General features: G+C 45.6%; 2 protein-coding genes across 2 annotated transcripts; one reads left to right on the top strand and one right to left on the bottom strand.

Annotated features, from left to right (window-relative positions):
- The first annotated feature begins 27,869 nt into the window (after positions 1-27,869).
- PIP4K2B (phosphatidylinositol-5-phosphate 4-kinase type 2 beta) lies at positions 27,870-84,625 on the top strand. The gene is made up of 10 exons (XM_077252321.1): positions 27,870-28,380; positions 30,921-31,018; positions 36,053-36,149; positions 38,378-38,530; positions 41,287-41,433; positions 41,514-41,552; positions 44,476-44,589; positions 58,361-58,613; positions 84,129-84,232; positions 84,318-84,625. The coding sequence occupies exons 1-10, from the start codon at positions 28,237-28,239 to the stop codon at positions 84,396-84,398; spliced, it is 1,230 nt and encodes a 409-aa protein (XP_077108436.1). The 5' UTR covers positions 27,870-28,236; the 3' UTR covers positions 84,399-84,625.
- A 26,511-nt stretch (positions 84,626-111,136) lies between these two features.
- PSMB3 (proteasome 20S subunit beta 3) lies at positions 111,137-126,872 on the bottom strand. Its single transcript, XM_077252308.1, has 6 exons — positions 126,582-126,872; positions 122,826-123,010; positions 119,398-119,505; positions 118,742-118,919; positions 114,078-114,172; positions 111,137-112,022 (listed from the first exon to the last, which is right to left on the bottom strand). Exons 1-6 carry the CDS (start codon positions 126,582-126,584, stop codon positions 111,974-111,976), a joined length of 618 nt encoding a protein of 205 aa, XP_077108423.1. The 5' UTR covers positions 126,585-126,872; the 3' UTR covers positions 111,137-111,973.
- Between the last annotated feature and the right edge of the window lie 17,307 nt (positions 126,873-144,179).

The raw sequence follows: 144,179 nt of genomic DNA, 5'->3' as shown, positions 1-144,179 counted from the left end.
GAGGGTGACTCTTTGTGAGTCGGGGGTTGTGCCATTTTTGGTGTCATTTGAATATAAATAAAATTAAGGAACGTTTGACACTTAATTACAATGCGTTGTGTATTTATTTTGTGTGCATCTGTGTAATTCATTTTGTTTGGGAGTCAGGGTCCATCACATGTCACTGTGTCATAGGGCCGGTCATCTGCCGGCCACAGTTTTGCCCCAGGTGTTGCTCCTGCTCTGCTGAATATCATGGAGCAGAGAAGACAAGCAAGTGTGCACTCATCATTGGACTAAGGACTTATATTACAGCAGGATTATAAGCAGCTTCTTCGCCTCATTCACACAGTGAGTATTTTGGCCAGTATTTTACATCAGTATTTGTCAGCAAAAAAAACCAGACAGGAGCAAACACTGAGAAAAATAATAACTGAATGACTTTCACCTCTTCTGTGTTTTGGATCCACTCCTGGAATCTGTTAACAAATACTGATGCAAAATATTGCCATGTAAAAGTGCTGTAAATCCTTACTGAGTTCATTATTACATCTATGACAGCACTGCAGTCAGTAACTTAGCTCAGTGACTCTGCTTGAGTTGACATCATAAGCTGCTGAGCTCACTAATTTTCTGCAGCGCTGTCGATGTGAAGTCAGCGCTGCAGACAATAACAGATACCATGGGTGGCACCTGAGATTCAGCCCTGGAGCAGGGAGAGTGTGTAAAGTACAGGGGAACAGAGATTTCACTTTCTGAATACCCTTCATAAAAACCGACGCATTTCGAACCAGGACTAAGAACGTTGTAATGTTTGAAACGCATTGGTTCTTATAGAAAGTGTTCACTTCAACCTTTTGCAAAGTTTGTATATTTTTCACTTTTTTTAATGGATTAAGTTAAAAAATTATATTCTGGAAGCTGGATCCTTTACCGTTCTTGGACTTGTTTACTTTTTTAATACTACAAAAATTGAGGTGTGTTGAACTTTTGAAATCTTGTGAATTATATGTGTTTTATTTGTGGGATTTCCCCATACACTTTAATGAGATGCCAAATATTTGCATATAAAAAATTCATATGGCTTTTATTACATTTCAGCAGCAAAAAAATGGATGTAATCCACATGCACACATAACATTATCAATAAAGCATTATCAAAGCTCACAGCAAACAGGAAGTTTACAAAAGAAAGTAATTTTAATTACATTTTTATTAAAAAAGAAGCAAGAGCGAAACTGAAAAAAATGCAATAAGAACATGTAAAAAACACTCAAAAGGCAATGAAGAAACACAAATAACCTAATCTGGCAAGTTGAAGAATGAAGTTCTGCTGGAAATCGACAGCGTCAAAATCTCACCAAATTCTCATCGTAGAAACATAGCATTAAAGGGTAATTTCACTGATTGTGAGAAGGGAGATGAGAGACAAGCAGGTACGGACTGGGCCTCGCATTTCAAATCACACAGGCCCATGTTGTCCCTGTCCCCATGAACCAGCTGGGATTTATTCCTAATATTACACTGGATGGAGGAAAGGGAGATTTTCTACAAAACCAATATTTCTAATGATACCTGTGGCCTGCTGGGGTAACTGACTGAGTCAGCAACTTTGTGCTCCATCACAACTCTTAACAGTATGGGTGTCTTGAGAATGTAGCAGAAAAAGCAGCCCATGAACAGACAGGCCCTTCTGGCATTTGCCAGAATTGCCAGATGGCCAGTCTGGCCCTGGAGAGAAGACTGCTGCCAATGGGGGAGAATTTGTGGTCTAAATTATGAGATTGTCCAACTAAGAAAAAAGTGCACAAACCCCCTCAAAACAAAACATTTTGATATGGTATCTTGAAAAATACTAGAGAATATAGGAGTGTCCTTTGTGATTCTGGTGGTCAGTGTGGTTACAAAGAACATGTCTTGCTCTTGCCTTCGGACGGCTGTTATACCCTGCAGTAACTGACAATCCACAGATATGAGTAAGCGCTGTACTGTGAGCTTCAGCCAGGGCCGTAGTCATGGCCCACATAGGTGTCTGCTTTAGTGTGCCCTGACCACCCGCATCACATGTATACAGTCCCACTGTCTCACTTGCCTGGTTCTCAGAGGCCTCCCTTAGATGCAGGGACACTTCTTCACATAAAGAGACAGAGTCCAATTCCAACTTAAAACGTAGAGCTGTGCTTCTTGTTTCCAATTGCAGCACGTCCACATCAGTTACAGCATCAACACAGAGTTCTGCACAGTTTACATCCTTCGCTTTCCCTGTGCTCTTCCCTATGTCCTTTAGGCATACCTCCCAACTTTTGAATAAGGCAAACAGGGACAAAGTTTGCAGCGCGCAAAGCGCACCATAGCAAATTTTAGGCCACACCTCTGCCCACACCCATTTCACAAATAGTCACACCCATATCCACACCCCAACCACACCCATATAGCACTGCTGATCACACTGTTTACAATAACTAGAAACAGAAGAAAATATGGCCACACTGTGCTCCATACTGTATAATGGCCACACATGATGCTACGTACTGTATAATGGCCCTACATGATGCTCAATACTGTATAATGGCCCCACATGATGCTCCATACTGTATAATGGCCACACATGATGCTCAATACTGTATAATGGCCACACAGTGCTCCATAGTGTATAATAGCCACACATGATGCTCAATACTGTATAATGGCCACACATGATGCTCAATACTGTATAACAGCCACACAGTGCTCCATACTGTATAATGGCCCCACATGATGCTACGTACAATATAATGGCCCCACATGATACTGTGTACAATATAATGGCTCCACATGTTGCTCCATACAGTATAATGGGCTCACATGATGCCCCATTCAGTATAATGGCCTCACATGATGCTCAAGGGTTCTGTCCTGGGCCCTGTCCTGGGCCCTGTTTTGTTCAACATCTTTATCAATGATTTAGATGAAGGAATTGAGGGTACAATGATTACATTTGCTGATGCCACAAAGCTAGGAGGGATAGCTAATACTAGAGAAGAGAGAGAGAGGATTCAAAAAGATATAAATAAACTTGAGCAGTGGGCAGCAACTAACCAAATGGTTTTTAAAAAGGAAAAATCCAAAGTACTGCATCTGGGCAATAAAAATGAAAAAAGCATATACAGAATGGTAGGAATAGGGCTAAGCAACAGCACATGTGAAAAAGACTTGGGTATACTAATAGATCATAAACTGAACATGAGTCAACAGTGTGATGCAGCAGCAAAAATGGCAAATGCAGTTCTGGGATGTATTAACAGCAGCATACAGTCTAGATCACTCAAAGTCATTATTGCACTCTACTCCACTTTGGTCAGACCTCATCTGAAATTCTGTGTCCAGTTTTGGGGACCATATTTAAAAAAAAAAGACATCAACAAGCTGGAGCAAGTTCAGAGAAGAGCAACCAGAATGGTGACCGGTCTGCAAACCATGTCCTATGAAGAACGGTTATAGGATTTGGGAATGTTTAGCTTGCAAAAAAGAAGACTGAGAGGAGACTTAATAGCTGTCTACAAATATCTCAAGGGCTGTCACAGTGTAGAGGGATCATCATTATTCTCATTTGCACAAGGAAAGATTAGAAGCAATGGGATGAAACTGAATGGGAGGAGACACAGATTAGATATTAGAAAAAACTTTTTGACAGTGATGGTGATCAATGAGTGGAACAGGCTTCCACGAGAGGTGGTGAGTTCTCCTTCCATGGAAGTCTTCAAATGGAGGATGGACAGACATCTGTGTGGGATGATTTAGTGAATCCTGCTTTGAGCAGGGGGTTGGACCAGATAAACCAGGAGGTCCATTCCAACTTTACCCTTCTATGATTCCATACTGTATAATGGCCACACATGATGCTCAATGCTGTATAATGGCCACACATGATGCTCAATACTGTATAATGGCCCCACATGATGCTATGTACAGTATAATGGCCCCACATGATGCTGCATACAGTATAATGGACCCACGTGATGGTCCATACAGTATAATGTGCCCACATGATGCTGCATAATGTATAATGGCTCCACATGATGCTGCATACAGTATAATGGCCCACATGATGCTGCATACAGTATAGTGGCCCCACATGACGCTGCGTACAGTATAATGGCCCCACATGATCCTGTGTACAGTATAATGGCCCCACATGATGCTGCATACAGTATAATGGCCCCACATGATGCTGCATACTGTATAATGGCTCCACATGATGCTGGGTACAGTATAATGGCCCCACATGATGCTGCATACAGTATAATGGCCTCACATGATGCTGTATACTGTATAATGGCCTTACATGATGCTGGGTACTTTATACAGTAATGTCCCCACATGATGCTTTATACTGTATAATGGCCCCACATGATGCTCCATACTGTATAATGGACCCACATGATTATCCATACTGTATAATGGCCCAACATGATGATCCATACTGTATAATGGCCACACAGTGCTCCATACTGTATAATGGCCTCACATGATGCTTTGTACAGTATAATGGCCCCACATGACGATGCGTACTGTATAATGGCCCCACATGATGCTGTGTACAGTATAATGGCCCCACATGATGCTTTGTACAGTATAATGGCCCCACATGACGATGCGTACTGTATAATGGCCCCACATGATGCTGTGTACAGTATAATGGCCCCACATGATGCTGCATACAGTATAATGGGCCCACATGATGCTCCATACTGTATAATGGCTCCACATGATGCTGCATACAGTATAATGGCCTCACATGATGCTGCATACAGTATAATGGCCTCACATGCTGCTCCATACAGTATAATGGGCCCACATGATGCTGCATACTGTATAATGGCTCCACATGATGCTGCATACTGTATAATGGCTCCACATGATGCTGCATACAGTATAATGGTCCACATGATGCTGCATACAGTATAGTGGCCCCACATAATGCTGCGTACAGTATAATCGCCCCACATGATGCTGCATACTGTATAATGGCTCCCCATGATGCTGGGTACAGTATAATGGCCCCACATGATGCTGCATACAGTATAATGGCCTCACATGATGCTGTATACTGTATAATGGCTCCACATGATGCTGGGTACTTTATACAGTAATGGCCCCACATGATGCTTTATACTGTATAATGGCCCCACATGTTGCTCCATACTGTATAATGGCCCCACATGATGCTCCATACTGTATAATGGCCACACAGTGCTCCGTACTGTATAATGGCCCCACATGATGCTGCGTACAGTATAATGGCCCCACATGATGCTGCATACTGTATAATGGCTCCATATGATGCTGGGTACAGTATAATGGCCCCACATGATGCTGCATACAGTATAATGGCCCCATATGATGCTGCATACAGTATAATGGCTCCACATGATGCTGGGTACAGTATAATGGCTCCACATGATGCTGAGTACAGTATAATGGCTCCACATGATGCTGAATACTGTGTAATGGCCCCACATGATGCTGCGCACAGTATAATGGCCACACATGATGCTGGGTACAGTATAATGGTTCCACATGATGACGCGTACAGTATAATGGCCCCACATGATGCTGCGTACAGTATAATGGCCCCACATGATGCGTACAGTATATTGGCCCCACATCATGCTCCATACAGTAAAATGGGCCCACATGATGCTGCGTACAGCATAATAGCCACACATGATGCTGTGTACAGTATAATGGCCCCACATGATGCTGCATACAGTATAATGGGCCCACATAATGCTGCCGCATACAGTATAATGGGCCCACATGATGCTCCATACAGTATAATGGGCCCACATGATGCTGCATACTGTATAATGGCTCCAAATGATGCTGGGTACAGTATAATGGCCCCACATGATGCTGCATACAGTATAATGGCCACACATAGCTACCCCACCCTCATCATTGCCCTCACATCCCCATCATTGCCTTCTCCCCCACCCCCATCATTGCCTTCTCCATCACCACACACACCTACAGACACCTCTCACCGCGCTCCCTCGCAGCAGCAGGCAACTTCCTCTCCCGCGGCGCTGAATGATGTCATCCAGCCGCGCCGCTGACTGCTCATGTTGCTGCAGCTCTGGTACGCCACTGATAAAGATGAGTCCGTGCCTCCTGTGCCTGTCAGTGTCAGAGCAATATCAGCTCTGATCCGACACAGCTAGCGATCGCGCTAACAGTTTAAAGCGGCGGTACATTTGGTCTGAAGCCATGCGGGAAAAGGAGGATCCCAGCCGGGACATCGTCTCAAAATAGAGACTGTCCCGCTGGATCCGGGATGGTTGGGAGTTATGCAGACGCGACTTTGCGTCGTACACTTCGTACAGACACACAGCTCCACTCCGTACACCTCGTACACACACAGCTCCACTCCGTACACCTCGTACACACACACAAGACTCTGCTCCGGACACCTTGCACACACGGCTCCGCTCTGTACACACACTGCTCTGCTCCGTACACCTCCGGCTCCACTCCGTACACCTCTTACACGTGCAGCTCTGCTCCGTATACCTGGTACACACATGGCTCTGCTACATCCACACTGTAAACCCCTCCTGACCCCACACATAAACTTACCCTCATCCAGTACCATGACAACCAGAACAGCAGAGTCCTTCATACACTGAGGCCCCTGATCATGTGACCCGACTCCTCCCCTCCTGTGACCTCATCACAGGTCCTGTGCGCACAGAGTAGCCATATATGTGGTGTGCGTCTCTGCGGTTGGAGGTATGAGGCTTTTCTCACGTTTGTGTTCATTAGTGATCCCATAAACATTGGGTCACTTTCCATCCTTGTGAGTGACCGGTTTTCATCCATTTACATTTCATGCTTTGGTTCGTTAGTATCCGGATGTTGTACAAAAGCTGCAGAGGAAGTTTCCTGACGTCTCTTAGCAACCAGTCTGTGAATAGTGGATCACAGTGCAGTGCGGGAAAAGTAAGATCCTGGCCGGGACAGAGTCTCAAAATCAGGACTGTCCCGCTGGATCCGGGACAGTTGGTAGGTTAGCCTTTAGGTTGTACCCGGTTTGTCCCGTCTCGACCGGTACTGCAGCGTCCTCCCTGTTCAGCTTCGCGACGTTCATGGGTTCCCTTGTCTGTTTCACATAAGACGTAAGGGCATCTGCCCAAGTAAAAAGCTGACACATTTTGGAGCGACCTGCGTTTCTGTTCTGTGGTGACTTCTGCTATCACCTCTGCTCTCACTTCTGCTGTTTCTGCTTCTCTCACCTCTGCTGTTTCTGCTGCTCTCACTTCTGCTGTCCTGCTGCTCTCACTTCTGCTGTCCTGGACGACTGGGCTTCACACTTAATGTTACATGGCCCACTGCTTAGCTGGGGGTCCCCAGGAACAGCTGACCTGCCTGGGCTCCCTAACCTGACTGACCCAAAACCAGGAGATCCTCCTGTCTTACCCACAGTTGGCCCCTCCTATGTAAACTGTTACGGTTCCAGATTTCCTATCTCTAATCTCAGTGTGCTATAATGCCCCCCTCTAGTGGCTAACCCAGATACTTAGAGCAACTTATAATGTACAGAAACTAGCCAATACCCCATCACCATTTTTTTTTCTACCACAATTTTGAAAATTTATAGGGAACCTGTCACCCCCAAAATCGAAGATGAGCTAAGCCCACCGGCATCAGGGGCTTATCTACAGCATGCTGTAATGCTGTAGATAAGCCCCCGGTGTATCCTGAAAGATGATAAAAGAGATTAGATTATACTCACCTGGGGGGGCGGTCCGGTCTGATGGGCGTCGCGGTCCGGGGCCTCCCATCTTCTTACGATAAGGTCCTCTTCTTGTATTCACGCTGGGAAAGGTCAGAGAGGCCCAGCACCTGCGCACTGCAGTACTTTGCTCTGCCCTCAACAGGGCAAAGTACTCCTGCGTCAGAGCCTTAGTGTGAAGACAAGAAGAGGACGTCATCCTATGAAGATAGGAGGCCCCGGACCGAACCACGACGCCCCCCCAGGTGAGTATAATCTTACCTTTTTCTCATCTTTCAGGATACATCGGGGGCTTATCTACAACATTACAGAATGCTGTAGATAAGCCCCTGATGCTGGTGGGCTTAGCTCATCTTCAATTTTGGGGGTGACAGGTTCCCTTTAAGGGAAGTGACAGTTTCATAAAGAGACACAAGTCTCCTTTAGGAGTCTCTAAAAGCCAGCAATGCTGTTTGTCCAGCACCGGACAATGTAAAGTGCTAACGAATATATAAGCCCTATCTAACTAACAATTTGTAAACAGACATATATGCTGACAAGGGACAACTGAACGCTGACTGGACGTGGTTGCTGACTGTTGTGTCTGTGCAACTGCAGGTTGTGGGCAAGAGGCATCAGCACCTCCTTCCTGGACAGCAAATTGGGAAGGGTGTAACACAGAGGAATTGAATTACTCCATGCATTTAAATCAGGTACATAAAGCACCAATCCAGAGTTACTTCATTGATGCAAGAAATGCAATTTGTAAAACAGTAACAGACCTAAATAGTGTCCTGATGGCACTGAAAAATGCTATGTTGACAGCATGGAATCTCATTTATTCAGGAAACTTTTTTGAAAGTTTTTTTCTTCTTAATACAGTATATTGCAATCATCATATTGCATATCACTGTGTACTTACAATTGCTCATTTTGCTTTTCTACCCAGCTACTTCTCTTTTCCATTAGCTCTATATCATGTGATGTAGAATTGTAGTTCTAATGATGACTCATGCAGGGAAGAGAGGCTTCCTGTTTCTACATAGAGCTTAGAAGGATTCAGCTTGTCAGTTTTTACAGACGTGATGTCATGGACCTAATAGAAAAGAAAATAATTAACTGGGAAGAAGGGAAAAATGAAGGGCAGAAGGGAAAAATGAGCAATTGTAAGAACACCATGACGTATGATGATTGCAATATATTAAGAGGAGTGCGTTTTAAAATTTAGTTTCCTTCAGTTGACACATTTTGTGATGCCGTCAGATATTATAGCTTTTCTTCTAGAGTTTATTTAGGTGTCTGGTTCATGTAGGAAACTGGGCTCATAAGATGTGTTTCTCTTCAAGAACTGCAATGAGAAATAATATCTATCCCCTGGGAGATAGCGCTACCTAAGTGGATTGGGGGACACTCGCTTGGCAACGGGATTAAAGCACTCAGGCACGGTTTCTCACAAAAACAGTCTATTTGGTTTATTTAGGCATCATAAACCGTACCGTAGGCCATGTTGCACATCACTGGCCTACACATAGTCCGTAGCACTTTAACTTGCCGAACAGTTCATTAACGTCCATGGAACACAAGCACCAACAGTTTGCTCCAATGGCAGATACTTCTCTGCCCGTAACCCCCTTTATCTGGAGTTCCCTTACAGGAGCTCCTGCTCGACACACTGACTCCTGTCAGTCCTGGTTCCAAGGGAAGCTGCCGAACTGGGATCACTGACCTTGTGACCAGGGCACTTCAGATAGTCCAGACCCGCAGACGGAACTGTAGCTTCCCCAACACAGTAGCCATCACAGGCTCTGCAGATACGGCCTCTCTGTGCGCTATTCAGGAAGTCCAGTCCTATTTACTTCCAACACACAGGCCTTTAGTCCATAGCCTCACCAGGTGCTTCCAGGAATCCAGTCCACTCCAGGACATTCCAACACAGACCATCCAGGACTTTACACACTGACCATTACGGTCCATAGACTCTGAACATGTGACCCAAACCCTGGTCACATTATGTACCTGTAACCACCCCCATAGGTGGGAGGTGTGTGTAGTTAACCAGTCCCGCCCAACTCTCCGACTAACCCTGCAAGCCTCCCTTTTAACTATACAAATACTTGTGGGATTACAGGTCCCAGAACAACAATACTACAGGCTTACAGCGCAGACTCCCTCTGCAACACATACCGGCCATTTACAATCACGTCGGACATGGTTTCATTATCATCATTACAGATAGGCCTCCATGTGTATCCTGAGGAGCACATACAGCGCCCCCTGGCTGTAACATAGGTCACTGCATCACACTCCTTATATGGATACATTTTGGTCAATGATTTTTAAACAATTTTTGTCATTTTTTGGGTCACGATGTACATTTGTGCCATAAGTGTGATTTTTGTTTGAAAGGATTGAAAAAGATCAACATTTTCCAACTTCTACCTATTTGACAGAGATAAGTGGACAGCATTATGATGCCACACGGATAGCGTCAATTTATATATAAAAAATCTGGACATGTGAGCATGCCCATAGACTATAATGAGTACTTGTTTATAATGGATAGAAGACTATAATATTGGATGAGTGAAAATGATCTAATATTTCTTTATCTTATACTCATCATCGATTACAGGCTGTTAATAGCCAACAGCTGCATTCACAATTTTACAGAATAAATAGCAGTAGTCTGCCAGCAGTAATTTCTCACTCAGTGCCTTGAGGTTTAGATGTTTGATTCTTAGAATAGGCCAGTATTATCAGATCAGTGGGACTCTTCACACCCCATAAAGATCAGCACAAGTGCTTTTAGAATGAGTCACAGCACTTGTGCAAGCACTACAACCAGTGTCGGACTGGGGTGACAAGGGCCCACCAATAACATTGACTTTGCGGGGCCCCATTTTTCACCTGCATGCAAATATACTACCTTTGTTCACAAATGTACCTATATCTCTATACAATAAGAAACTGGGTAGCGTGGTTAAAGGGAACCTGTCACCCCCAAAATGGAAGGTGAGCTAAGCCCACCGACATCAGGGGCTTATCTACAACATTCTGTAATGCTGTAGATAAGCCCCCAATGTATCCTGAAAGATAAGAAAAAGAGGTTAGATTATACTCACCCAGGGGCGGTCCCGCTGCGGTGGGCGTCACGGTCCGGTCCGGGGCCTCCCATCTTCTTACAATTATGTCCTCTTCTTGCTCCGGCCTACTTTGTCTGCCCTGTTGAGGGCAGAGCAAAGTACTGCAGTGCACAGGCGCCAGGAATGGTCAGAGAAGCCCGGCGTCTGCGCACTGCAGTACTTTGAAGTACGCCTGCGCCAGAGCCGCAGTGTGAAGACAAGAAGAGGATGTCATCTGATGACGATAGGAGGCGCCGGACCAGACCGCATTACAGAATGCTGTAGATAAGCCCCTGATGCCAGTGGACTTAGCTCACCTTCCATTTTGGGGGTGACAGGTTCCCTTTAATGAATGATGAGATGCTGCTTTTGTCTGTACAGAGTGAATCAAGTGAATTATGCCAAGTACTGCCCATACAGTGGGGTTGGGGGCCCAGATCTACACAGAGGCCCACCGGGGGATTCCCTTGTTACCCTGTGGTCCAGTCCCAGCCTGCACACACGCACACAGCACCTCTCACCTGTCCGTACGCTCTCCCGCAGTTCAGTCTCACTGCCGGCAGCTTCCTCTCTCTGGCACAGCTAGTCGCTGAATGATGTCGTCCAGCGGCGCCGCTGTCTGTGTGAGTGAGAGGAAGTGCGGGCAGGAAGCAGGACAGATCGCTGCACATGCGGTATGTCCGCCCATGTCCCTGGGAGCCGGCGCGCTACAGCTTCTCTGTGCCGGCTATCAGCTTGACAGTCGGCACAGAGAACAGCCGACTCTCAGTCCAGGGGGGGCGGCAGAATGTAGCCACCGGGGGAGACACTGCGGACAGCCGCATTAGGCGGCCCGACTGCACCCCCCTGTCCGTTGCGCCCAGGGCACATGCCCCGGCTGCCCCCCTAGATACGCCTCTGATTGCACCTATCAACTATCCAGTCTCCCCAGATCGCAAGATGGCTGCTGGCAGACATAAAGAAGTTGGTGAATTCAGGAGCCGTGGTTCCAGTGATAGAGTCGGAATGGGGTCTCTGTTACTATTTGGGCCTGTTCTCAATTCAGAAACCGGGAGGAGACTATCGCATCATAATAAATCTGAAGTCACTGAACAGATGGGTATCATACAAAAATTTCAAAATGGAGTCTATAAGATCTACAACTCCATTGATCAAAGAGAATATGGAAATGTGCACGTTAGATCTCAAAGAAGCGTATTATCACGTGCCTATTCATCCTTACAGCCACCACTATCTAAGATTTGCGTTGTTAGAAGAGAGAAAAACTCAAAATTACCAATTCAAATGCCTTCCATTTGGTCTTTCCTCAGCACCACACATTTTCACCAAACTGGTGGCAGAAGTTATGGCCTTTCTCAGGGAGCAAGGAATATTAATTGTCCTGGACAACTTTTTGTTGATGGCGTAGTCCCCCCAGCAACTGAGGACCAGTTTAATGTCAACCATCCTAGTATTAAACAGCTTAGGGTGGATAATAAACTGGAGAAAATCAGATCTGGTGCCAGGAAGACAGAAGGTCTTCCTAGGAATTCTCTTGGGACTCCGAACAGCAGACGTCCTTCTAAAATGTTATGTGACCAAAAAAGGTACCAATAAAAACGTCAAACTCGTCCCACAAAAAAACAAGTCCTCACATTACTGTCAGCAGAAATAGGGAAAAATTATAGCTATCAAAATATGGCGATGTAAAAACTAGTGTTTGCAATAAAGAGTCAGCAGCCAAACATACAAAAACAATATATATCTGGTATCGCTGTCACCACACCGACTCGAAGAATAAAGTCGTCTAATCACTTATACCACACGAGGAACAACGTAAAAAATAAATAAAACCAATTCTTCACCTGCTGTTGATTATTTCATTCTGCCTCCCAAAAATCGCAGTAAGGCTCGGCTCACATTTATCCTGCGCTGAGCGCTTATGCAGCACCCCAGAGTCCTGGTCATTGCAGTAATGTCATTCTTCCACCAGGGGGAGTGATATTACGTCTGAAGGTAATAAAGGAGTTCATCTTTCCAGGTATCACAAACCATACACCACACTTCACACTCCAATCCACAAGGGGGAGCTACGCTCCTATTAGGGCACTCCTCACAGAAGAGTAAAACTAGGGGTTTGGATAGGAAGTTAGTCAGACGGTGCCTGGGTTTGACCCAGTGAGTTCCTGTCAGGCAGACAGGGGGAAAGGAGGAACATCGGAGCTGCAGACAGAGGGTCCCTGTCAGGGGTGAGATCCTGACAGAGGCCTAGCGGGATAGAAAGCTACGGAGCTGCGCCTGCCCCACGTGCGGCAGCATCCAAACAAAGGACACGAAGAGAACTGTGTTGTAGAGGGTGAGAAACGAAGTCACAGCACAAGGAGATAACACCAGAAGGAGTTCTGCCCTGTAAAGGCTGTCTCCTTCTGAGGCGCGTAGCCGGTGGCCAGAACACCAGGGGAGTAACTGACTCTACGCTTTACTTCAGAGACCAGCAGGACAGTCAATTCCAAGTTGGCTGCCCAACCTTAATACCTAAGAAGACACGGTGGCAACTTGTGGGGGGTCGGGGCATCTCTAGGGTCCCTATAAACAAGCCTCAGGCCATCAGTCATACGGGTTTGTCCTATCCGTATCTTCTGGGGGACAGAGAGGAAGACATCTAGAACATCTATGAAAGTTGTGAGGACCTTACCGAGTTGCTCAGCAGGGAGGTACTACAACACGCAGGCGCTAGTAGGAAGGCTACTGATTTCCACCTGGATAAGGGGACTCTGGATTTGCCTTCAGACCGGCCAGACTCTACCTACCCTGTGATTCGTTGCCTTGGACTGTGGATACTGAAGCCTTCAGTAAAGGTAAAGAGACTGCAACCTTGTGTCCTCGTTATTCACTACGCCTTACATCAACCACCATCACAATCTCCTCTTCTGGGAAGCCCTGGGGATACACTTCACCTGTGGGAAGGTATACCATCTAGCTGCCGTAACATCACCCCAGCGGACCCCTTACAGCAGCGTCGGTCATCCTGACCGAATACCACAGGTGGAGTCACGAACATTATTCCTATATAAACTCTCGTCCTGTCTTTCCTGGACGCCCCTCAGAGGGCCACGGACCGGGTCGGGCCACCGTGACATCCCCCGAACCGAAGGACCCGGTGCCGAGAACCCCATTGCCCTTCCGTGGGGGTGATCCACTTACACCGGGATAATCGTGTAAACTCTGAAATACGTGATTCAAACGGAACTCCAAGCAGAAGATTCCCTTATAATGTGACAGATTGAGGCACTGTGGAAGCCGTCTGGCTTATGATCGGCGGTGTCCCGTCTTTTTAGGCGTGCGTAAAAGTGCAGTCCGCCATAGTTTTGTGCACTTCTGAAAAGAGGGCAGACTGAATCCAGATTAATTCTGCTGCCTCAATATTATAGTGAATGCATCCCTTGGGGGTTTCACCTGAATCGCATCACTCGGAGATTTAGGCCGGTGTCACACTAGCGTATAGCATCTGATGATTCTCTCATGCGTGAGCATCGGATGCAATATGCTAATAAACCTCGGGTTCTGCCCTGCTGCGAGCGGAAGCCGAGTGTCATGCTACTGTGCTATGATCCTCTCACCTGACAAGTTAGTAGCCCAGCTTCGGAGAGGTTGAAGGTAATTTCTCCATCTCCTCTGTTGCCAACGTCGGTGGGCATCGCACTGCACTCAGGTAATATCCGAGTGCAGTGCGATGTTCACTCGCACCCACTGACTTGTATTGGTGCAAGTGAGCCGGGTCTCTCTGCCAATCGCAGCATGCTTCGATTGTTCTCTTATGCCTAATCAGCATGAGAAAATAATCACAGATCTGAGCTGCCCCATAGTATTCCACTGGGCCGAGTGCTATGCAATGTTTTATACTTTGCTAGTACAAAGGATTTGGAAATGTAATATGGCTACTTGCAATGCAAAATAAATCCAGGGAATTCTGCACTCCCAAATCCAAATGCCCCTCTCCCTTCTGAGTCCCAGTGTGCCTAAACCACATTTTGCATCCACGTTTGGCATTCCTGTAGTGTTGAGAGCCCGCCTAATTTATGGGTGCATGTCTCCAGAAGCATGAGCTGGGCATAACGTATTGGGCACTACAATGGCAGTTTGCAATTTACTCAGCAACATCTACTGCTGCTTGTTTCTGGAAAACACTCATGGAGGGGATTTGTGGATTTATTTTTTTTTCATTTTCACAGATCAACGTTATAAAATTCTTTGAAGCACCTGAAAAATATTTAGAATTGAGAGTCCTCAGTGGTTGATACCTTTTAATGGCTAACTGAAAAGACGGTAACAAATTGCAAGCTTTCGAAGCACCTGGGGATTCAAGGTGCTCACTACATATCTAGTGTAGCATTTCCCTTACTTCGGGTCTTCGGGGACTCGCTTTGCATGGGAATAACGCATACAGGCACGATATCTCACACAAATTAAGTCCATTCCGGTTTATTAAAGCATCATAAACCGAACCGTAAGCCAGGTTACACATCACCAGCTTACACATAGTCTGTTACTTTAACATGTGTGGCTTTACAAAGCATTCAATAGTCACGCTTTGTCTCTTCAGTCACCAAGTGACTGCACAGTTCATTACAGTTCATTGTATGCATCAACGGAACATATTAACCACTAGCAGTCTGTTCCAATGGCAGATACGTCTCTGCCGTATATTACAGTTTTTATCCCATACCAGGGGTTACCTCTCAGGAGCTCCGGCTCCACACACTGACTCCTGCCAGTGCTGGTTCACAGGGAAACTGCCTCACTGGGATCACCGTCCTTGTGACCAGGTACCTCGGATAGTCCAGACCCACAGTAGGAACAGTAGCTTCCCCGACACAAAAACCGTCTCAGGCTCTGTAGATGCAGCCTTTCCATGCTCTTCCAGGAAGTCCAATCACAGGCACCTCCAACACACAGGCCATCAGTCCATGATCTTACCAAGTGCTTACAGGACTCCAGTCCATCCCAGGACAATCCAACACTCTGACCATTCCAGGACTCACACTCTTACCAGGTGCTTGCAGGACTCCAGCCCATACCAGGACAATCCAACACCTCGAGCATTCAGTCCATAGCCTCAGCAGTGCTTCCAGGACTCCAGTCCACTTCAGGACAATCCAACACACAGGCTATTGCAGAACTCACTCTTACCAGGCGCTTGCAAGACTCCGGTCCATAGCAGGACAATCCAACACCTCGAGCATTCAGTCCATACCCTCAGCAGTGCTTCCAGGACTCCAGCCCACTTCAGGACAATCCAACACACAGGCTATTGCAGGACTCATTCTTCAGTGCTTCCAGGACATCTCCACTGCCAGGAGACTCCAACACTGACCGTCCACTAGGGCCACGGTCTCAGGTGCTTCTAGGACTTCTCCATACCAGGAGACTCCAACACCAATCGTCCAGGACCTTGCACATAGATCCATGCAGTCTGACCCATGTGACCCACACCCTGGTTACATTATCTAGCTGTAACCACTCCCCTGGGTGGGAGTGTAGGTGTGTGTGGCTAGTTTGACCCTCCCATCTCTCATAACTAGCCCTGCCAGTCTCCCATTAGAACTACACAACTACTTGTGGGACTACAGGTCCCAGCACACCAACCTAACTTCAGACTGACAGCGCAGAGTGTCTTCCTCTGCAACACACAAACCGGCCATTTACACTCCTGCCGGACTTTGTCTCATCACATTTATGCCTCCAAGCGCATCTTGAAGCACACACACAGCGCCCCCTGGCTGTAACGTGGGTCACTGCACCACACTAGATACATTCCTTGAGGGGTCTACTTTCCAAAATGGTGTCACTTGTGGGGGTTTTCCACTGTTTAAGCACACAAGGAGCTCTCTAAACACAACATGACACCCGCCCACAATTCCATCAAATGATTATATGGGAAACGTAGGCACTACTAAAGGAGTGGTGCTCAAGTAGGGGCCCAAGCTTTCATGAATATAGCGATAAACTTGGCGCACACCAATATGTGGATGCAGTGAAAAGGGGGTTTAATGAGGTAGAGCAGACCGCAATGTGAGAGGAGATAGGTGTGTACGGACCTTGGACGCAGTATCCACCGCTTGTCCGTACACACCTCTCCTCTCACATTGCGGTTTGCTCCCCCTTTACTGCAGGAGCCACCTAACCACAACAGGGACTCCTTGTGTTGTGAATTTGCTTTTTGCTCCCTCTAGTGGTTACTAGTTTTTTGACTCTGGTTTTTCTGTCATTCCTTTTATCCGCACCTGGGTCGTTAGTTAGGGGTGTTGCTATATAAGCTCCCTGGACCTTCAGTTCAATGCCTGGCAACGTAGTTATCTGAGCTAGTCTGCTGTGCTCTTGTCTACTGATCCTGGTTCCAGTTATATCAGCTATGTCTGCCTTTTGCTTTTTGCTATTTGTTTTGGTTTTGTATTTTTGTCCAGCTTGTTCCAAATTTATATCCTGACCTTTGCTGGAAGCTCTAGGGGGCTGGTGTTCTCCCCCCGGACCGTTAGACGGTTCGGGGGTTCTTGAATTTCCAGTGTGGATTTTGATAGGGTTTTTGTTGACCATATAAGTTACCATTCTTTATTCTGCTATCAGTAAGCGGGCCTCTCTGTGCTAAACCTGGTTCATTTCTGTGTTTGTCATTTCCTCTTACCTCACCGTCATTATTTGTGGGGGGCTTCTATCCAGCTTTGGGGTCCCCTTCTCTGGAGGCAAGAAAGGTCTTTGTTTTCCTCTACTAGGGGTAGCTAGATTCTCCGGCTGGCGCGTGTCATCTAGAATCAACGTAGGAATGATCCCCGGCTACTTCTAGTGTTGGCGTTAGGAGTAGATATATGGTCAACCCAGTTACCACTGCCCTATGAGCTGGATTTTTGTATTCTGCAGACTTCCACGTTCCTCTGAGACCCTCGCCATTGGGGTCATAACAGTTTGCCAGGCCAGTATTAAATGTTTAATGCATTGCAGAAGAGGGATTATAAGAAAGAAGATTCTGAGTTTTTTTTTTTTTTCTCCTTCCCCTTTACCTCAGAGTGGCTATGCTTGCTGCAGACATGAATGTCCAGACCTTGATTACAAGTGTGGACCAGCTGGCTACTCGTGTGCAGGGCATATAAGACTATGTTATCAGAAATCCTAGGTCAGAACCTAAAATACCGATTCCTGAACTGTTTTCCGGAGACAGGTTTAAGTTTAGGAATTTCGTGAATAATTGTAAATTGTTTTTGTCCCTGAGACCCTGTTCATCTGGAGATTCTGCTCAGCAAGTAAAAATTGTTATTTCGTTCTTACGGGGCGACCCTCAGGATTGGGCTTTTTCGCTGGCGCCAGGAGATCCGGCATTGGCTGATCTTGATGCGTTTTTTCTGGCGCTCGGTTTACTTTATGAGGAACCCAATCTTGAGATTCAGGCAGAAAAGGCCTTGCTGGCTATGTCTCAGGGGCAGGACGAGGCTGAAGTGTATTGCCAAAAATTTCGGAAATGGTCCGTGCTGACACATTGGAACGAGTGTGCACTGGCCGCTAATTTTAGAAATGGCCTTTCTGAAGCCATTAAGAATGTTATGGTGGGTTTTCCCATTCCCACAGGTCTGAATGATACTATGGCACTGGCTATTCAAATTGACCGGCGGTTGCGGGAGCGCAAAACCGCAAATTCCCTCATGGTGTTGTCTGAACAGACACCTAATTCGGTGCAATGTGATAGAAAAACCGCAAATTCCCTCATGGTGTTGTCTGAACAGACACCTGATTTAATGCAATGTGATAGAATCCTGACTAGAAATGAGAGGAAAATTCATAGACGCCAGAATGGCTTGTGCTACTACTGTGGTGATTCTACACATGTTATCTCAGCATGCTCTAAACGTATAGCTAAGGTTGTTAGTCCTGTCACCGTTGGTAATTTGCAACCTAAATTTATTCTGTCTGTAACTTTGATTTGCTCACTGTCATCTTATCCTGTCATGGCGTTTGTAGATTCAGGTGCTGCCCTGAGTCTCATGGATCTCTCATTTGCTAAGCGCTGTGGTTTTACTCTTGAACCATTAGAAAATCCTATTCCTCTTAGGGGTATTGATGCTACACCATTGGCAACAAATAAACCGCAGTATTGGACACAGGTTACCATGTGCATGACTCCTGAACACCGCGAGGTGATACGTTTCCTGGTTTTACATAAAATGCATGATTTGGTTGTTTTAGGGCTGCCATGGTTACAGACCCATAATCCAGTCCTTGACTGGAAGGCTATGTCAGTGTCAAGTTGGGGCTGTCGTGGTATTCATGGGAATTCCCTGCCTGTGTCTATTGCTTCTTCTACGCCTTCGGAAGTTCCGGAGTATTTGTCTGATTATCAGGATGTCTTCAGTGAGTCTGAGTCCAGTGCACTGCCTCCTCATAGGGACTGTGACTGTGCTATAGATTTGATCCCAGGCAGTAAATTTCCTAAGGGAAGACTGTTTAATCTGTCGGTACCTGAACATACCGCTATGCGTTCATATATCAAGGAGTCTCTGGAGAAAGGACATATTCGTCCGTCTTCTTCCCCTCTTGGTGCGGGATTCTTTTTTGTGGCAAAAAAGGACGGATCTTTGAGACCTTGTATTGATTATCGGCTTTTAAATAAGATCACTGTCAAATTTCAGTATCCTTTACCGCTGTTGTCTGACTTGTTTGCCCGGATTAAGGGTGCCAAGTGGTTCACCAAGATAGACCTTCGTGGTGCGTACAACCTTGTGCGCATTAAGCAAGGTGATGAATGGAAAACCGCATTCAATACGCCCGAAGGTCATTTTGAGTACTTGGTGATGCCTTTTGGGCTCTCCAATGCGCCTTCAGTTTTTCAGTCCTTTATGCATGACATTTTCCGGAAGTATCTGGATAAATTTTTGATTGTTTATCTGGATGATATTTTGTTTTTTTCTGATAATTGGGATTCGCATGTGGAGCAGGTCAGGTTGGTCTTTAAAATTTTGCGTGAAAATTCTTTGTTTGTCAAGGGCTCAAAGTGTCTCTTTGGTGTACAGAAGGTTCCCTTTTTGGGGTTCATTTTTTCCCCTTCTGCTGTGGAGATGGACCCAGTCAAGGTCCGAGCTATTCTTGATTGGACTCAGCCCTCGTCAGTTAAGAGTCTTCAGAAGTTCTTGGGCTTCGCTAACTTCTACCGTCGTTTTATCGCTAATTTTTCTAGCATTGTGAAACCTTTGACGGATATGACCAAGAAGGGCTCCGATGTAGCTAACTGGGCTCCTGCTGCCGTGGAGGCTTTCCAGGAGTTGAAACGCCGGTTTACTTCGGCGCCTGTTTTGTGCCAGCCTGACGTCTCACTTCCCTTTCAGGTTGAGGTGGATGCTTCGGAGATTGGGGCAGGGGCCGTTTTGTCGCAGAGAGGCCCTGGTTGCTCTGTTATGAAACCTTGTGCCTTTTTCTCTAGGAAGTTTTCGCCTGCCGAGCGAAATTATGATGTGGGCAATCGGGAGTTGTTGGCCATGAAGTGGGCATTTGAGGAGTGGCGTCATTGGCTCGAGGGTGCTAAGCATCGTGTGGTGGTCTTGACTGATCACAAAAATCTGATGTATCTCGAGTCTGCTAAACGCCTTACTCCGAGACAGGCCCGTTGGTCATTGTTTTTCTCCCGCTTTGATTTTGTTGTCTCGTATTTACCAGGTTCAAAGAATGTGAAGGCCGATGCTCTTTCTAGGAGCTTTGTGCCTGATGCTCCTGGAGTCGCGGATCCTGTTGGTATTCTTAAAGATGGAGTTATCTTGTCAGCTATTTCTCCGGATCTGCGACGTGTGTTGCAGAGATTTCAGGCTGATAGGCCTGAGTCTTGTCCACCTGACAGACTGTTTGTCCCGGATAAGTGGACCAGCAGAGTCATTTCCGAGGTTCATTCCTCGGTGTTGGCAGGTCACCCGGGAATCTTTGGCACCAGAGATCTGGTGGCCAGGTCCTTTTGGTGGCCTTCCCTGTCAAGGGATGTGCGGTCATTTGTGCAGTCCTGTGGGACTTGTGCTCGAGCTAAGCCTTGCTGTTCTCGTGCCAGCGGTTTGCTCTTGCCCTTGCCTGTCCCGAAGAGACCTTGGACACATATCTCCATGGATTTCATTTCTGATCTTCCGCTATCTCAGGGCATGTCCGTTATCTGGGTGATATGTGATCGCTTCTCCAAGATGGTCCATTTGGTTCCTTTGCCTAAGCTGCCTTCCTCTTCCGATCTGGTTCCTGTGTTTTTCCAGAACGTGGTTCGTTTGCACGGCATCCCTGAGAATATTGTGTCAGACAGAGGATCCCAGTTCGTTTCCAGGTTCTGGCGATCCTTTTGTAGTAGGATGGGCATTGATTTGTCGTTTTCGTCTGCTTTCCATCCTCAGACTAATGGACAGACGGAGCGAACCAATCAGACTTTGGAGGCTTATTTGAGGTGTTTTGTCTCTGCTGATCAGGACGATTGGGTGACATTCTTGCCGTTGGCTGAGTTTGCCCTTAATAATCGGGCTAGTTCCGCCACCTTGGTTTCGCCTTTTTTCTGCAACTCTGGTTTCCATCCTCGCTTTTCTTCGGGTCATGTGGAGCCTTCTGACTGTCCTGGGGTGGATTCTGTGGTGGATAGGTTGCAGCAGATCTGGAATCATGTGGTGGACAACTTGAAGTTGTCACAGGAGAAGGCTCAGCGCTTTGCCAACCGCCGCCGCGGTGTGGGTCCCCGACTACGCGTTGGGGATTTGGTATGGCTTTCTTCCCGCTTTGTTCCTATGAAGGTCTCCTCTCCCAAATTTAAACCTCGTTTTATTGGGCCTTACAAGATATTGGAAATCCTTAATCCTGTATCTTTTCGTCTGGATCTTCCTGTGTCGTTTGCTATTCACAATGTATTTCATAGGTCCTTGTTGCGGCGGTACATTGTGCCTGTAGTTCCTTCTGCTGAGCCTCCTGCTCCGGTGTTGGTTGAGGGCGAGTTGGAGTACGTGGTGGAGAAGATCTTGGATTCTCGCCTCTCCAGGCGGAGGCTTCAGTACCTGGTCAAGTGGAAGGGCTATGGTCAGGAGGATAATTCCTGGGTGGTCGCCTCTGATGTTCATGCGGCCGATTTAGTTCGTGCCTTTCATGCCGCTCGTCCTGATCGCCCTGGTGGTCGTGGTGAGGGTTCGGTGACCCCTCACTAAGGGGGGGGTACTGTTGTGAATTTGCTTTTTGCTCCCTCTAGTGGTTACTAGTTTTTTGACTCTGGTTTTTCTGTCATTCCTTTTATCCGCACCTGGGTCGTTAGTTAGGGGTGTTGCTATATAAGCTCCCTGGACCTTCAGTTCAATGCCTGGCAACGTAGTTATCTGAGCTAGTCTGCTGTGCTCTTGTCTACTGATCCTGGTTCCAGTTATATCAGCTATGTCTGCCTTTTGCTTTTTGCTATTTGTTTTGGTTTTGTATTTTTGTCCAGCTTGTTCCAAATTTATATCCTGACCTTTGCTGGAAGCTCTAGGGGGCTGGTGTTCTCCCCCCGGACCGTTAGACGGTTCGGGGGTTCTTGAATTTCCAGTGTGGATTTTGATAGGGTTTTTGTTGACCATATAAGTTACCATTCTTTATTCTGCTATCAGTAAGCGGGCCTCTCTGTGCTAAACCTGGTTCATTTCTGTGTTTGTCATTTCCTCTTACCTCACCGTCATTATTTGTGGGGGGCTTCTATCCAGCTTTGGGGTCCCCTTCTCTGGAGGCAAGAAAGGTCTTTGTTTTCCTCTACTAGGGGTAGCTAGATTCTCCGGCTGGCGCGTGTCATCTAGAATCAACGTAGGAATGATCCCCGGCTACTTCTAGTGTTGGCGTTAGGAGTAGATATATGGTCAACCCAGTTACCACTGCCCTATGAGCTGGATTTTTGTATTCTGCAGACTTCCACGTTCCTCTGAGACCCTCGCCATTGGGGTCATAACATCCTTGTCTCCCACATGACCCGGGGTACCCTATATAAAAATTGAGTGACGTACATTGATGGTCTATTGTATAGACCGAAATGTCTGCTACTGTATGTACTGTACCTCATTAAACCCCTTTTTCACTGCATCCACATATTGGTGTGTGCCAAGTTTATCCCTATACACAATTCCATCAGTCTGTGTTCCAAACTCCTTCCTTTCTGAGCCATGCCATGCGCCCAAACAGTAGTTTTCCACCACATATGGGTATCAGCATGGTCAGGAGAAATTAAACAATTTGTATGGTACAATTTGTCCTGTTACCCTGCTAAAAGTTAAAAAAAATTGGGGCTAAAATAACTTGTTGTAGGGAAAAATGTGATTTTTTTTATTTTCACACCTCAACATTATAAACTTCTGTGAAGCACCTCATGGTTCAATGTGCTCACCGCACATCTAGATACATTCCTTGAGGGGCCTAGTATCCAAAAATAGGGTCACATGTGGGGGGATTCTACTGTTTAAGCACATCAGGGGTTCTCAAAATGGGACATGGCGTTCAGTAATATTTCCAGTCAATTTTGCATTAAAAAAGTCAATTGGTGATCCTTCCATTCCAAGCCCTGCCATGTGCCAAAACAGTAGTTTTCCTCCACATATGGGGTATTGGCGTGCTCAGGAGAAATTGCACAACAATATTTGGTCTCCTTTTCCTCCTATTTTTCTTGTGAAAATAAAGAAATTTGGGTCTCAAGTAAAATGTTTATGAAAAAAGTTAAATGTTGATTTTTATTCTTCCACATTTCATTAAGGGTATGTGCACACGTATTCTTGGCCACTGCGGATTTTTCCGCAGCAGATTTGATAAATCTGCAGGGCAAAAACGATGCGTTTTTGCTGCAGATTTATCTTGGATTTACCGCTGTTTTTCTGCGGTTTTCACTGCGGTTTTACAACTGTGGTTTTCCATAGGGGCAGCTGTAGAACCGCTGTGGAATCCGCAGAAAGAAGTGACATACTGCGGAATGTAAACCGCTGCGTTTCCGCACGTTTTTTTCCACAGCATGGGTACAGCGTTTTTGGTTTCCCATAGGTTTACATTAAACTGTAAACTCATGGGAAACTGCTGCGGACCCACAGCTGCAGAAACGCTGCGGATCCGCAGTGTGTGCATATACCCTTATTCCTGTGAAGCAACTGAAGGGTTAATAAACTTCTTGAATGCGGTTTTGAGCACCATGAGGGGTGCAGTTTTTAGAATGGTGTCACTTTTGGGTATTTTCTGTCATATAGGCCCCTCAAAGTCTCTTCAAATGTGATTCAAGTTTTGTTGGAACAAAAATTACCGATCAACTTTTAACCCTTACAACAACAAAAAATGTTTCAAAAATTGTGCTGACGAAAAGTAGACATGTGTAAATGTTATTTATTAACTATTTTGTGTGACACAACTCTCTGATTTAAGGGCATAAAAATTAAAAGTTTGACAATTGTATTTTTTCACAAATAAATGCAAGTCCTACTGAAGAAATTTTACCGCTATCATGATGTACAATATGTCACGAATAAATAGTCTCAGAATCAGTGGGATTCACTGAAGCGTTCTAGAGCTATTACCTCAATGTGACAGTGGTCAGAATTGTAACATTTGTGCTTGTTAGGAAGGTGAAAACAGGCATGGGGGGGGGGGTTAAAGAGTAACAGTCATTTTAATTTATGTTTCATTAATCAATAGTACACATGAAAAGAAGCAACTTTGTACTATATGGTTCATTCAGACGTCACATTTTTTAACATACAAGTACGGACCAAGTTCAGCAGTGATTTTCATCAGTATCTCATCACAGTATAGTCAGTTTTTTCACGGATTCTCCACCTTGTTCTAAATGTCTGTGACAAACGGACAGCACGCAGATAACATCCAAGTGCTGTCCAATTTTCTCACTGACCTATAGACTTGCATTGCCGAGTTTGATCCGACAGTTGGATCAATATCAGACGTTTCCGTAATTTTCCACGGACCACTTGGTCCACAAAAAAACCCACATAAATATGAACAGCCCCATAGACTATCATAGGTGCCACTGCTATGCGTAAAAAAAAAAATGGATACCACTCGTAAGTGAAAAACTGACATTTTAATGAGCCCTTGGGGCAGTGGCATACCGCCAATGGCAGCAGACCTCACCACTGCTATGGGATCTGGTGTCAGCGCCAACACCGGGCTGCCCGTCAGCACAGAATGATAGGGGTGGAAGCGTCTGCTGACGCTCCCTACTCCATCATCATTGCTCGCGCTGACAGCTGGAGTGGGGGCCCGGCCGTCAGCGCAAGCATTCATGATGGAGGAGGGAGGGTCAGCAAATGCTTCCACCAGTCATTCTTCCTCGAAGTCTGACATGTCAGAGCAGCGGGAGCGATTAATTAATAACAGGGTGCCCGCTGTTCTGACTTGTCCGACGCTTCACACCACATGCTCAGCAGAACAGAGTATCACGTGGAACAAGGAGAGGTGAGTATTGTTTTTATTTTTTTAAATCAGTGACTCATGGCCACAATAGCATATGGAGGACCATGGTGGGGTGCATTTTATTGTATGGGGGACCATGGGGGATTCATTATGTCCTTCAAAGGACCATGGGGATGCATTATATTCTATGGAGGACAATGGGGAATGCAGTGTATTCTATGGAGGACCATGGGTAGTGCATTATTCTATATGGAGGATTATGGGGGGGGGGCATTATACTATATGGAGGGCCCATTATACTATAGAGGATTATGGGGGGTGCATTATACTATGTGGAAGATTATGTGGGGAGCCATTATACTGTATACAAACTATTATACAGTGTGAAGGTTTGTGTGGGGTTCATGATACTGTGTGGTGGGCTGATGCAGGCCATTATACAGTGTGGGGCTATTATACTGTATGTAGGGCTGTGTGGGGGGTCACAGTAGGGGGAACATACTGTGTTGGGGTAACCATACTTTGCCTTGGGAGTACAGTAGCGTCATTATACTGTGTATAGAGACTAATGTGGAGGACTTCACCATGAGGGTATCATACTGTGTTTGGGGGGCACTTTTGTAGGCATCATACTTTATTAGGGCAATGAAATAGGAATCTAGGAGGAAAATTACTATGTAAAAGCTGGAAAGTTGTGAGAAATGCTTTTCTGCGACCCATGGGGGGGGGGGGGGGAGGGAAATGGGGGCAATAAGAACTTCTACTATGTTGCCTCTGCATTGGGGTATGTGCACAAATTAAAGCACCATGTCAGCATTTGTTTCTATTCACCACTGGAGTGGTACTTTAAATGAAAGACCTTGCCCCTGGTCATTTACCCACCCTCTGGCAACTTCACAATTTTTCAGGCCAATCTGGTCCCAAAGCGCCATCTTATGAGCGCAGCTTCTGATTGGCTGGAAGTCAGAAGGTACATCACAAGCTCTCAATACAAGTCTTTGAGAGCCAGGATGAGGCCAGAACAAGACTCTCATAGACTTAAATTGATCAGTGAAGTCTGTACAGCTCCATGAAACACTGGAGAAGCGGGCAGGTCACAAACTGCAGGAGACGGACCGGAGCGACGGAGGAAACAGATGAAAATGCTGGAAGGCGAGTATCGGACAGGGGACGTGGATTTCAAACACCACTCCAGCGGTGAAAAAAAAAAAACGCTACAGTGGTGCTGCATTGAATAGAGACACTTCTGCATGAATAGTGTCTCTTGGCAGGAAAAGAGTCCCATAACATATGTGCGATTTGAGGCTTTTTCCACCTTCATTTGAATGGGTGAAAATGCTGCAAAATTGCTGAAAGGACTGACATGCAGATGAGAAACTGCTTCAAATCTGCAAAGACAAATAGGCAGCGTGTGCACAACGCAACATGTGAACAAGCCCTTATATGTGAAATCGATTGTAAGCAAAAATAATAAACTGTTTCAGGAGAACTGCAGCAGACAGTCTGTGCCGGCCTCTACCTCCTCCCAGCTCCGTAGGATGTTATGGCACCAACTGTCATCTACTGATGGAATGGGGAAACCTGTCTGCACTGAACGCACGCTACCTAGGAATTGTGGCCCATAATATGGAGGATTCTAATGGCCTATAGGTGACAACAACCCAACAGAAAGAATCAAAAAGACAGCGCCACAATGGACAGTGAAAAAGATCTTACACTTTAATCTGCCTCCTGCGGCGACATTTCGGTCAAAGGACCTTTATTTGCTTGATAAAGGTCCTTTGACTGAAACATCGCCGCAGGAGGCAGATTAAAGTGTAAGATATTTTTCACTGTCCATTGTGGCGCTGTCTTTTTGGATATGGACTTGTATCTGGGATGGACCCCCTGGTGTTGACGTGCGCCCTTGTGCACTTGGAGGCTGTATGGCTAGAGGGTGCGGTTTAACCTCTTTTTGGATTTTTAACAACCCAACAGAGTCCATGGTATTCTTCAATATTCTCAGACATCCGACTGATGATAACCCCGAGGTTTTTGAATGTAGGGAAAAAAAAAACAATTTATTCAGAAATGTTACCATGAACAGCAGAGCTCCCATGTGCCAGCTCAGTGCCCCCATGTGCCAGCTCCGTGCCCCCATGTGCCAGCTCCGTGCCCCCATGTGCCAGCTCCGTGCCCCATGTGCCAGCTCAGTGAGCCATGCCATGTGCCAGCTCCGTGCCCCATGTGCCAGCTCAGTGAGCCATGCCATGTGCCAGCTCCGTGCCCCCATGTGCCAGCTCCGTGCCCCCCTCGGAGCAGCTCACCACTACACGGAGCTGCAGCCCAGCCAGCCACAGCTTTACGTTCTCCGCACAATCTGTCAGTCTCTCTGGGAACATACCATTCTGGTGCCTGGTTCGGGGGGCGCTGGCTGCACTGGGCTCCTTCCGCGGGGTGTGATCCCGCCTACACAGCTTATCTGCGATTGTCCTGATCTATCAAACACCTAAGTGATGAGAAGAGATGGATTCCCAGTGTATTCGCCCATTCCCTCTAGAGTCCGCAGTGCTGACGATTACGTCCCCCCCTACTTCTCTCACAACATGCTCTGGCCCGCACCGCCCGCAGCAGGCAGCCATCTTGTCCGGAGTGGGGACCGGGCCGGCTCTACCGGGAGCAGCGGACCGAGACCAGCCCGAAGGCCTAAAGAGGGTGGAGTTAAGGGTGGGCGATCGCCCCAGCTCAGTGTTTGGGGGAATTGCATGGCTCACAGTGACAGCCGGACCATCGCCAGCATTAGCGGACTGACAGCCCCGGAGCTGCGCTGAGACACCGGGAGCTCCCGCCAGCGCCGCCTAACGGCCACATCGCTACGGCCGGACCGGAAGACTGCGGAGAACATGAACTCCTGGTAGCTGGGGCCAATGCCCCCGGAGGGGGATCCCGGTACCTAGATTTGTGCCCGCGGCCCGGGAGTCCCCGCTGAGCTTCCATCACTGATCCGCGATCATGGCCTCCAACTGCAGCAGCGCCGTGGCGGGCAGCGCCAGCAAGACCAAGACCAAGAAGAAGCACTTTGTGTGTCAGAAGGTGAAGCTCTTCCGAGCCAGCGAGCCCCTCCTGAGCGTCCTCATGTGGGGGGTGAACCACACGGTGAGAGCCCTGATGGATCCGGACACGTACGTGTGTGGGTATATGTGTGTGTGTGTATGTATGTATAATATATATGTATATATATATATATATACATATACTGAGCCCTGATGGATCCGGCGTGTTCGTACGTGTGAGGGTATATGTGTGTGTATAATATATATATATAATCCCCTTATGTCTCTGGTGTGTACATGTGTCTATATACTGAGAGCCATGATATATCCAGTGTATACTGTATGTGGTGTGTGCACACATATGTGTCTGTATACTGAGAGCTGTGATGTATCCTGTGTGTATATATATATCTATATATATATATGCCCCAATAATCTGTTGTATGCCGTGTACTGTATATGTGCATGTAGATCTGACACTGAGCCACACGGCTGATGTATACCGTTTATACCGTGCATGTAAGTGTATAATAATCCAGAAATCTATGTGGTGTGCATGTGTATAAATACATACAGGGCCGCCCAGTGAGAGCCGTGCTTCTGCACAATCTGCCCCAATGATCTATACGCCGCTGTATATACCATGTGCTATAATAGTGCAGGATATGGAGATTTTCTAGCTCTCCTGTACTTTGTACTGCTCACCTCGCGTGTATACAGCTCATCACTAATGGATACATATATCCTTGTGTCTGCTGTATATCGTGTACACTCCAGTATCCTCGTTGTCTGCTGACTCCTCTTTCCACCACTACATCTCATACACTATATTCTCTGATCACCCAGTGTCTCTCCAGCTGTAGTCCGTGTATCCCGGTGTGTTATATACTCCTCGTGCATGTATACAGCTCTGCCGCCGCCACCACCACTCCTGGTTTGTCTCTTCTCTGTTTACAGGCCCCAATATGTCTATGCTGTTGTATATCCTGTCGGTGCGGGCACACACGCCCTACATTACCTGTACTATATACCTGCATGCACTAGTAATAGGGGGATAGACTATGTATCGCGCTCTCCCCTTTCTGCTGATGTGGGGGGCTTCCATGCAGTAATACTCCGGCACACCTATGTATTTCCTCCTCTCTATATCTTGTTTCCCAGTTTACTATGGCAGCACAGGAGCGAATACCATGGCTCTCCGCACCCCAGGCTATAGGCACTGCTGGGGGTAACGCACTGACCACATCACTGTGTGCAGGTTATATGATGGAGACTGGTTGCTATGGGTAACGAGGCCTATATGAGCCTGAGCTGTAGTTATAAGAGAAAACACTCTGTAGTCACATAGGGAATTAGAGGTTTATTACAATTTACATGCACACCCATAGCTGGTGGTCCTCGTTTATCGAAAGTAGCTATGGGTATGTGCACATGCAGAGTTTTATGGGGCTCAACCAAAACAAAAAACTGACCTTATAGCTGGTCAAATAGCTCTAGCAATATTCTATACGGCTCTGGGAAAATGAAAGGTGCCCTGTGATTGGTTGTTTTGGCAACATGTCAGACGGTTTGGGTCATTGTGGGCATGTGTCTACGGTCTGCAGAACAAGGGCAAACATGGCTGCTTCATGTGTACAATGCCAGTTGGTGAGACTGATATTTTTTAGATGCGTTGACAATTTTCCTTTCACTTCCCACAAAGCTCAGACATGCTGGAGTATGTGTATATGTCCTGCCGACACTTTGTTGTGGGGTAAGAGCCCCTAATCCCTTCAGGAGCACATAGATCTGCCACGATCACCCATGGGACTCGCCCTATGTTGCTTAGCAGTGGTTTATACCCAATGGAAAGACACAATAATAAATGGAACCCACGTTAGAAAGTCCAGAGGAGCCTAACAAACACGCATCCTGGTAACTGCACATCAACTCCCGTAGCAAAAGGACCCATGGCGCCTGTACCCATCACCACTCTGCAGCAGCCACACGTGGCCGAAACTCAGCCGTTCGGTTGTGTAGGTAGAATTAGGCGTTGCCCTCAAAGTTGGCCACGTGATGGTGGGATTTTGGCCACGTTCAGCTGCTGACTGGTGGCGTTGCAGCATAACCATGGTGTTGCAGTCCATCCATGTAGTGTCTCCACGCCAGTCAGCCAAAATTTTATTGAAAAAAAAAACAACCACATCCTGCATGCAATGTTTTAGTAAAACAAAGCATACTGTCCTTACCGATCCTCCAACACTGAGGTTCACCGTAACACTCCATAACTCTTGGTCAGATCAGTATGTGACCGCTACCACTAATCACTGGCCACAGAGGTGATGTGGCGGCCACTGATTAACGGCAGCTCCTGCGTGCCCATCTGTCTGGAACAAGAAGTGTGAAAGCTGGTTGGAAGCTCGTGCAGCATTGTAGGTGGATCGGGAAGTGGGTGTACTTTATTATTTTGCAACACATTGGATGCAGGAGCCATCAAAGAACTGTGTACTTGACCTAAGATAAACCTTTCTCTCCTTGTTGGAAAATCCCCATTCTGCTATTTACCTGCCTCCTGCTGGACCTTGTCTCCTTCTCTTTTAGGGCTATTCTGAGATGTAGATGTTATCAATATTGTACTAAGTTTTTTTCCCTTTTGGTCTGTAGATCAACGAGCTGAGTAATGTCCCTGTCCCGGTCATGCTGATGCCAGATGACTTTAAAGCCTACAGCAAGATCAAAGTGGATAACCACCTATTCAACAAGTAAGTGTCCTTCTTTATCTGATCTTATGGCCTATATTGGCAGCATACAGCACAGCTCTGCTCTGTAAAGAAGGGCTGCGCGACTCCTGGTTACAAGGTACTTCCAAGAACGAGAACCTCAGACTAATATACATTATTATTATTATTTATTTATATAGCACCATTAGTTCCATGGTGCTGTACATGAGAAAGGGGTTACATACAGAGTTACAGATCGTTTACAGTAAACAGGTTTACATTGACAGACTGGTACAGAGGGGAGAGGACCCTGTCCTTGCGGACTTACATTCTATGGGACATACCGTATTTTTCGGACTACAAGAGGCACTTTTTCCCCCCAAAAAAAGGGGGGGAAAATGGGGGGTGCGTCTAATAGTCGCAATGCAGGCTTACCGTGGCGGCAGAGGTGTGTCAGCCGAGGTGCTGGGATGAGGAGGCGCAGTGAGCGGGGTCCCTTTCACCGGTGAGGAGATGCAGCAGAGCCGGGTGAATCCTGTAGTTATCGGTGGTGGCGGCCATCTTCCTGAGGCCGCGCGTGCGCAGATGGAGCGCTCTGGTTTCCGGGGCTTCAGGAAAATGGCCGCGGGAGGCCGCGCGTGCGCAGATGGAGATCGCGGTGGCCATTTTCCTGAAGCCCCGGGAAGCAGAGCGCTCCATCTGCGCACGCGCGGCCTCAGGAAGATGGCCGCCACCACCGATTACTACAGGATTCACCCGGCTCTGCTGCTTACCGGGCTGCTGCATCACCTCACCGGGGAAAGGGACCCCTCTCACGCAGTGGCGTGGGGGGGGGGCACAATGCGGGGGTGGGTCAGCGGGCCGCGGCAGTGGAAAAAGCAGTGGAAAAAGTGAGTACGATGTGAGCTGTCATGTGCCTGTGCGGTGAGCGGTTGTGCTGGACGCGTATGGTATGGCGGGGCTTCTGCACCCTCATGTGGAGAGCAATGGCCGAGCCTTGATGCAATACACAGTTACTGTTGCTCTGAGCTTTTATTTCGCAGCTGCCTGGTTATACGCCGCACACTGCAGCCGCGCATGCACACAGGCGGCGTGGCCAACATGGAGGCTGCGTGTGAGGCGCTCGGCAGCAGGCCGCAATGCTAGTTTTGGTCGAGATGGTAAACAGCGGCCCAGTCAGTAATGGAGCGCTGTCACTGCCAGCCTGTAGTTATGCGTGTCACTGCCCAGCCAGTACTGGAGCGCTGTCACTGCCAGCCTGTGCTCATGTGTGTCACTGCCCAGCCAGTACTGGAGCGCTGTCACTGCCAGCCTGTGGTCATGTGTGGTCATGTGTGTCACTGCCCAGCCAGTACTGGAGCGCTGTCACTGCCAGCTTGTGGTCATGCGTGTCACTGCCCAGTCAGTAATGAAGCGCTGCCACCGCCAGCCCTCAGGTAAGATACTGTAAATTGGGACAATAAGACGGACCCCCATCTTATAAAAAATATTTTTTTCTGCAATTTTCACCCCAAATTTGGGGTGCGTCTTATGGTCCGGTGCGTCTTATAGTCCGAAAAATACGGTACATCTATGTTATAGGTTGTCCACTACTTGGGAAAACTTCTTCTCAATCGTATGTTTCCCCCATTTAAAATAACGCCACTTATACTCCCCTCCGGTGCTAGCGCCTTTCCAGCGGTGTCATCACTGTCTCTCCCGCTGATTGTGTGCAGTGTGACGTCACGTGGACCCTGCGGCCAATCGGTGGCTCCTTCACTCTCCTGCCATCTGACAATTCGCTTACACTCGCTTCGTTACCTTCTCTCTTCCTCCGGTTGTTTGTGATATGTCTGAAGACTGGGAGAGTGAAGGGGCCGCTGATTGGCCGTAGGGTTCACGTGACGCCACATTGTCACCGGCAGAGACTCATAAAGATGCCAGCACCATAGGTATAAGTGGTGGTATTTTAACATGGGGGAACATGTTGATTGAGAAGATCTGAGTAGTGGACAGCCCATTGAAGTTGCTATAATGCTGAATAAATCCATTACGTTGGTTTAACAATCTGTGTTTCAGTTTTGGAGAAATCCCTTGTCCGATTTTTAAGCGATTGTCCCATAACTGCAGGAGCCTTGGCCCTGCTGTTGCGCCTCATTGTATTCGATCACCACCTACTGCCGGTATGGATGGGCCTCTCTTCTCGGTTACCTGCTTTCACAACCCGAGAACTCTTGCATGAGTGCTTGTTCCCGGGGCGGCACATGTGCAGTAAGGCCCTGAGGAAGTTGGAAGACCATCGGGTGGAGGAGCAGGGGTCTACTGACAGGTTCCCTTTAAGGGTAAATGTTGATCATTTTTAAAATTCCCCATTAGGTATTTTGACATGATGGATCGGCATCAGCAGATCATAATGGGACTCTTTTATGATGCTTTCTGGCATCAGAGGGAGAGCCAACATTCAGTTCTGGCCTTGTTTGTCCTTCAAACAAGAGGACCTTACTTGATCAGCTGGTTGTTGGGGAATGTAAAAGAGGCTTGTCCATACCACATAGCGCCATTAATATGCATACAAATGTGTGTAATAAATCATAACTAATGCAATGGCTTTTATTGGTACAAGAGCCGAAGTGGATCCAATTTTTTTTCCCCTTAGGCAGTAAAGTACGGTTTGGCTCAATGCTCTATTCAGGGTGTCGGAGCCATTGTAAAAGTCTTCTTTTCAGAAGAAGAAGAACCTTTTGTCTTTATCCTATAGCAGTAGATATCAGACTCCAAACGGCTCCTTCCCATTGCCGGTCTGCATTGCATGCAGTATATAATTAACCTTGTAAGTAACAGCCTATGGGTTGATGGCTGATGGTTAGTCCCACTTGTCACACACAACAATTTTTAATTAATTGGAATCAATAAAGGGTTTTTCTGGGTGCACTCACTTCTGCATGTGATGTGAGCTGAGCCAATGATATGACCCACATACCAGCCAGATCCATGCACACGTCTAGTTCATATATAAATATATAATATTTTCAGACTACTGTGGAAAAAGTGCTGCAAAGTAAGCATGCTTTGCAAGGATATGTGTTAATAGTTTAAATATGCCACGCGTTTCAGAGCTGGAACCACGGGCAGCACGAATCAGAGCCTGGCCGAACGATTGCGGACAGTTATGTTTTTTCTGAAGTGCTCTAGACTATCAGAAATAAATATTGCAAAGATCTGCCTGGGACCAGTAGGGAGGGAATGGACAAGTCGGCGCCTCCATGACCGGCTGTTTCCCTTCCCTTCACTGCTCCAGGTTATTGACAGGTCTCTCTCTTTACCTGTCAATCAATTGTGTACTGGGGAGGGGCCTGCTTGGGGTCGGCGCTGAACTAGTCTCATCTTTCCCTTTAGTCCCCACCTGGATCTTTAAATTATGTTTTCTCTGAAACTTCAGAGTATTTCAGAGGGAAACCTACCTGCCTGGCTGCAATTTTGGCTTGCAGCATGAATTGACTGACATATTCCTTTTTAAGTTCTGTGACGTTTGTCGCCATCTCAGTCAGCATAAGCTCTTATATGAAGCAATTGCATTGACTGTACCATTGAAGCTTTCCACAGAGGGGAGCTCTTATCAAAGATAATGATGATTACTGCACAGTGCCTGTCAGACAGTTATAGGAGATCACAGTGCAGTCTACCTGATTGTATGCTTCTAATCTTGGCTTATTTAGGAGAATATAGAGGAGAGGATAGTAGCACCGTTACCCGTCTGACACAGATGGAACTGGCTCTATCGGATCATGTCATGATGCAACATGGGATTGGTAGCGGGGCATAAGGTAATAACATACAGTTTGGGTGCTACACATCAAAATGGAAAGAAGCTCACCATATATAAGAGAAGTGCAAAGTGAGGTGGGGGAGAAGTTATAGAAGAAACAATCTATGAAAATGTCTTTAAACACGTAGTGTGATAAGATAATCTAAGGTTTCAGGTGAATGGTTATCATTGCTAGTATCAGTAACGGCGGCTATTCTTCCTAAAGAAGTGCACTATTACAGATGCATTGCTAGTACTGCCCGCTCCTCTCTATAAGCCCCTGGCAGACAGGCAGGACACAATTGCTGCAGCTCATTTTCCGCACGTCAGGATTGACCTTTAGTGTGCGGCCAGACCTGACCTCCTGTCTCTGCATTGCAATTCATAGGAGGCTTTATGACCCATTGTAATGAGACGGCCTTCCTCTCATTGTTCTTCCTGGAGATTGATAGGGGAAGACTCTGTATTCGTTCTTATCAGGCAGCTTTCTGGGTTTTGAGTCCCTCCTGTGATCGCTTTTTTGCTGATGTAGCAGGCTTCGTTCCAGGTTGAGGTTTCCTCTGTACTTGTTGGGAAATGTTTTTTTCTGCAATAGAAACTTGTGTTTAAATATAATATTGATTACTACTAAAGTACGTATTCTACTACTACTAAAGAACTAAATCTGGCCTCCGTATAGGGAAGCTGTCCTGTTCCTGATTCCTTCGTGGTTCTCAGGGTCTGTGTATGACTATGTGCCCACTCTGCCGGTTTGTTGTTTCCTTGTCTATTATTTCCTGCCATTAAGATGCCTAACCCTTGACCGAACTCTTTTCTAAGTAATGGGGCTTGTCAGTTGCCATTAGGCTATGTGCACACGTCAGGATTTCTGGCAGAAATTTTCCTGACAAAAACCGGACATTTCTGCCAGAAATCCGCATGCGTTTTTTCCCAAATGCATAGAATTGCGGGAAAAACACGGAAAATCCGCAAAATTAATGACCATGCTGCTTTTTTTACCGCGATGCGTTTTTTTCACGGAAAAAAACGCACCATGTGCATAAAACATGGAGAATGCATTTTAAATGATAGGATGCATAATGTATGCATTTTTAATGAGTTTTTATAGCGTTTTTATCGTGAAAAAAGCATGAAAAAACCTGAACCTGTGCAAATACCCTTAGGATCACTCCCATTATAAATGGAATCCATGGTGCCATATAAATAGTCCCTGAACATTTAGTGTGCCCTAAGAGTGCAACTATAAACCTGGTCCTTTTGTGTTTTTACAAAGAATCCTTTCTTATTTCCAGAGAGAACCTTCCGAGCCGTTTCAAATTTAAGGAATATTGTCCCATGGTCTTCCGGAATCTGCGAGAGAGATTTGGAATCGATGACCAAGATTACCAGGTAAATCCGCATAATGCAGCTCCATACAGGTTCTGAGATTAGAGTGGTAACCTGGCCGCCATTGTGCCTCTGTTGGCCCGTACCGTACCTCTGTGTGCTTCCGATGTCATACAGAGAGTTTCCATACTCAATTGGAAGCACATTAGCCTCATTCTTCCTTAAGAGAATGGTCCCGATTCCTCAGGACAGATGTTTTCACGCCAGTGTTGATGATGGGGTATGCTGGCATTAGATGCTCCTGAGACCTCCAAAGTCTGGGACCTATAAAGCTGCACAGTATTGTATTGAAGACCCTAGCACCGGTCTTTAATGGGATCCTAAGACTAAATTTAATACACCGCACACTCTAAGTGTATCATTTGTGAAAAACTTGAAATTTATTGAAGTGCTATGAACATATCATTCAACAATGCAGAATGCGACCAGAAGTCAAACTGACAACGTTTCGACTCCTCCCGAGTCTTTATCAAATGGTCGCTGGAAAGAATAGAACAAGTGTAAGTGACTGTACATCAAATATATACATAATTTTCATACAAGATGGTAGCACATAACAACCCGAGAGAGAGAAAAAAACACAATATATACAAATATACATATAGGACATAGCATAGTACAGGTATTTGATCCTGTCTCAGGTGAGAAAGAATCGCCATCCTATAGGTGAAGGTGTCATTCTGCGTGGTTGAGGTGATTCCGTAAAGTTCAGAGGACGGAGAGTTCGAGAAGAGGCCGAAGTGAGGTTTACCTTAGCAAGGTGAATAGTAGTATAGCATAAATAGTATCCTCGTAGCATAAAGAGTATCTATAAAGAATAAAAGGTGTTAGTAAGGACCGTAGATGAGATGCAACCTCCTCAACCTGGTATTCCGATACCATCATTGAATATGCCCTTCCATGTGTCTTGTTCCATCACACATTCCTATTCCATGTATCCCTAACAGACTATACTTGCGGTACCGTAAGGAAAGGCCACCTGCCTATTATTAATATCATTTTGTAAGGTAAATTCTCCTTATATTCTGGAATAGGTTGCATCTCATCTACGGTCCTTACTAACACCTTTTATTCTTTATAGATACTCTTTATGCTACGAGGATACTATTTATGCTATACTACTATTCACCTTGCTAAGGTAAACCTCACTTCGGCCTCTTCTCGAACTCTCCGTCCTCTGAACTTTACGGAATCACCTCAACCACGCAGAATGATACCTTCACCTATAGGATGGCGATTCTTTCTCACCTGAGACAGGATCAAATACCTGTACTATGCTATGTCCTATATGTATATTTGTATATATTGTGTTTTTTTCTCTCTCTCGGGTTGTTATGTGCTACCATCTTGTATGAAAATTATGTATATATTTGATGTACAGTCACTTACACTTGTTCTATTCTTTCCAGCGACCATTTGATAAAGACTCGGGAGGAGTCGAAACGTTGTCAGTTTGACTTCTGGTCGCATTCTGCATTGTTGAATGATATGTTCATAGCACTTCAATAAATTTCAAGTTTTTCACAAATGATACACTTAGAGTGTGCGGTGTATTAAATTTAGTCTTAGTGTGTTAGGACATCCCAGTCCTCTACACCTGCACCTCGCCTTATTTTAACCTTAGTGCACACCAATTTCTTCTCCATTTAATGGGATCCTCACAGCTAATACATATACTGCCCAATCTACGAGCAGCATGTATCAGACATTGGCTGTATAATCTCAGCCAGGAATGTTTGACTCTGAGCCGCGCTGTAAACTAGTCAGACAGGCGCGTCTGCGGCAGTTTCTCCCTGCCCGCTGACCTGGACTGACGGGTCTATATACGTGCGAATATAGGCAGAGACCTGTCACTCCAGGTCAGTCCTCAAGACCCACCAGTGGGTCATGTTTCAGGACCTGTTGGTGGGTCTTGAGGACTGAAGTTGAGACACTTATAGAGCTTGTAAGCGCTGCCGTATGGTCAGTGTTTGTATCTAGCCTGCTCCAGTGTTGTTGCACTCCTTCGATGCTGTGGAGCAAAGCCCCTCTGCTAGCAGCAGGGGAGAGCGCATAGTTCATGGCCGGCACTGTCAATGAAGAAGGAGCATACAGCCCCCCAGCAAGCAGTTGTGGGTGGCACCTGAATAGAAGATGTTGAGAAGAACTTTTTGTACCCTAATGTCATATTTTATGGAAGGTTTAAAGCAGACACCTACTTGAGATGGGATTTATGGTTATTTCCCTTCTAGAACTCATTGACCCGCAGCGCACCTGTGAACAGTGAAAACCAGGGACGTTTTGGATCACGATTTCTGATCACCTTTGACAGGCGGTTTGTTATCAAGACAATATCTAGTGAAGATGTGGCAGAGATGCACAATATTCTGAAGAAATACCACCAGGTAGCTGCCATTGTGGTAAACTTTTTTTTTGTACCAATCCTTCTGTACGCTATTTACTCATCTGCTGTCTTTAGAAGGACAAACCTGGACTCCAGCACCCTCACCGATCAGATGACCGAGGAAGCTCTAGATCGCTGAGGCTCTTCTGTCACCCAATTGTCAGGCCTTTTTAAAGGGAATCTTCCAACCACTTGTTACTATTTAATCTGACAGCAGCACAATTTAGGGGCAGAGATGTGTCACATGTTAGGCTGTGTGCTGTAGTTTCAATACAATCAATGTTTTATCAGCAGGAGGTTATCATTGTTGGACTAGGTCTCATATTCTGGCCAGTCAGGATAACCTGTGTAACCCCACCCCTCCACTGATTGGCTTCTTGTTGACAAAGCATAGTGTACATAGAAAGCTGCCAATCAGGGGTGTGGGTGGGGTTTTACTCTGCACTGACCACTGCTACATGTTCAGCAGGGAAACCGGGATTCTATCAAAACTGCAGCAAGCAGCCCAGTAAGTGACACATAGCTGGAATTAGAGTCTCTGCCCATACATCATGCAGTGCTCAGATTCCAGGCAAAAAAAATTGTGGTGACAGATTCTCTTTAATACAGACTTCGCATGCTATCTTTTACATTTCCTCAAAGTTTAAAACTAGAGGACAAACCACACAAAGGGTTCTGTTTACTCTAGCACTAAGACTTACATTTTCAAAGGTTACTGGCGGGTACTATTTCTTACATGGGACAGAGTATAACTTCCAGATTGCTAGGGGTGCGACCGCTGGGACCCCACTTATCTTAAGAACAGGGACTCTGGAGAGCTCCATGTGAATAGAGTTGTGGTCAATCGTGCCCATTTCCGCTACTCCATTCATTCTCATGGGAGTGCCAAAGACCAGTTGAGAGCAACGCTTTACTATTGCTGGCGGTCCATGGTCGATCGCTGCCCCATTAAAAGGGGGCTGTTCAGAGCCCTGGTCCTCGGGATTAGAGTTGGTCCCAGTGGTCTCATCCTCCTGCAGTCAGGAAGTTATCTGTATTTCCAAACTTGAGAATACCCCTTTTACAAAATAATGGTAAAAACAGTACTACAGACTGTACTATAATCACTGTTGTAAGTATGGGAAAGATCAGGACTATTTTTTTTTTTTTTAACCCCTTTCTGACCTCGGACGGGATAGTACGTCCGAGGTCAGAAGCCCCGCTTTCATGTGGGCTCCGGCGGTGAGCCCGCATCAAAGCCGGGACATGTCAGCTGTTTTGAACAGCCGGAGCCCGCATCAAATAGGCGCGTAATAGGCGCGGTCAGAATCGCGATCTGCCCGCGCCTATTAACTAGTTAAATGCCGCTGTCAAACGCAGACAGCGGCATTTAACTACCGCTTCTGGCCGGGCGGCCGGAAATGATCGCATCACCGACCCCTGTCACATGATCGGAGGTTGGCGATGCTTCAGAATAGTAACCATAGAGGTCCTTGAGGCCTCTATGGTTACTGATCCCCGGCAGCTGTGAGCGCCACCCTGTGGTCGGCGCTCACAGCACACCTGCAATTCTGCTACATAGCAGCGAACATCAGATCGCTGCTATGTAGTAGAGGCGATCGTGTTGTGCCAGCTTCTAGCCTCCTATGGAGGCTATTGAAGCATGGCAAAAGTAAAAAAAAAATGTGAAAAAAATGAAAACAATATAAAAGTTTAAATCACCCCCCTTTCACCCCAGTCAAAATAAATCAATAAAAAAAATCAAATCTACACATATTTGGTATCGCCGCCTTCAGAATCGCCCGATCTATCAATAAAAAAAAAGCATTAACCTGATCGCTAAACGGCGTAGCGAGAAAAAAATTTGTGACGCCAGAATTACGTTTTTTTGGTCGCCGTGACATTGCATTAAAATGCAATAACGGGCGATCAAAAGAACGTATCTGCACCGAAATGGTATAATTAAAAACACCAGCTCGGATCGCAAAAAATAAGCCCTCAACCGACCCCCAGATCATGAAAAATGGAGACGCTACGAGTATCGGAAAATGGCGCATTTTTTATTTTTTTATATATTTTTTTTTTTTTTTTTTAAGCAAAGTTTGGAATTTTGTTTCACCACTTAGATGAAAAAAAACCTAGTCATGTTAGGTGTCTATGAACTTGTACTGACCTGGAGAATCATAATGGCAGGTCAGTTTTAGCATTTAGTGAACCTAGCAAAAAAGCGAAACAAAAAAACAAGTGTGGGACTGCACTTTTTTTGCAATTTCACTGCACTTGGAATTTTTTTCCCGTTTTCTAGTACACGACATGGTAAAACCAATGATGTCGTTCAAAAGTACAACTCGTCCCGCAAAAAATAAGCCCTCACATGGCCAAATTGACGGAAAAATAAAAAAGTTATGGCTCTGGGAAGGAGGGGAGCGAAAAACGAACACGGAAAAATGGAAAATCCCAAGGTCATGAAGGGGTTAAATAGAGCTTTATTCTGATTATTTGGACTAGTTTTCATACGTGATGCATTTAATGTACCTGCACCTCCCATGAAATATATTCTCATTTACGGATGATCAGGGCAGGTTTTCAGCCTCTTGTAGTAAATGGAAAAATTGTTTTAACCATCCTCAAACAGATGTATTGAAAATGGTTCAAAATTAAAGCAAAGCGTAGTCTCTCCTTTGTAGAAATGCATTTTCCCATCATTCTCCTGTGTTTTCCCTTCTGTGTCTCCATACTTGCGGATCTTCTCACGGATCGCCATCTCTTTCCTTGCAGTTTATTGTGGAGTGTCATGGGAACACTCTACTTCCTCAGTTCCTTGGCATGTACCGACTCACAGTAGATGGAGTAGAGACCTACATGGTGGTCACCAGGAATGTGTTCAGCCACCGTCTCGGAGTCCACCGCAAATATGACTTAAAGGTACATGCCATATATAGTGAGAGATGTGTGTGATTGTAATGGTCAAGTCTTCATCTCTGTGTCTTTGGTTGTCTTCCCAGGGCTCCACTGTATGCAGAGAAGCCAGTGACAAAGAAAAGGTTGGTGACTGCATTTGCATTGGTAGGCCAAATATATGATCCATTCTTAGGCAGCAGTCAGACGGCTATATAAACTGGAGCAAGATTGGAATGCAATGCTCGGACTGGCCGGCGGCTCTCCCCACTCGAACGTGACAGCTTCATGTATCTCTATACAGCAGTTGCACTTGGGCCAGGAGTGCTGCTGACCAATCTAAGCATTGTCTTCCAATCTCGCTTCTATTTATATTGCCGTCTGACTGATCCGTTACTCGCACACATGATGATACTTAGTTGTGCTCAAAAGTTTACATACCCCGGCAGAATTTTTTTTTTTTCTTGGCCTTTTTTCAGAGAATATGAATAACACCAAGACTGTTTCTCTACTCATGGTTAGTGGTTGGGTGAAGCAATTTATTCTCTTTTTAAATTATAATGACCTTGATCAAAAGTTCACATACCTTGGTGATTTTGCCCTGAAAACATGCACAGAAGTTGACACAATTGGGTTTGAATGGCTAGTTAAGGTAACATTCTCACCTGTGACCTGTTTTCTTCTAATCAGTGTGTGTGCTTAAAAGCTGAGTGAGTTTCTGGGATCCAGACAGACTCTTGTATCTTTCATCCAGCCACTGACGTTTCTGGATTGTGAGTCATGGGGAAAGCAAAAGAATTGTCAATGGATCTACGGGAAAAGGTAGTTGAACTGTATAAAACGGGAAAGGGATGCAAAAGGTATCTAAGGAATTGATAATGCCAGTCAGCAGTGTCCAAACTGTGATTAACAAATGGAAAATCAGGGGCTCTGTAAAAACAAAACCACGGTCAGGTAGACCAACAAAAATGTCGTCCACAACTCCCAGGAAAATTGTTCGGGATGCAAAGACAAACCTACAAATAACATTAACTGAAATACAGGACTCTCTGAAAACTAGCGGTGTGTCTGTTTCAAGATGCACAATAAGGAGGCACTTGAAGAAAAATGTGCTGCATGGTCGAGTCGCCAGAAGAAAGCCATTACTGTGCAAATGCCACAAAGTGTCTCACCTACAATGCGCAAAACAGCACAGAGACAAGCCTCAAAACTTCTGAAACAAGGTAATTTGGAGTGATGATACCAAAATTGAACTTTTTGGCCACAACCATAAACATTACATTTGGAGAGAGGGCAACAAGGCCTATGATGAAAGGAACACCATTCCTACTGTAAAGCATAGAGGTGGATCGCTGATGTTTTGGGGATGTGTGAGCTGCAAAGGCACAGGAAACTTGGTCAAAGTTGAAGGAAAGATGAATGCAGCGCATTATCAGCAAATACTGGAGGCAAATTTGGACTCATCAGCCCTGAAACTGCACATACTTGGACGTTCCAACATGACAACGATCCAAAATACAAGGCCAAGTCGACCTGTCATTGGCTACAGCAGAACAAAGTGAATGTTCTGCAGTGGCCATCTCGGTCTCATAACCTCAATATCATTGAGCCACTCGGGAGATCTCAAGCGTGCAGTTCATACTAGATAGCCCAGGAATTTACAGGAACTAAAGGCTTTTTGCCAAGAAGAGTGGGCAGCTTTACCATCTGAGAAAATGAAGCACCTCATCCGCAACTACCCCAAAAGACTTCAACCTTTCATTGATGTTAGAGGGGGCAATACACGGTATTAAGAAATGGGGTATGTGAACTTTTGATCATGGTCATTTGGATGTTTTGGGTTGTCATTATGATTTAGAAAGAGAAAACACAGTAGTTTGACAATAAATGGCTTCACCCAACCACTAACCATGAGTGGAGAAAAAGTGTTGGTGTTATCATTCATATTCTCTGAAAAAAGGCCAAGAAATCAAATATTCTGCCGGGGTATGTAAACTTTTGAGCACAACTGTATATGGGTTTAAAATTTCTATCAGTGACTTTAATCCCTCATGGCCATGTCTTAAGGTACCTTCACACGAAGCGACGCTGCAGCGATAGCGACAACGATGCCGATCGCTGCAGCGTCGCTGTTTGGTCGCTGGAGAGCTGTCACACAGACCGCTCTCCAGCGACCAACGATGCCGAGGTCCCCGGGTAACCAGGGTAAACATCGGGTTGCTAAGCGCAGGGCCGCGCTTAGTAACCCGATGTTTACCCTGGTTACCAGCGTAAAAGTAAAAAAAACAAACAGTACATACTCACCTGCGCGTCCCCCAGCGTCTGCTTCCTGACACTGACTGAGCTCCGGCCCTAACAGCACAGCGGTGACGTCACCGCTGTGCTTTCACTTTCACTTTAGGGCCGGCGCTCAGTATGTCAGGAAGCAGACGCTGGGGGACGCGCAGGTGAGTATGTACTGTTTGTTTTTTTTACTTTTACGCTGGTAACCAGGGTAAACATCGGGTTACTAAGCGCGGCCCTGCGCTTGGTAACCCGATGTTTACCCTGGTTACCAGTGTAAAACATCGCTGGTATCGTTGCTTTTGCTTTCAAACACAACGATACACGGCGATCGGACGACCAAATAAAGTTCTGGACTTTATTCAGCGACCAGCGACATCACAGCAGGATCCTGATCGCTGCTGCGTGTCAAACACAACGATATCGCTAGCGAGGACGCTGCAACGTCACGGATCGCTAGCGATATCGTTACAAAGTCGTTTCGTGTGAAGGTACCTTTAGAATAAACCTTCAATGTTTTATCAGTGGGGGACCATCTACCAGGACCCCCTCCAGTCAGAACAGTGCTCCTGCAAGATCGGAGAACCACCAGCAATTATCCTAAGGAGACACCAAGAATATTCAGGCCCTGGAGCACACCTTTAAATACCCATTTTGACATTTCCCTTTAGCTAGTCATTACATTATATTTATCTAATTGTATCTATTACCCAAAGTTTTTCTTCTTACTTTAGGGAATTTTGTACCTGATTATGCTTGAATTGCCAATTCCCCCTTAATCCACAGGCCAAGGATCTACCCACGTTTAAAGATAACGATTTCTTGAATGAAGGGCATAAGTTGCATGTGGGCGAGGAGAACAAGAAGATTTTCCTTGAGAAGCTGAAAAAAGATGTGGAGGTGAGAGCTGGTACACATTACTACGACGTGAAAATTGCTTTGAAATGCATCTGTGATCTAAATAAGTTTATTTTCTGGTAAATGAGCAGAATATTTCTGATGTTCCAGTAAGTGGGTGAGAGGCATAGAAGCCATTATCAAGGAAAGAAACAATACCCTGGCATCCTGGTTACAATTGAAGGGGACATGTCTGCTTTGATAAAGGACTTAAATGACAACATAATGACTTGTCTGTGGATGGGATTCCAGCCAAGGAACTCCAGTTCTTTAAAGGGGTTGTACAGAACTAGTTCTGCTTCGCTGCTGTCTTTCAAAAATGGATGTCGCATCTATCCACTGGAGAGGTGTGGTGTTACAGATTGGCCCGTGATCACACTGCCTTTCTCCAGTGCGTCCAGAGATTCCATCTGAGTTCCCTTTAAAACAGGTTTCAGAGAGACAGCCGATTGGGCCATAGAATACAATGACAAAAACTTCAAGTGAACTCTGTTCATGTTTTTTCCTCTGAACGTGTCCATTTGTTCAGATGGATACAGAAATGTAACCCCTGGACACACTGCAGAAACAAGGCCGTAGCATCATTCATTTTAATTTCAGTTACTTTTATAGCTCTAACAAATTCCACAGCGCTGTACAGAGCTTGTAGGCCAGATTTGTGTTAGTGACTGATGTGACTTTCATGTCTCAGGTACGCTCCGCATGGTATGTGTGGTAGGGACTTCAGCGTCTTAAGTCTGCAGTCTCAAACCAGGCTGATGGACAACTGGAGCACCTTGACCCCAGACCGTGTCATTCTAGCCTCTGGTTGTGTCTGGTGCTGCAGCTCCTCCTTGAGGCTGAACTGCAGTACTCAACACGGCTACATGGGCAAGAGTGGCACGGTGTTGGGTACTGCAGTGAAGGCACTTCGATCTAACCAACCCCATTTTACTGAAGTTGTTGATTGGTAAAATTCCATATAGACAGGCCTAATCGGTCCAAGCAAACGGTGCCGCTCGTCACTCTACAAACTAACAAAACGCTTGTTCGTCCGGTATTTGGAACGTCTATGCTGGGATAAAAATTGTCATTATCTCGTGTAAACTGAGAATATGCTGCTAACATGTTGTAGGGAACTCTGATCATATAAGCGATTGTAATGCTCCCGTCAGTATTCCTCATCCTGTGTAAACAGGCCAGTATACAAGAGGAAGTCTAGCTGTATGAATGACATTGCACAGACCATCATTTTGTACAGTAATATCCAACCTTTGCTACAAAAGTGCCCAATACAGAACTGCCTGCTGTCTCAAGAATATTCAGCTTGATGATTACTATTTTATGTTCTGTACAACTCTTCTGAAAGTTTTTGTTCATACAGTTAAAACCAGAAGTTTACATACACCTATATAAAAAGACACATAGGCATGTTTTTCTCAATACCTGACATGAAATCAGAATAAACTTCCCTTTTTAGGACAATTAGGATTACCATAAATATTAATATTTGCCAAATGCCAGAATAATGAGAGAAAGATAATGTTTCTTGTGTTTGGAAGCTTCTGGTAGTTTTTTTTGCAACATCTGTGTTAATTAGAGACACACCTGTGGATGTATTTTAATGCTCACCTGAAGCACACTACTCCTTTGTGTAGCATCATGGGAAAGTCTAAAGAAATCAGCCAAGATATCCAGAAGAGAATTGTGGATTTTCACAAGTCTGGCTCTTCTGACGGTGCCTCGTTCATCTGTACAAACAATTATAAGCAAGTATAAACAAGATGGGACTGTCCAGCCATCATACCGCTCAGGAAGGAGATTGGTTCTGTGTCCCAGAGATGAATGTGCTTTGGTCCGATATGTGCATATTAACCCAAGGACAAAAGCAAAAGACCTTGTGAAGATGATGGCGGATACTGGTAAGATTGTGTCAATATCCACAGTGAAACGAGTTCTGTATCAACATGGTCTGAAAGGCCTCTCTGCCAGGAAGAAGCCATTACTCTAAAAGAAACATAAAAAAGCTAGATTGTTTGCAAACGCAAAGGAACAAAGACCTTAATTTTTGGAGAAGTCCTGTGGTCTGATGAAACTAAAATTGACCTTTTTGGGCGTAATGACTATTGTTACGCTTGGAGGAAAAAGGGAGAAGCTTGGAAGCCTAAGAACACCATCCCAACTGTGAAACATAGGGGTCGCAGCAGCCTGTTGTGGAGTAGGTTTGCTACATGAGGAACTGGTGCACCTCACAAAATAGATAGCATCATGAGAAAAGAAGATTATGTGGCAATACTGAAGCAACATCTCAAGATATCAGCCAGGAGGTTGCAGCTTGGGCGGAAATGGGTCCTCCAAATGGACGATGACGCAAAGCATACTGCCTAAATGGTAACAAATTGACTTTAGGGTAACAAAGTCAATGTTTTGGAGTGGCCAGCACAAAGCCCTGATCTAAATCCTATTGAATATTTATGGGCAAAGCTGAAAAGGCAGGTGCGAGCAAGGCGACCTACAAACCCGGATCAGTTACACCAGTTTTGTCAGGAGGAATGAGCCCAAATTCCGACCAGCTATTGAGAAGCTTGTGGAAGGATATCCCAAACATTTGACCCAAGTCATTCAGTTTAAGGGCAATGGTACCAAATACTAATGAAATGTATGGAAACGTTTGACTTTGCAGTAATAAAAATGGCTTAAAACATTCTCTCTCATTATTCTGGCATGTATTAATAATAATAAATGCCAGATAATATCTGGCAAATATTAATAATTATGGTAATTGTAATTGACCTAAAACGGGAAAGGTTTATTCTGATTTCATGTCAGATATTGAGAAAAACATGCATATGTGTCTTTTTATATAGTGTATGTAAAATTCTGATTTCAGCTGTATGTAGGTTTATGAGCACTACCACTTCCACGGATATGCCATAGAAAAACACGGCGTAAAAAGCTAAAAAAACAAACAAACAAATGTTCCCAAAAAGCTCTAACTAGGACCTTTCTGATTCCATCCAGATTTGGGTTAAAAAGAAAAGTGTTTTTGGAATATTCTTCGTTGTAAAATAAATGCCTCAGGATTTGTTCTCACTGTGAGTAGATAGAAATATTCTTGATCGCATTCAGAGACACCAGCATGAATTGAACATTATCTGTTTGGGTTTTCCACTTCTGGATTTAAACAAGTGTTTCCATTCACCTGTAATCAAAGGGAACTCTTAAGTGGTGAGGCACTGTAACACAATCTAATGTGTATGGCCACTTTCATATACCTGAACGCCAATTAATGATCAGGTATGTTGAATTTTTTATATGCCTGATCTTGTATTCTTATGGGAGATAAGCCACCAACAGAGGTGTCTTGTGGTGGTTTATTTCCCTCACCCTATAGATGCTTGCTCAGCAAAACTACAGTCAGAGGGACTCATTGTTTCCTGAATAAATGGTCTGCCGACAGCTATATAAGGTACAAACGCATTTTGACAGTTGAATTACCGTATTTTTCGGACTATAAGACGCATCGGACTATAAGACGCCCTGAGGTTTTAGAGGTGGAAAATAGGGAGAAAAATATTTGAAGCTAAAAAGGTGGTAAAATATTTAATAACATAAACATACTATTATATGTGTTGTTATAATTATATATAATAGTATGTTATTATGTTGGAAGCTGCGGGTAGGAGATGGCGCTGTGGGACCAGGGTGGTGTCTGTAAAGTACTATATGAAGACACTGGAGGGTGAGTATAAGAATGGGGGCACAGGGCTTATATTTAAAGCACCACTCCAGCACTGAAAAATAACACTGGAGTGCTGCTTTGAGATCCCATTGGGAGAACTATAACTCCCAGCATGTCCTGCAGATCCTATGGCATGCTGGGAGTTATAGTTCACCACAGAAGTGGCAGAGTGCTTTATTGTGTGTTGTGGTGACTAACCTTTTAATTGTGGCAGCCAGCCAGCTGTGGTAAGGTGAAAAGCTGGAGCATCCCATCTCATGACACCACAGAGCGCTCCCTCTTGTTGCCTCTCCGCAGCACAGGAGGAAGCCAGCAGATTGTAGTGTGGTGTCTGCAGGACCTGTGATGACATCAGAAGAGGGAGGGCTCTGTGCTGCCATGTGATGCTCCAGCCCGCCCACTCCTGACATCACACAGGTCCTTATGCTGGAGCACTCAGCATCCAGCACAGCCCCGGCAGGCAGGTATGCAGCGATCTAGTCCTCCCCCTGCCCCTGCTGTTGCCTCCTCCACCAGACACACAGATCTCCTCAGCTGCTGCAGGAATCCAGCGCTGGGGAAACCATGTGTGTCCCTGTGAAGGACTATTCATTTGCTGCTCCCAAACCACTGCTCAGCTGACAGGTGGGCGGGGAAGCAGCTAATGAATATTCACTGCACTTTAATGATCGGGACCATGTGGTTTCCCTGCTGATTCCTGAAGCCAGGCAGGGACATTTTTCTGCCTCCCAGTGCAATCCCACTTGCTGCTGCCCCCTTCTCATGTTACATCCCTACCATAAGACGCACCCACACTTTCCTCCCAAATTTGGAGGGAAAAAAGTGCGTCTTATGGTAAGAAAAATACGGTACTTTGCATTACAGTAATGTGATATTGGAGGACTGTCATATTACCTCATATTTTATTCCTTCAAACTTTACTTAAAATAAAAAAAAAAAAAAAAGGAAACCACTAAAGAGGCTGGTTAATCAATATCAGATTGATGGGGGTCCACTACCCCCTTTGATCAGTTCTGGCAGCAGCTGGATGCAAATGGTGAATGGAGCAGAAGAGCACAGCTCTGTTGACTTTGTCATTGTCACTGCCAAGAACGGCAGAGTAGTTCCTAATTAAGAGAATAGGGGGTGAGCAAGGGTGGTGACGTCACATCTACTGATGCCTGCTAGGTGGCATGCGCCAATGCTGGATTGAGCAGAGCTTGAACACCCATTTAAGCCTAGACTAGCACATCTCTGCTGATCATACATTATTCTACACCCCTCAACATTGAAACTGGAACACCAAGAAAGAAAAGTCATGGAATTCTCAGGATTGATACACGATAGTGATCTTCAAATGATGAATAAATGGAAATTTTTAAAACATCTTTATCTATTCAGTACCGTGTATGAGCGCCATGTGCAGAAATTTCACCTTACTGATAACCAAGTAGTGTATTCTTGGTTGTCTGAGGAATGAGCCGCTGCTGGCAGCTTACTAGGTAACAGCCGACCAATGATGTCCAAGTCTGGAGATGCTGCAGGACATGGTAGCACATTTAGACCACGTAGACTGCTTAGCCCATGAGGAATATGTGGTCTGGGGTTGTGTTGAAAAATAACACCTGGCACACTTTGGAGAAATGGCCCTACCACTGGTTCCACAGCCAGATCAATGTAATGCCAAGCTGTTAGTGGAATAAAGACTAGAGGGGGCCAGCTACAGTCCATTATGCCACCCCACACCATAATCCCCAGCAGTATGACTGTTGTGATGTTTCCTCTTGGAGGCCTCTTGATGATGTGCCCACGTGATCTCCAGACCAATCTCTAGCTATTATTATATCCAAGACAAAAGGTAGACCTCTGTTCCAGCCTCCATTGCGATCTTGCTCTGTACCTTGATAGACTTTGAGAGCCGTAGGTTAGGTCACTGAAAAGGCTAGGATTATGATGTGGGGGTGGCATAATGTATGATAGTTGGATCCCTCAAGTCTTTATTGCAGGTACACTAACAGCTCAGTGTTGCATTAATTTGGTTGTGGAACCAGTGTCACAGCCATTTCTCTAAAGTGTTCCAAGAGCCGTGTTTCAACCCAACATCATCAGCCGGCTTGTTGCTTGTGCTACTATGAGCAGCCTGTGTGACCTAAGCGCTTTACTATAGCCTGCAGCGTCTCTGGACTTGTCTCCCATCAATCAAAGGGAGCTGTCAACAGCGGATCTTGATTTGGGTACTCATGTGCATTCAGCCTGTCAGAACATTCCTCAGATAACCATTAATAGCAGCAAATGCATGTAAATGCAAGTATTCATGTGTGTGGAGCTCATACCCGATACCAAATAAATTGAGATGTTTTAAACATATTTTTTTTTATTTAAGAAGTTTTTTATTGAAGGAGAAAATATTCATGTTCACAAGTTGTGCAATACAATATTCAATGTATTAGTATACAATTCTAGATCTCCTGGGGATCATAAAATGAAAACATGTAAAATTACAACCAGGGTCCATGAGATCAATAAGATCAACAGCATTACACAATCAAATAGAAATGACCTTCCTTTTTAACTTATTTTGTTTCTTATTTAAAACACCAAAATAAAGATAAAAGAACAAACAAATAACTTTACATATCACATTAACCTACTGGTTACAATTTTTTAAGTGTATATTGTCGCTTCAGTCACATCCTAGCATGCCCTTCATGTCGAATCGGGGGATCTCCTGCCAGTAACCTATTGATATACCATGGGGACTGTTCAAAACAGGCTATAAGATGAGTTCTAATCTCTTCAGAGAACAAATCAATAAAACTCTCCCAAGTATCAAAAAAGCGGGACACCAAACGAACTTCACCCAACTGTGCTTCTATCCATTCCATACGAAACACATGTTTTAATTTATTTAGGAACATTGTCAATGTAGGAGGGTCCGCCGTTATCCATTGTTGTAAGATACATTTTTTCCCCACCATGGACACTATAGAAATCAGACGTTTGGCCCCTTTTGTAATTCTAGATCCCTCTCCCGACCATATTCCCAATATCGCCCACTCTGGGGTGCAAGGCATATAATTTAGGAGACGATCCAGACAAAAATTTTTCACCTCGTTCCAAAATCCCATAATCACCGAACAATCCCAAAACTGGTGGTAAAGATCAGCCCCAGGGGCCTCACATTTCAGACAATGAGCCGATTGGGATAAGCCCATGAGAAACGAGCGATGTGGGGATACATATGTGCCATGGTACAATCTGAGCAACATTTCTCTATAGGAAGAGGCCGGCAAGGCCTTCCATGCATAAGACATTGTCTTGAAGATATGTTCCAATGTCAAGTCTGGAAAACGAGTAAGCCATCTAGGAAGGCCTGTTTTTCGTTTAGTATAATCCAACTCCCCTCTCAACAAACTATAAAATCTGGAAGTAGAATGAGATAATAAAGACTCATTTCGCAACATGGTGTCTAATGGGTTCTCCCAATCTAGCTCCGACAACCGTTCTCCTACCGCTATAGCATAGGCCTCCAAGATTGCACTGTTCGCCAGACAACCCATTGCCAATGGGAGACATCGCCGAATATAAGTCCAAGAGTGTGGTCTACGAGTCGAAGAATCCATTATAGAGCCCACTGTCACCGACCGGAACCTAGTGCTCCAATTCTCCACCCCACGTCTCAACCCCACGTCTCGATTCCCAAATATAGGCAAGAAAAGTGAGGAATGTGCATTAAGTAAAAATTTATGGCGTAGCCTATGCCATGTCGTCCACATCACCATTATCAAAGGATTATCCAGCACTGAGGAGGGTAACAATTCCTTGTGTGTGTGTAGGAGAAATAACAAATTGGTGTGAGGTATCAAATTCTGGTCTAAGTGAGTATTAGTGTATATGGAAGTATCTTGAATCCAGTCTTTAAGATAACGAAGCAGCGCCGCCAGGTTGTAATTCTCTAAATTTGGAAAATTAATGCCTCCGTTCGATATGCGTTGTTCCAATATAGCCATGCTAATAGCATGATGCTTCTTCCCCCAGATGAAATTGCGAAACATGCCATTTAATAACCGCAAATCACTAGAGGAAAGCAATATTGGAAGAGACTGTATAAAATATAGAATCTGCGGGATAACCACCATTTTTAACAAATATGCCCGACCCAAATACGTAAGCGTCAAATGCTGCCATCCTTCTAGTTCCCTTTTAATTTTTTGAATAAGAGGGACAAGGTTACTTCTTTGGAGATCATGAGGGTTCCTAGTTATGAGCACCCCCAAATAAGGCAAGGCTTCCCTGCACCATTCAAAGGTATACAACCCTGCCCAAGGTGGTTTACGAGCAGCACGTAAATTAAGTGCCTTAGATTTGGTTGGATTAATCGAATATCCAGACATAGACCCCAGTTTATTTATAAGGGCCATAATTTCAGGAAGGGCCTCCTCTGGATTAGCAATGTATAGCAAGATGTCATCAGCAAATGCCGTGAGCTTCAAGCTCAGTCTCCCTACCCGTATCCCTTTAAACAAAGGCAAGGACTCCAACGCACGTATAAGAGGATCAAGGGCAAGGTTGAATAAAATGGGGGAAAGTGGGCAGCCCTGACGAGTGCCTCTAGTTAGCTCCACCCCTTCTGTTAATTGTTGATTAACTATAATTTTAGACGTAGGTGAATTATACAACAGTCTAATCAATGCCGCAAATCTCTCCCCAAATCCCTGCTTTTCTAACACCGCTTGTATCCAATGCCACTCTACACTATCAAACGCAGCCTCTGCGTCTAGGCTCAGCAAAATGTTGGAAGAGTTCTTATTTCTAGCTGAAACTATGGTAGCCGCAATTGCCGTACGAACAGCAATAGTTGAGTGTCTGTCTCGGGTGAAACCATACTGATTAGGTGAAAGAATCTCAGTGAGAAACGTCTGTATCCTATTGGCCATAATCTTTGCCAACAATTTGTAATCCAAATTTAACAAGGATATGGGTCTGTATGATGTTATTAGCGATGGACTCCTTCCTGGCTTTAAAATGAGGGAAGTCAAAGCAGAGTTAAAAGAAGTTGGAGAAGCACCCCCATACAAATAATGATTAAATAGGTCCTTGAGGAGAGGAACTATATCAGGAGAAAGCAATTTGTAATATTCTGCAGGCAGTCCGTCCGGACCTGGTGACTTATAATTTGCCAATGCTTTGATAGCGGAGCTAATCTCCATTAGTGTGATAGGCATCTCCAGAGTTGCACGTTGAGAGTCCGTCAGCGATGGTAATTGCAAAGAATTTAAAGATTGTGTTATAGAGGAGATGTCCCCTCCCCGTGTAGAGTAGAGAGCCGTGTAATGAGCATGAACCGCCTGTATTATGTCTTTGCTATCAGTCAAGTGAGATCCTGATTTAGAATCCACTAAAAACGGAATTTTCTTGTCTGGGACCTTTTGGGTTTGCCAACCTAGCCAGTAAAGTTCCTATTTTATTACCCCATCTAAAGAAATGTTGTCTGTTAAAGTCTACTTTCTGTTGGGCAATCTTAGTCAAATGCGCATTTAGTAACGATAAAGCATCCTGCCATTGAGACCAATCCTCTGGAACATTAGAACCCAGGTACCGTCTATAGGCCAATATGGCCAATCTCTGGAGGTCTCTCGTTTCCTGTCCCGCTTTACGCTTTTTCCCTACCACATATGCGATAATTCTCCCTCTCATAACTGCCTTGCCCGTTTCCCACATAAGTACAGAGTCATCCCAGTGCTGTATGTTATCATCCACATAATTACCCCACTCTTGTTTGAGGAACGTCTCAAACTCTCTACTTTTAGACAAGTAGGCTGGGAATCTCCATGAGCCAGGCTGACGTGGGTCACGACTACAGCGAAGGAGTAAAGTGATAGGAGTATGGTCAGAGACCCCAGCATCCCCTATAGCTGCTTCCATCACCCCCGACAAGAGAGACTCACCTACCAGAAACATGTCAATACGTGAGAGGGACTTATGTGCCTTGGATATACAAGTGTAGTCTCTTTCCGTCGGATGTAATACTCGCCATATATCTACCACAGGAGTGTCACGCATGAGGTTAGTCAAACCAGGCCCCGGTCCAAAGTAGGGGGTGGGCGAGACCACAGACCTATCTAATTGCGGATCCAACACAGCATTAAAGTCACCCCCCACCACCAAGTTAGGCAAGTCCATTGTCAAAATCATCTGGGAGACATATGCAAAAAAGGCGGCATTATCAACATTGGGGGCATAAATGTTTAACAACGAGTAAGGGGTATCTTCAATAGTCACTTTCATAAGAAGGAACCTACTCTGAGGATCAGTCACCACGTCCCCCGGAGTCACCCGCAAATGTCTAGCGAAGGCTATGGCCACCCCCCGCTTTTTGGAAGAGTATGTGGTAGCATAAGTCTGACCCAACCAGTTATCTTTCAAATGTAGTGTATCCCTATGTGACCAATGGGTTTCTTGTAGAAACATAACATCAGGCTTGGCTCGTTTGAGCGCCTGTAGTACACGGCGCCGTTTTACCGGGGAGTTAAGGCCCGCTACATTCCATGATAAGATTTTTAAAGGATTACCTGTCTCTTTTCGGGCAGGCATGCATGAAGATGACATCATGGTGGATAAAAGTGGCGTAACAGCAAATCCTGTTCAATATATAAGAGCACACAAGGTTTCGGAGTCCCAGCTGCTCCGCAACCCTCTGAATTAAATAGGAGTGTGACATCATTAGCGACAATACACTTATGCAACAATAAAACAACCAATTTCTTATTTTTATACATGAATAATTTTAACCATAGTATAGTCAATATCACTATACAACTCATATTTCCTATCATTTTGACTTGTTTAAAGGAGAATCTATCAGATCCATATCTAGTTTCACCCTAGATATTAAAATGTGTTTTCATGTGTCTGGGGGAACAAGATCTCGTCTCAGCTGATCTAAAGCAATCTTAGGGTCCTCAAACAACTTTGTCTCTGTACCCAATGTTACTCGGAGCCTAGCCGGATAAGCCAGAGCGAACCGGACCCCTTGATCAATGAGGAACCGACAGACCGGGCTAAACTCCTTTCTTTTCCGAGAAACAGCTGCTGAGAAATCCTGAAACACCAGGATCTTTGTCCCCTGAATAGTGACATCTCTAAGTTTTCTGGCTGCTGCCAAGACTCTCTCCTTGTCATGATAATGGAAATATTTAGTAATAACCGGGCGAGGTCTCGCACCCGACTCTCTTCTCTCTGGACCCACCCGATGTGCCCTCTCAATTTGTCTAGAAGAACTAGGCTCCAGCTGAAGGGCCTCCATCAGATCAACCGTTAAGAACCGGATAAGATCAGCACCCTTACAACTCTCAGGAATGCCAATAAACCTGAGATTAGATCTCCTACTGCGATTCTCCAGGTCTTCAACCTTATCTAACAAAGAACCAATAAGAATCTTTTGTGCCTCCACCGTGGTTTGGGTATTCACTACAGTGTCCTCCATATCACTAATCCGCTGCTCAGCTTCAGTAATCCGGGATGTATTTGCCGAAACAGCAGTCACTGTTGCCTCTAGGGCCTTGTTCCAAGTTTCAAATTTTTTGTCAAAATATGGGAGAAGAATATTTGATACTGCTTGCGCCGTAGCAGTGTGAGGTTCATGTGGGAGTAGTGAGTCAGAGGTGTCCTGCGACCCCTCACCTGGCCACATCCGATCCAGAGACCCCCCAGCTGAAGATCCGCCCTCCGCCCTACTTTTATTCTTATGTTTAGTGCGTCTAGATGTAGTCCCTTTCTGTGATGAGGCCTGTGTTTTTTCCAAATATTTTTCCATAATGTGGTAGCCCAGAGACCTCCCCTCCACCCAGGACCCCAGTGGTAAGATTTAACTTGGGACCCACTATACTCCTCTCTCACTATCACCTAGGCTTGTAAGATTAAGGTCTAAGATCCGTGGAAGTGAGAGACCACAGCAAGAATAAAGAGTATGTATATGATAAAATGGCGTCAATAGAGCCTCAGCGAATGTGAACAATCTGTGGCTATGGGCAAAACAGCAAATGTTATTGAATATGTATAATATAACCAAAAGAAAAAGAAAAATTAAACATTAAATACAATAAATTTGTGCAATATAATGACAAAGATTTGAAACACCACTAGACGGCAGTAATTAGTTGCAAATCTCAAGAGTGTGACTCCAAGCAGTGTCCATGGAAAGAAAGAGAAACGAAAAGCAGAATTAATTATGAGAGAACAGTCAATATCCTTCTGCTTTGCCTCCTAATCTGCCATATTACAAGGCATAGAAGGGTTGTTACTTGCTCTCTCTTCCCCTCAAAGCCCCACTCTAATAAGTCACCAAATAAGAGAAATTGTGATGTGAAGAAAATTATAACCGAATAAGTTTGAGGAGAAAAAGAAAATAAAAAATAAAAATTTAAAAGAATAAGTACAAGAAAAATAAAGATGACTCTGCCTGCGCTTCCCAGTACCAAGGAAGTCCTTGTCCTCTCACCAGGTAAGATCCAAGAAGAGTTCACTTCATGCCGAGGCAAAGACCCAGCAATAACAGTGGGGTCTGTGGGCCACCCCTCCAGCGACCATCAAGGGCCTAGCAGAACCGGAGGATTGTGAATCACTAGGACTGTTATAGCCAGCCCAATAAACAGAGCGCCTCAGCACACCTCTGCCCTGACAGACACACGACCACCTTTACTATCGTCTGCCAAATGAGGGGGCCAGAAATCCAAGAAATCTCACTGAGGCCAAGTATGGCGGGAAGGCGCCACCACACCTTCACCACGATGATCCGGTGTCTCCGATCTGAGCCTCCAACCGCCGCCTCACCCGTCAGATGCTCTGCTCCAGCGGACTCTTCTCAGGCTGACCGGATCCGTCTGGTAAGTACGGCGATCAGGCGCAGCACCCTCGTGCCTCCCAGCTCCTGCGCTTCCCTCCGTGCGGCCGCAGCCTCTCTGCGACTTCCTCCGACACCCTCCAGCCGCCACCAAAGCCGGGTCACTCCAGTGTCTCAGATCCTGTCTTCCGGCCAGGAATCGTCGGGCACCCTTAGGAATGCGGTCAGGGCGACTGCACTCTGTCTCGGCGCCTCGTGGACCACCCGCAGGGCACAGGTTAGGCCTCACCCACCAGTGAGGACAACAAACGGCAGGGACTCCCGGGAAAGAAAATGCTCCGATCCCTGTAATCCGCTCCTCAAGGAGAATCACATCCAACTTGATCAGCCCGCACACGAGGGCTATATTCAAGGATGGCTCCGGATTAGGTCTTGCAGAGCCAGGGAGCGCTTCTAAAACGCGGCCATCTTAGATGGCTCCGCCCCCGGAAGTCCGTTTTAAACATATTTTAATTTTTTTCATAATTTGTATACCATTAACCTGTCTTATCAATCCTGTGATTTCCAGAATTCCACTGCTCTGTCCTCCTTGGTGTTGCAATTTAAAGGTCATGGGGTGTATTTGTCGTACAGTCAACCCTGCACAGTACATTTCCTTCATGGGTGCTCAGGGTTAAATGATAACAAAGGATTGTTTGTGACGGAGCTGAGGACCATGCATGGCCTTTTAAACATTGGATCCGATGCTTACAAGTGTCAATGATGTCCATGAAATGAAAAGGTGAACACTGTAGAATGATTTGCTGTACACTACACAGGTACAAGTGAAGCAGAACCCTAATCTTTCAGTAATCCTCTCTACAGGGTTACTCTGTGAGGATGATCACAGATAGACCTGCCCTAGCATGCGACAGTCATGAGAACAAGAACCATTTTTTTGCACTATAAAAGGGAAATCTCTAAATCTGAGATCAGGAAATTTTAGTCATTGAATTCATAAACAGCAATCCACTATATTAAACTTCAGTTACGTCCAAAGGCTGCAAAACAAGATGTGTGTAACGAGATCTAGGATAGATGGCCTCTATTGGTAACATACCTCATATTTCAGAAATCTTATTTACTTAGCTGGTACTGTAAAACTACATTTTTTTTTGCATATTTTTTGCCACAAAAAAAATAAGACGTGATAGATGACCAAGTGTAATTTCTAATAACTTTTTTTTTTGCAGTTCCTGTCTGTACTTAAGATAATGGATTACAGTCTTTTGGTGGGCTTACATGATGTGGATCGTGCAGAGCAGGAAGAGATGGAAGTGGAGGAACGAGCCGAAGAAGAGGAGTGCGAAGATGGCACTGGCAACCCCATATGTTCATATGGCACTCCCCCAGATAGTCCAGGGAATCTGCTAAACTGTCCTCGCTTTTTTGGGCCTGGTGAATTTGACCCGTCCGTGGATGTTTATGCAATGAAGAGCCATGATAGTGAGTACATTTATGTTATCACTTGTTGATTTCACGGAGGTTGTTTTATTTTTTATTATATTTAACCTCTTCACGACCTTTGACGTCCCCAGTATGTCATGGTTGGTAAGTACTTACCGACCTTGGACATATTGGGCACCGCAGTGATCGGGGGGGGGGGGGGGGGGGGGGGGCTTGGTTTGATGCCGCCAGCAACTATGATCGCTTGACTGGCTATTCATTTCTGAACAGCCAAATCACAGTGTCTTCAGTATTTCAGGCAATTTGCCTGAAACTCCGATGTCCAGCCAACAATTGGTGATGTAACAGCTCTGTTCATAGGCTTGAGCTTAGCTACAGCAGCATCACCAGGGTCTGCTCTGATTGGTGCAATCTGACGATGATGCCGATCGCCTCTGTGCTCTGTGATGCGATCTGACCTCAGTATGACCATTCTGCACTTCTCATTCTAGCTTCGGATGTGTGCAAGGCGGTCATATTGTCGTTCTGTCACGCTGTGCTGGGCCTTGTGGTAGGGGAGACTACCTTGGTAAGGTATATGACGTTAAACTACCTTATCCTGGTGCAGGATAAGGATAAGGAAGGAAGGGTGAGCGACAGGAAAGAGCTGCCAGCTCAGAAACCCGCCTGATGGAAGTGATGGCCACAAGGAAAAATCACCTTCCAAGATAGGAGAAGCAGGGAGACTTCCCTAGCAGTTCAAAGGGGGAACTCCTGAGAGCCTCCAAAACCAGACTGAGGTCCCAGGGATCTACTGACAGTCAATACGGAGGCGCTGCATGAGCTACTTCCTGAAGAAAAGTTCTGACCTGTGGACCTGAAGCTAAATTCTTTTAAAAAATTATGTAGAACACAGACTTGGCCCTTCAGAGACCTGCATCAAGCCTTGCTTGAAGGAAGGCTAGAAAAGCGAAAACCATAGGTGCGGTGTGATTTAGTCTCACACCAACGGAAAAAGGCCTTCCATGTCCGATGATAGACTCGAGACGATGCCGGCCTTCGAGCACAGATCATCCGTATCACACGCTTTGAGAAAACGGAAGCTCTTTAAACCTGCAGCTTCAACAGCCACGTCATCAAATCGAGCAACCAAGAATTCAGGTGGAAGAGGGGTCCTTGAGAAAGCAGATCTGGTCTGTCTGAAAGCTCCCACGGGGCGTTTGCGAATAAATTGATGAACTCTGCATATCAGGCCCTCCTGGGCCAATCCAGTGCTATTAGGATGACCGGCACCCTTCTGCTTTGATTATCTTCAACAGTCTGGGAAGAGGTGGGAACAGATAAGGAAGGGTGATCTGTTACCAGGGTGTTGCCAAAGCATCGATGTCCACTGCAAGAGGATCGCGGGACCTGGAGATAAACCGTGGGACATTTTTGTTCATCCTGGAATCCATGAGATCCACTTCCAGAGTGCCCCATCATAGGCAAATTTGATGAAAAATGGCCTTATGCAGGGGCCATTCTCCTGTTGCGAGACCCTCATGACTGAGAACGTCAATGGTCCAGTTGTCTACATCGGGAATATGCACTGCAGGAAACTTGGTCTCTGCCCAGACCAGAATCTTAGAGACTTGGTCATGGCCAGAGGACTGAGTTCCTCCCTGATGGTTGATATATGTAACTGTCATAGCTTTGGAACCCTCACCTGGAGAGTTGTCGAAAAGCATGGGTATATGAGACGCTGGGTTGGAGCTAGACAAGATTTGGACATGTTAACAATCCAGCTGAGCCGAGACAAGGTGTTGGCTTTCCTGGGCTAGAGCGAACGACTCAGTTTTGACGAAGATATCGTCTAGGTAAGGTATGACCACTAGACCCCTGGTCTGCAAAATGGCCATGACCGCTGCCATTATATTTTGAAGTCCACTCTGTCCTCTTCTACTCTCCCTCCAAGTGGCCATCATATACCGACCTCCGGGCCCGGCCACTGCCATTATTGACCAATTCTCTACCTGGCTTTTTCACTTTCTTTCCACTGACATCCCCACTATCATCATGGGCGACTTCAACATCCCTACTGATACCCTTCAACGAAGAGCCTCCAACTCATGTCCCTTACTTCATCTTTTGGACTTGATCAGTGGTGCTCCTCAGCCACCCACACAAACGGACATACATTAGACCTGGTCTTCACTCGTCTCTGCTCTCTATTAAACTTAACCTCCCCTCTCCCTCTATCGGACCACAATCTACTCACTTTCTCTGTCACCCATGACGGCACCACGGAGAGAGGGGATCTGCCCACCAAGGACAGGAAACCTACAGATAAAAAGGCGATACCTCTCTCCTGCATCAATTTGGTTTCCTGTCCTTGATGGGAGGCCTACAGAATCCTACCTCATCGTCGTGGGATTCCGGGGCCAATCAGTCCGGTTCAGGCAGCGGGGGTCCCCCTGCCTCGGCTGGTGTGTGACCCGAGGCACCACCGCTGGGGTTAGCAGGCCTCTACGGTGTGCGAGGAGAGGCGGCAAAGGTACATGTGCTGCCTCCCTGAGTGTCAGTCTGCCATGGCTGGGGCTCCGGGAACCAGCATCCACGCGCAGCGCCATCTTGTGGGCGGTACCACTGCAATCGCGTTTGCGGCGGCACTGCGCATGCGCGATTTGGCGCATTGCATGACTGGGTATCCAGTCACTGTGCGGGTGCAAAATCGCGCGGGCGCAGGGCAGGACTGGGTAATCCAGTCACCGCTATTTAAAGGGGACTGCCCTCAGGTCGAACGCTTCTGATGGAGCTCGACCAGCGTTCCCCTGGCACTATGAGCGACCTGGACCCACAGGGATCACCCCTATCCAGATATTCACCACTGCCGCCGTCGCAGCAGCAGCAGAAACGACGGCTGCAAAAAGGACACCAGGAGGTTACCGGTAAAGGACACTCAGGATCGCAACACAGTAAAGAGGCCAGCGCAGCGTCCGGCACAAGGAATAATCCAACGGCAGATACAGACCATCCCCAACCGGTACTGGGTCCGCCAGGTGGTGAGTGATCTTCGTGAAAGCTAGTGGTTAATGAGGCCCTATATTTGTCTCTTTTATTCTCTAGGGGAAGAAAAGCTCAGGGAAAACAAATCCTAAAGTATGCGCCCTGTGTAAAGAGGATCTTCCCTCTACTTGAGGAAAAAAGACTTTGCAGATCATGTGTACAGCAGACCGTGAGCGAAGGGCTTCCGGGTTCGCAGCAGACCTCAAAACCCTGATAAAAAACCAGGTGGAAGACACCTTTAGATCCCTACAGGGGGGGGGGGGGGGGGGAAGCGAAGAAAGACCAGGCACAGATCCCCAACACCTGAGTCCACCGACATGGATAGCGAAGAGGGGGACTCGGATACCTCTTAAGGCTAGGTTCACATTGCGTTAGGGCAATCCGTTTAGCGCTAGCGGATTGCGCTAACGCAATGTTTTTTTAGGGGTCGCGTTAACGTCCCCGCTCTCGCAGATCCCCGATCTGCGAGAGCGGGGAACGGACCTCGGGCGCGCCGCGGACGCTGCAAGCAGCGTCCGAGGCGCGTCACAGAAGAACGGCACATCACTAGCGCGAGCCGAAAAAGGCACGCGCTAGTGATGCGCTGCAGGCTAAATTTACATTGCTGTCAATGGGTGCGCTAACGGACCCGTTGCACGGCGTTAATTGCGACATTTTCGCCGTGCAACGCAGTCCGTTAGCGTTAACCCATTAACGCAATGTGAACCTAGCCTAACTCTTCATCATCTTCATCTTCCACTGGGGGTTGTAGCTGTTTTCCTCTAGAAGAGACTGATAGCCTCGTTAAAGCAGTTAAGAACACTATGGGCCTAACTGACCCTCACCCAAAAAAATCAGTACAGGACATTGTTCGGGGGTCTCGAACAAAAAAAGATGAAGGCCTTTCCGCTAAGGCTACTTTCACACTAGCGTCGTGCACTGCACGTCGCAATGCGTCGTTGTGGATAAAAAACGCCTCCTGCAAAGTTATCTGCAGGATGCGTTTTTTCTCCATAGACTTTTATTAGCGACGCAGTGCCACACGTCGCAACCGTCGTGCTTTGGCGCACCGCCGCCACAAAATACGTTACATGTAACTTTTTTTGTGCATCGAGACCGCCATTTTCGACCGCGCATGCGTGGCCGAAACTCCGCCTCCTCCTCCCCGGACCTTGCAATGGGGCAGCGAAAGCATCGTAAGACTGCTTCCGCTGCCCACGTCTGGCATTTTTTGCACAGTATGCGTGAGTACGTCGGGCCGACGCAGCGTGATGGCCCTGTACCGACGCTAGTGTGAAAGCAGCCTTAATGAAAAAATTCTGTTCTTGATTAAAAAGGAGTGGAAAAAGCCCATAAGAAAGGCTCTGCTTACACCAAAGAGAAAAAACCCCTTCGATGACCAGTCTTGCTCCTTTTGGGAAAAAGCTCCCAAACTAGACGTTGCCATAGCCAAGGCATCTAAAAAATATGCCCTTCCGTTTGAGGACATGGGAATCCTAAAGGATCCCATGGCCAAAAAAACAGACGCGTTCCTAAAAAGCTCATGGGAAGCAGCTGGGGGAGGACTAAAACCGGCAGTGGCCGCCACCTGCACATCCCGTTCCCTAATGGTCTGGCTAGACCAACTAGAGACTCAACTTCAGAATAGTGTCCTGAGACGACCTGTTTTTAAAACCTTGCCAGTAATGCGGGTAGCAGCCGCTTTCCTAGCGGATGCTTCCGCTGACTCAATTAGACTAGCTGCTAGATCAGCGGTTTTTTCTAACGTGGCCAGGAGGGACCTGTGGCTTAAGTGTTGGCCAGGGGATCTTCAAACAAAATCAAAATTATGTACCATCCCCTGCGAAGGAGAATTCTTAATCGGCCCCACTTTAGATGACATCTTGGATAAAGCGGGGGATAAAAAGAAGTCGTTCCCCACCCTCGCTTATCCTTCCTACAGGAGGCCCTTTTGGAGCAAGAGGTTTATCCGTAGGAAACCTGGGTAAAATCAGGATAGATGGGAAGATAAGAAAAACAAGGGGTTCATATTCAATAAGAGCCCCACTGACAACAAAAAAGGCCACCCAATGAACTTAGGCCCCAGGTGGGGGGAAGGCTGTCCCTCTTTCTCTCAGCCTGGGAGAAAATTACCAACAGTCCGTGGATATTAGACATAATAAATTCAGGACTAAAACTAAGATTTCACAAATTTCCTCTTCCCTCCTTCATGACAACATCTCTGAGATCGTCAGTGGAGGAACAGCTGGCGTTAGAACAAGAGATAATAGGGCTAACAGACAAAGGGGTTCTCCTGGAGGTCCCCCTCCAAGAAAGAGAAGGATATTACTCTCCCCTTTTTCTGAAGAAAAAAACGGACGGATCCTACCGGACAATTATCAGTTTGAAGAGTCTAAACAAGTATCTAAATGTGCAACCGTTCAAGATGGAAAGAATAAAAACATCAATAAAAATGTTGTTTCCACGTTGTTTCACGATAGTCCTAGACTTTAAGGACGCATATTACCACGTCCCTATCCACAAAGACCATCAGAAGTCCCTCAGGATTGCAGTCCATATCAGGGGGGTGATAAGACATTTCCAATTTGCAGCCCTTCCCTTCGGACTAGCCATAGCACCTCGAGTTTTCACCAAACTGGTAACAGAGGTAATGGCCCACCTGAGGAGCAAGACACTCTGATTGTACCATATCTCGACGATTTCCTTGTAGTCGGCAACTCTCCTCAGCATTGCTAAAGCCAATTTAAAAAGATCTTGCACTCCTTAGAAAGCCTAGGCTGGCTGGTGAACTTGACGAAGTCCAGATTAGTACCGTGCCAAGTTCAAGAATATCTGGGCGTCACATTGGATTCTGTAAGGCAGGATTGCCGTCTTCCCTCAGAAAAAAGGCAAAGGATGGTGGGACTAGTGTCCAGAATGAGGGATCTCCCCTACATATCCCTTCGTCAAGCAATGTCCCTCCTGGGGTCCATGACGGCATGCATTCCTGCAGTCCAGTGGGCTCAACTTCAGTCGAGAGATCTTCAATGGCAAATTTTGTCAGAAGAAGTTTCTCTAGAAGGAAATTTAGACTGTCGGTTCAGCTTGTCTCCAAATACAATACTCTCCCTAGATTGGTGGATATCGTTGAACAATCTGTCCCGTGGCATCCCTTGGGTAACCCCGGTCTCAAAGGTAGTGACCACAGACACAAGTCCCAGCTGGGGGGGCCCATCTGGACGATCTCATAGCTCAGGGGGTCTGGTCAGACAACCTGAAGGGTGTTTCTAACAACATGAAAGAACTGCTTGCAGTCAAGTTCGCACTCTTAGAGTTCATAAATCCCCTTCACTCCCATCACGTCAGTCATGTCAGACAACAGAGTAGTGGTAGCGTACCTAAATCACCAAGGAGGTACCCGTTCCCAGTCTCTAATGTAAGTAACAAAATCAATCTTCCAGATAGCTGAGAACAACCTACAGTCCTTGTCAGGCCTTCACATAAAGGGGGTGGACAATTACAGAGCAGACTTTCTGAGTCGATCACGTCTGAAACAAGGGGAATGGGAATTGAACCAGGCTGTATTCAACCAAATCTCAGAAAGGTGGGGAGTTCCACACATAGACCTCTTTGCGAACAACCTAAACAAAAAGGTAGACACCTTTTGCTCTATAACACCATTGGGGAACCCTGTAGCATTAGACGCTTTCCTGATTCCTTGGAACCACCAGCTGGCATATGCCTTTCCCCCAATCGCTCTAATACCGGCAGTTCTGAGGAAAATATGGGAGGACAGAGCTCATGTAGTCTTGATAACTCCATTCTGGCCAAAGAGGGTATGGTTTTCTGGATGAGGAGGATGTCCATCTCCGACCCCTGGGTACTTCCGGATCTCCTCTTCCAGGGACCAGTACAACATCCGCAGGTTGCAAGTTTACACTTGACAGCCTGGAATTTGAAAGGGAGCTGTTAGAAAATAGAGGTTTTTCACCGGGACTGGTGTCTACCCTGCTACAAAGTAGAAAACCAATTACGACTAGACAATACGGGAAAATATGGAAAAAATTCCTGTCATCCTCAGGCGTCGTACTAGGTGAAGAGGTTCCCCTAAATGCCATACTTGAGTTCCTGCAAAAGGGTTTAGAGATGGGCCGGCCACAAGTACCCTAAAAGTCCATATAGCAGCTTTAGGGGTGCTATTTAATTGCGATTTGGTGGGGAATCATTGGATTTCCAGGTTCATTAGAGCAGCAGGGAGGTCAAGACCTCTGCCCTCACGTAGCACCCCTCAGTGGGATCTAAATCTAGTCCTCACAGCCTTATCTAAACCTCCCTTTGAACCCTTGGCAGATGTCCCATTGAGAATCCTATCTCTTAAAACATCACTATTGGTCGCCCTCACCTCAGCGCGTAGGGTTAGTGACATACAAGCCTTGTCAGTCAATCCCCCTTTCGCTCAATTCCTGGATGATAGTCGTTCTTAAAACTGATCCGGCCTACCTCCCAAAAGTAGCTTCTTGATTCCATAGAGCACAGGAGATATCCCTTCCCTCCTTTTGTCCTAATCCCAAAAACAAGGAGGAAGAGTCCTTACACACATTGGATGTTAGGAGATGTTTGATCCATTACATAGAAGCCACTAGGGAGTGTAGGGAGGATGGATCTCTTTTTGTCTGTTTCCAGGGTCCCCGAAAGGGGAAAAAAGCCTCAAAAAGCACCCTATCAAGATGGATCAGAGATGTCATCAGCCTATCGTACTCATCAAGTGGGGTACCAATTTCGGGAGAATCAGAGCACACTCAACGAGAGCCGTAGCGACCTCCTGGGCGGAGAGAGCTGGTGCTTTAATTGATCAGATATGTAGAGCTGCTACCTGGTCTTCACCCTCAACATTCTATAAGCACTATAGATTGGACCTTATCTCTTCCTCAGATCTCACCTTTGGGAAAAGGGTGCTGGAAGCGGTGGTCCCTCCCTAATGTACAGTCTCTGCAATTCTCTCCATGGTGCCGTCATGGGGGACAGAGAAAAATAGTTACTTACCGATAACGGTATTCCTCTGAGCTCATGACGGCACCCGTACATTCCCTCCCTTCACGTATGGATGTGCACACTAGTAAAATACCCTATGCGAATACCTAAGAAAATAGCCACGAGATATCTTGGTTAAGTCTTCAAGTAACATTGAAATTAGATACTGTTTTTAACTTAAGCTCCCATCATGCTCTGTAAACAACTGATGCGGTCGAGAGGTACCGCCTCTTTATCTGTAGGTTTCCTGTCCTTGGTGGGCGGATCCCCTCTCTCCGTGGTGCTGTCATGGGCTCAGAGAAATACCGTTATCGGTAAGTAACTATATTTTTCTCATCCCTGTCCTTCTCACCTATCACCCATGTCCAGCAACATGCGCACCCCCGCAGAAACCTCGCTCACCTAGACACACTCTCTCCGACTCTATTCTACCACTGGCATCCTTAACCTCATTCCACGACACCGACAGTGTTACTGCTTTCTACAATGCCACTCTCGCATCAGCTATTGACACGGTCGCCCCTCTCGTTCATGGCAGAGTGCGACGTATCAACAGACAACCCTGGCACACTAATACAACTAAAAAGCTCCTGAAAGTGTCCAGGGTTGCAGAGCGGCGCCGGAAGAAAATAAATTCGCATGACGACTTGACTGCATTCAAACAGGCAACACTCTTTCAAATCTGCCCTCACCTCTGCTAAACAGGCCTACCTCACAACCCTCGTATCTTCCCTATCCTACAACCCCAAACAACTCAAAACTTTTAACTCCCTCCTCCGCCCACCACTGCCCCCTCCAACCTCCCTCATCTCTGCTGAGGACTTTGTCACACACTTCAAAAATAAGATCGACCAAGGCAAATCTTGATTGTTCAACCACCACAACCCCTTTGCATACTAGACCGATGCCCAAACCCCATAACCTCCCTCTCCAACATGACTGAAGGGGAGCTTAATTGTCTCCTCTCCAAATCACACCTCACCATCTGTGCACTCGACCCAATCAGATCACACCTCAACCTCACCACCACTCTTATCCCATGCCTAAGCCACCTCTTCAACCTAGCACTAATTTCTGGTACCTTCTCTTCTGCTTTAAAACATGCCACAATCACGCGTATCCTTAAAAAGCCAACCCTCGACCCAACCCCCATGTCCAGCTATCGCCCAATATCGCTGCTCCCATTCACTTCCAAATTCCTGGAGCAGCATGTCCACGCTGAACTGTCCACCCACCTCTCATCCAACTTGCTCTTTGACAATCTACAATCTGGTTTCCGCCACATCACTCCACTTCGACAGCCCTGACCAAAATTACTAACGACCTACTTACAGCCAAAGCTAACGGACAATACTCTATACTCCTCCTTCTAGACCTGTCCTCTGCTTTCGACACAGTTGACTACTGCCTTCCACTACAGATCCTTTCCTCCTTTGGCATCAAATACCTTGCCCTATCCTGACTCTCCTCATACCTTTCCAATCACACGTTCAGCGTCTCCCACTTCCACACTACCTCCTCATCCCACTCTCTCTTAGACCCCCAAGGCTCTGTTCTAGGACCCCTAATCTTCTCAATCTATACACTTGGCCTGGGGCAACTCATAAAGTACCATGGATTCCAGTTCCACCATTATGCTGATGACACTCAGATCTACCTCTCTGGCACAGACGTCACCTCTCTGCTGTCCAGAATCCCAGAGTGTCTATCAGCCATATCCTCCTTCTCCTCTCGCTTCCTCAAACTCAATGTGGACTAATCTGAACTCATCATCTTTCCTCCATCTCACAGATCTTCATTACCTGACCTATCTATCGCAATTAATGACATTACGCTTTCCCCCATACCGGAAGTCCGCTGCCTCGGAGTAACCCTGGACTCTGACCTGTCCTTCAAACCGCTCATCCAAGCGCTTTCTACCTCCTGTCGCCTCAAGCTCAAAAATATTTCCATAATCCATCCTTTCCTCAACCCTCAATCTACTAAAATGCTTGTGCGTGCCCTCATCATCTCCTGTCTCAACTACTGCAATATCCTTTTCTGTGGCCTACCTGCTAACACCTTCGCACCTCTCCAGTCCATCCTTAAGTTTGCTGCCCGACTAATTTAATCTCTCTCCTCGCTACTCCTCCGGTTCTCCCCTCTGCAAATCTCTTCACTGGCTCACATTCCCTCATCGTATCCAGTTTAAATTACTAATACTGACTTATGAGGCCATCTATAACCTGTATCCTCCATATATCTCTGAAATAATCTCCCGATATCTTCCCTCACGTAATCTCCGGTCCTCCCAAGATCTCCTTCTCGCCTCCACACTTATTCGCTCCTCAACCAATCGCCTCCAAGACTTCTCCTGAACATCCCCCATCCTCTGGAATTCTTTGCCCCAACACAACAGACTATCATCCACATTCGGATCCTTCAGACGGAACCTGAAAACCCATCTCTTCAAGAAAGCTTACAGTCTGCATTGACCCCGCTTCCTCCTCCCCACTACTGGAGCTACCGCCTAATCAACACCGGAGCTGCTGAAAACACCCCCCACAACCTACTGTTTCCTTCCCCACCATTCTGTAGAATGTAAGCCTGCAAAGGCAGGGTCATCTCCCCTCTGTATCAGTCTGTGATTGTTAGTTTGTTTACTGTAAGTGATATCTGTAATTTGTATGTAACCCCTTCTCATGTACAACACCATGGAATCAATGGTGCTGTATAAATTAAAAATAATAATAATAATAAAGAACCCTGAGTGCGGTTGCCAGCCCTAAAGGCAGAGCGACGAACAGAAAATAGTCCTGCCGTACCGCGGCTCATAGAAATCTCTGACCCGGAAAAATGGGGACATTGAGACGGGTGTCCTGGATATCCTCCAAACACAGGAACTTTTGTAGTTCCATGGACGATATTACGGAGTGGAGTGATTCCATCCTGAAATGGTGTAGGCGGACCCTTCTGTTCAGTAACTTGAGATCTAGGCTGGGTCAGACCGAACTGTCCTTCTTTGAAACTACGAAGAGGTTTGAATAGAAACCTGTAAAATGCTCTTTATGTGGAGCAGGAACGATGATGCCTGTTCGGAGAAGAGAGGAAATTATTGAGAAAAAATCTGTAACCAGGGAGGGGGCGGAATTCCAAGAAATGATCTCTGGGATGTGAGATTAATAATATCTTGTATCCTGACAATACCACCTCTCTGACATGGGCGTCCTTGACAGAGGTGAGCCAAGCGTCTATGAAGAACAGTGACACGACCGCCCACATCGGGAGACTTCCTGGGCGGCAAAGAAACATCAAGCGGAAGAGAATCTGCTAGGTCTGCTCCTGGGGGAACGGCCTTCGCATTGTGAGGACACCAAGAGGTTGTTGGTTTAAAGGAGGCCTTTTGTTATGCCTGTGGACTCTCCTGGCGGGAATAATTTTCCTCTGGCGAGAAGCGTTGAAAAGGATGAAAGGGCTGAAATCTCTGCTTAAGGAAAGAATGCCAGGGCTTGGCCTATTGAAGAAGGGAACTTTTTACCCCGGTGACCTCCATTATAATTTGCTCCAGGTTGGCTTCACACAGACGCGAAACTTGAAAGGATAAACTGGTCAGAGACTTTTTAAAAGACAAGTCCGCATGCCACGTCTTCAGCCATATGATTCTGCGGGTGGCTACTCTATTACTGGATGCTTGAGTTGCACAGGAGGCGGTGGACAATACATACTTTTCCTGTTTGCAAGATCTGTTCCACTAAATTGGCTAAATCGTCAGATGAGGCTTCAGCAAGGATGCTTTGATGGAGTTGCTTAGCCAATGCAGATATAGACTTTGACACCCACGTGGTCGCAAACGCAGGGCATGAGGCAGAATGTGCTGCTTCAACACGACTTCGTTAACTACGCTGAGTCATTAGGGTCCTTAACCCCTTTACCCCCAAGGGTGGTTTGCATGTTAATGACCGGGCCAATTTTTACATTTCTGACCGCTGTCCCTTCATGAGGTTATAACTCTATGGATCCCGGTGATTCTGACATTGTTGTACTTCATGATAGTGGTAACATTTCTTTGATATTACCTGCGTTTATTTGTGAAAAAAACGGAAATTTGGCAAAAATTTTGAAAATTTCGCAATTTTCCAAATTTGAATTTTTATGCCCTTAAATCACAGAGATATATCACACAAAATACTTACGTAATATTTCCCACATGTCTACTTTACATCAGCACAATTTTGGAACCAAAATTTTTTTTTGGTTAGGGAGTTATAAGGGTTAAAAGTTGACGAGCAATTTCTCATTTTTACAACACCATTTTTTTTTTTTAGGGACCACATCACATTTGAAGTCATTCTGAGGGGTCTATATGACAGAAAATACCCAAGTGTGACACCATTCTAAAAACTGCACCCCTCAAGGTGCTCAAAACCACATTCAAGAAGTTTATTAACCCTTCAGGTGTTTCACAGGAATTTTTGGAATGTTTAAAAAAAAACAAAAAAAACCTGAACATTTAACTTTTTTTCACAAAAAATTTACTTCAGCTCCAATTTGTTTTATTTTACCAAGGGTAACAGGAGAAATTGGACCACAAAAATTGTTGTACAATTTGTCCTGAGTACGCCGATACCCCATATTTGGGGGTAAACCACTGTTTGGGCGCATGGCAGAGCTCGGAAGGGAAGGAGCGCCATTTGACTTTTTCAATGCAAAATTGACTGGAATTGAGATGGAACGCCATGTTGCGTTTGGAGAGCCCCTGATGTGCCTAAACATTGAAACCCCCCACAAGTGACACCATTTTGGAAACTAGACCCCCTAAGGAACTTATCTAGATGTGTGATGAGCACTTTGACCCACCAAGTGCTTCACAGAAGTTTATAATGCAGAGCCGTAAAAATAAAAAATCATATTTTTTCACAAAAATGATCTTTTCGCCCCCAATTTTTTATTTTCCCAAGGGTAAGATAAGAAATTGGACCCCAAAAGTTGTTGTGCAATTTGTCCTGAGTACACTGATACCCCATATGTGGGGGTAAACCACTGTTTGGGCGCATGGCAGAGCTCGGAAGGGAACAAGCGCCTTTTGACTTTTCAATGCAAAATTGACTGGAATTGAGATGGGACACCATGTTTCCTTTGGAGAGCCCTGATGTGCCTAAACACTGGAAACCCCCAATTCTAACTGAAACCCTAACCCAAACACACCCTAACCCCAACCACACCCCTAACCCCAACCACACCCCTAACCCCAACCACACCCCTAACCCCAACCACACCCCTAATCCCAACCATAACCCTAACCACACCCCTAACCCTGACACACCCCTAACCCTAATCCCAACCGTAAATGTAATCCAAGCCCTAACCCTAGCCCTAACCCTAATGGGAAAATGGAAATAAATACATTTTTTTAATTTTTCCCTAACTAAGGGGGTGATGAAGGGGGGTTTGATTTACTATTTATAGTGGGTTTTCTAGCGGATTTCTATGATTGGCAGGCGTCACACACTAAATGACACTTTTTATTGCAAAAAATATTTTTTGCGTTACCACATTTTGAGAGCTATAATTTTTCCATATTTTGGTCCACAGAGTCATGTAAGGTCTTGTTTTTTTTTTAACGTTTTTATTGGTAATATTTTCGGGTACATTACATTTTTTGATCGCTTTTTATTCCGATTTTTGTGAGGCAGAATGACCAAAAACCAGCTATTCATGAATTTCTTTGGGGGGGGGGGCGTTTATACCGTTCCGCGTTTGGTAAAATGGATAAAGCAGTTTTATTCTTCGGGTCAGTACGATTACAGCGATACCTCATTTATATCATTTTTTTTGTTTATACGATAAAAACTATTTTATAGAAAAAATATATTCAATATTCAACTTTTTGTTCGGCGGTATGATAATAAAGCATTGCTTTTTGCCTCGTTTTTTTTTTTTTTACGGTGTTCACAGAAGGGGTTAACCAGTGGGACAGTTTTATAGGTCGGGTCGTTACGGACACAGCGATACTAAATGTGTACTTTTATTGTTTTTGTTTTTTTTTATTTAGATAAAGAAATGTATTTATGGGAACAATATATATATTTCTTTTTTATTCAGGAATTTTTTTTTTTTTTACACATCTGAATATATATATTTTTTTCCACTATAACATTGCCGGGGGGGGGGGGGGGGAACATCATGTTATTAGTGTATAAGATCGCTGATCTGACACTTTGCACTGCACTGTGTCATATCAGCGATCTGACGTGCACTGCAGAGAGGCTTCCCGGCACCTGCTCTGAGCAGGCGCTGGTAAGCCACCTCCCTGCAGGACCCGGATGCAGCCCCGTGGCCATTTTCTATTCGGGGCCTGCAGGGAGGAGACGCGAGCACATCGTGTTGTACCGAGGGTCTCAGGGAAGCCCGCAGGGAGCCCCCTCCCTGCGCGATGCTTCCCTATGCCCCCGGAACACTGCGATCATGTTTGATCGCAGTGTGCCGGGGGTTAATGTGCCGGGGGCGTGACGTCGCAGCGATCGTATGAGTATCGCTCCAGCGTCGTAGACTGCGGTCACACGTTGCAATCACGGCGCTGGAGCGATGCCGAAGTCCCCGGGTAACCAGGGTAAACATCGGGTAACTAAGCGCAGGGCCGCGCTTAGTAACCCGATGTTTACCCTGGTTACCAGCGTAAACGTAAAAAAAAACAAACAGTACATACTTACATTCCGGTGTCTGTCCCCCGGCATTCTGCTTCTCTCCACTGTGTAAGCAGCAGAGCCGGAAAGCACAGCGGTGACGTCAGACGTCACCGCTGTGCTCGCTTTCTGGCTGGCCGGCGCTCACAGTGCAGAGAAGCTGAGACGCCGGAGGACAGACACCGGAATGTGAGTATGTACTGTTTGGTTTTTTTTACTTTTACGCTGGTAACCACGGTAAACATCGGGTTACTAAGCGCGGCCCTGCGCTTAGTTACCCGATGTTTACCCTGGTTACAAGCGAACACATCGCTGGATCGGTGTCACACACAACGATCCAGCGATGTCAGCGGGTGATCAAGCGACGAAAGAAAGTTCCAAACGATCTGCTACGACGTACGATTCTCAGCAGGGTCCCTGATCGCTGCTGCGTGTCAGACACAGCGATATCGTATGGATATCGCTGGAATGTTACGGATCGTACGGTCGTAGCGATCAAAGTGTGACTGTGTGACGGTACCCTTACTAACTAGTGGTTAGTTGGCAGAAATGAAGTTTGCTGAGGAGAGTGTCAGTCTGCAGAGCAGAGCTTACCTGCCAGGGATTTGATGTACTGTAATTTGATCTCAGAGGTCTGCGATAATGAGGGTGTGAAGGCTGGCTGGAGAGGCTCTTATGATGTCGTTGGCCAGATACTTGAAAGTGATGGCTGTAGGAGGAAAAAGCATGCAGTCTCATGCGCTAGTGAAGAGGAGAAGGGGGGTGGCATGTAAGCGCCGGGCGCAAGGAAAGCTCAAGCGATGGAGAGGAAGTAAAGGGTGAAGCCAAATGCTGAGGCTAGGCCGAACAAAATCCGAAGCTGGCAGAGGGGAAGGGTGCGGCGCAGAGGTCAGAAGACGGCGTTGGCAGGAAGGGTCATGCTGGCAATGAGAAGAAGAAAATCATGTGGCATGATTTGTCATGCTGGCAATACCATCTACACAAGGGGGAAGATCTATTTTACATACTGAATATAATATGTTTTGATCTGATATAATACATTCATATTATATCCGATCAGCTGTCATGTGCCGGAAAAGGTGCGGGCTCATCTCCGGAGCCCGCACCAAACAGGGAGGCGTCCAATGTCAGATATATCCGTCATTGGACGTTAAGTAAGTTTGTTTTTTATTTTACCAAATTTTCTTATTTTAATTTTTATACATTTTTTGTTATTCTTGTTCTAAATAACAAAAAAAAAAAAGTTTTCACTAAACACATTTGAATAAAATTTGGTATACACACACAAACACCGCATACATGACAAAATGTCTGCCACTCGTCTTAAAGGGACTCTTATCACCTGAATTTGGAGGGAACAATTTTCAGCCATAGGGGCGGGGTTTTCGGGTGTTTGATTCACCCTTTCCTTACCCGCTGGCTGCATGCTGGCTGCAATATTGGATTGAAGTTCATTCTCTGTCCTCCATAGTACACGCCTGCGTAAGGCAATCTTGCCTTGTGCAGGCATGTACTACGGAGGACAGAGAATGAACTTCAGTCCAATATTGCAGCCAGCATGCAGCCAGCGGGTAAGGAAAGGATGAATCAAACACCCGAAAACCCTGCCCCTATGGCTGAAAATTGTTCCCTCCAAATTCAGGTGACAGAGTCCCTTTAAACATGGTAGTCAGCGGAGGAGGCATACGCTTTCTTTGCCTCGGACACAGAGAGGGAGAGGATGCCACCTTCCTTTATTTTTCATCATCCTCCTCTTCCTCAAGTGATATTGAACTGCCGCGCAGACACCTCAAAACAGAAAATGAACCAGCGCTCACCGTTACTAACCCAGTATGGACATCACCAACTGAAGATTGAGCCACAGAGTCCTGATTTTTTGGTGAAATTAGGAATCCAATTTTACACCACCAGCCTCACAGAAATAGACTTTTTAAAAATCTTTTTGTGAGAACTTTGTAAACCTCATGGTGGCTGAGATAATTTTGTACACCCAGCAAATTTTGGCCCGACTCACCACTACTTCATTTTCTAACTAGACCCCTGTAGACGCAGAAGAAATAGACATTTTGGTGACTTGTTCTTCACCTGGGTTTAGTGAAGAAGCCAGAACTTTGGCGATATTGGAGTTTTGACGTTTTATACAACACTTTACTGTTCCTCATGGTTATGACCAGTAAACGATTTGAGGCCATCCACAAATTTTTACATTGCAATGATAATTCATGGTGTCCTACCCGAGATGACCCCAACTATGACCGATTTTTCAAAGTTCGACCAATCATTGAGCACTTCAGCAACAAGTTTGCTGAGGTGTACAGTCTCCAAAGAGACATCTGCGTTGATGATTCCCTAATACATTTCAAGAGGAGGCTCAATTTCCGGCAATATCTGCATAGTAAGAGAGCCAGGTATGGAATTAAACTGTACAAGTTGTTTGAAAGTACCTCGGGGCATTAGGCCGGCGTCACACTAGGCGTATGAAAATACGGTCTGTTTTTTACGGCCGTAATACGAAGTAATTGTGCCAAAACACTGTTCCGCATTCAATGCGAGGATGTGATTTTTACACACAAATTTATCTGTGTGTCATCCGTATGGCTTCCGTACGGCGATTTTTTTCTCTCGCAGGCTTGCAAAATGGACATATCATGGATCCATCGGCTCAAATATTCTTAAAAACATATATACAGTCTATGTATAAAATATATATATATATATATATATATATATATATATGTCAGTGAGACACATATATATTTAATTCAGCGCTAGATAGCAGAAAAGCCGGTAATTCAATTGCTGGCTTTTCCTATCTCCTTCACAAACCCGACAGGATATGAGACATGGTTTACATACCATCAAACCAATCATTTTACACCCAGGAGCTCTGCTAATGCAGCTGTGCTCCTGACTGTAAAACCTGGGGAATGAATGGAATGCAGGGGAATGTACTGTAGTTAGCACGATTCGCGGTGATGCGCCCTCTGCTGGATGAACTCATATGAACTCGAGCGTGAGAAAATATTCTGAAAAGTTCCCAGGCTCGAGTTCATATGAGTTCATCCAGGAGAGGGCGCATCACCGCGACTCGAGGTAACTACAGTACATTCCCCTGCATTCCATTCATTCACCAAGTTTTACAGTCGGGAGCACAGCTGCATTAGCAGAGCTTCTGGGTGTAAAATGATTTAACCCCTTCAGATGGATTTACAGCGTGGGACAAGGTATGGAATATTGTTTGTTTTTTTTAACTTTATTTCAGGTGGCAAGGGTCTTCAGGTGGATTAAGAGTATAATAAAATATTAAAACACCATGTGTCTTTATTTCATTAAAATACTTTTTAATAATGTGTGTGTGTTTGATTAACCATTTCGTACTATTGGATTAATAATGGATAGGTGTCATAATTGACGCCTCTCCATTATTAACCTGGCTTAATGTCACCTTACAATAGCAAGGGGGGGTCCTATAACCACGGTCCCTCTGTAGGCTATTAATATCTGCCCTCAGTCACTGGCTTTCCCACTCTGGTGGAGAAAATTGCGTGGGAGCCCACGACAATTTTTTCCGGGATTTAACCCTTTAATTTAATAGCTAGAGCCCCCAAATTTTACACAGAGACACTTGTTACATTAGTAAGAGGAATATGTAATAAAAGAAGGGATATGAGATGGTTTACTGTATGTAAACCATGTCTCATATCCTGTCGGGTTTGTGAAGGAGATAGGAAAAGCTGGCAATTGAATTACCAGCTTTTCTGCTATCTAGCGCTGAATTAAATATATATATGTGTCTCACTGATATATATATATATATATACACACACACACACACACACACACACACACACACACACACACACACACACACACACACACACGCAGTGGTGTTCAAAAGTCCTACATAGGATAAATTGATTTTTCAAGTTTTAAACGTTTTCTGTCGAATATCTTTGATGCTAATATGACATATTATATATGGTTTTGTTCAGAATACAATTTTGCATTCTCTCGCTGTAATATTTTTAGCTTTTGAAGCAGTTTTGCCTGAAATTATTGCAACAATATGGGAATTGAAAGCACAACTAAATATTGTACAGCTTCAAATCCAAAATTAGCCAATCACAGATGAGGTTCTTGTGACCAATCATAACCTGGATATGGCAGCCAATCACATTGCATTACATCTGCTGCTTTGTTTGTTTGTTTTATCTGTTGGTCTATCTAGTGAATCATACTGTAGAGTTTTATGATGGGAGCCTTCAGATTTTTGTCAGTGGAGGATCGTGTGCGAGTTGTGGTGCTACATGAAGAGGGTTATACTGGCCCCCAGATTGCAAGGAAGGTCGGCTGTAATCAGAGTACAGTCGTAAGAATTTAGCAGAAACATAAGCAGCTTGGAATTACCCAGGACAGGCCCAGATCTGGTCGGCCCAGAAAGTCAACTAAAAGGGAAGATGGAGTACTGATAAGAACATCCCTTGCCAATCGAAAACTCACCTCTCCTCAGCTTCTGCGAGAATGGCAAGAAAAGTGCAATATTGAGGTAGCAACATCAACTGTTAGGAAAAGATGTTTCGAAGCAGGATTGAGAGGGTGCAAGGCCCGAAAGAAGCCATTGATGACAGCCATACAAAGACAAAGGCGAAAACTGTGGGCATTGAAATATTTAAAATGGAGGAAGGAGGAGTGGGAAAAAGTGCTGTTTAGTGATGAAAGCACTTTTTGCATTTTAGGAAATGATGGCAAGTCTTATGTGAGAAGGTTCCCACATGAAGACTACAAGCCAGAGTGTTTGAGCTTCTCTGTGAAACATCCGATGAAAGTAATGGTCTGGGGCTGTATGGGGCCAATGGTGTTGGAAGAACAAGGTGGCTACTATTGACTGGTCAGCTCAGTCCCCGGACCTCAATCCAATTGAAAATTTGTGGCACAAGGTATCATTAGAGATATCTAGAAAACAGCCAAGGACCAAGAGTGAGTTGATTGAGGCTCTGATACAGGCCTGGAACCACATCATCACTCGTGAACATCTGCAGAACTTGTTCACTCAATGCCACAGAGATGCAAGCTGGTGCTCAAGAGCAAAAGCTGGCCAATAAAGTATTAGAAGCTAAAGATGCACTCAAAAGGCACTTTTCAGGACTCTGAATTAAATAAAAAATAATAAATCTTAAAAAGTAAAGTTTAAGTCTGTGTGAACTTGCATTGGAAGTTAATGAACTTAGAAACCTGTTCACCATTCTACACACTGTACTGGTGTAGGTATGGTTATGCTGTAAAACAAATTATCAAAAATGCGCATACCATAACAATTTATACACTTGGGACATTCAAAAATGAGTATGGCATACAATGAGGAATTACAAAAACACATATGTTCCACCAGTTTCACTGTAGAGATGCAGAAGTATGAAACATATAGTTTTCTTCACGCCTATGCAGGACTTTTGAACACCATTGTATATATATGTACACATTTATTCTACCTATTCTGTCAGTGTGATTTTACTGTACACCGCACTGAATTGCCAGCTTTTCTATAGAACACCGTTGCGGATTTCTCGCAAGTCACACGCTTGGTCCGTGTGTAATCCGTAATTTTCTCGCCCACATAGACTTTAATTGGCGGATTTTTTGCGCAATACGCAATACATGCTGCGATTTTCTACGCCCGTAACATACCGTATATGGCATTTAGGAGCTGCCCCATAGAGAATCATTGGGCCGTGTGCAATGCATATTTTCTGGACGTATTTTCTGCGCTCACTAGTGTGACGCTGGCCTTAAGGGAACGACATCCATGTTCAACCCCCTGATTACCTCGCTGTCTAAGGCCGGCCTCACACTCAGCGTATGTAAATACGGTCCGTTTTTTACGGCCGTAATACGCAGAAAAGTCCCCAAAATAGTGATCCGTATGTCATCCGTAGGCAGGGTGTGTCAGCGTATTTTGCGCATGGCATCCTCCGTATGTAATCCGTATGGCATCAGTACTGCGATATTTTCTCGCAGGCTTGCAAAACCGACATCTAATGGATTTATGTGCTCAAATGTTCGTTAAAACATATATACAGTATATATATATATGTATATTCTGTATTTATATTTAATTCAGCGCGATATATGTGAAAAGCCGGTAATTCAATTGCCGGCTTTTCATTTCTCCTTCACAAACCCGACAGGATATGAGACATGGTTTACATACAGTAAACCATCTCATATCCCTTTTTTTTTGCATATTCCACACTACTAATGTTAGTAGTGTGTATGTGCAAAATTTGGGCGCTGTAGCTGCTAAAATAAAGGGTTAAATGGCGGAAAAAATTGGCGTGGGCTCCCACGCAATTTTCTCCGCCAGAGTGGTAAAGCCAGTGACTGAGGGCAGATATTAATAGCCTAGAGAGGGTCCATGGTTATTGGCCCCCCCTGGCTACAAACATCTGACCCCAGCCACCCCAGAAAAGGCACATCTGTAAGATGCGCCTATTCTGGCACTTGGCCACTCTCTTCCCACTCCCGTGTAGCGGTGGGATATGGGGTAATGAAGGGTTAATGTCACCTTGCTATTGTAAGGTGACATTAAGCCAGATTAATAATGGAGAGGCGTCAATTATGACACCTATCCATTATTAATACAATTGTATGTAATGGTTAATAAAACACACACACAATATTACAAAGTATTTTAATGAAATAAAGACACAGGGTGTTGTAATATTTTATTAGACTCTTAATCCACCTGAAGACCCTCGTTCTGTAACAAAGTTAAAAAACAAACAACAATATTCCATACCTTCCGTTGTTATGTCCCACGATGTAAATCCATCTGAAGGGGTTAAATCATTTTACAGCCAGGAGCTGTGCTAATGCACTCGCTCGTGCCTGTAAACCCCCGGGTACTGAAAGGAAAGCTGGGTGACCTGTAGTTACCTTGAGTTGCGGTGAGGCGCCCTCTGCTGGACGTCCTCATATGAACTCGAGCGTGGGAACTTTTCCAAGGCTCCAGTTCATGAGGACATCCAGCAGAGGGCGCATCACCGCAACTCAAGGTAACTACAGATCACCCAGCTTTCCTTTTAGTACCCGGGGGTTTACAGGCACGAGCGAGTGCATTAGCACAGCTCCTGGCTGTAAAATGATTTAACCCCTTCAGATGGATTTACATCGTGGGACATAACAACGGAAGGTATGGAATATTGTTGTTTGTTTTTTTAACTTTGTTTCAGGATGATGGTCTTCAGGTAGATTAAGAGTCTAATAAAATATTACAACAACCTGTGTCTTTTTCATTAAAATACTTTGTAATCATGTGTGTGTGTTTGATTAACCATTTCGTACTATTGGATTAATAATGGATAGGTGTCATAACTGACGCCTCTCCATTATTAATCTGGCTTAATGTCACCTTCCAATAGCAAGGTGACATTAACCCTTCATTACCCCATATCCCACCGCTACATGGGAGTGGGAAGAGAGTGGCCAAGTGCCAGAATAGGCGCATCTTCCAGATGTGCCTTTTCTGGGGTGGCTGGGGGCAGATGTTTGTAGCCAGAGGGGGCCAATAACCATGGACCCTCTCTAGGCTATTAATATCTGCCCTAAATCACTGGCTTTACCACTCTGGCGGAGAAAATTGCGCGGGAGCCCATGCCAATTTTTTCTGCGATTTAACCCTTTATTTTAGCAGCTACAGCGCCCAAATTTTGCACATACACACTACTAACATTAGTAGTGTGGAATATGCAAAAAAAAAAAAGGGATATGAGATGGTTTACTGTATGTAAACCATGTCTCATATCATGTCGGGTTTGGAAAGGAGAAATGAAAAGCCGGCAATTGAATTACCGGCTTTTCTATAGAACACCGCTGCGTATTTCTCGCAGGTCACACTGCTGGTCCGTGTGTAATCCTTATTTTTCTCGCCCCCATAGACTTTCATTGGCAAATTTTTTCACAATACGGTGACAAACGCAGCATGCGGCGATTTTGTACGGCCGTACAAGACCGTATAATACGGATCAGTAAAATACGGCTGATAGGAGCTGGGACATAGGGAATCATTGGGCTGTGTGTAATGCGTATTTTACGGACGTAGTTTATGCGCTCATACGTCCGTAAAACTCGCCAGTGTGAGGCCGGCCTTAGGAGTGAGCGGGAAAATTGTGTTGGATTTGGTGCAACCACTGCTGGATCAAGGTTATCACCTCTACTCAGAGAACTTTTATACCATCATTAAAGTCCATCTCTGCGCGAGCTACTGCAGCATTCGTTACTGTCCGCAAAAATCAGAGAGGTCCCCCAATATAGCAACAACATGCTGGCGATCAAATACAAGGACAAAAAGGATGTCCTTTTCTATAAATTTCTGTGAAGCACCTGGGGATTCAAGATGCTCACCACACATCTAAATACATTCCTTGTAGTGGGTTTAGTTTCAAATATGGGGTCATTTGTGGGGAGGTGGGTTCCACTGTTTAGGCAACATAAGGGGCTCTCCAACTGCAACATGGCGTCCGCTCTTAATTCCAGCCAATTTTGCGTTCAAGAAGTCAAACAGATTTCCACCACATATGGGGTATCTGTGTGCTCATGTGAAATGGTACAACAGTTTTTTGAGGTCTGTTTTCTCCTGTTACACTTATGAAAATAAAAAATTGGAGTCTAAGGGAAAATTTTTGTGGAAAAAAAAAAAGAAAAAAAAGTTAATGTTCATTTTTTCCTTCCACATCACTTTAGTTCCTGTGGATCACCTGAAGGGTTAATAAACTTATTGACTGTGGTTTTGAGCACCTTGAGGGGTACAGCTTTCAGAGCGTGTAACTTTTGGGTATTTTCTGTCCTATAGACCCCTCAAAGTCACTTCAAATGTAATGTGGTCCCTAAAAAAAATGATTTTGTAAATTATGTTGGAAAAATCAGAAATTGCTGGTCAACTTTTAGCCCTTCTAACTTCCTAACAACCAAAAAAAAATTCTAAAATTGTGCTGATGGTAAAGTAGATATGTGGGGAATGTTATTTATTAAGTATGTTGTGTGACATAACGCTCTGGTTTAAGAGCATACAAATTAAAAGTTTCAAAAAAAAAAAATTTTTCACAAATTTACTTAAGTCATATCGACCAAATTTTACCACTATCATGAAGTACAATATGTCACGAAAAACTATCTCAGAATCAGTGGGGTACGTTGAAGCGTTCCAGAGTTATTACCTCATAACCTGGTCAGAATTGTAAAATTTGGCCTGGTCAGGAAGGTGAAAACTGGCTTGGGGGGTAAAGGGGTTAATAGTGGATATACTGTCCATGCCACTGGTCCAAAGTATTAGTCATTCCTGAGCATCCCCCCTGAAAGAGAGAACTCATTATTTGATAGAACTAAATAGCTCAGAGCCAGGACACTCTAAGGCCATAACTGTAGGGTTACAGTGAAGGTAACAGAGTCTGAGGAGGCCTAACAGCCGCACAAATCGTAGCAGACTGATTAAATATGTCCCTTTCTGCTTTTGGTGCGCCGGAGCACAAGAAAGTGACAGCGCTGGAGAGCCGAAGCTCTGGCCCCATATGTGATACCCTGTCTTACTTTTCTCTGGCGCTCCAGACCTCCTGTGCTCCAGTTGCAAAAACGGCGAGAACTCCCTCAGCCAGGCAGCAGCTGTAACCTTGCTTCTTCATGGGCGTTTTGCTTTCTCCTTTCTAAAGATGTGACAATGTCTTTCATTTGCCAGCATCATGGAGGATTTTGGTATGCACCCAGGTGGATGAAGGGGAGAATTGGCTGACTGGTTGCTTTTAATTACCAGGAAGAAAAAGTTTCAAATGTAGAGGCACAGAGTAGAAGAAAAGGAAAAATAAAAGCAGCTGTTACAATATGTAAGGAGCAGCTGTAAGTGGAGGAGGTGCTCAGTTTAAATGAATGAATCAAGTGAAAGGTTTATTATCCATGTGACAGGACACATTATGTGCATTATTAAGGCGCTCACATATTTGTTAGAATAATTAAAATGCAGCGACGTCATTGTGTAAGTCAAGTGGAGAGGTTGCTCCTGTGAAATGGTGCCTGTGCTTCTTCCATATAGGAGACTAGTTTTATAAATTGCATGTTAAAATGTAGACTCTGCTGCTTTAAAAATGACCTAGCTCCCCTGATTCTGTCGCTCTTTTGCGCTTCGTTGCTCCATTGAAGAGATGTTCAAATTTGTTTCTTTTACTGTGCAGTATGTGAAATTTCTGATTGTAATGCAACTGGGTGTTTCTTCAGACTCTTCTCTTGGGGGAGGGTGGGGGTGTACTTACACTCATTCCTCCCAGTTGCTGCATATCACCGCTCGCCAGCGTCTGAGACTGCTACATTGGCAGCATCTGAACTGGATGGAAGCATACATCCCCGGAGGAGAAATGCCCATTTGGCTGCAAGCAGAGATTTCACATTCTGCATTCCAAAAGCAACATATATGAATATCTCTGCAATGGAGCGATGCAGCGCAAAGTGGAAGATGGTGGCAGAATCCAGGGAGCTCATAAATTTTTACAAGATGTTTAACTCCACTTTTTTGAACAAGTGACAGGTTCTTTTTTAAGGAACTTTTAGCTAAACAGTCCCTGTGATTTTCACTATGAACATGATGACAGTCCTGATATTTCTTCCTTATGCAGACTACTACTTTACATGGAAACTGTGCAAATTATGCTTCCGTTTTGTCCTGAGCCATTTGTTGCCAGTTTGTTTCTGATGTCTCGGCAGCGGCGCACCCCGCAATCTTCTTGTCATTGTAGCCATAATTTTGTTAGGATTTGTCTTGGTGAGAATTCTCACTCGTATACTTTTTTTTTTTTTTCCATTGAAACATTATCTGTAACTTGTTTTTGTCTCCTGAAAGGTGCCCCGAAGAAAGAAGTCTATTTTATGGCAATCATTGACATATTGACGCCATACGATGCCAAGAAGAAAGCTGCGCATGCCGCCAAAACGGTCAAACATGGGGTAAGCTTGGAGCAGTACGTCTGCTAAATTAAGCTAAAGATTGTTTGCCACCTGCTATTCCACCTAATATTTTCCTGTCTTGTAGGCCGGAGCAGAAATCTCCACGGTGAACCCGGAGCAGTATTCCAAACGCTTCATTGAGTTCATGTCGAACATCCTTGCATAGCTCTCTGCACTTCCCCATTATCTGTGTCCAGAGAGATTAGCCTCCTGCTCCCGGTGTGTCAGTATGTGTGCGTGTGCCCAAGCGTCTGCATGAGTGTGAGTGAGCTGGTCCGTGCTGCATGCCCATCCTATTTGTACTCCCATTTTGCTAAAAGATTCAGTGTCTTTTTCCTTCTCCTGAATTTTAAATTTGTAATACTGAGTATAAAGGTCACAGAGGAACTGGTTACTGAGAGGTCACAGTGAATGTCATGTTGAATCCCCCATCCATACCCACAACCTTACACTCCTTTTTAAAGTATTTTGTACTGTGCTCCTGCTCGGTGAGTGGTACACCTCGCTGTTACAGAGCTCTTTTAATGAGCTACCGTTCCGGTATTACTGGCTTCAGCATTAATGCACTATTTATTCCCATGAAGGTGGACAGACCCTGTATAAGGCCGGGGTCACACTTGCGAGTCTGATGCAAGAAACTCGCGCATCAATACCCGGCACTCGGGACCGGAGCGTTCAGCTGCATAGAAATACATGCAGCCACATGCTCCGATCCCGAGTGCCGGCGGCAGTGCCCGGGTATTGATGCGAGTTTCTCGCATCCCGCTCGCAAGTGTGACCCCGGCCTAAAGCAGATTTCCCCCGTTTGACTATGGTCTCTTCACAGCTGTTAAATGCTTCATCTCTCGGAATTAATCATTTTACATCAGATGTTAGTTTGTCCCTTACTAGTCCCAATGTCGGATGCTGTCTGGATTACACGCTGAAACCGTCATGTATCAAAAGGACGTCCAGCAATCCGTTAGATAAAGCCATGATCTTTTGTTGGTCCACAATGAAATGTACATCACAAAACAATAGAAATGTGAGTAGTGGGGCACAGTAATGCGATTCAGGAGCCACTATTCTAATGATAGGACCGTGCATTCTAAAATGTGTCCGAAAACCCTCTACCTGTATTTATACATGGGGTTATGCATTTTAACATTGACCAATACCGTACCATGGCTTTATCCATGTAACTGTGTAAAATCTTCATTTTGATAGTTGCTATATTCTGTGCTGGCCTCAACAAGTGTAAGGCTTCATGCACAAAAGTGAACTCAAAACATCTTGAAGGGGTGGTCTGGCATCTAAAACGTATTTTCTACCTATCTATCTTTACACCAGTATGTTTTTTTTAGTTTGCTTTATAACACAATACCCTACACTTATCTACCTAATCCCTAATGTGTGAGGGTGTTTATAACTGTACTTCCTGTGGTGTTCTGCTTGTGAGTATTCTGATACGTGACGTCACAGGATGCTGGGGCTGCACTTAATCCTGCAGCATCTATTGCCCCTTCTGAAATAGGACGTCACAGGGGGCAGTGCTGCAGGTACTCACTAGTTTCTTGCATCGCTATTTACTTTCAAGACATCCTGGGTGATGAACACTGTGGGGAGTGGTGAGTGCAGCGATGGCTCTCTGGTTCTTCTGTACCTTCTGTGAAGATTTTGTCAGGGGCGGAGCTAGAAGCAGTGAGTGACACCAACACTCACTAGAGCTCCACTCCCTGACGTCTTCATTCACAGAAGCGGAGACAGATACAGGAAGCTGGCGCTGCACTTACATCAGACACAGTGTCCATCACCAATGACTATCTTCAGAGGGGGCAGTGATGTAAGACACTAGTAACTGCAGCACTGCCCCTGTGACGTCCTGTTCCAGGAGGGACTATGGACTTTACGGGAAACAAGACATCACAGGAAGTACAGTCAAAAAAAAAACCTTTAGAGATTAAGTAGATAGGGTTAAGTGTAGGGTATTGTGTAATAAAGCAAATTACATAAGTGGTTGGGGCTGTAAGGATAGTCAAAATACATTTTAGTTGCTGGACCACCCCTTTCAATACACATTTGTGTATGCAGCATGCAACACTGTGTCCTTGGTTACAGACTACAAACAAACCTTAATGTAGTTAGTCCTAATAATGCAGTTGTTACTTTTCCATCTGCCTCCTCTCAAGTTAGGAAGCAAGGGAGTTGGGGCAAAACATGTCTGCAGAATCAACTACCCACAGGGTTTGTTTGTGTTCTGTTACCATGGAAATATATAGGTCTGCATAGCAGCTGGCCTATTTGTTTTCCAACTTTTTTCCCATTGCAATTAATAATTGATATTCAATCCAGGATGTAAGGATAGACATGTTACATATTAATTCTGTACCGATGTTACATTTGTTTTATAACCTCATATCATCTTCTTGGCTCCCACTGCCTCATGATTAATCCTCCTTCTATAAGAATAAGTGTAGAGACTGTCATTAGAAAGCAGTACTGCAGGTGATCGGTCAAGGTGAGACAGAGCGTCATTATTTTAGTTTTTTTTTTTTTTAATTGGCACAAATAGCAGTATTGTGTGACCGCTCCTTGTCCGAGGCCTCTTCTGTAGTCCGCTAATGAAAGCCGCTCTGGTTTACAGACCGCGTGCTGCTAGTACTGCCTTTTTATAAGTTCTAGTATTCAGGTGAAGTATATTTGGGCCAGGAAGACGATGTCACTAAGCATTTACCATGATGCATGTCCTCTGCAGGCAAAGAAGCACAAATTACTGAGCCAAAATTACAGTGTGAAAGCCTCCACAGCTCTGCACTAGGGTCTATACACTTTACTCTGCAAACTGATAGTGTAGTGGTCCATCCCTGCAGGCAAGATGGCGGCCGGCATCACGGGTGACCATGTATAAGTCCAGCTTATCGAATTGCCACTAATGACTTGTTTTTAGTTCACTACCTCCTACTGGTAACATGGTTATGTAAATTATTTTTAGAAAACACTTTAATTTCTTTTGAAAATCTACTTTGCTGTTCAGATGTTTTGGGTTTTTGTTTGTATCCTGATTAAGGGTATGTGCACACGTTGCGGAATGGCCGCTGCGGATTCGCAGCAGTTTTCCATCACGTTTACAGTACCATGTAAACCTATGGAAAACCAAATCCGCTGTGCACATGGTGCGGAAAATACAGCACGGAAATGCTTAGTTGTATTTTCCGCAGCATGTCAATTCTTTGTGCGGATTCCGCAGTGTTTTACACCTCAATAGGAATCCGCAGGTGTAAAACCGCAGGTTAACCCCTTCACGACCTTGCCCTTTTGCGTTTTTGTTTTTCGTTCCCCTCCTTCCCAGAGCCATAACTTTTTTTTTTATTTTTCCGTCAATATGGCCAGGTGAGGGCTTGTTTTTTGCGGGACAAGTTGCACTTTTCAACGACGTCATTGGTTTTAGCATGTCGTATACTTGAAAATGGGAAAAAAATTCCAAGTGCGGTGAAATTGCAAAAAAAGTGCAATCCCACACTCGATTTTTGTTTGACTTTTTTGCTAGGTTCACTAAATGCTAAAACTGACCTGATATTATAATTCTCCATGTCATTACGAGTTCTTAGACACCAAACATTTCTAGGTTACGTTTTATCTAAGTTATAAAAAAAAAATTAAAATTGCGCAATTTTCCGTTAACCGTAGCGTCTCCATTTTTCGTGATCTGGGGTCAGGTGAGGGCTTATTTTTTGCGTGCCGAGCTGGCGTTTTTAATGATACCATTTTGGTGCAGATATGTTCTTTTGATCGCCCATTATTACATTTTAATTCAATGTTGCGGAAACCAAAAAAAACGTAATTCTGGTGTTTTGAATTTTTTTCTCGCTACACAGTTTAGCGATCAGGTTAATCCTTCTTTTTTATTGATCGGGCGATTCTGAACGCGGCGATACCAAATATGTGTAGGTTTGATTTTTTTTTTATTGTTTTATTTTGAATGAGGCGAAAGGGGGGGTGATTTAAACTTTTATATATTTTTTTTTTTCATATTTTTTAAAACTTTTTTTTTTTTTTACTTTTGCCATGCTTCAATAGCCTCCATGGGAGGCTAGAAGCTGGCACAACTGGATCGGCTCTGCTACATAGCAGCAATCATCAGATTGCTGCTATGTAGCTGAATTGCAGGCCTGCTATGAGCGCCGACCACAGGGTGGCGCTCACAGCAGGCTGGCATCAGTAACCATAGAGGTCTCAAGGACCTCTATGGTTACCATCCTGATGCATCGTCGACCCCCGATCATGTGACGGGGGTCGGCGATGCGATCATTTCCGGCCGCGCGGCTGGAAGCGCTGGTTAAATGCCGCTGTCAGCGTTTGTCAGCGGCATTTAACTGGTTAATAGCGGTGGGTGAATCGCGATTTCACCCGCCGCTATTTCGGGCACATGTCAGCTGTTCAAAACAGCTGACATGTCCCAGCTTTGAGGTGGGCTCACTGCCGGAGCCCACATCAAAGCAGGGGACCCGACCTCCGCCATAATAGTACGGCGGAGGTCAGGAAGGGGTTAAATCGGCACAAAAAAGGCACTAAATCCGCAGGTAATCCGCAGGTAAAACAGTGCGTTTTAGCTGCAGATTTTTCAAAAGCTGTGGCAAAAAATCCGCACACGAATCCGCAACGTGGGCACATAGCCTAACTCTGCTCCAGAAAAGGCACTATCCAATCCAAAGGCTGCAAGAAGAACTTCTACAACTTTTTTTTTTTTTTTTTAAAAGCTCCCTCTACCACCCCCTCCCTCACAAAAGGAGCATTTCCTGGGGTGATTCGCCTTATAGTGCAAGATGGAGAAAACAATCACATCATTGGGGCACAGGAAACAATGGGTGTATGCTGCTGACACTAGGAGGCTGACACTAGGCCATATAAAAGTTAGCTCTAATGCAGTAGTAGGATACACCCACCAACCAGAGCCAAATAGACCTGTTTTAGCTTATATGACCTCTTTAATTAAAGGGGTTTTATAGGATTAGCAAACACAGCTACTTTTGTCCACAGGTCATGGATGGTTTGCATCTCAGCCCTATTCACTTCAATGGAGTTCAGTTGCAATACAAGACACTACTCATTAATAATAATAATTTTATTTCTATAGCGCCAATATATTCCGCAGCACTTTACATTTTAGAGGGGACTTGTACAGACAATAGACATTGCAGCATAACAATAAACACAGATCATTGACGTGTAGACATGTTTCCAATCCTGGACAATTCCTTTAAGCAGGTTCATTCTGCAAGGGGCACTAGTAGTAGTCAATTTATTTCGCTGGGGGAAATGATCATTTATACGACTTATGTGTAGACCAATAGGCACCTGTGTAGTGCAAGGCGACAGTGCACTTCTTCATGAATGATGTCTCCTACAGATCAGTGTAATGGACCCTAGTGGACTGTGGCTGCTAACTGCAGAAGATCATGCAATCTTGGGCTGCACTTAATCTATAAAGGATTCCAAAAATGTTACATTTAGTCCCAGAATACATTTTGTTACCGTTGCCGGTGTTCTACGGCTAACCTGCCTGGCAGCTAAGGTTCTTGCCATAACCCCATCCCCCCAGCTATTTGTCTTCTAGCACCCCCCACCCCCAGATCTAAACCTGGTTTAATAGAAGTGTTCTGTAATCTGTTTACATATGAGGTAGCATTCTGTTATAAAATGCTAATTGTTTTGACAGTATTGTTTTATTAATGCGATGCAATTGTTTTAATTTTTTAAGAATGAAAAAAGGGATTTTCTTTTCTCTGGTCAATTTGTCTTCTAGGTATTGGGTCAGGCAGCCTATGGTTCTCGTCCACTGCTAAATTACACACCCCACCCAGTGTTCTGCCATGCAGTGTGGGGTCCTGTAGTCTGGACAGTCCGGGGAGCCACGGCTCATCTTATCCTATTAGGTTATCTTTTATTCATTGAATATATGTATTTAAGAATATTAATCATGGTATATATGGTTGTCTGACTTTTTTTTCTATTTTTTATGATCTGTGGTTTGAATGCCGGTGTCCTCCCTTGCATTGTTTTAAACGGGTGGGTGGGGAAGGAGATTAAAAAAAATAAAAAAAAAGTACATAGACAATTTTAAAGTTGCTCAAAAATTGACTGGAGATTAGTGGGAATATTTTCCAGCTCCTGCACAGACAATATTGTCACGTATTCACAGGGAAGGAGTTAATATTCCCACAAACGGATGTTTTGCCAAATTTTTGTTTTCCTTCATCAAATGTAAAACTTGTCAATAAAAGTGAGTGTTCTTGGTTACTTGTGTTGTTTTATTTATAAGGAAGTTTGTTAGATTGAAAAATATGGATTTTTGTGTTACTCACCGTAAAATCCCTTTCTCCGAGACGCTCATTGGGGGACACAATTTCCCCAATCCACATTTCTCCTTTGTCTCCTTGGGGGACACAGGACTGTGAGACGTCCCAAAGCAGTCCCTGGGTGGGAAACCGACTCCACGGTGTAAGCCCTAAGCACCTATTGCCTATAGATGTGCTTCTGCTACCTGGAGAATCCTCCTACCCAGACTTGCATCCGCTGAAGCCCGAGTATGGATATTATAGTGTTTAGAGAAAGTGTGTAGACTGGACTAGGTGGCCGCCTTGCAAACCTGTTCCGCTGGTGCCAAAGAGCCCAGGACGCGCCCACTGCCCGAGTGGAGTGTGCCCTGATCCCAGCCGTGACGCCTGTGCCTCTGATGCGGTAGGACTCCTGAATAGTCAAACAAATCCACCTGGCTATGGCTGATCTTGAGGCCGCTAGTCCCTTCCTGCGACCCTCAGGGAGGACAAACAGAGTGTCTGTCTGCCGAAAGGATGCCGTCCGAGACACATATCTCCTGAGAGCTCTCACCAGATCCAGTGTATGGAGAGCCCTTTCCACATGGTGCGTTGGCGCCGGGCAAAACGAAGGCAAGACAATGTCCTCGTTCATGTGGAACAAGGAAACAACCTTCGGCTAAAAAGGGGGAGCTGGCCTATGTACCACCTTATCCTGATGAAAATGCAAAAACGGAGCTCGGCAGGATAGAGCCGCCAGCTCCCTCCTGATGGATGTTATGGCCACTAAAAATACTACCATCCAGGAAAGGTATGTCAAGGAGATGTCCTGAAGAGGCTCGAATGGAAATTCCTGCAGGACCCCTAGCAATAGGTTAAGGTCTAAGCGTCCAGGGGAGCCTTGTAAGGCGGTACCATGTGAGTAACGCCTTGTATGAAGGTCACCTGTAAATTGGTAGCGATCCTGTGCTGAAAAAGGACAGACAAGGCCGATATCTGTCTTTTGAGGGTACTTGGTGCTAGACCCGAATCCAGGTCGGTTTGGAGGAACACTAAAATGTTGGGGATAGAGAAATGAAGCAGGAAATAACCGTGCTCTATGCACCATGCGAAGAAGACTTTCCAGGTGTGATGGTAGATACGTGCTGAGGCGGGCTTCCAGGCGCTTATCATAGTAGCTGACCTTTTGAGAGAACCCGGCCTGGATTAGAATCCAAGATTCAATGGCCAGGCCGTTAAACACAGGGCCCCTGAGCTCTGGTGGTAGATGGGGCCATGGGAGAGAAGGTCCGCGCGCTCTGGCAGCCGCCAGGGAGTCTCAGTGAGCAGCTGTACTAGGTCTGGGTACCAAGACCGTCGAGGCCAATCTGGAGCGACCAGAATTTCTGGGATCCGCTCTATCTTGATCTTCTTGATGACCCTTTGGAGCAGTGGCAGTGGAGGAAACGGGTATGGGAGGTGAAACTGGTTCCAAGGTAGGACTAACGCATCTACGGCGATTGCCTGTGGATCCCGGTATCGGGCCACAAACTTGGGCACTTTGGTGTTTACCCTGGAGGCCATCAGGTCTACGTCCGGGGTCCCCCAGCGTTGGCAAATCTGTTGGAAAACATTGGGGTGAAGCGACCACTCCCCGAACACCAGACCCTGTTGAACTGAGGAAATCTGCCGCCCAGTTCTCGCGCGGAATGGGGACTGCCAAGATCACAGAGTGGTACTTCTCAGCCCAGCAGAGGATCTGTTTTATCTCATGCATGGCCACCTTGCTGCGGGTACCCCCTTGATGATTTATGTACGCCATGGCTGTGGCATTGTCCGATTGGATCCAAACGGGGCTTCCTGCCAGAAGATAATGAAAGTGCAGTAGAGCCAGCCATATAGCCCGAATCTCCAGAAGGTTGATCGGGAGGGCTGACTCCCTTGAGGACCAGCATCCCTGGGCTGTATGTTGGCGAAACACCGCTCCCCATCCGAGGAGACTGGCATCGATCATGAGCACCAGCCAATGGACTGGGGGAAAAAGTTTCCCCTGTTCAAGGGAGGAACTCACTGTCCACCATGCAAGCGCCTGTCTGACCTGAGTGGACAGACGGCACTGGAGATTGAGAGAAAATGGGTTCATGTCCCAAGCTGCCAAGAGGGCATGCTGTAGGGGACGAAGATGGAGTTGCGCAAATGGAACGGCCTCTATCGATGCCACCATCCTTCCTAAAACTCTCATGCAAAACCGGATGGTGTGAGGGACTGGCTGGCGAAGGACCCTCACTTCCTGACGGAGTGCTAGGACCTTGTCCTGGGGGAGTATTGTGAGCCCTTGGGAGGTGTTGAAGATCATCCCCAGAAAGGTGATCCTCTGAGATGGCACAGGAGACGACTTTCTTAAATTCATAAGCCATCCCAGGTGAGTGAGAGTATCTAGCGTGATGCTGACACTTTCCTCGCAGGCCCGAAAAGATAGACCCTTGACTAGAAGGTCGTTAAAATATGGCAAGAATGCTACACCTCGGGAATGCAGGATGGACACCACGGCCGCCATTACCTTTGTGAACACCCTGCGGGGCGGAGGCCAGCCCGAAAGGCAAGGCTGTGAACTGAAAATGCAAATTGCTGATGGTGAAATGAAGAAACCTCTGATGCGGGGGGAATATGGGGATGTGAAGCTAGATGTCTTGGATATCTATAGACGCCAAATATTCTCCATTTTTCATGGCAGCAGTGACCGAGCGGAGAGATTCAATTCGGAAATGAAGAATGCTGACAAACCTGTTCAGAAGCTTTCAGGTCCAGAATGGGCCTTACTGCTCCGTCCTTTTTGGGGACTATGAACAGGTTGGAAAAGAAGCCATGAAATTTTTCGTCCTCTGGTACAGAGTCTAACTCCACCGAGCCGAAGAGACTCGACAGCCTTGAATAAGGCCCCTACAAGGAATTCTGAACTGGGAAGACGAGACAGAAAAAAAATTTACTCTGGGAACAGCTGACAAACTATCTTGTGCACTGAGGACACCAGCTCTCTTACCCATCTGTCGTGTATGACGGTGAGCCAGACTCGACCAAACCAGAGTAGGCGGCCGCCCACTCTGCTGGTGACGACCGGAGACTGCCTCCAGTCATTTGGATGAAAATCTGGAGGGCCTAGATCGAGATTTTGGCTGGTAGGACCGCATCCTGCCCAATGGGTTGGTTCTGTACGAGATCTGACGATCCCTGTTCTGATTAGGCCGACCTGAACTGACGGGGTCAGCCACCGCGGTCCACTCAGGGTTTCGAAAGGACCTAAACCGTGCCTGAAACCGGTGACGAAATGGCTGCTGAATCCTTTGCTGCGGGAGGAAGTTGCTTTTCCCCCCCCTGTGGTGTCAGAAATTAGTTGATCTAATTTTTCGCCGAATAATCGGCCACTCTGATAAGGCAAAGTAAGGGACTTTTTTGAGGTTCAGTCTGCCCGCCATGTCCTCAACCATAGAGCCCTCCTAATGGAAATAGTGTTTGCGGCAGCCAGTGCTGCGCAGTTCGCCACATCCAAAGATGCATTAATCAAATAGTCTCCCGCTAAAGCAATCTGATTTGAGATTTCGGCCACCTCTGATGGCAGGTCCCCATCCTGCAGGGCTCTATTCAGGGTATCATGGCCTTAGCTACCCAAGTCACCGCAAAAGAGGGCTGAACCTGAAGCTTCAAACACTGAGCGAGCCAGGCTCTCAATGAGCCGATCAGTTGGATCGTTAATAAAAGAATCATTAGGGAGGGATAAAAGTTTTAGAAGCCAATCGTGACACGGCTGGATCCACCGAAGGGGATTCTGCCCGCTTCTTCTTCAGAGTTCAGGAGCGAAAGGATATCTTGTGTTCAGGGCCCTCTGACCCGAGAACCGCTTGTCTGGCCGCTCCCTGTGACGTTGCACTATATCCTCAAACTCTGGGTGAGTGCAAAATACCCTGAGACTGTTTGGTCCGTTTGCATGACACCCTATGACCCGAGGCCAAGGTGGATTCATCGTCTATACCCAGGGTTTGGTTGACTGCCTCAATAAGGCTGTCTATTGTCTCCTGGTAATTAGGCGCCTCTAAATTGAGGGGCTTTTCGGAATCATAATCCGAGTTTTGTTCACTAACCTCTTCTGGAGAGGGAGAGACGGAACTCATGGATGCAGAGGAACCAGACGGACCAGAGGACACTGTGTGGGTTCGTTTCCTGTTGTGAATTCCGTTCTCAGGCTCCCTCCTGTGGTCATGAGTGGTACTGTGTGAGTTCTGTTTTGGGCTCCCTCTTGTGGCCTTTAGCGTTACGGCTGGTCTGTAGGTGGCTCAGCTGTCTCGTTTCCTGCTATTCTGGTTCCTATTTAATTCACCTGGACCTTTACTGGTTGCCTGCTGTCGTTGTATTCAGTACTGGTTCTGATCTCTCCCGGACTTCACTTGTGACCTGTCTCCCCCTTGAGAAGCTAAGTCTTGCTAGTTAATTTGCTCATTGTTTCATTGAAAATGTTTCTCACTATCTGATGAGTTCAGTCCAGCTTGCTTATATGTGATTTTCTCGCTTGCTGGTAGCTCTGGGGTGCGGCGTGCGCCCCTCACATCGTGAGTCGGTGTGGGGGTTCTTGTATTCTCTGCGTGGATAGTTTTTGATAGTGTTTTTTACTGACCGCACAGATCCCTTGCTATCTTCTGACTATTTAGTATTAGCGGGCCTCATTTTGCTAAAACCTGTTTTCATTTCTATGTTTGTGCTTTCCCCTTAACTCACCGTTATTATTTGTGGGGGGCTGTCTAAACTTTGGAGTTATTTCTCTGAGGCAAGTGAGGCTTGCTTTCTCTCTAGGGGTAGCTAGTTTCTCAGGCTGTGAAGAGGCGTCTAGGATTTTAGGTAACGCTCCACGGCTGCCTTTAGTGTGTTTGGATAGGATCAGTGTTGCGGTCAGTATAGTTCCCACATCCCCAGAGCTTGTCCTATATTCCGTTTACCTATCAGGTCAGTTTTGTGATCTTTGCCACCAGGATCCATAACAGTACAGCAGGCCATAAAGTGTTAATGCATCGCAGAAGAGGGATAAGAGAAATCCTGAGTTCATTTTTTTTTATCTGCAGTGTGTTTTGTTTCTCTCCTCCCCTTAATCTCTGGGTGGTTCAGAATTCAGCTGCAGATATGGACATTCAGAGTCTGTCCTCTAGTGTGGATCATCTCTCTGCAAGGGTACAAAGCATTCAGGACTATGTAGTTCACAGTCCTATGTCCGAGCCTAAAATACCAATTCCTGAGTTATTCTCTGGAGATCGATCTAGGTTTTTGAACTTTAAGAATAATTGTAAGTTATTTCTTTCGCTGAGACCTCGTTCCTCTGGTGACCCTGTTCAGCAAGTTAAAATTATTATTTCTTTGTTACGTGGTGACCCTCAAGATTGGGCATTCTCTCTGGCGCCAGGAGATCCTGCATTGCTAAATGTGGATGCGTTTTTTCTGGCGCTCGGATTGCTCTATGAGGAACCAAATCTGGTAGACCAAGCAGAAAAGGTTTTGCTGACTCTTTCTCAGGGTCAGGATGAAGCAGAGGTTTATTGTCAGAAGTTTAGAAAGTGGTCTGTGCTCACTCAGTGGAATGAGTGTGCCCTGGCAGCGATTTTCAGAAAGGGTCTTTCTGAAGCCCTTAAGGATGTTATGGTGGGGTTCCCCACGCCTGCGGGTCTGAATGAGTCAATGTCTTTGGCCATTCAGGTTGATCGGCGTTTACGGGAGCGCAAACCTGTGCACCATCTGGCGGTATTTTCTGAACAGAAGCCTGAGTCTATGCAATGTGACAGGATTCTGACCAGAATTGAACGGCAAAATCACAGACGTCAGAATGGGTTGTGCTTTTACTGTGGTGATTCTGCTCATGTTATCTCAGCATGCTCTAAGCGCACAAAAAACTTCGCTAAGTCTGTCACCATTGGTACTGTACAGCCTAAATTCATTTTGTCTGTTACTTTGATTTGCTCTCTGTCATCCTACTCAGTTATGGCTTTTGTGGATTCAGGTGCTGCCCTGAATTTGATGGATTTGTCTTTTGCCAGGCGCTGTGGTTTTATCTTGGAGCCTTTACAATTCCCTATCCCACTAAAGGGAATTGATGCTACTCCATTGGCCAAGAATAAACCTCAGTACTGGACTCAAGTGACCATGTGCATGACTCCTGCACATCAGGAGGTGATTCGCTTTCTTGTGTTGCATAATTTGCATGACGTTGTCGTGTTGGGTCTGCCATGGCTGCAGGCTCATAATCCAGTCCTGGATTGGAAAGCAATGTCTGTGTCAAGTTGGGGTTGCCAGGGGATTCATGGCGATGCTCCTTTGGTGTCAATTGCTTCTTCTACTCCCTCTGAAGTCCCTGAAGTTTTGTCGGACTACCAGGATGTATTTGATGAGCCCAAATCCAGTGCCCTACCTCCTCATAGGGATTGTGATTGCGCTATAAATTTGATTCCTGGTAGTAAGTTCCCTAAGGGACGACTTTTTAATTTATCTGTACCAGAACATGCCGCTATGCAGAGTTATATAAAGGAGTCCTTGGAGAAGGGGCATATTCGCCCGTCCTCGTCCCCTTTGGGTGCGGGGTTCTTTTTTGTGGCGAAGAAGGATGGTTCTCTGAGACCCTGTATAGATTATCCCCTTCTAAATAACATCACGGTCAAATTTCAGTACCCTTTGCCTCTATTGTCTGATCTGTTTGCTCGGATTAAGGGGTCCAGTTGGTTCACCAAGATAGATCTTCGTGAAGCGTATAATCTTGTGCGTATTAAGCAGGGCGATGAATGGAAAACAGCATTTAATACGCCCGAAGGCCATTTTGAGTACTTGGTGATGCCTTTTGGGCTTTCTAATGCCCCTTCTGTGTTCCAGTCCTTCATGCACGACATCTTCCGAGAGTATCTGGATAGATTTATGATTGTGTACATGGATGATATTTTGGTCTTTTCTGATGACTGGGAATCTCATGTGAAGCAGGTCAGGATGGTATTTCAGGTCCTGCGAGCCAATGCCTTGTTTGTGAAGGGCTCTAAATGTCTCTTTGGAGTCCAGAAGGTTTCCTTTTTGGGCTTTATTTTTTCTCCTACTATTGAGATGGATCCAGTCAAGGTCCAGGCTATTCATGACTGGACTCAACCTACATCGGTGAAGAGTCTTCAGAAGTTCTTGGGTTTTGCTAATTTTTACCGTCGCTTCATCGCTAATTTTTCCAGTGTGGTTAAGCCTTTGACGGATTTGACCAAGAAGGGTTCTGATGTGACGAATTGGTCTCCTGCGGCCGTGGAGGCCTTTCAGGAGTTGAAACGTCGGTTTTCTTTGGCTCCTGTTTTGCGTCAGCCGGATGTCTCTCTTCCCTTCCAGGTCGAGATTGATGCTTCTGAGATTGGAGCAGGGGCTGTCTTGTCGCAGAGAAGCTCCGATGGCTCTGTGATGAGACCATGTGCTTTCTTTTCAAGAAATTTTTCACCTGCCGAGCGGAATTATGATGTTGGTAATCGGGAGTTGTTGGCAATGAAGTGAGCATTTGAGGAGTGGCGACATTGGCTTGAGGGAGCCAAACATCGTGTGGTGGTCTTGACGGATCACAAGAATTTGACTTATCTCGAGTCTGCCAAGCGGCTAAATCCTAGACAGGCTCGTTGGTCGCTGTTTTTCTCCCGTTTCGATTTCGTGGTTTCGTACCTTCCGGGTTCGAAGAACGTGAAGGCTGATGCCCTTTCTAGGAGTTTTGTGCCTGACTCTCTGGGAGTTTCGGAACCGGCTGGTATCCTCAGAGAGGGGGTGATTTTGTCTGCCATCTCCCCTGATTTGCGACGGGTGCTGCAGGAATTTCAGGCCAATAGACCTGACCATTGTCCACCGGAGAGACTGTTTGTCCCGGATAGATGGACCAGTAGAGTCATTTCCGAGGTTCATTCTTCAGTGTTGGCGGGTCATCCTGGGATTTTTGGCACCAGGGATTTGGTGGCTAGGTCCTTTTGGTGGCCTTCTTTGTCGCGGGATGTGCGTTCCTTTGTGCAGTCCTGTGGGATTTGTGCTCGGGCCAAGCCTTGCTGTTCTCGTGCCAGTGGATTGCTTTTGCCCTTGCCTGTCCCGAAGAGGCCCTGGACGCATATTTCCATGGATTTTATTTCGGATCTTCCAGTCTCTCAGAGAATGTCTGTCATCTGGGTAGTTTGTGATCGTTTTTCTAAAATGGTCCATTTGGTGCCCTTGCCTAAGCTGCCTTCCTCCTCCGATTTGGTTCCACTGTTTTTTCAGAATGTGGTTCGTTTGCATGGTATTCCGGAGAACATTGTGTCTGACAGAGGATCCCAGTTTGTGTCCAGATTTTGGCGGTCCTTTTGTGCTAAGATGGGCATTGAATTATCTTTTTCGTCAGCCTTCCATCCTCAGACGAATGGCCAAACCGAACGAACTAATCAGACCTTGGAAACTTATCTGAGATGTTTTGTTTCTGCTGATCAGGATGATTGGGTGACTTTTTTGCCTTTGGCTGAGTTCGCCCTCAATAATCGGGCTAGTTCTGCTACTTTGGTTTCGCCTTTTTTTTGCAATTCTGGTTTTCATCCTCGTTTTTCCTCAGGTCAGGTTGAGCCTTCTGACTGTCCTGGGGTGGATTCTGTGGTAGATAGGTTGCAGCAGATTTGGGACCACGTGGTGGACAATTTGACGCTGTCACAAGAGAAGGCTCAGCGCTTTGCCAACCGCCGTCGCTGTGTGGGTCCCCGACTTCGTGTGGGGGATTTGGTATGGTTGTCTTCTCGTTATGTTCCTATGAAGGTTTCCTCTCCTAAGTTCAAGCCTCGGTTCATTGGCCCTTATAAGGTTCTCGAAATCCTCAACCCTGTGTCATTTCGTTTGGACCTCCCAGCATCGTTTGCCATTCATAATGTGTTCCATAGGTCTTTGTTGCGGAGGTATGTGGTGCCAGTGGTTCCTTCTGTTGATCCTCCTGCTCCGGTCTTGGTCGAGGGAGAATTGGAGTATGTGGTGGAGAAGATCTTGGATTCTCGTGTTTCAAGACGGAAGCTTCAGTACTTAGTCAAATGGAAGGGCTATGGTCAGGAGGATAATTCCTGGGTTGTCGCCTCTGATGTCCATGCGGCCGATTTGGTTCGTGCCTTTCATTTGGCTCGTCCTGATCGGCCTGGGGGCTCTGGTGAGGGTTCGGTGACCCCTCCTCAAGGGGGGTGGTACTGTTGTGAATTCCGTTCTCAGGCTCCCTCCTGTGGTCATGAGTGGTACTGTGTGAGTTCTGTTTTGGGCTCCCTCTTGTGGCCTTTAGCGTTACGGCTGGTCTGTAGGTGGCTCAGCTGTCTCGTTTCCTGCTATTCTGGTTCCTATTTAATTCACCTGGACCTTTACTGGTTGCCTGCTGTCGTTGTATTCAGTACTGGTTCTGATCTCTCCCGGACTTCACTTGTGACCTGTCTCCCCCTTGAGAAGCTAAGTCTTGCTAGTTAATTTGCTCATTGTTTCATTGAAAATGTTTCTCACTATCTGATGAGTTCAGTCCGGCTTGCTTATATGTGATTTTCTCGCTTGCTGGTAGCTCTGGGGTGCGGAGTGCGCCCCTCACATCGTGAGTCGGTGTGGGGGTTCTTGTATTCTCTGCGTGGATAGTTTTTGATAGTGTTTTTTACTGACCGCACAGATCCCTTGCTATCTTCTGACTATTTAGTATTAGCGGGCCTCATTTTGCTAAAACCTGTTTTCATTTCTATGTTTGTGCTTTCCCCTTAACTCACCGTTATTATTTGTGGGGGGCTGTCTAAACTTTGGAGTTATTTCTTTGAGGCAAGTGAGGCTTGCTTTCTCTCTAGGGGTAGCTAGTTTCTCAGGCTGTGAAGAGGCGTCTAGGAATTTAGGTAACGCTCCACGGCTGCCTTTAGTGTGTTTGGATAGGATCAGTGTTGCGGTCAGTATAGTTCCCACATCCCCAGAGCTTGTCCTATATTCCGTTTACCTATCAGGTCAGTTTTGTGATCCTTGCCACCAGGATCCATAACAGTTTCCCCGTGTCAGCTTAGTGAGAGAGCGGCCCCTGCAGGCCGGAGGTTCCTACGAGATGGAGGATCCCTCCAAGACATGCAAACCCCTGTCCCTATCTGGGGCCTGAAAGGACTCAATTGCTCTACTTAGTGACACCATATATTGCAACAAAGACAGGGCCCATTCCGGGGGACCCAACACACTGGGCTCAGTCACAGTGGAGGGCTCCTGAGCGCGTTTGGAATTGCAGGCATCACAGAACCGATTGCTCTGGGCATGCAGAAAGGCAGAAAGACAGGCCAAACATGAGGTATATACACTGTGCTCCAAATTATTATGCAAATTGGATTTAAGTGTCAAAGATTTAATTGTTTTGTTTTTCAAATAAACTCGTGGATGGTATTGTCTCAGGGCTCAATGGATCACTGAAATCAATCTTAAACACATGTGATAATTGGTTTTCCAGGTGATTCTAATTAAAGGAAAACTACTTAAAAATGATGTTCCACATTATTAAGCAGATCACAGTTTTCAAGTAAAGGTACCTTCACACGAAACGACTTTGTAACGATATCGCTAGCGATCCGTGACGTTGCAGCGTCCTGGCTAGCGATATCGTTTAGTTTGACACGCAGCAGCGATCAGGATCCTACTGTGATGTCGCTGGTCGCTGAATAAAGTTCAGAACTTTATTTGGTCATCCGATCGCCGTGTATCGTTGTGTTTGACAGCAAAAGCAACGATACCAGCGATATTTTACACTGGTAACCAGGGTAAACATCGGGATACTAAGCGCGGCCCTGCGCTTAGCAACCCGATGTTTACCCTGGTTACCCGGGGACCTCGGCATCGTTGGTCGCTGGAGAGCGGTCTGTGTGACAGCTCTCCAGCGATCAAACAGCGACGCTGCAGCGATCGGCATCGTTGTCGCTATCGCTGCAGCGTCGTTTCGTGTGAAGGTACCTTAACATGGGAAAGAAAAAGGATCTCTCTGCTGCTGAAAAGCATCAAATAGTGCAATGCCTTGTTGAAGGGATGAAAACATTAGAAATTTCCTGAAAACTTAAGCGTGATCATCGTACTGTTAAGAGATTTGTGGCTGTATCTGAGCACAAATGTGTTTGTGCTGATAAAGGCAAAATGAGGAAGATTTCTGCCAGGCAAGTTCATCGGATTAAGAGAGCAGCTGCTAAAAAGCCATTACAAAGCAGCAAACAGATATTTGAAGCTGCTGGTGCCTCTGGAGTCCCTCGAACCTCAAGGTGTAGGCTCCTTCAAAGGCTTGCTGTGGTACATAAACCTACTATTTGGCCACCTTTAAACAGTGTTCACAAGCAGAAATGTTTGTATTGGGCCCACACATACATGAAGACTAATTTCCAAACAGTCTTGTTTACTGATAAGTGTTGAGCAACCCTGGATGGTCCAGATGGATGGCGTAGTGGATGGTTGGTGGATGGCCACCATGTCCCAACAAGGCTGCAACGTCAGCAAGGAGGTGGACGAGTCATGTTTTAGGCCGGAATCATGGAGAAACAGCTGGTGGGGCCCTTTAGGGTATGTGCACACGTCAGGATTTCTTGCAGAAATTTCCTGAAGAAAACCGGAAATTTTCTGCAAGAAATCCGCAATTTTTTTTTTTGCGTTTTTTTCCTGGTTTTAGCTTTTTGCAAGCGTAATTAGCTTGCAGAATGCTAAAGTTTTCCAAGCGATCTGTAGCATCGGTTGGAAAACTGATGGACAGGTTGGTCACACTTGTCAAACAGTGTTTGACAAGTGTGACCAACTTTTTACTATAGATGCAGCATCAATAGTAAAAGATAGAATGTTTAAAAATAATTAAAAAAATGGTTATACTCACCTGCAGACAGCCGATCTCCTCAGCGGCTTCCGTTCCTATAGATGGTGTGTGTCTGCAGGACCTTCGATGACGTCGCGGTCACGTGACCGTGACGTCATCGCAGGTCCTTCACACACACCAGCTATAGGAACGGAAGCGGCAGAATGCACCGCTGAGAGGCGGGAAGACTCCGGGGGCCATCGAAGGTGAGTATATGACTATTTTTTATTTTAATTCTTTTTTTTTTTACCAATTATATGGTGCCCAGTCCGTGGAGGAGAGTCTCCTCTCCTCCACCCTGGGTACCAACCGCACATAATCTGCTTACTTCCCGCATGGTGGGCACAGCCCCGTGAGGGAAGTAAGTAGATCAATGCATTCCTAGGTGTGCGGAATCCCCTCAATTCCGCAAATTTAATGAACATGTTGCTTTTTTTTTCTGCGATGTGATTTTTTTCACGGAAAAAAATGCAACATTTGCACAAGAAATGCGGAATACACTGAAAATAATGGGAGGCATATGTAAGCGTTTTTTTCGCGTTTATATAGCGAAAAAAAATGTGAAAAATACTGAACGTGTGCACATGGCCTCAAGGTTCCTGAAGGCGTGAACATGACCTCTGCAAAGTATATAGAGTTTCTGACTGACAGTTTTCCTCCAGGGTATAAAAAGCAGAAATGTGCCTTCAGGAGCAAAATCATCTTCATGCATGACAATGCACCATCTCATGCTGCAAAGAATACCTCTGAGTCATTGGCTGATATGGGCATAAAAGGAGATAAACTCATGGTATGGCCACCATCTTCCTCTGACCTCAACCCTATAGAGAACCTTTGGGGTATCATAAAGCAAAAGATCTATGAGGGTGGGAGGCAGTTCACATCAAAACAGCAGCTCTGGGAGGCTATTCCAACTTCATACAAAGAAATACAAGTAGAAACTCTCCAAAAACTCACAAGTTCAATGGATGCAAGAATTGTGAAGGTGATATCAAAGAAGGGGTCCTATGTTAACATGTAACTTGGCCTGTTAGGATGTTTTGGCGTTAAATAGCTTTTTTGTTCAGTGAATGTGACCTCCTAATGCTGCAAATTCCACAAATGAGCATTTTCAGTTCTTTAAAACATATCAAATGTTTAGAAATTATACTGTGCCTAATAATTTGGAACAGTGCATTTTGAGTTTTTATTCATTTTGGAGATTATACTGTTATCATTGGGAGGTTTCTTCAATAAAATTTGATGTATACTCGAATGGGTGATTACTTTTATTAGACGGACTGTCATTTGCACCAACCATTTAGGAAAATCCGATAAAAATGTAATTTGCATAATAATTTGGAACATAGTGTAATACCTTATGAGTCTTGGTCCTTCTAGACAAGGTGGACCTGCTGCCGAGAAAAATCCCAAATTTAGATTAGATGAAGCAGTAGCGAGGGAGAGAAAGGAGCTGCCAGACTTGAGGGAGTAACACCTACCCCAGTCCTGGGTCCTGCGGAACAACGTTGAAGCAGATCCTCTGAGATGGCCAACACTCCCTATCTTCAAAAAAAGCGCGCTCAGCCAGTGGGCGTACTCCTAGAAGCGGAGCCGAAAGCAGACGCGCTCCGGAGGTGGGATTTTCACCTGCAGCCTAGTGCCAGCAAATGTCAGGGACTAAATTTCCGGCGCCTGCCCGAGGATATGGGGGCGGGCCCACTGGAAGCAGACACGCTCCGGAGGCGGGATTTCCACCCGAGGCCTAATGCCGGCCAAAGCCGGTGACTAAATTTCGAGAATTCCGAGAATACGGGGGCGGCGCTGCTGGAGGAAGCCGAATTTCCGACGCGAGGCCGCCGGAAGACTAGACCCAGACCTGCCAGACGATACAGGGGAAGAGATGTGCGCATGGGAGCAACAGGAAGAGCGCTGCAGCAGGAGCCCTCCCAGCCCCCTACTCCTGCAATGGATCTGCCAGCTTCAGGTTAGAGGGGGAGCTGCGTAAAGGATGGTGCAGGCACCCTAGCTCGAAGGAGAAAAGCAAACAGTGCCTCCAAATCAGTTTATTGGATGTCTGGTATTGCAGCTTGGCCCTATTCACATCAAGGAGGCAGAACTGCCTACACTTGACCTCTACAATTATTATTTTATTTTATTTTTTTTAAATCCTGGACTATCCTTTTGACCAGCCTACCTTTTCCACATTCATTTCTGCCTTTTCCTCAGGCGTTCTGTTTTTTTTTTTGCAAGCATACCTACCTACCAGTGTGTGGCTCCTAATCCTGTATTGGCGGCATTCAAATGTAGTTTTTAAAAGTGACTGCACACTGACCCATAGAGTTAAAAAGCTGTGTGCATGTTCGGTCCTGTTAGGACGTGCTTTTAGCCTATTATACGTTAGTGCAGATCAAAGACTAACCAATGAAATCAGACATACAGCATGTAAATAGGGATTTTTGGTTCTTACCGTAAAAACTTTCTTGGAGCCTTCATTGGGGGACACAGGTAACCATGGGTGTATGCTGCTGTCGCTAGGAGGCTGACACTATGCAAATAAAGAAAAGTAACTCCTCCCCGGCAGTATACATCCTGCGACAGGCACCTCAGTTGGTGCAAAAGCAGTAGTAGGAGCAAGTATAAACAAACTCAACCTATGTACCAACCCAAAACAACGGCATGTTGGCCAACACGGTACAACATAAAGGGAGGGTGCTGTGTCACCCAATGAAAGCTCCAAGAAAGATTTTACGGAAAGAACCAAAAATCCCTCTTTCTTTTTCGCTTCATTGGGGGGACACAGGTAACCATGGGACGTTCAAAAGCAGTCCCAAGGGAGGGGATAATATGCAGAGAAATGGAGACCCAGGTCGGCCGGTCAGAAACCGCCGCCTGCAGAATCTTCCTACCCAGGCCTGCATCCGCAGAAGACTGAGTGTGCACCTTGTAGAACTTTACGAAGGTGTGAATGGAAGACCACGTCGCGGCCTTGCAAACCTGCGAGGCCGAAGCTTGGTGGCGAACTGCCCAGGAAGCTCCCACAGCCCGGGTAGAGTGAGCCCTCACCCCCGGAGGAGGCTCTTTGTCATGGACATGATATGCCTCCAGAACCGCCAAAAAGATCCAACGAGCAATTGTGGATTTGGAGGCCGAGAGCCCCTTCCGACGACCTTCCAAGATGACAAACAGAGGATCAGACTGGTGAAAAGAAGCAGTTCTGGAAAGATAGATTCGGATCGCCTGACCAAATCCAGCTTGTGAAGAGATTTCTCCAAAGGGTGAACTGGGGAAGGGCACAAGGAAGGAAGGACGATGTCCTCATTGATGTGAAAAGCCAAAACTACCTTTGGTAGAAAGGAAGGAACCGGCCACAGGACCACTTTATCCTGGTGTAGAATCAGGAAGGGAGAACGGCAGGACAATGCCGCCAGCTCGGAAACTCTCCTAATTGAGGTGATGGTGACCAAGAAGGCCACTTTCCAAGAAAGAGAAAGGGAAATGTCCTGAATAGGTTCAAAGGGCACACACACTGGAAGGCGCCGAGTACGAGGTTGAGATTCCAAGGCTCAACCGGAGGATGGTAAGGAGGCGCTATATGGGCGACACCTTGAAGGAAGGTCCTCACCTGGGGAAGGGAGGCCAGGTCTCTTTGAAAGAGGATGGACAAAGCGGAAACCTGACCCTTCAAGGTACTTAGGGAGAGGCCTGAATCGAGACCCGTTTGGAGGAAACCAAGCACTGAAGGAAGGGAAAAGACCATAGGGAACAAACTGTTGTCATCGCACCAGCGGAAAAAGGCCTTCCAGCATCTATGGTAGATACGCGAAGATGCCGGTTTCCTAGCTTTTATCATGGTTTGTATGACACTGTGTGAAAAGCCTGCGTCATTCAGGACCACGGCCTCAACGGCCATACCATTAAATTCAGAGACCGAGAATTCGGGTGGAAGAGAGGCCCTCGCAATAGAAGATCCGGACAGTCTGGGAGTCTCCAGGGATCGTCCGATAGCATGTTCACTAGCTCCGCATACCAGGCCCTCTGAGGCCAATCTGGAGCTACTAAGAGAACGGGAACCCCCTCTGACTATCTTTTTTACGATCCGTGGAATCAAGGGAAGAGGCGGAAACAGATAAGGCATCTGAAATTGGGCCCACGAGATCACGAGGGCGTCGCAGCCGACAGCCATCGGATCCCGAGACCTGGAGACGTACTGGGGAACCTTGTGGTTTGTTTGGGAGGCCATTAAGTCGACATCCGGAACGCCCCACCTTTGACAGATTTGGTCAAAAACGGAGGGAGAAGAGCCCACTCGCCCGACATGAGCCCCTGGCAGCTGAGTAAGTCGGCTTCCCAATTGTCCACCCCTGGGATGTGGACGGCCGATATGGAGGGAACATGGTTCTCCGCCCACCGTAGAATCTTTGCCACCTCCCTCATGACCTGCTTGCTGCGAGTCCCTCCCTGATGGTTAATGTAAGCCACGGCTGTGGCGTCCGACTGAATGCGGACCAGTTTTCCCGTGAGGAGGGAGTGCCAGTGGAGAAGGGCAAGGAAGATTTCCCTGATCTCCAAGAGATTGATTGGGAGACGCATCTCTTGAACATTCCCGTGGCCGTGAGATGGAGAAAGATGGCACCCCAACCCTGGAGACTGGCACCAGTGGTGATGACTTGCCAGCGGAGGGGGAGAAATGACCTCCCTCGAAGAATGGAGGTAGACAGCGTCCACCAAATGAGATTGCCTCACATTGAGAGGGAGACGAACTGGACGGTCTAAAGAAGGGCTCCTGTCCCAAGCGGACTGAAGGGCCAGCTGGAGAGGGCGAGAGTGAAATTGAGCATAAGGTACTGCTTCCATGGAAGCTACCATCTTTCCTAGAACCCTCATGCCGAGCCGTAGAGGTAGAGGGGCAGAGCACTTCAGAGCCCTGATGCCCTGCCGAAGGGACATGAACTTCTCCTTTGGGAGGAAGACCTTGGCTTGAATAGTGTCGAATTCCATGCCCAGAAATTCTAGCCGTTGGGTTGGAATCAAGGAGGACTTCTGCTTGTTGATTATCCAACCTAGATGGACTAGCGTGTCCAGAGCTATCTGGAGACTCTGGGCGCAGTCCCGGCGAGACGGACCCTTGACCAGTAGGTCGAGATAGGGGATTATAAGAATCCCCTTCGATCGAAGAATGGCCATGACCGCCGCCATTACCTTCGTTAAGACCCTGGGGGGCGGACGCCAGGCTGAATGGGAGAGCTGTGAATTGATGTTGCTCTTGGATCGCAAAACGAAGGAACCTCTGATGCTGTATACAAACAGGAAAGTGTAGGTACGCATCCTGGATGTCCACAGAACAGAGAAATTCTCCCGCTTCCATGGATGCGATCACCGAGCGCAGAGACTCCATCTTGAAGTGCCAAATCCGGAGGTGACGGTTCAGCTGCTTGAGGTCTAAAATTGGGCGGAGAGAGCCGTCTTTCTTTGGAACTACGAACAGATTCAAGTTAAAAACCAAAAACCGCTCGTGGTAAGGAACTGGGACGATTACCCGAGGCGAGGAGTGAAGCAACGGCCTGGAGAAGCCCTGGGACATGGGAGGGCCGTTTGGGTGGACGAGAGGACGAAACGTCTTCCTGGGGGCGAAGAAAATTCTATTTTGTAGCCCGAAGTGACGATCTCCCTGACCCAGGCGTCGTCGACCACCGATAACCAGGCCTCTGTGAACAGAAGAAGTCTGCCTCCCACCCTGGAAGGATTTCCAGGTGGGGGTGACCCGTCATTTTGAAGAAAATCTATGGCCGTGAGAGCCGGAGGGCTTAGAGGAGCGGCTTTTAGCTCTCCAGTGAGGGGTAGGCCTGAAGACAGGTTTCTTACAATCCCCTTGGGTGGTAGACTGGTCCTGTTGAGAGGCACCACCAGAGGTGAATGACCGAAAGGACTGGGGTCCCTTCCTATTGAAGGGACGCCGAGGCTTAGATTGAGGTAGAGAAGTACTCCTACCACCAGTGGCGTCAGAGATCATTTTGTCCAGCTGTGTGCCAAAGAGCCTGGAGCCCTGGAAAGGCAGACTAGTGAGGGATTTTTTAGAAGCGGGGTCTGCGTTCCACGCCTTCAGCCAAAGAATTTGGCGAATGGCAATGATGTTGCTGTTAGCCCTTGCGGAGCAAGCGGCCGCATCCAGATAGGCATTTTAGAGATATTTTCCTGCGTGGGCAATCTGATCCGCTAAATCCGCTAGCTCCTCTGCAGGAGCCGAAGCTACAATGCCTCTACGCAGGATCTTAGCCCAGGCCGAAACAGCTTTCGCCACCCAAGAAGAGGCAAAATTAGGACAGAGAGAAGCGCCAGAAGCTTCAAATGCTGATTTGGTTAAAGTCTCAATTTGCCTGTCCGTGGGATGGACAACACAGTCTGCGAGGATAGTCTAGACACAGCCGGATCTACTGTAGGTGATTCAGACCATTTGTTGACAAGGTCTGAATCAAAAGGGTATAAAGTGTCCAGACGCTTCCTTCCCGGAAAGCGCTTACCTGGATGTTCCCAGTGTCTAGAAGTAGTGTTCTCAAACTCTTTGTGGTTGGGAAAAACTCTAGAGGGACGTTTCATCCGTTTGAATGAAATGGAGATGTCCCGAGAGGTTGCCTCTTCCTCCTTAAGCTCAAGTGTTTGAATAATAGCCGAAATAAGGCTATCTACCATATCCTGCGTCCCGGAGGGCTGATCTGCATCAGAGTCAGACTCCGACTGAGAAGCTAAATCTGACCCGACGTCCTCCTGCGAGGAGGGGGAACGGGTAGGGAGGGGTATTCCGGCTGAAGCAGTGTGATCCGATGAACTTGATGAGGATCTAGATAGAGTCCTCTTCCTGGATCTTTTCTCAAATCTGCCCGTGATGGTCTTGGTCAGGTGCGAACGAATCGCCGTGAGAGGCGTTAGTGGCACTGGTGGCAGTAGTTAAAAGCGGAATACGTTCCAGCACCTGGGACACTTTAGTCAAGTCAGACACTGACTGAGACATAGCAACAGCCCACTCAGGGGGAGAGTGAGTGCACTCATCCCGAGTATTAGGGACTTCCTGAGGTACGGACATGGTGGGTGGACTGCAGGACGGACAGAAAGGGGACGGCTGGCCTGAAGCCCACTTTTTCTTACAGCTGGCACAAGCGTAGTGAATTACCGTGGGGATATAGCCGGGGCCCCTGCAGGGTTGGGCAAAGGTAGAGAGTGAATGATACCTGAAGCAGGTTGCCAGCAGGCGATGCTGCTTAGGGGAGTACAGGCCGGGGGCGAACAGTAAAGCTTACCAGATACCAGGTGCAGCGGCAGTGCAGGAACCTGTGTCCCCCGCTTAGAAGAGGTCCTCTTGGTCACGCGACGCGATGGAGATATCCCACCAGAGAAGCGCGGTGCTGTAAACAGGCGCGCGAATAGAGCGCGCCGGAAAAAAGGGGGCGTGGCCGGCCGCAAGTGAAACCGACTGCCTGATGGGTTGTTGCAGAGAGGAGGCGTGGCCCGCCCGAACGCGACCAATGCCAGCGCTGGGCTCTGGAGGAGGCGTGCCCAGCGCTGAAGAGAGATGGACTGGGAAAGCCGAGGAGGCTTACAGGAACTAAGTCTGCCGAGGAGAGAGGCAGAGAAAAGCGCGCGCTGCGATTAACAGGCGCGAAATTTGAATAACTAGCGTCCGAAGGGTAAAAGGTACTGGTGGTGAGTGCTGCAGAAGGGGGAATGCTGCGGCTGGCTGGCGGGGGCAGAGAGGAAAGGAAATCTTGTACCTGAATGAAGAGCCGTCCCTGTAGCCGAGGATCACGTCAGGAGCCCTTGGAGGGTACGCAGGGGTCCTGGAAGAGGGGGATCCTCCTTCCCACGCCACTCCATGGCGCAGAAGACTGCGTCAACCCCTTAAAAAGGGGGGATGTCACCAATGTCTTCCTCTCAGCCCACTCCGAAGAAAGGGATGAGGAGGGGAAACGGGGAAGGACTGGCCACCGAAAAGGTCACCCTGAACACCCATAGGGGTGACAGAGGACGAAGTCCTGCCCAGCGGGTCCGAGAGGGTGCGATGTGGGTGATACCACATTGCTCTCTCGGCCGCATAATATAGGGATAGTGTCAGCCTCCTAGCGACAGCAGCATACACCCATGGTTAACTGTGTCCCCCAATGAAGCGAAAAAGAAACAAGTGTTAATGTAGCCTTAGGCCTCCGACTATTCACTGCACTACATCTGTCCTGTTTCCGTGGTGCTCTCCTTTAGGTGGACACGAAATCATGGTCTACCTTATGCAAGTTCACGCCATTCCCCCCCCCCCCCCCCCCAAAAAAAAAAAAAAAAAAAAGAAAAACTTTTGGGGGGGCAATGGCTAGACTGTCAGTCACTGAATCTGAATTAGGCCTAAGGGTGCTTTTCACCCGTTTGTTGGTCTTGCCTCCGAACCCCCAGCAAAACGAGATTCTAGCATATGTGCCGACTGGGCCATAGACTGTAATGGTGCCAACAGAGTGAATGTGTGCTCTGCTGTGCATCATTTTCAGGAGTGTACACTTACTGGACGCAGACACCCAGAAGCAGTTAGAGAGCCATAATAGCTGTTATGGCTTTGCTTAGAGCAGAATTCATGGATATTTGGAGTATTTCCCATAAAATCCTTTTCTTGCCCAGTTTATTGGGGAATACGCTACTCTGTCCCGCAATAGTTCTGCCATGATTCTTTTTATACATTTTTTGCAAAAAGTGTATAGCCTTCGATTACTTTTGTGACATTGGTCATGAGTTAATATTAAAGTCAGTCTAAAGCCGCAGTCATAATGCAATTTATTTTATTTAGCCACAGCCAGTTTTATCAAGAGTTGTGAAAAGATTAAAAAAAACCCTTGCCTTATTTTCTCATGATTTACAAGACAATTTTCATAGGCCAGATTTAAAAGGAACGTGATAGCAGGATTGACACCGATTAACTGCTGTGTTTGTCTTAACGTTGATCTCCTTTTGGTTTCAAAAGTGAGGATTGATATATAGTGTGAACTTTTTGCCCAAACTTTCTCTGCATATTCTAATGGACCAGTTCTGCAGTCTCCCGCTAGTAAGCCCACTGACACATAACTGATCTCAAATCTGCCTTACACTCTCGTACCTGAATTCTAAATCCCACAGATGCTCGTGAACACCCCGCTACTGACGTACCAGAGGCTTGAGGTCCACTGCACATGCCCAAAGTAGCGTGGGCACGAGCATCTGCATGATTTAGAAGTCGGGTATTAGAGTGTAAGGGCAGATCTGATAGTAACACACTGAGGCATACCTGGAGACGCGGAAAGAAAGGTCAGCATGTGGTGTATGGACTAGTCCTATTACTTAAAATATGTGGAGAAGGTATTTTGCAAAAAGGTGTTAACTACGATCTAGTGTGAACTTTGCCCAAACCATGTGTTTTCTCAAATCACCAATAACTAATTACGGTTCATGGCTGCATTTATTTTTTAAGTGTCAATTCTGCCCTCAGGTTTCATTTAAAGCATCAACATGATACATGCCCCCCAATAATAAATCAAAGAATGAACAGGCGTGAGTACATTTTTTTTTTTTTTTTTAATTTAAAAAAGTAACATTGATCATCACTGAGTCTCCAGTCAGAAAAAGTTAATCCATCCGTGCCTTCAGTGTCTGGGTAGTAATTTTATCCTTTTCTCTGAAATGAAAAGTGTTTACAGTGTTACTGCTGGGTCCAACCTCATGCAGATCACAAGAACAGTCTCGGCAAAACACAAAGCCCCCGATGACAGCTGCCGCTGACCAATTAATCTAGTTTACCATCTGCCACTTCTTTCCTGAGCAGCCACGATTAGTTACTCTACAAATTATTTAATGCAGAGAATTACAAGCTGCTTAGCGGGAAATCAACCTCCGTTTACTGTTAGTAATCCGGACATGTGAACTCCTCGTGAAACCACAAAATTACTTCTTACACATGTAAGATTAGCTTGGACGATAGGTCGCTGCGGACACAGTCTTCAGTGTAGGATGGCAGCACCTGCATAGCTTGTGTGTCAATCAGGTAGCTGGGTGGAGATGGAAGTTTAAATGTTTCAAATCGATTGGACAGCCATTTTGGTGTGGTTTTAGAAAGTATACCAGTCTCCTCAGGTTTAAGAGGCTGTGTTGTTTTTTTTAAGACATCTGTCACATTGTTTTTCGCTATTAGAACTGGCCTTAGTGTATTACTAGTGCTGCAATGTGCATCACTGACACATTGATTTCAAGCACACTGGAGCATGCAGTATTGATTCCCAAAAGAAAACAAAAAAAATAAAATTAAAAAAAAAATCACTTTGTTTAAGTTATATTCTACCTGTCTTTATGTCAAAGAGGTGGGCTTCTTCTGTTTTCAGTCATGGTCTCATCATCTTATCCAAGCCCACGCAATTTGATCATCATGAGAATCTTCTCTGTCACCATGAGCTTGTGCAGTGACTAGTAACCCGGGGGAGGTGTACATCCCCAGCTTCATTTACTGTGTTTGCACGCTCCCGAGCAGCGGAGACAGTGTCAGTGCGGAGGGGAGACAGCGCGTACCGCATTTGCACCAATTAGGCTTCTTTCACACTTCCGTCTTCCAAATCTGCACAGGATCCGTCAAGAAGTTGAAAAGACGGATCCTGTGCAGATTGTGAAAAACGTGTGCACTGGGCCCGTCTTTCTGACGGACCCGTCGAGGCTATGTGCACCGTCTTCGCAGCAGTTTTCCACTGCGAAAATGCATACACAACACAAACCAGGTTTAAAAAAAAAATAAATAAATAAATAAATAAATCGCAGTATTCTCACCTACCAGCGTCCCCGCGCAGCGAAGCTCCCGGCAGCTAGCGTTCCTAGTAATACATAGCGAAATCTCGCGAGAAGTTGCAATGTATTACTAGGAATGGTAGCTGCCGGGAGCATCGGTGACGCTGCGCGTGAACGCCAGTAGGTGAGAATATTGCGATTTTTTATTTTTTTAAATTATTTTTAACATTATATCTTGTTACTATTGATGCTGCATCAGCAGAATCAATAGTAAAAAGAGAAAGAGAGCGAGTGAGAATTTCCCTCACGGGAAATTCTTCCACACATGCTCAGTTTGAAAAGATGGGACCCGTCGCTGGATTCCTGCTTTTCACAGTCAGCGACGCGCAGAAAAAACGTTACTCTGAACATTTTCTCTGCCCGACGGACCGTTTTTTTTTTACGCAGGATCCAGTGCACGATGGATGAAACGGATGGCCATCTGTCACAATCCGTCGCTAATACAAGTCTGAGAAAATGTAGGATCCTGCATTCTCAAAAATCGACGGATTGTGAAGGGAGCTGAAAGACGGAAGTGTGAAAGAGGCCTTACACTCACGACGTCACTAAGTCAGTGGCTCGCAGCAGCTCCGGAGCACGCGCATACAGTAAATGAAGCTGGGGACGTACTCTCAGCTTCAGTGTGAATACCCGGGGAGCTGCTCATCACTGCACAAGCGCGGGATTACAGAGAAGACTCCTGTGACATCAGGGCAGTACTGCAGATCAATTAAAGTGTGTGAACGTGACAAACCAATGGAAGCCCAGGTAGAATACAGCTTATAGAAAGTGATTTTTATGGAATGAACACTGCACCATTTTGCTTTGCACGTTGCATCACTAACAACATACTGGGATCAGTTTAATAGCAAAAAAACTAGGTGACAGGTTCCTTTTCAGATTACCCAAAAGGTGTACTCACATGATGTGCACAACAACACCCATTCCTGAAATTGCATCTCTGTCCACAGCATTCAGCATGGCCTGGGAAATGGTTTCAAATAAGTCTTCAGGTTCCTTTATAGGGAGAGAAAAAAAAAAGTTACACTTTGGAGCATGAGGAGTGGGATACTTTCTTTCTCTTTGACCAAGAGGCATAACTTTAATTTGTTTCTTTTTCTGCCAGATGAGTTGGTAGCTGTGAATGATTGACACCATAAAGGCTATGTGCACATATCCTGCAGTTATTTCCGTTTTAGGATTATGAAAGTGGAAATAAAATAGTGTGAAGTTATGTAATCTTTTATAATTTGATGGGATAGATATATAAATAACATAACGGTGGGAGCGTCACTCTGTTCGAAGCCTTTATAGACTGCGCAAGCGCGACGCACCTGCGCAGTCTGGACCAGAGTGACGCTTCCGAACTTACTTATCCCCCCTAATATACCGGCCATGGGGGCTCTGTGCTCTGCAGCTCCAGTCAGGGTAGATGCAGAGCCCAGCGGAGCTCCAGGACCTTCAATGATGTCAACAGCATGTGACCAGTGACGCGAGTGGGCGGAGTCAGCCCTCACAGTGCTGGCTGCAGGGGTGCTGTATCTATTATAGCCAGCGCCGCACTCAGGCAGTAAGTACAGCCAGACTCAGACAGCACAGCCACACTCAGACAGCACAGCCACACTCACACAGCACAGCCACACTCGGGCAGTAGAGCCGGAGAGAGAAAGATGGCAGCAACATATGGTAGAATGGAAACAGGAACCGGCAGAATGGGTGCAGCACATTACAACAGAATGGGGGCACAGGATGGGAGCAGCACATGACAGAATGGGGGAGCAAGATGGGAGCAGCACATACCAGGATGGAGACCATATACCAATATAAATGCTCGCCACCCGGGCATAGAACGGGTTCAATAGTATATATATATATATATTTTTATCTATCCCCTAGGGAAACTGATCCAATTTTGTTTTCTTTAACCCCTTTACCCCCAGGGGTGGTTTGCATGTTAATGACCGGGCCAATTTTTACAATTCTGACCACTGTCCCTTTATGAGGTTATAACTCTGGAACGTTTCAACAGATCCCAGTGATTCGGACATGGTTTTCTCGTGACATATTGTACTTCATGATAGTGGTAAAATTTCTTTGATATTACTTAGAATTGACAGTCCTCAGTGGTTACACGGTACCAAGATATTTATCTTTCCTATTTGATATTACCTGCATTTATTTGTGAAAAAAGCGGAAATTTGGCGACACTTGAAAACTTCGCAATTTTCCAACTTTGAATTTTTATGCCCTTAATTCAGAGAGATATGTCACACAAAATACTTAATAAGTAACATTTACCACATGTCTACTTTACATCAGCACAATTTTGGAACCATTTTTTTTTTTGTTAGGGAGTTAAGGGTTAAAAGTTGACCAGCAATTTCTCATTTTTACACCACCATTTTTTTTAATTTTTTCTTTAAGGGACCACATCACATTTGAAGTCACTTTGAGGGGTCTATATGATAGAAAATACCTAAGTGTGACACCATTCTAAAAACTGCACATCTCATGGTGCTCAAAACCACATTCAAGAAGTGTATTAACCCTTCAGGTATTTCACAGGAATTTTTGGAATGTTTAAAAAAAAAAAAAAAAATTATATATATATATTAATAATAATAATAATATGAACATTAAACTTTTTTTTTTTTTTTTTCCACAAAAAATTTACTTTAGCTCCAATTTGTTTTATTTTACCCAAGGTAACAGGAGAAATTGGACCCCAAAAGTTGTTGTGCAATTTGTTCTGAGTACGCCGATGCCCCATATGTGGGGGTAAACCACTGTTTGGGCGCATGGCAGAGCTCGGAAGGGAAGGAGTGCGGTTTGACTTTTCAATGCAAAATTGTCTGGAACTGAGATGGGATGCCATATTGCGTTTGGAGAGCCCCTGATGTGCCTAAACATTGAAACCCCCCACAAGTGACACCATTTTGGAAAGTATACCCCCTAAGGAACTTATCTAGATGTGTTTTGACAGCTTTGAACCCCCAAGTGTTTCACTACAGTTTATAACGCAGAGCCGTGAAAATAAAAATCTTTTTTTTTTTTTCTCTCCACAAAAACTATATTTTAACCCCCAGTTTTGTATTTTCCCAAGGGTAACAGGAGAAATTGGACCCCAAAAGTTGTTGTCCAATTTGTCGTGAGTACGCTAATACCCCATATGTGGGGGGGAGCCACCATTTGGGCGCATGGCAGAGCTCGGAAGGGAAGGAGCGCTGTTTGGAATGCAGACTTAGATGGAATGGTCTGCAGGCGTTACATTGCGTTTGCAGAGCCCCTGATGTACCTAAACAGTGGAAACCCCCCACAAGTGACCCCATATTGGAAACTAGACCCCCCAAGGAACTTATCTAGATGTGTTGTGAGAACTTTGAACCCCCAAGTGTTTCACTACAGTTTATAACGCAGAGCCGTGAAAATAAAAAAATCATTTTTTCCCCCCCCACAAAAATGATTCTTTAGCCCCACAAATTTTTATTTTCCCAAGGGTAACCAGAGAAATTGGACCCCAAAAGTTGTTGTCCAATTTGTGCTGAGTACGCTGATACCCCATATGTTGGGGTAAACCCCTGTTTTGGCGCAAGGGAGAGCTCGGAAGGGAAGTAGCACTGTTTTACTTTTTCAACGCAGAATTGGTTGGAATTGAGATCGGACGCCATGTCGCGTTTGGAGAGCCCCTGATGTGCTTAAACAGTGGAAACCCCCCAATTCTAACCGAAACCCTAACCCACACACACCCCTAACCCTAAACCCAACCCTAACATGCCCAACCCTAATCCCAACCACACCCCTAACCCCAACACACCCAACCCCTAACCACACCCCTAACCCTGACACACCCCTAACCCTAATCCCAACCGTAAATTTAATCCAAACCCTAACTGTAGCCCCAACCGCTCCTGGCACATAGTGCCGGATGTCAGCTGTAATAGTCAGCTAACACCCGGCGGCGATCCCCCCCGTGAGCGCGGCCGATCGCCTAGGACGTACTATTCCGCCCATGGGAAGTAGGGCCCACCCCACATGGACGGTATAGTACGTCTAATGGCAGAAAGGGGTTAAACATTGAAGTGTATGGGAAACAGATCATAAAAGCTTTACTATAAAAATTTACTTAAAGACAGAAAAAAAAAAAAAAATTTGAAAACTGGTGAAATAGTACAAAACAAAACACAGCAATTCCAGCATTGCTTAGAACGGTGGTGACATACAAGTCTGAAAGGGAACTGCTGCCTTTTTTGCCATAGAAATGAATAAACTCATTCCAGGAAATTCATTCTCTTCTAGTATCCAAGTAAATGGAAAGATCTCCTATATGTCACTTGTTGAAGGGGTTAAAGGGAACCTTTCAGCTAATTCATACTGCCAAAACTATGGGCTGCACGAAAAAGTCTGGCTGTTATTGCATCATTTGAGAGGAAACATACTTTCAAAAGTCAGCCAGTGACTACTCATCTAGGATGACTAGCCTAAGGCTACAGTCACACTATCAATATGTGGTCAGTATTTTACATCAGTATTTGTAAGCCAAAACCAGGTGAGGAACAAACAGAGGAAAAGTATAACAGAAACATGTGCACTAGTGATGAGCGAACATGGATAACATGTTATCCGAGCACACTCATGTTAACAGAGTGTCTTTGGAGTGCTCAAATATTATGTTTGAGTAGCTATGACGGCATGTCTCAGGCCTTTCCGACATTGGCTGATTGTTAGGCCATCCCTGCATGTGTTACAGCTGTTGAACAGTCGCGAGACATGCAGCCGCGGCAACTCAAACATAATATTCGAACACGCCGAAGACACTTAGCACACGAGCGTGCTCTTAGCACACGAGCGTGCTCCCTCATAACTAATGTGCACCACTTCTGTATTATCCCCCACTGCTGGTTTGGGCTTACAAGTACTGAGGTGAAATACTGACCAAATACTGAGTGATATCACTCCCTGAGGAAGCAATATACGTGAAACGTGCGTTGGAGTGCGGGGTCGAGGCACGGTACCTTTGACATGAACTCTGGTAAGGAATATGAGATGCACTTTGCGTTTGATCTTATATGACACTATTAAATCTTTCAAGATGTGCATTTGTACAATATATTAATTAAATTTTGGCAGGACCTGGCAGGTATCTGCTATATGTACTTCATACTATATATTATGCACCTTGTTTAGTTGCACTATTTATAAGGAATCACATTAATCTATATATGGGGATAAATTGATTTTATTGTATGTGCCCCTTATTCCTTTTCCTTACCGTTGTTCAGTGTCATTTCTACGGACTGACCAGGGCATGGATATATTTATTACTATATTTATTATCATATTTGTCCTGACATTTATGCTTCTGGTCTTTTCTCCTTTTTACAGTACCAGCCTCCCCCCTTTTTGTTTTGTTTTGTGTTTAGTTTTGTTTAGTGTCTCATTACAATAAAATATTTTGATTTTATATATTTGCGTTTAGTAAATTTCTTTCAAGTAGTTTTCTTTGGTTATAAGGTTGTGTTTATACTTGAAATTTATATTGATATTTGGGTAAATTTTTCTCCTTGGTTTTGGTTAAACCATACTCACCAGGTCTGGTTCCCAGAGAGACTCGCACATGCCGTACATCTGCTCTGAACATGTACCGCTCACTACAAAGTCTTCAGTCACCATGGGACATCCAATAAGGTCCAGTGAGCAGATAAATGGCTCAAAGGTTTTGGGGTCCAGTCCTGCGATAACTGGTTCAACATAGTAAGGGCCAAACCTAACAAGAACAAATATGTACATTATTTAACCTTCTATGCCCAAATAAAAATAGGTCATTTAATATGGTGGGATAGAACCACCCCTTTAATAATGTTAAAGTGTACCTGTCATTTGACTGGATAAGGGGAAAAAAGGTGTAATGCTTTAAAGCATGTTACCTGTGTGCTATTTTTCCCCTTTGTTTGTTTTTTTTTTTTTATGCCTCCCCAGCTGGTTGATCCACTTACGACTTGACGTTGCATATAGTAACAGACACTAGACCCGGGGAGGGTGAGAAAGGAATAAATTATTTTAAAACAAACTGTAGCCGGAGGAAAGAGGTTTTCTGAAACCGGAGAACAGACTTAAAAATGTGGTGGAAGGCGCATTATTCAGTTGTAGAGTATTTGCTAAAATAAAAACACAGATCAAAACCCTCAATAGATTTTCCCCCATGACAAATATGGGTAAGCCAAGATAAATTCCCATCAGCTCACCTTCTCTCGTACAACAAGTTAGACACCATGCTCATGAAAGTTTTAGGTTTAATCTGACGCCCCTCTTTTAACTCGTATAAATTCAGTCTGAACTTCAGGCGCTGGGATCTGGAAAATGAACACAAGAGATGTTAATACATAATGAATACTAGAAGTAAAAAATGGGAACCTCAAGGTCCTCGTGTTTAAAGAATAAGATTGTGGCACTGCTGAAAGGCCGATGTACTCACTACAAAGAAAAAAGGCTCATATTGTACATATCGATTCTGTATCTAAATTTGGTTGGCATGTGAGGGCCTTAGCCCGAAAGTCACCATATACATTAGATGAAAGTCGTCTGATCCCACAGATCATCAGATGTGTATGAGGACCTCGCCAACGGATCACGTCAAGGGGGAGAAAGATCGGCATACTGGAATTTCAATGTCCGATCCTTTTGTTTTCTCCTCTCTCCCCATTGTAAACACAAGAACATATGTATAGGGGATTTGGGAGAGAGCTGTCTGTCAAACGAAGGCCGAGCGCTCATACACGGTCAGTTGTACACTAACACAGTAATGACAGAGCATAATTGTCTGGGTAACAGGGTGGTTTGTGAGTGTAAGGGTACCGTTACACAAAACGATTTACCAACGATCACGACCAGCGATACGACCTGGCCGTGATCGTTGGTAAGTCGTTGTGTGGTCGCTGGGGAGCTGTCACACAGACAGCTCTCCAGCGACCAACGATGCCGAAGTCCCCGGGTAACCAGGGTAAACATCAGGTTACTAAGCGCAGGGCCGCGCTTAGTAACCCGATGTTTACCCTGGTTACCATCGTAAATGTAAAAAAAACCAAACCGTACATACATTCCGGTGTCCGTCAGGTCCCTCGCCGTCTGCTTCCCGCACTGACTGAGTGCCGGCCGTAAAGTGAAAGCAGAGCACAGCGGTGACGTCACCGCTGTGCTCTGCTTTTACTTTACGGCCGGCAGTCAGTCAGTCAGTGCGGGAAGCAGACGGCAACGGACCTGACGGACACCGGAATGTATGTACGGTTTTTTTTTTTTTTTTACATTTACGATGGTAACCAGGGTAAACATCGGGTTACTAAGCGCGGCCCTGCGCTTAGTAACCTGATGTTTACCCTGGTTACAAGCGAACGCATCGCTGGATCGGTGTCACACACACCGATCCAGCAATGACAGCGGGTGATCCAGCGACGAAATAAAGTTCCAAAAGATCTGCTACGACGTACGATTCTCAGCAGGGTCCCTGATCGCTGCTGCGTGTCAGACACAGCGATATCGTATGGATATCGCTGGAACGTCACGGATCGTGCCGTTGTAGCGACAAAAGTGCCACTGTGAGACGGTACCCTAACTGGATGGCATTTAAGTAGTTAAACAACAGGGATCACCACTGTTGGAAGCATATGATTGGTTCTTGGTTCCATAACATACCGGTACCTGCTAGGGTGTTGTGGGCTCAGCTCCTGACCTGGAAATAACCTATGCAATGTTAAATCTCCTAATCACAACAGCCACTCGGCATTCAGAAAGAGATGTAAATACCAGTGTGAGCAGTGTCTTCTTATCTCAGCACCTCTGGTATCTCTCTCCAGTATTAGATCAGTTAGGCAGGGCACACAGCAGTGTGAGCATCGTCTTCTTATCTCAGCACCTCTGGTATCTCCAGTATTAGATCAGTTAGGCAGGGCACACAGCAGTGTGAGCAGCGTCTCCTTATCTCAGCACCTCTGGTATCTCCAGTATTAGATCAGTTAGGCAGGGCACACAGCAGTGTGAGCGGTGTCTCCTTATCTCAGCACCTCAGATGTCTCCAGTATTAGATCAGTTAGGCAGGGCACACAGCAGTGTGAGCAGTGTCTCCTTATCTCAGCACCTCTGGTATCTCCAGTATTAGATCAGTTAGGCAGGGCACACAGCAGTGTGAGCGTCGTCTTCTTATCTCAGCACCTCTGGTATCTCCAGTATTAGATCAGTAAAGGTACCTTCACACTAAACGATATCGCTAGCGATCCGTGACGTTGCAGCGTCCTGGCTAGCGATATCGATGAGTTTGACAGGCAGCAGCGATCAGGATCCTGCTGTGATATCGCTGGTCGTTGGTTAAAGTTCAGAACTTTATTTGGTCGTCAGATCGCCGTGTATCGTTGTGTTTGACAGCAAAAGCAACGATACCAGCGATGTTTTACAATGGTAACCAGGGTAAATATCGGGTTACTAAGCGCAGGGCCGCGCTTAGTAACCCGATGTTTACCCTGGTTACCAGTGTAAAATGTAAAAAAACAAACAGTACATACTCACCTTCGCATCCCCCGCCATCCGCTTCCTGCACTGACTGAGCGCCGGCCGTAAAGTGAAAGCACAGCACAGCGGTGACGTCACCGCTCTGCTGTTAGGGCCGGCGCTCAGTCAGTGCAGGAAGCGGACGCCGGGGGACGCGAAGGTGAGTATGTACTGTTTGTTTTTTTACATTTTACACTGGTAACCAGGGTAAACATCGGGTTACTAAGCGCGGCCCTGCGCTTAGCAACCCGATGTTTACCCTGGTTACCCGGGGACCTCGGCATCGTTGGTCGCTGGAGAGCTGTCTGTGTGACAGCTCTCCAGCGACCAAACAGCGACGCTGCAGCGATCGGCATCGTTGTCTGTATCGCTGCAGCGTCGCTTAGTGTGAAGGTACCTTTAGGCAGGGCACACAGCAGTGTGTTCTTATCTCAGCACCTCTGGTATCTCCAGTATTAGATCAGTTAGGCAGGGCACACAGCAGTGTGAGCGGTGTCTTCTTATCTCAGCACCTCTGGTATCTCCAGTATTAGATCACATATTCCTACATATCAAGGGAGGGGGTCAGAACTTCTTACTGCACATACTCACAGGCTCCAGTCATATTAACACTGTAGGACAAGCTTCTGGCAGTGTAACAGGACATAGGTCATTTTGGTTCTATATTAATTACCTCCCTAGACAAAATGAGTGTAAGTTGCTAAAGGCATTTTGAAATTGTTAATATGGACGGTTTCTTTTTTTTCTATTTCCGAGGAACCCATTTAGGCTGTATATTACCTGCTCTTGAAAGAGTGCAATATGATGGTTATTACTCGTGCAGAAAATGAGCAGCTGACAATAACCGTGATTCCCTATGAGCAACACCCTTCCCCATCAACCTATTCTTACACCTGCCAACTAAAAAAAAATAAAAATGGGGTCATTGGTTTTACCATGTCAGTCTATTCGCTGTGTCTAATACCGCAGCAGTGAAGAGAAAGGGGTTGAGCTGTAATACCTCACACAGCCTATAGACTACAGTGGCACTGTTTCTGGCTACCGCTGTAATATGCTGCAATGCTGTTGATTCCTGAGATGTGCTAGTTACAGTATAATAAATATTAATATCACAAAAGCAGAAGGCAAACCGTACACTGTCTGCACATCAGTGGCTAGTCCGGCTAATCCAATGTACAAGCGCTCTCCCATGGGGAAGATTTTCTGGAAGTCGGTTGTTACCATCTGGGCTTGCACTCCATAGCGTTTATCAGCAGCAATGGCCACGCAGTTCTTCCCTCTCATGGCCATGACGGCCCCGCCGTTATATGACATAATAGACTGCAGAAAAAAAACACAACGTCAAGAAAATCCATTGTTTAATAAAGCACAGGCAATGCATTCTGGGTGAGTTGATTGGTCTGAAGGAGGGGACTGTGAAGCCAGTGCTGATTGGCTGCAGAGGTAGGTCACGTGAGCCCCAGGAGAGCTAGTGCAGACACTGCTGGATCAGGCTGGCACTGGAGGTGGGAATAGGGGTTATTAACTTACTTAGGAATACATTGTGATTGACAAAAGGAGTTGTCCAAGTAGCGGGGAACCCCATTAAAGCACTCCAATCAAAAATGTAAAATTATCACCTGTGCAATACAAGGAAATCCTGAAAACATGACCTGTTTGCAGCCCTTGAGGAATGCAGTTTGAGACCTCTGGTGCACTTACAATTGCTCATTTTGCCTTTCTACCCAGCTAATTATTCTCCTTTCCATTAGATCTATGACATCACCTGATTAAAAAAAAAAAATGACTAGATGAATCCTTCTAAGCTCTATGCAGAAACCGGAGGTCAATTTTCCTTGTAGGAGTCATCCTCCTCTTTAACTCCTGATAGAGCAGCACCTCTCCTTCCACTGCCACAGACTTTACAGTCAGCAGAATTGTAGTTCTAGTGAGGAGTCAATTGTAAGCACACAGTGCTGTATAATATGATGAGTGCAATGTATTAAGATGACAACATTTTTGATTGGAGTGCTTCTTTAATGGGGATCCCCACTACTTGGACAACTCCTTTGTCAACCACAATGTATTCCTAAGTAAACTAATAACACCTATACCCACCTCCGGTGCCGGCCCGATCCAGCGGCATCTGCACTAGCTCTCCTGGGGCTCACATGACAATTTCTGCAGCCTGTCAGTACTGGCTTCACTGTCCCCTCCTTCAGACCAATCAACACACCCAGAATACGTAAGAGAGCAACCACAGCTCTACCTGCCTCCAGGTGTCTGATTTGTCCGATGGTGGGGAAAGTGAAGCCAGTGCTGATTGGCTGCAGGGTGAGCCCCAGGAGAGCCAGTGCAGGCACCGGAGCTGGATATACAGGTCCTTCTCAAAAAATTAGCATATAGTGTTAAATTTCATTATTTACCATAATGTAATGATTACAATTAAACTTTCATATATTATAGATTCATTATCCACCAACTGAAATTTGTCAGGTCTTTTATTGTTTTAATACTGATGATTTTGGCATACAACTCCTGATAACCCAAAAAACCTGTCTCAATAAATTAGCATATTTCACCCGTCCAATCAAATAAAAGTGTTTTTTAATAACAAACAAAAAAACCATCAAATAATAATGTTCAGTTATGCACTCAATACTTGGTCGGGAATCCTTTGGCAGAAATGACTGCTTCACTGCGGCGTGGCATGGAGGCAATCAGCCTGTGACACTGCTGAGATGTTATGGAGGCCCAGGATGCTTCAATAGCGGCCTTAAGCTCATCCAGAGTGTTGGGTCTTGCGTCTCTCAACTTTCTCTTCACAATATCCCACAGATTCTCTATGGGGTTCAGGTCAGGAGAGTTGGCAGGCCAATTGAGCACAGTAATACCATGGTCAGTAAACCATTTACCAGTGGTTTTGGCACTGTGAGCAGGTGCCAGGTAGTGCTGAAAAATGAAATCTTCATCTCCATAAAGCATTTCAGCCGATGGAAGCATGAAGTGCTCCAAAATCTCCTGATACCTAGCTGCATTGACCCTGCCCTTGATGAAACACAGTGGACCAACACCAGCAGCTGACATGGCACCCCACACCATCACTGACTGTGGGTACTTGACACTGGACTTCAGGCATTTTGGCATTTCCTTCTCCCCAGTCTTCCTCCAGACTCTGGCACCTTGATTTCCGAATGACATGCAAAATTTGCTTTCATCAGAAAAAAGTACTTGGGACCACTTAGCAACAGTCCAGTGCTGCTTCTCTGTAGCCCAGGTCAGGCGCTTCTGCCGCTGTTTATGGTTCAAAAGTGGCTTTACCTGGGGAATGCGGCACCTGTAGCCCATTTCCTGCACACACCAGACTCAGTCCACTGCTTCCTCAGGTTCCCCAAGGTCTGGAATCGGTCCTTCTCCACAATCTTCCTCAGGGTCCGGTCACCTCTTCTCGTTGTACAGCGTTTTCTGCCACATTGTTTCCTTCCAACAGACTTACCATTGAGGTGCCTTGATACAGCACTCTGGGAACAGCCTATTTGTTGAGAAAATTCTTTCTGGGTCTTACCCTCTTGCTTGAGGGTGTCAATGATGGCCTTCTTGACATCTGTCAGGTCGCTAGTCTTACCCATGATGGGGGTTTTGAGTAATGAACCAGGCAGGGAGTTTTTAAAAGCCTCAGGTATCTTTTGCATGTGTTTAGAGTTAATTAGTTGATTCAGAAGATTAGGGTAATAGGTCGTTTAGAGAACCTTTTCTTGATATGCTAATTTATTGAGACAGGTTTTTTGGGTTATCAGGAGTTGTAGGCCAAAATCATCAGTATTAAAACAATAAGAGACCTGACAAATTTCAGTTGGTGGATAATGAATCTATAATATATGAAAGTTTAATTGTAATCATTACATTATGGTAAATAATGAAATTTAACACTATATGCTAATTTTTTGAGAAGGACCTGTAGGTGTGATTATTTAACTGGGGGAAAACATTGTGATTGACAAGGGGTCGTGCAAGAAGTGGACAACCCCTTTAAGGCCCAGTTCACATCCACATGAAGACTCATCAGGAGCCAGCGTGGCAGGTTTCATCACACTCTATGGGAGGAGGCCTACAGCAGACAGTGTCACAGGCACCATTGCTGGTCATTGGACCATCTCTCACCGCTGATGTTCATTATGGGATGGATTCTGCTCTTGATGGTTTACATTTTTCTGCTCCTTTGACAACTCATATTAAAACACCTCTAAAAGGGGTTTCCTTTTTTTTTTTTTTAAAGGAATACATTATATACAAAAACACAAATAACAGATACCCATCACCCGTAGCGGCGCCGTTCCAGCGACAGCATGTGACATTGTTATGCCACGTGAGCCCTGCAGCCAATCACCAGGTGCTATTGCGGCACCGCGCTCACTTCTTCCGCTTGTCTGAGGTGACCGTGCCGCAATATAGAGACTGCTGATTGGCTGTAGGGCCCAGGTGCCATAACAATGTCATGTGACCCCGCTGCGTTAGGCGACATGTGCTTTTATTTCATAAGGTGGTCTACTTCATTTAACAACTAGCTGTACAGGAAGTGGACAACCCCTCGAAGTCACTGAATGGTGCAGTCATGGAACTGGGGGACATCCCATCACTATAGGGGGCAAATGATTCCTCAGTTAGCAGTGAGGCTGAAGAAATAAAGGGTCATGCGAGAAAGGCCGCCACTGTATCTCTGCCTCTCCACTGTATCTCTGCCTCTCCACTGTCACATAGTGAGCCTTGAAATGGCTGATAACAGAGAACAATGCAAACACCACTCCAGGAGTTCAGCTCTAGTAACAGTCCCACGTGACGTCTGCGCATCGCCGGCTCCACAGCTTCCAGTCTAATCACTACACGCTTTGCCTCTGCCCCCCGGTTCTCTTACCATTGTGACTCCGGTACGTTTTCCTCCCGTCTATGCAAAACCGAAAGCAGCACCCCGGTTCCTGCACTGCTGCGCGTAGAGACCCGCCCACTGAATGCTGATAGGCGGCTTCAGCGGTCAGACTGTGCGCTGATTCGTTTACAGTCCTGTCAGTCATCAATGATTGGTCGCGTTGCCTGAAAGGGGCGGGAATAAATAAAATAAGCGAAGTCATAGAGCGCCGTAATGCGCGCTGGGTACCTGGAGGAGCAGGAAGAACTGGTGCATTCTGGGACTCGGCAGATGTAGAGCGCCGGAAGTAGCAGCATGATGGGATGCTGGAGGACTGAGGACTGGTTGCTATAGCAATTGAACACGTCATGAAATAATAATCATGTAGGATCAGATATACAGATTCTTCTGTCTGTGAGACGACATGTTGGCTTGTTTGTATTTGGCAACACTCCCACTTTTGTAGGTTTGTAAACTATTGTTTACAGGGTACAGGGGTATAGAAAAACTGCACCCAAAGGGGTTTAGTTTAGGGTTTGGTCCTGGGTCTTCCTTGGAGACGGTCTTAAAGGCGTAGTTTCCATTCAACAAGTTAAATGGATAGTCTCAAGGTTGGGCTTTTTCCCCTAGTCCCTGATCACTGGGGGTCCGACTGCTTGGACCCCCACGGATCCTGAGAACCAGAATTTTGAAGAGCCTAGGGTTAATGGAGCAGAGGTCGATCATGAGCACTGCCATTTCATTCAATCTTTAAAGTCTCGATTCTCTGAATCGGCAGCGGTCCCCCAGCGATAGGAAAGTGATCCTGTAGATAGGGGATAACTTCCAGATTTGAGAATATCCCTTTAACTCTGTCATGTATGACCATCATTCAAGCAGGGATGTTACCCCTGAGGAAGCCACATGGCTGTGGCGAAACGCACAGGGTCTGTGACTCTCCCCTACAAGCCCACTTTGCAGGCATCTTATTATCTTGACACTCTACACATGTTGTCATAATTTGATCCCCTTTTTTTGAATTCCATGTGTTTGGCATTGTTATGGGCACCCAGACATATAGTTTAGCTTGGGCTGATGTAAGATTTCTTTACTAATCTAAAAAATACTCGGAGGACCCCCGAGCATGTTCGAGAAATCTCGACTAACAAGTATATTCGCTCATCACTAGACTATTTATTCCATCATTTATTATGTTTGATGCCTGTTATACATCTTTTCTTTTTCTTTCTGCATAATTATTGTTTATAGATGTTTGGCACGGCCTCTGTCCTAATTTCTATATCTTTGTAGAGTCGGTTCATCTTATTTATTAATTTTGTTACAGGTCTCACTACAGGTTATTATCTATCTTTCAATTTACCATTTATCGTATGTTTTCCAAGTACATTGACCAGTAGAGGGCGTTATTATTATGTTGTTGGTTCTCTGTCTTATTGTGGATGAATCTGGGCCCATTTGGACCATTACTTATCAACATTTCTACTTTTCTATTTTATCCGAATTCCACCACTATAGGATTTTGCTTCACTCCTGATTTATTTACTTATATTTTGTATTATTTAGTTTATCTGTCTTGGATGTCAGCTACTTATATTTTCATCCCCTTCATGCATGGTATTACTATTTGGATTTCTGCTGTTCTCTATGATTGTAATTTTATCATATTTGTTTTTGTTTCATATCAATAAAGTTTGTTACCTCATTGTTACATGGGCAGTTGTGGCTTCCCATTTCTTTGGTATGTCTTGGCTTTTGGAAGCCTCTTTGGTTTTTTAGGCCTTATATAGGTTTTCATGTGAATGGAACAGGAGTCAGTCATGCACACTGTTGCTCCATTTAGTGTCGAAGACCGGGTGAGCGCAGCACTCAACTATCTCCAGAAAACCATTTAGAATGAATGAAACGGCACTGTGCATGATTAACCTACGCACCATTTACACGGGTCTCTTTAGAGCCCCAATTCTCAGGATTGGCAAGGTTACTAATGGTCAGACTCAACGGATAGGAAATAAATTCCAAACTTGAGTATCTCTTTAACTATGGCATGTGCGGCCATCACTCTATTACAGCAGGGAGCTTCAGAGCACCTTCCCAAGATTGATGGGGCCCAGCAGCAATTATCAAGTTGTCTAGTAATAATTTACTAAATGGGGTCAACAGCCAGTTTCCATGTGACATCTGGTTAAAGCACTTAATTGCTACCATGGCCTCCCATGCACAATATTCTAAGGATGGCCAAACCACCTGATATCTAATGTGCATTGTCACGGATCCCACCGTGCTGCCACCAATTTGTCACGTACCCACTTCTTAGCACGCGGCTTGGGGTTGCGCCTGCAAGGGTTAATCTATCTACCCTCTCTCAGTCCAGCATTCAACCTCTGTCCTATGCTGTAATGAGAGCATAAATCACACACCAACCCAAACCACACACCCGCTGATACACGCTGCCATCACTCACCAAACACAGGGGCGATGAGTCCTGGAAATATTACTACTACTACTGTCTGCCAATCATAAGGATCAAACACTTTAAGGCTACGGATTCATAAGAACATACAAGGTTCAACTTGTTAAAAGTTTTATGCTTTAATACAAAAAAGGTACAGTGCTTACAATAAAGAAAAAGGTATAAAAATATGGTAATAAAAAGACATACAAATATGCAAAACAGTTATAAAATAAACAGGAGAAAACTTACAGAAATAGCTAACTTTGTAGTCTGCTTTCTGCTCCCTGAGGGGGGGAAGTGAATATGGACTGGAACACATCAGCTAGGCTGCCCCTCAATCTGTGAACACGATTCTATGTATACAGGCCTGATTTATAGAGTCACCCTGGAGGTCAGATTTCTAGACCAGCCTCTCAGGTTGATAATATAATTGCTTGTTTTTTTCATTGGCCCATGGCCACTCCACCAATGAATATATTATTTTCTCTGAAATTCTCTGTGTAAAGTTTCCCACAGTTAGATAGTGTCAGGCTGTAATTGACATCTCTCTTCAAAAGAGCTAGAAAGTGTGAAATGTTTCCCCTTCTTCCTGGTTCCCAGCAAGACCACCTTCTCAAGATACATATGTTGTGACCTTTGTGAGATCTGCAGTTTCAAGCAGATGTTAAACTACTGCTGGTTACACATATAAACCTATACATATTTCACTACACACATACGGTATATACCTATACATATTTCGCTACACGCATGAAGGATTCTTTCATTGCTGGTGAGATATGCTGCTGCCAGAGCAGTCTGACAATGGTACTGTTACAATAAGGAGGAGTTAGAGAAAGTCCATCCTTCAGCCAACAGCTCTCTGATGTGTGTGGGGGAGGGTTCAAAGGGAAACTGAAGTTGGATAATGCTATTAACCTGCAGATATAGGGTTAATCTGCAAGTTAATAGTGTTTAAAAAAAAAAAGTACCCAGATGCAGCACTGAAAGGGCGGCTCCTGGAAAAAATGTCTTTATTCTTCTAGGAACAGCCAGCTTTCAGTTATACAGGTGTGTCTACAGTCACCGCTCACCGCACTACTCATTATACTGTGAGCGGCGGGTGTAAGTACGCCCTGGTACTTTGATTGACAGCTGGCTCTGCACTGTCAGTAAAAGTCATTTTCTCCCGAGAACCGCAGGTTAAAAGCCTCATCTAACGTGATAGTCACGAAACTGTAATTTTTCTCAGTGTTCCATTCCCTGAGCGTCATAACTCTTATTTTTCCACCATCAGAAGAGACCCCTCACTTTCCTAGTACTCAAAGAAGGCACAGCTTTTCTACTAGTTATAGTAAACCCCTCTCTACAGTAGTCACAGAGACTCCCTGATCTAATCTCCCAGCAGCCCCATTAATCATTGCAGACCTCTCTTCCCCAGTAGTCACCTCTGCCTATTCTTCAGACACAGCAACCTGGCACTTTCCAGTGGGTACAGCAACGTAACGCCCAGTAGTCCTCATCCCATTTACTTAATAGTCATAGCTGGCAGCCCCCACTACTTTTTCCTGTGGTCACAACAGTCTGTCACATCCTAGTAGTTACACAGGCATCCCCACATCAGGAGTCATAGTAGACTTCTCACCTCCAGTATGCAGAAATAGTGACAGCAATCTTTTGCAGTGGTCATGTCAGCCCCTGTTTCTGCATAAGTAGTTACAGCATCTGCAATTATCTCCCAAGTTCTCCAATAGCCTTTTTTTGACTCTCCAAATCCTTTGCTACCACTCCAGTAGATACATCTAGCCTCCTTGTTTTACCCATAGCCACAATTGCACCCTGCACTCCAATAGACACAGGTGACCCTTCTTCCCATCAGGTATCATGGCAGTGCCACCTCCATCCTCAGCAAGCAGTAACAGCCAAAAAACAGCATGATGAAATACACAGAAAAGCAAACACTAGTGGATATTTTCTTTTTAACGCAAATAAATTTTTATTTAGGATCACATGGCAATTAACTTGTTACATTCTTATATTTCAATACAGAGTTTTCACCCCAAAACAGACCCCCCCATTCCCAACTTAATCCACCCCTCCCAAAGAGACAGCCCACCTCTTTTAATAACTTAACCATCAGGATTATAGAGTTACTATCATCTGAGGCCTCTTTCACACGTCAGAGTCTCCGGTACGTGTAATGACAGTTTTCTCACGTACCGGAGACACTGACACAGTAGACCCATTCAAATGAATGGGTCTATGCACATGTCTCCGTGTTTTCACGGACCGTGTGTCCGTGTGCAAAACACGGAGACATGTCCGTTTTTCTCCGGCAGCACGTACAGCAATACGTCCTGCACACGTGCACACGGAGAACAGTGTGCACTCTCCTCCGTGTGCACGTACCGGCCGCAGGAGAGACAGCGCTGCAGTAAGCGCTGTCCCCCCTGCATGTGGTGCTGAAGGTGGCATTCATCTCTTCTCCCCCGCAGGAGAGAAGAGATGAAAGATCAATTTTTTTTTCTTTTTTGTTAAAAATGAAGTTTGCAGGTGACCCCCGCCTCCCATCCCCAGTGCGCCGCCCGGCCCCTTGCAGAGAAATACTCACCCAGCTCCCGCGATGTCTCCTCTTAGCGCTGGCAGCTTGTCCTGTGTGAGCGGTCACGTGGGACCGCTCATTACAGTGATGAATATGCGCATATTCATCACTGTAATGAGCGGTCCCACGTGACCGCTCACACAGGACAAGCTGCCAGCGCTGAGAGGAGAGTGGAGACATCGCGGGAGCTGGGTAAGTATTTCTCTGCAAGGGGCCGGGCGGCGCACTGGGGATGGGAGGCGGGAGGTCACCTGCAAACTTTATTTTTAACAAAAAAGAAAAAAAACTTGATCTTTCATCTCTTCTCTCCTGCGGGGGAGAAGAGATGAATGCCGGCTTCAACACCACACGCACACCAAACGCGCGGGGGGGGGGAACGGGGCTTACTGTAGCGCGGTCTCTCCTGCACGGTCCGTGTGGTCCTCAGGCGGCACACGGCTGCCGCACGTGTGCCACACGGATGTGCCACGTGAGCACACGGACAACTCCGGTACCGGAATTATCTGGACGTGTGAAAGAGGCCTCATGTAGATCTGTATGCCTCATACTATACACCCTTCTTTTATAATGAACCTATCCCATGGTGAGCCACAAAGACCACAATTTATCGAAGGTTGCTATTTTCCCTCTTTTTTTATAGACTCCTTTTTCTAATATCAGGCCCTGTTTTACATACTGAAGGAATTCCCTTCTTGTAGGCGGCTCATCCCTAATCCAATTTCGCGCTATCACCTTTCGAGCCATATACAGTAATCTGGCAATGGCTGTCTTCAGAGTGTTATCCACTCCAATCTCATCCACACATCCCAACAAGCACACGATCTGGTCCCTTGGCACAGTGCATTTGTACGCACCTTCCACTCGAATCAAAACCACCAACCAAAAAGCAGCCAGTCTCAGACAGGTCCACATCATATGAAATATGTCAGCACCTGCGGACTTACACCTCGGGCACTCAGAGTCATCACGCAAACCTGCCTTGAACATTACTTCCGGAGATTTATAGACTCTGTGTATCACATAGAGTTGTGAAAGCCTATACGGCTCGCTCAGCGACAGCCTTGGTACCCATTCCAGCACCGATTCCAAGTTTCATTCTCCATTGGGCCCACATCTCTTTCCCACCTGGCTCTTGCCGTGATCAGATACCCCAGAAGGTATGTATGCAACAAGTCTTTATAAAGAGTAGAAATAACTTCCCTAGTAGTCCCTTCACCACAGATATATTCCAACACTATATCCCTTTGAATACTGGTATTTCCGTCTCTGTTCTGAGCTCCAAATGCGTGCCTCATCCGCAAATACTGATATTCCCCCTTAGGCCCGAGACCAAACTCTGCCTGCAATCGAGAAAAAGATTTCAACTCCCCCTGCTCAATTATCTGATACACATATTGAATTCCCACTGCCTGCCACTCAGGTAACACCCCCAGTGCCACGAATTCTGACAAGTTAGTATTATGCCATATAGGGGAGAACCTGGTAAGACCCCCAACCCCACGTATATGTTTCAGTCTACCCCACAATTTACATATCAAAAATAAAGTGGGATACAACTTCCCCAGTGCACAGTATACAGTCTTCTGTATGTCACTTTTTCCATCAATTGCTGTACCGCGCTGGACGATCCCTCATACGCCCAGCCCTTCAAGTGGTGACTCTGGACTGCCAGAAAATATACTTCAGGATTAGGCAACACCAAGCCCCCCTCATCCTTGGGCCACTGAAGCATCTCCAGCTTGATCCGTGGGTGATGCCTCCCCCATATCAATTTTCTAAACAGTGAGTTAATCTGCCTAAATTTTTCCCGTGGTATCCAAACTGGCGCATTATGAAGAACATATAAGATTTTCGGCATCAGAATCATTTTGATAAGATTCACCCTGCCTGCCACAGATAAATGCAACTTAATCCAAGCATCCACTTTTGCCTTAAGAATACTTAAGATCGGAGTCAGATTCTTATGTATATATTCCGCCACAGGCGTCGAGATCCATATCCCAAGGTACTTAAAGTGACTTACCACCTTCAATCGCCCCTCCTCCAGTGGCTCACTCCCCTCAACTTCCACATCATCTACCTTGAACAAAATAGACTTACTCCAATTTATCATCAACCCCGACAATGCCCCAAATCTTTCAATAAGCCCAATTGCTCCCCTGAAAGAATTGGCCGGGTCTGCCAGAAAACACTAGTGGATATTAGTCAACTGTATATGTATGGACATTGATAGAAAGACAAATTGTGATCCACATAAAATTAATATATTATCACTAAACTGCCAGGCCACTGGTCAAGAAGTGTTGGTCTAGGGCAGGGATGGGGAACCTCAGGACTGTGGGTCATTTACGGCCCGCGATGACCTTTCCTCCGCCCCCTCGAGCAGATACCTGGGGTCCACAGTGCTTGGGTTGGCAGCTGTATTTTGATGGCCACCGGCCTTCTAATTTCGTCTTGTACTGTGAGCAGTGTTCGATACTGACGGCTGAGGTGCATGCGATGAAAGATTACGTCCTGACACCAGTGCCAGCGTCAGGACATACTTTGTGGGTGGAGTTAGTGTGCATTTCGTACGGCCCCCGAAGAATGGTATAAATATCCAGATAGCCCTTTGCAGAAAGAAGGTTCCCCACCCCTAATGTAGGGGGAAAGGAGTAGGGCACCAGGATGACCCCGAAAGTATTACTTGGTGACCATTTAGGTGACTGTCAATCCATGCAATAAATGGAAAGACGGTATCTGCCAGAGCGAGAGGTACTGCTTGTCAGTGGCTTCCTAGTATAGGAATGAAACCAATCCATGGAATTGTGGAATGACCATGACATGTTTATTCTCCCCTGGTTGCCTCATCCATCCTCGGTCTGCCTCATTCATTCCCTTCTTTCTATGTAAAGAATTGCACAAAGTTATCTCCCAGTGGCCAAAATACCTTTTCATCTGACTGATGTATGAGTATGTGTACATAATTGTAAAGTCTTTCATGTATTAATTAGTGCAAAATAGCTATGAGTAAGGAGGCAGAACTGGTTTATCTGGGTCAGCGGCATCTTCTGGAACACATCGGCGAAGTGCTTAATATTTACACTTCCATCAGTGCAGATCCAAATGATAGAATGTATGCTGGCTAGCATTCATACTACTAGCCAATCTCCCAGTATTGTTTAGAAAGCCCGACGCACTGGAAGTTTGCCTTGGTTAGGGCCCCTTCACACTGGTCGATTCTGCTACGATTACGACGCATTTGCGTCATATTCGACATCGCAGTACGAGCTCGTAGCCAGCGGTCACACTCTACGATGTTAACGCTTTTTCTGACGTAGTTGCGATGTGAACGTCACGCGTCGCAATCGTACGCTACCCTTCACACCGCCATAGTCCTACGACTCCGAGCGTGACGTATTACCAGCATGGGCGTGCTAAAACGTCACGCCCAATCAGGAGACAGGTATGCGGAAGCCCAACCCACGTAGTCGCATTACGAGCTCGTATGACCGCCGTCACATACTACGATTTCGACCGCCACAGCGAGACATTTACGACGAAAGAAAGTTCTGCTCTTTCTTTCACATCGTACGATGCTGGGCTGCGTCGCAAATCGTAACGCCATGTCACACTTTGCAACCTCGGAACGAGGACGGATAAACGTCACAAATCGAACGCTCGTTCAGACTTTGATTGCACAGTGTGAAGGGGCCCTTACTGGTGGCTTTTGGCATGGCTCATGCTTCTTCCTCTACATCTGACCTGAAAACTGGAAATGTACAACTAATAGATGTTTGGATTGCCCCGGTCTACTGATTAAGGTATGTGATTATCTGCATATTACAGATGCACTTTAGAACATACCAGAGGGAATTTATTATCACCTGCACACCACTTATGGTGTAAACACGTCATAAATGAAGGTGCAAGCCACATATGTGAAGAGATGAGTGACAACAAAAGGATAGAACTGTCCGACCTTTCTCTCCCTTGGTTGCTGGAGAAGAGTCGGAGCTTTTGCCTAGTTCTTACACTTCTATGCCTTTTCCGCAAGATAGATAATCATTAATATCAGATCAGTGCGAGGTGTCAGACCTGCACCCTAATCGAACAGCTGTAGCCAGATATAAGCAATGTACAGTGTTTAATGGCTTTTTCCGGGTACTTCAGCCTTATGTCTAAATTATGTCCACTAGACAAACCTGCATCTGTGCCCACTGTCGGGTGCATGCGCCCAGGTATGTGGCCAACATTGGTCACAGCATGGATGTCTATAAACATTCATCCACTATAGGGAACCATTGTAAAAAAAAAAAAAATACTGCACATTATACTTTTTCTGTAGTGGTCCTCTGTATAGGAAAGCACAGTCAGCTGCACTTTGTTATACGGAAAAGCAAATGTTAGACAAACTTATACCTTCCAGGTGGAGGCTGAAAGAACAAACTTTTGTCCTAACTCAAATGGAGGCCTTTTAAACCGTTACAGCATACGTCAAGAACAGCTGCAGTTGTGTGCTTTAGGGTTCACTCACATGAGCTTATAACACGGCTGAGGGCTATCTGATGTTTTATCGCATAGCACTCGGCCCAATGTTATACTGTGGGGCAGTGCAGATCTGAAATTAGTCTCTCATGCCAATTAGTTATGATAAAACAATTGCAGCATGGTTCGAGTACATCCGATAATGGGATCACGTGCACCCATACAAGTCTATGGGTGCGTGTGAAACATCGGATTGCCCTCGGATCTCATCCGAGTGCTGTCTGACATCCGCGGACAGAGACAATGGAGAAGATGGATAAATTAAGTTCTTCATCTTCTCCGCACCTGTTCTGTGATTTTCTCATGCGAAAGAGTCGGATACAGCAAGATGACACTGACAGCATTAGAGCCGAGTGTCATTAGCATAATTGGTCTCGACCTAAAGGTACCTTTACACTCAGCAACTTTACAACGAGAACGACAACGATCCGTGAAGTTGCAGCGTCCTGGTTAGCGATCTCGTTGTGTTTGACACACAGCAGCGATCTGGATCCCGCTGTGATATCGCTGGTCGGAGCTAGAAGTCCAGAACTTTATTTGGTCGTCAGGTCGGCGTGTATCGTCATGTTTGACAGCAAAAGCAACGATGTCAGCAATGTTTTACATGGAGCTAACGACCTGTGAGAACGATAAGTGAGTCACCGTTACGTCACAGGATCGCTCCGGCATCGTTGTGGAGCTGCTGTGTTTGACGTCTCTACAGCGACCTAAACAGCGACGCTCCAGCGATCGGCTCGTTGTCTATATCGCTGCAGCGTCGCTGAGTGTGACAGTACCTTTAGGTGCAGACACACAGTGTGCACTTAGCCTTAGACATCCAATGTTCTTGGTAAATAATCTGCATTGAAAAGGAGCCTGGTTTGACTAATTTTATAGCTATTCATTAATTAGCCATTATTTTTGTTGTGCTGTTAGCACTGTCATTGCCACTGCTGAGAATGGCCAACTGGTTGCGCTAACTAGTGTCTGATCAACATCTCCGAAGCCTTCTGGGCAAAATGTTTGTGGGAGGCCTCTACCCATTGCTTAGAAAACAGAGTAATTTTGTTGTAGAGTTGTAATAATAGTGCCATATGGTAAAGGGTCTAAATGCCAGTGCCAATGTATTACCACTGTATAGTCCTTAAATAATGTTACTGTCAATGCCACTTAGTTTGCTATCAGGAAAGTCTAGAACCTCATTTTTTATTAAAAATAATAATTATTAATAACCGGTAGTCAAACACAGCATGTGCTGTGACACAACGCAGGCTAGCTAGCAGCAGACAACAGATAACACCATTTGTCATACACGGGTGCTGGCATTCTTAGGCAACTGGAATGATGGACGGGCAGCGCCTTCTCCGGGAGAATTAGCGCAGCCATGGATTTGCATTGGTGCCGTGTACTATGAAGACGACTTTGCCACCACGTTCCATTTCAAATTCAGTCAGTTCTTCAGCGATCTGTCATCCATGTCACAGTCTGCCGCTAAGGAGCGACTAGTAGAATATTAAATGGCAGACGTTATCTCTTCCGGTGGGAAATTGGAAGATTGATGTGTCACATTGTACTTGCACCAAGACGGAAGTTCAACCCAGGTGTGGCCAGCTTCAGATTGAGATATGTAAGAATCACAATGAGAACGTGCCACGTCATGGAGAATAGTAAGAACGGAAACATAATATACTTTACAGTATAAATCTACGCTGTTAATCGTGGGTGTGCACCAACACACTGTCATTTCTAAACATCATTATACACTAGGGAACGGCTTGCTGTCTAAATCCCTACACAGCTGACATTGGATCTTGGTCCCACAGAAAAAAAAAAAGTTAAATCACTTTGTGCAAATGGCGTAGCCCAAAGGGAGGGCTCTGCTGTGTGCCCCATACACACCAAGTGTTTCACTAACCAGTGAAGTCAACATGAACACTAAGAACGCATGTAAGCTTATGAGGTCGGAGGGATTGTTTATGTACGGTTAGCTTTAATTGGGGTCTGCTAGGTACTTGGCTACCCATCCTAGCCTGCCATATAAAAAAAATATACAAAGTACTAGCCAGTGGTATAAATGAAGTGTGATGGGTCCCAGTGCAATATTTGCAACACTGCATGCTGGTCAGATGTATGGGCCCTTGTAGTGTTCTAAATTTTAGAAAGACATATGTGTTGCCCCACCATTATGTAGTAATGTCCTCTTTCCGGGTATATATGTCCCCCCATACTGGATTCCTTCCTGGTATATACAGGTGCTCCTCACAAAATTAGAATATCATCAAAAAGTTAATTTATTTCAGTTCTCCAATACCAAAAATGAAACTCATATATAGTCATTACAGAGCGATCTATTTCAAGCGTTTATTTCTGTTAATGGTGATAATTATGGCTTACAGCCAATGAAAACCCAAAAGTAATTATCTCGGTAAATTAGAATAATTAACAAAAAACACATGCAAAGGTTTCCTAAGCCCTCAAAAAGGTCCCATTGTCTGTTTCATTAGGCTCCACAATCATGGGGAAGACTGCTGACTTGACAGATGTCCAGAAGGCAGTCACTGACATGCTCCACAAGGAGGGTAAACCACAAAAGGTCATTGCTAAAGAAGCTGGCTGTTCACAGAGTGCTGTATCCAAGCATATTAAACGGAACCTGTCACCCCCAAAATCGACGGTGAGCTAAGCCCACCGGCATCAGGGGCTTATCTACAGCATTCTGGAATGCTGTAGATAAGCCCCCGATGTATCCTGAAAGATGAGAAAAAGAGGTTAGATTATACTCACCTGGGCGGGCGGTCCGATCCGATGGGCGTCGCAGTCTGGTCCGGCGCCTCACATCTTCATAGGATGACGTCCTCTTCTGGTATTCACGCTGCGGCTCCGGCGCAGGCGTACTTTGTCTGCCCTGTTGAGGCTCATGACCAATAGACAAAGCCAGAAGCATCTTACCTGGGCCAAGGAGAAAACGAGCTGGACTGTTGCTCAGTGGTCCAAGGTGTTGTTTTCAGATGAAAGTACATTTTGCATTTTATTTGGAAATCAAAGTCCCAGAGTCTGGAGGAAGAGTGGAGAGGCTCACAATCCAAGCTGCTTGATGTCTAGTGTGAAGTTTCTACAATCAGAGATGGTTTGGGGAGCCATGTCGTCTGCTGATGTAAGTCCACTGTATTTTATCAAGACCAAAGTCAGGGCAGCCGTCTACCAGGAAGTTTTAGAGCACTTCATGCTTCCCTCTGCTGACAAGCTTTTTGGAGATGGAAATTTCATTCTCCAGCAGGACCTGGCACCTGTCCACACTGCCAAAAGTACCAATACCTGGTTTACAAACAGTATCACTGTGCTTGATTGGCCAGCAAACTCGCCTGACCTTAACCCCATAGAGAATCTATGCGGTATTGTAAAGAGGAAGATGAGACACCAGACCCAACAATGCTGATGGGCTGAAGGCTGCTATCAAAGCAACCTGGGCTTCCATAACACCTCAGCAGTGCCACAGGCTGATCGCCTCCATGCCATGCCGCATTGATGCAGTAATTGATGCAAAAGGAGCCCCGACCAAATATTGAGTGCGTTTACTGAACATACATTTCAGTAGGCCAACATTTCGGATTTTAAAATCATTTTTCAAGCTGGCGTTATAAAGTATTCTAATTTACTGAGATAATGACTTTTGGGTTTTCATTGGCTGTAAGCCATAATCAGCAACATTAACAGAAATAAACACTTGAAATAGATCACTCTTTTTGTAATGACTCTATATGAGTTTCACTTTTTGTATTGAAATACTGAAATAAATGAACTTTTTGATGATATTCTAATTTAGTGAGAAGCACCTGTATATCACCATGCTAGGCCCCTTCCTGGTATATACAGTGAGGAAAATAAGTATTTGATACACTGCCGATTTGGAAAGTTTTCCCACCTACAAACAATGGAGAGGTCTGTAATTCTTATCGTAGGTACACTTCAACTGTGAGAGACAGAAAAATCACATTGTATGAATTATACATAATTTGCATTTTATTTATTGCATGAAATAGGTATTTGATTACCTACTAACCAGCAAGAATTCTGGCTCTCACAGACCTGTCAGCTTTTATTTAAAGACCCAGATAAAATAATAAAGCCTATTGCTCACATACCATGCTGGCTCCGTTCTAATGATGTCGGCACTCGCTTTCCCCGGAGCTGTGATGCGGTGGAATAACACGTGATGACCGCTGCCCAATCGACGCTGGCGTTACTGTCCCCGGACAAACTGAACATGAAGAGGAAGTCTGGGATGAGCTGCAGCCCTGGCTTCCTCATGTTCAGTGATGCCAGCGTTGATTAGGCGCCGGCGTCATGTGTCACAATTATGTATCATAGCCCCAGGGAGAGCGAGTGCTGACACTGCGGAAATGGCGCCGGCACCGAAAGTGAGTATAGGTTTATTTTTTTAGGGGAGCCGAACATTTAGTTTAAGATGGGTTATCCTAGTAGTGGACTACCCCTTTAAGAAGCCCTCCTACGCTGCACTCATTACCTGTATTAATTGCACCTGTTTGAACACGTTACCTATATAAAAGACACCGGTCCGCACAATCAATGGCATTCCAACCTCTCCACAATAGTACAATTATTAGAAAATGGAAGAGACACAAGATGACTGTCAATCTACCTCAGTCTGGTGCTATCTGCAAGATCTCATCTCACGGGGTAAGGGTGATTCTGAGAAAGGTCAGGAATCAACCCAGCACTACACGGGAGTCAATGACTTGAAGAGAGCTGGAGCCACAGTCTCAAACATTACCATTATTAACACACTACGCCATCATGGATTAAAATCCTGCAGGCCACGCAAGGTCCCCCTGCTCACACTAGCACATGTTCAGGCCTGTTTGAAGTTTGCCAATGACCATCTGAATGATTCAGAGGAGGCATGGGAGGAGGTCATGTGGTCAGATGAGACCAAAATAGAACTTTTTGATATCAATTCCACTCGTCGGATTTTAGGAAGAAGAAGGATGAGTGCAACCCCAAGAACACCATCCCAACCGTGAAGCATAGTGGGGGAAACATCATACTTTGGGGGTACTTTTCTGAAAAGGGAACAGAATGACTGCACTGTATTGAAGGGAGGATGGATGGAGTCATGTAGCCTGAGATTTTGTCCAACAACCTCCCTCCCTTATTAAGAGCATTGAAGATGGGTTGTTGCTGGGTCTTCCAGTATTACAATGACCCGAAACACACAGCCAGGGCAACTAAGGAGTATCTCTGTAAGAAGCATTTCAAGGTCCTGGAGTGGCCTAGCCAGTCTCCAGCCCTGAACCCAATAGAAAATCTTTGGAGAGAGCTGAAACTCAGTGTTGCCCTGTGACAGCCTTGAAACCTGAAAGATCCGTAGAAGATCTGTATGGAGGAGTGAGACAAAATCCCTGCTGCAGTGTCTGCAAACTTGGTCCAGAACTACAGGAAACGTCTGACCTCTGTAATTGCAAACAATGGTTTCTTATGGCTATTCTGCTGCGTATTGCAGGGCCATTTTGAATTACAATAAGGCTACGTTCCCATGATGAGCTTTTTGGGGAGTTTTTGATGTTGCAGATTTTCAGCACCATTTCGGTACCAATTACAGTAAGTAAAATAGATAACTTGCATTTTTTCATAAATTACGCAGCGTAACATACTCACCAAAAACTCATCGTGGGAACGTAGCCTTGAGGGTTCACATGCTATCAGTATTTCCCCCAAACCATTTGCAAACAATTGCACCTAAGACTTTGTGCACAGAAAAATCTGCTGCAAAATCTAGAGTGCTGGCAAGAAAAACGCCAGGTGAAATTTGCACATTTGTGCTCCGTTCTTTTCCCAATTCATTTGAATGGGTGAAAAACGCTGCAAAAAAAAAAGCTAAAAGCAGTGACATGCTGCGGGTACGAAACTGCTTCACATCTGAAAGGAGAAAAACAAGCAACGTGTGCATGAGATTTCAGAAATGTCATTCACTTTGCTGGGACAGGAAAATGCTGCGTTATTCATGGGAAAAACAAGGAGAAAATAAATTGGGAAAAATACAGCAAAAATGCGTCGTGAACATATCTATAGATTATGAGAACAGAATTAGGCCGGCCTCAAACTCAGCGTATGAAATTACGGTCCGTTTTTTACGGCCGTAATACGCAGAAATGTTCCCAAAATAGTGATCCGTATGTCATCCGTAGGCAGGGTGTGGCAGCGTATTTTGCGCATGGCATCCTCCGTATGGCATCCGTACTGCGATATTTTCTCGCAGGCTTGCAAAACCGACATCTAATGGATTTATGTGCTCAAATGTTTGTTAAAACATATATACAGTATGTATATATATATATATATATATATATATATATATATACACACTCACCGGCCACTTTATTAGGTACACCATGCTAGTAACGGGTTGGACCCCCTTTTGCCTTCAGAACTGCCTCAATTCTTCGTGGCATAGATTCAACAAGGTGCTGGAAGCATTCCTCAGAGATTTTGGTCCATATTGACATGATGGCATCACACAGTTGCCGCAGATTTGTCGGCTGCACATCCCAAAGATGCTCCATACAAGGCAGGATGGATCCATGCTTTCATGTTGTTTACGCCAAATTCTGACCCTACCATCCGAATGTCGCAGCAGAAATCGAGACTCATCAGACCAAGCAACGTTTTTCCAATCTTCTACTGTCCAATTTCGATGAGCTTGTACAAATTGTAGCCTGTTTCCTGTTCTTAGCTGAAAGGAGTGGTACCCGGTGTGGTCTTCTGCTGCTGTAGCCCATCTGCCTCAAAGTTCGACGCACTGTGCGTTCAGAGATGCTCTTAGGCCTACCTTGGTTGTAACGGGTGGCGATTTGAGTCACTGTTGCCTTTCTATCAGCTCGAACCAGTCTGCCCATTCTCCTCTGACCTCTGGCATCAACAAGGCATTTCCGCCCACAGAACTGCCGCTCACTGGATTTTTTTTCTTTTTCGGACCATTCTCTGTAAACCCTAGAGATGGTTGTGCGTGAAAATCCCAGTAGATCAGCAGTTTCTGAAATACTCAGACCAGCCCTTCTGGCACCAACAACCATGCCACGTTCAAAGGCACTCAAATCACCTTTCTTCCCCATACTGATGCTCGGTTTGAACTGCAGGAGATTGTCTTGACCATGTCTACATGCCTAAATGCACTGAGTTGCCGCCATGTGATTGGCTGATTAGAAATTAAGTGTTAACAAGAAGTTGGACAGGTGTACCTAATAAAGTGGCCGGTGAGTGTATATATATATATTGTATTTATATTTCATACAGCGCTAGATATCAGAAAAGCCGGTAATTCAATTGCCGGCTTTTGATATCTCCTTCACAAACCCGACAGGATATGAGACATGGTTTACATACAGTAAACCATCTCATATCCCTTTTTTTTGGCATATTCCACACTACTAATGTTAGTAGTGTGTATGTGCAAAATTTGGGCGCTCTAGCTGGTAAAATAAAGGGTTAAATCATGGAAAAAAATGGCGTGGGCTCCCGCTCGATATTCTCCTCCAGAGTGGTAAAGCCAGTGACTGAGGGCAGATATTAATAGCCTAGAGAGGGTCCATGGTTATTGGCCCCCCTGGCTAAAAACATCTTCCCCCAGCCACCCCAGAAAAGGCACATCTGGAAGATGCGCCTATTCTGGCACTTGGCCACTCTCTTCCCACTCCCGTGTAGCGGTGGGATATGGGGTAATGAAGGGTTAATGTCACCTTGCTATTGTAAGGTGACATCAAGCCAGATTAATAATGGAGAGGCGTCAATTATGACACCTATCCATTATTAATCCAATAGTACGAAATGGTTAATAAAACACACACACATTATTACAAAGTACTTTAATGAAATAAAGACACAGGGTGTTGTAATATTTTATTAGACTCTTAATCCACCTGAAGACCCTCGTTCTGTAATAATGGAAAAATAAAAAAAACAACAATATCCCATACCTTCCGTCGTTCAGGTCACGTCCCACAATGTAAATCCATCTGAAGGGGTTAAATCATTTTACACCCAGGAGCTCTGC

This window comes from Ranitomeya variabilis, chromosome 4 (assembly GCF_051348905.1).
Source record: "Ranitomeya variabilis isolate aRanVar5 chromosome 4, aRanVar5.hap1, whole genome shotgun sequence".
NCBI classification, from domain to species: domain Eukaryota; kingdom Metazoa; phylum Chordata; class Amphibia; order Anura; family Dendrobatidae; genus Ranitomeya; species Ranitomeya variabilis.
The sequence above is the reverse complement of the archived record's forward strand: the minus strand, read 5'-3'. Positions and strand labels throughout refer to the sequence as shown.

Excerpts from the sequence above, each read along its gene's own strand:
- PIP4K2B (XM_077252321.1), top strand. The coding sequence starts at position 28,237 with ATGGCCTCCAACTGCAGCAGCGCCGTGGCGGGCAGCGCCAGCAAGACC. Across the intron at positions 36,150-38,377 it reads TCGATGACCAAGATTACCAG|AACTCATTGACCCGCAGCGC; the intron begins GTAAATCCGCAT and ends TTTCCCTTCTAG. Across the intron at positions 38,531-41,286 it reads TTCTGAAGAAATACCACCAG|TTTATTGTGGAGTGTCATGG; the intron begins GTAGCTGCCATT and ends CTTTCCTTGCAG.
- PSMB3 (XM_077252308.1), bottom strand. Across the intron at positions 118,920-119,397 it reads AACTTGTTGTACGAGAGAAG|GTTTGGCCCTTACTATGTTG; the intron begins GTGAGCTGATGG and ends TGTTCTTGTTAG. Across the intron at positions 112,023-114,077 it reads GGTGTTGTTGTGCACATCAT|AGAAAAGGATAAAATTACTA; the intron begins GTGAGTACACCT and ends TTTTCATTTCAG.